Below are 144,179 nucleotides of genomic sequence, written 5' to 3'. Positions count from 1 at the left end.
ATCCCTGGAATGCCTTTCTTATGCTCAAGGCATGGCATTGCCCTTCTGACACATTTGCCCACATTTTTATAAAGGGAAGAGGGGAAAATCTCATGCTATTGACATTACACTGTTAAAAGGTCTTTCCCAGGCCAAGCAATCTGTTGGCAGTCCCATAGCCAATGTTATTATAAATGTCTAAAGAAAGATAAGCTCTCCCAGATACGACATTTAGATAAAGTGACAAGTAATTATACGCATACACGAAAGAAGGAGCTCTCACCCCACGTTCCTCCAGGTGAGAACTATTTATTGAATGTATTCTCCTGCTAGAGAAAACTTTCCAACAGTTTTATCCTGGGGGGCCTTTGTCTCTTTAATAATGATTTAAGCCAGACAGTAACATCCCAACTCTCAAAAACCCAGGCATATTTTCTCCCTGGCCATGTGACCGTGAAGAATAATTTTAGAAAATTCTGAAATGATCTCATCAATGGGGATGTGATATTCAGTATTCATCTGAAATCCTCTACCCATCTGTTTTCTTCTAGAGCAACATGGGAGAAAAAACAAGGAAACCAATAAAGTTGTTATAGATGAACATGGGAAAGAAAAGAAAGGCATAGAAAGGAAAAGAGAAAGTCAAAAGGAGACAGATGGTAATCAAGCTGGTGGCAAATTCTGCCTGGACAAGGCAGGGGGATAGACCAGTCTTCCTTGGAAAACCACAAGGCTTACTCATTTGTCCCCAAGGATTTACTGGGCACTTTCTCTGTGGCAGGCCAGTTTCAGATGCTGGAAAGGCATCAGTGAACCCTGACTGGGATGTACAGCCTGGCCAGAGAAGCCAATTAAGCACACAAATAAATGCGCATTTACAGACAGTGGTGGGAACTGAAAAGGAAACAGCCACAAAATGTCATGAGCGTATACAACTGGTACATCTCATTTACATGACCAAGTCATGGAAGGCCTCCCTATGGAGGTAACATTTGCTCTTGAGAAACACTAGGAACCCATGGAAGGTGGTTGGAAAAGTGACCAGCACAGCAAAGGCTGGTGGCCATGTGCAGCATTAGGGCATAGCCACAAAAGCAACTGGAAGAGAAAGTGCGACTCGTCCACTGCCACCATTTCACTTACAATGAAAAGTCTGAAATGAACTGTAACCTGTGGAGCTCTCTCTATCCCTCCTCCCCTTTCCCAGGACCCCTAGAGAAAACAATTGTTCTGTTTACAGGAAGGTTGGTTCACACTCCATCTTTCTTAGGTAGGAATGAAGTCAAAGAAAATTATCTGTTTGGTTTTATAATTTGGCAAATGAACCTCTTTCAATCCTTATTGCTTTTCATAGGATCTTCGTCACTTTTTTACCCACATAAACCCTCACTTCATCCCTTGGCATATAATTAAATGCTTTCCTGGAATCTGACTGTAAATGAGGCTTCACAGTAAGCTATCTTTCACAATAAAATGGGAAAAGATCTCAATGTATACAGAGTGAATTTATGTTATACCATCTTTTTAAAAAAAAATTAAAGGTTTCTGGGGCTGGAAGAAAACCAAAAATTTCTTTTGATTTTGAAAGAGTTCCTCAAGGGGGCTCATCTCACAGAAACCTCCAGCATTGTTACATCAATTTGCCACAACTTAAATTAAAATTATATAAATTTTGTGAGGAAGGCCTAATGCTGTTTCTCAATCGTTTGAATCATTTTCTTTTTTTTTTTTTTTTTTTTTTTTTTTTTTTTTTTTTTCTGAGATGGAGTCTTGCTCTGTCGCCCAGGCTGGAGTGCAGTGGCTGGATCTCAGCTCACTGCAAGCTCGGCCTCCCGGGTTTATGCCATTCTCCTGCCTCAGCCTCCCGTGTAGCTGGGACTACAGGCGCCCGCCACCTCGCCCGGCTAGTTTTTTGTATTTTTTAGTAGAGACGGGGTTTCACCGTGTCAGCCAGGATGGTTTCGATCTCCTGAACTCGTGATCCGCCCGTCTCGGCCTCCCAAAGTGCTGGGATTACAGGCTTGAGCCACCGCGCCCGGCCTGAATCATTTTTCTTAATGCAGCATGGCCACATCCTCCAGACGCCGGTAGCCTGGACAGAGATGGGAGGCAAAATTCAGAACTGGTTATACTTATTCAAAGTCACATCTGCCATCCTGCAATAAACATTCTATATGCAAATTGCCTCAAGAGACTCCAGAAATTGACTAGTTTCTTATGCCGTATCTTAACACCAAAAGAAATTGAAAACATTTTTTATGGCTTACGTCCATAATACATTCCATCAGTGTGTCCTGTGTTTCTATCTGCCAATATATTAAACCCTTCTTTGAGTATTTGCTTATGCATCACCAGTTCATTTTTTATAAGAGAAAAAAAGAGCTTCCAAAAATATTTATCCAAATGAGAGCTATTAATGGCCACAACCAAGATGAGTTCAAGCCTTCATTGTTCCTGAAATTAAGTTGTTTCAAAAAAGCAGTAGGAAACGTTTTGCAGATTAAAACCATTTACGATGTAGAAATTAAATCCCATTTTTCCAGGAATGAAAAGTCCTGGTTGGACCTGAAGCTCTGCTTTGAGTTATTCTGTCCTGGCCATAACGTTTGGGCCACTTCATTGCAAAAGAATTTCCATCTCAGCTTTATAATCCAATTAAAGAGATCAAGCAAAGCCACTGTGCTTCATGTTTTCTTTTTTAACCATGAGATGAAGATGATAATATTTTTGTTTTGTAGGCTCCAAGGGGGAGTATTAAATTCTTGGTTATGCTCTTAGAAGCTACATTTTCCTCCTAATTCTATTGCTCTTAAGAAGAGTTTGGCAGAGACCTTCAAAGCCATTGTGTTTCTTTTATTTTGCTTCCCTGGAGCTTTACAAAATGGTGACAGCTCACGCCTCCTACATGAGGCCCACCTCCTCCCATTGAGAGCTCACATCTCACCCAAGGTTTGGAACTGCAACAATGGCATTGTGGGGTAGTTTTAAATTTGTTTTTATTACTGCACTGAAAGCTGAATATACGAAATGCAATTATTTCCATCGTATATACAGTTCTGTTTCTTGGTGAATTTCATCTAAGGAGTAAATACGTCCAATCAAGTTTCTGCGGATGCCTGTGACGTTGGTGCAGTGAACTATGGTAACATTACTCCTCCTCTGGGGGACACATGCTATACAAATTTTGCATCATGATTCATAGAATCACAGACTGTTGTTGCTGGAAGAAATCTTAAGAGAACTTAATCAAGCCTTCCTCATATTACAGGCGAAAACACAAAGGCCCAACGATACTTCCTGTCCAAGTTCACACAGCCAGTTGGTGGTAAAGCTGGGGCAAAAATTCAGGTTTTCTGATTTCTAGTCCAGGACTGCTTGGGCCAAACCACATTGCTGCATTATTCTATGGGTTTATTTAATATATTCTATTGCAGATATTTTACTAATTATATAAAAACAAGTTAACTATCTGAATAAATGAACAGATAGACCATTTTGGACAGAGAAGACTGAGCACTAAAAACATGTTACTTTTCTTTAAATTAATTTACAGGCTTAATTTAGTAGATTCCACAGATTAGGGACAGGGAAGAGTACAGTTAAATTATTCTGAAGTTTATGTAGAAGAATAAGCAGTCACTAATTGCTTTCAAATTTTTTGAAAAGGTAAGTCTACCACATATAAGAATAAATTATAAAAATACAGTATAAATTAATAAATTTTTATAAATAAATTATAAAAATACATTAATTAGAGTATAGTACTGCTTCAGGAAGAAGCAGGTGGATAGGTTAGAAAATATTGATATCACTGAAGCAGATCTTAATGCTCAGTTATATTTCAAAAATAATATTTCAATTTGGTGGGCAAATAAAATATAATTCAGTGGATGATGTTGGTACAACTGGCCATTTGTTTTTTTTTTAGACTTTTATTTTTTTTTATTATTATTATACTTCATGTTCTAGGGTACATGTGCACAACGTGCAGGTTTGTTACATATGTATACATGTGCCATATTGGTGTGCTGCACCCATTAATTCATCATTTACATTAGGTATATCTCCTAATGCTATCCCTCCCCCCTCCCCTGACCCTACAGCAGGCCCCAGTGTGTGATGTTCCCCTTCCTGTGTCCAAGTGTTCTTATTGTTCAATTCCCACCTATGAGTGAGAACATGTGGTGTTTGGTTTTCTGTTCTTGCAATAGTTTGCTGAGAATGATGGTTTCCAGCTGCATCCATGTCCCTACAAAGGACACGAACTCATCCTTTATTATGGCTGCATAGTATTCCATGGTGTATATGTATGTGCCACATTTTCTTAATCCAGTCTGTCATTGATGGACATTTGGGTTGGTTCCAAGTCTTTGCTATTGTGAATAGTCCCGCAATAAACATACGTGTGCATGTGTCTTTATAGCAGCATGATTTATAATCCTTTGGGCATATACCCAGTAATGAGATGGCTGGGTCAAATGGTATCTCTAGTTCTAGATCCTTGAGGAATCGCCACACTGTCTTCCACAACGGTTGAACTAGTTTACAACCCCACCAACAGTGTAAAAGTGTTCCTATTTCTCCACATCCTCTCCAGCACCTGTACAACTGGCCATTTGTTAAAATAATAAAGTTAAATCTCTGTGCCACACTTGCACAAAGGTAAATTACAGATGTTTTAAAGATTTAACTGTCAAAAATGCCAAAGCAAATAAATCCATAATACAAAGTATTCAGGCAAAAAAAAAATGTTAAGCTGATCAATTTTCTAAAATTCTAAGCAAAATCATAGACTTAAAAATTGTTTATACTTATTAATACATGTATATCTATAGCTATTTGTATGTATAAAACAGAAGTCGATATTATTCATCTATAAAAGCCTTACAAATAAATTAGTAAAGGAGAAGAATGCTGACAGAAAAATGGGCAAAAGATCCGAACAGGGAAAAATCACAAAAGAAGAAATGCAAATGAAATAGATAGATGTTTAATCTCACTAAGAATAAAAAAAATGCATGGGGAAAACATTGAAAAATATTTCCTCCTACCATGCTAATGGAAAATCTTTTTTCCCAGCCCTTTTCTTTTAAGATAATAAAGTTTAGATGCTAGTTCAGGCAAAGGGGATTCTTACACACTAACAGAAAGGGTATCCAGTGATATACTCTCAACAGATGGGCAATTTGCCATTATGTATCAAAAGCTCCAAAATGTATTTAAACACTTTAGCCTATATCTGCCATTTTAAGAATTAATCCAATGAACTAATAAAGATACCAAAAATGCTTTATGAGTAGAAATTCCTCATAGTATTATTCATAATAGAAAAACTTCAGGAATATTTCAAACATCAAAAGGAGAGAACAGTTAAATAAACTATAAATAGCCATGTGAAAAATATCATGTAACCATAAAGGATCATGTTTTTGAAGAATATTTAAAGACATGAGCTATAAATTTTTTAGTCAAATAAAAACTATATATTGTATGCTACCCAATTCTTCTCAAAAAATCAGAAAGACATGCACTGAAATATTAACCTTTTTCTGACTGGAGAAATATTGAATGACAGTTAATATTTTAGCTCTTCTGAATTTTTTAAATTTTCACAATAAACTAATATTTACAGGAGAAAAATATGTTATTGTAAAATAAACACAGAATACCAAGTTAGAAAGATGCCAGAACTGGTCCAAGTATAGCATGCCCAGCCCCTTCTCTAGTCAATATAGATATAAACAATTGTTCTATGCTGTGAGTCCTGGAGGTCCACTGGACTGTTAATGGTTATGGCTGGGGAATAAGTCTGTGAGATACTCAGCAGCTAGAGGAGATAGTCATGTTGCTGTTGTTCGCGGGAGAAAATAAAATAAAATTTATCACCATTAAAAACCCTCTAGGGCAGGGCTGTCCAATCTTTTGGCTTCCCTAGGCCACACTGTAAGAAGAACAATTGTCTGGGGCCACACATAAATACAGTAACACTAATTATGGCTGATGAGCTAAAAAAAAATTGCAAAAAAAATCTCATAATGTTTTTAAAAAGTTAATAAATTTGTGATGGGCTGCATTCAAAGCCCCCAGGGGCCGCAGGTTGGACAAACCTTCTCTAGGGTATTTAATGTATACAATCTTTACAATCGGCCTCATTAACCCATGGGAGAACTATCATCTGTAAGACAGACTCCCCTTCACATCTTCTCCTCAAGCCACATGTTGACTTTCCATGATGTCTTTCCCTAAACTCTTCCCATGATACTCACTTTATTCTGATTTCACTTAGAGAAAATGTGAAACTGGCCCCCAAATACATATAGCCCAGAGACTTTAATGAAATCATATAAGCCAAAAGTAGATGTGACTCTATTAGGGAATAAGCTAATGGTGCATAGAAAACTGAATCTCAGAATGCAAAGAAAATAAGGCTCAAGCAGAAGTTGGAACCATTTTTCCTGGAGGACATACAGAGAATCTGCAAGCTCAGAGTAAAAGGTTCAGGGAGCAAAAATGTATCTGGGGGCCGTAATCAGAGTGATTAAAGAGCAGAATACAAAACAGCCAAACCAGAGCTCCTACATCTCTCACTTCCACGTTTATTAGTGAACACGTCAGCCACGTGATTGGCCTCCACATAAAGCCAATGCTCTGTCCTATAAAGATGTTGAATATTTCCCTTGTGTCTTAGTCTGTCTGTGCTGCTATAAAAACTGGGTAATTTATAAATTGAGACTCAGACTGAGGAATTTATAAAGAACAGATGCATTTCTCCGAGCTCTGGAGGTTGGGAAGTCCAAGAGCAAAGAGGCAGGTTTGATATTTACTGAGGATCCTGTCTCTGTTTCCAAAATGGTGCCTTGAATGCTGTGGTCTCCAGAGGGGAGGAATGCTGTGTCCTCACATGGCAGAAGGCAGAAGGGCAGAAAGGAACAAACTCCCTCCATCAAGCCCTCTTATAAAGGCACCAACTCCCCTTCACCAGAGGGGAGCCCTCATGGCCTAATCACCTCTTAAAGGCCACAACACCTTGATACTGTTGCATTGAGGATTAAATTTCAGCATGAATTTTGGAGAGGGCAAAAATACTGAAACCATAGCGCCTTGAGAACACTGACTTTTTCACATAAGTGGTGGTTCTACATAATAACATCCACCCTATTTTGGCATTTTTTAAGCAAGGAAGTATGGTAAGATTTGCTGTGGAAATGGATCAACTCAGCTACAGAAGAAAACTTTAAAACTGCCTTAGTGGTCCATATTAATCAATCTAATCCTTTTATTACAAATAGGAACAAGCCGCCGAGCTTAACAAACGTTTAAGGGAAATCAACAGCTTGTAAGTGAATCCGTAAGGCAAAAAGAATGACTGATTACCAAGGATGCATGTATAGACTGAAAAGAGACTACAGCCATCAAAACAGAACCAAACACTTCAACACAGGACAGAGAACAAATACAATGTTTTGCAAATTAAAAAATAACTGTCAAAATAAAAACCATGGGTACAAAAATATAGTTAGATACAATGAATAAGATCTAGTATTTGATAGCACAACAGGGTGACTACAGTCAAAAATAATTTATTATACATTTTAAAATAACTAAGAATATAATTGGATTGTTGTAACACAAAGGAGAGATAAATTCTTGACATGATACATACCCCATTTACCCTGATGTGATTATTACACATTGTATGTCTATATCAAAGTATCTCATGTACCCCATCAATATATCACCTATGTGCCCACAAACATATATAAATATTTCACCATAAACATATCACTCATGTACCCACAAAAATTAAAAATAAAAAATCTATATAAGAGCTAGAAGACAAAGTCAAAGAAAGATTACCAATTATAAAAATAAAGAAAAAAAAACAGGAAGAAATTTTTTTAAAGGAAGAGAAAAACGTAAATGATATGATAGATTGTATAAGGCCATTATTGCATTGCTATAAAGAAATACCTGAGACCACGTAATTTATAAAGAAAACAGATTTAATTGGCTCACACATCTGCAGGCTGTAACGAATGGTGCCTGCCTTTGCTGGGCTTCTAGGGAAGCCTCAGGAGCTTTTACTCATGGCTGAAGGCAAAGTGGGAGCAGGCGTGTCACATGGTGAAAGCAGGAACAAGAGAAAGTGAGAGAGGTGCCACATACTTTAAACAACAAGATCTTGTGAGAACTCACTCACTACTGGGACGACAGCATCTAGCCATGAGGAATCCACCCCCATGACCCAAACGCCTCCCATCAGGCCCACCTCCAACATTGGGGAATTACAACTCAACATGAGATTTGGGTGGGGACAAATATCCAAACTGTATCATAGCTCTAACTTCAATCCAGGAATTCTAAAACCAACCCAACAGGAGTTCCAAAAGATGAGGAAAAAAAGGAGTTGGAAGAAAGGAAATAATCAAAACACCCATAGGAAAAAAAAAAACAAAAACTCCTAGAGCAGTAGCAAGCCCATCTTGGATGCTGCAATTACTGAACACAAAGGCCTACACCTAAATATATTCTCATGAGATTTTGAAACATCAAGGATAAACAGAAGTAGTAAAATTTCCAGAGGGGCATATATATATATATGCCTCATATATATATATATGCACTCAATAAATATTTATGGAGTACCTACTAGGTGCCCAGCCTTGTCGAGGCTCTGGGAATTAACAAGATACATATCTCTTTTGCATATAGATGTGTATGTGTGTGTATTAAAATATGTGTGTGTGTGTGTATGCAAAAGAACTGGCATCAGACTTTTCATCGATCATACTGGATGTTAGAAGATGAAGCAATGCTGGTTGAGTTCTGACAGAAGTTCATTTTCAACCTGAATTCTATAGCTAGCCATACTATCTATCAGGTGTGAGGACAATAGAATGACTTTTCAAACATGCAAGCACTTGGAAATTTTACTTCCCAGTTACCTTTTCTGAAAAACTTATTTGTCATTTGATGTCAATTAAAAGTTAAATAAAATGGAAGAAAGAGAAAGACATGGACGCAACCAGAAGTGTAATAAAATAAAATCTCACAATGACAGCCATGCATCAGTATCAAAACTGGAAGTACAAATTTAAACAGGAAGTCAGAAGCCTCCCTTAAAAAGGTCTTCAATAATAGTATACTTGCTATACTATTATTGAAGTAATAATAGTATATTTACTTCAATAATAGTATAACTAAGAAGCTTGATAAGCTTACTAATCAAGTAAAGATATCCCAGTGTGGTGAAAATCTCAGGCTCCAGAATCATACTGCCTAACTCAAATCACAAACTACATATGTGACCTTAGGCAATTACTTAAATTTTCTGTGGCTCAGTTTCCTTATTTGAAAAATGTGTATAAAATAATTTATACTTTGGGGCCAGGTGCAGTGGCTCACACGTGCAATCCCAGTACTTCAGGAGGCCAAGGCAGGCAGATGACCTGAGGCCAGGAGTTCAAGACCAGCCTGGCCAACATGGTAAAACCCCATCTCTACTAAAAATACAAAAAAAAAAAAAAAAAGTAGCCAGGCATGGTGGTGCATGCCTGTAGAACCAGGTACTTGGGAGGCTGAGGCAGGAGAATTGCTTGAACCCAGGAGGTTGCAATGAGCCAAGATCGTGCCACTCCATTCTAGCCTGGTCAACAAAGCGAGACTTTGCCTCAAAAACAATAATAATAATTTATACTTCATAAGGTCATTGTGGCTATTAAATGAAATAATGCATGTAAAATATTTAGTGTCTGGTTCTCAGTAACTTCTCTATAAATGTTGGTTTTTATTATTGTATTTTTTGTATCAACAAGAAAAGAGAGACAATTCAAGATTTTGAAAAACAAAACAAAGCTGTCAAGAAATGTCGTTATGTCAAGTCAAAGCAAATTAAAATGCAGTATGATTTTGAGCAAATGAAGAAGAAATATGAAGCTGAAAATAGAAAATCCATTTGACCTTGAAGATTGAAGTTTTTGCCTTTGAGTGCCATGGGTTTGGTGATTTAGGATTATTTTTCCTTCTCTACAAGTCTAATCAAACTACTTGGTTCTCCACTGAATAATATTTACATAATCATAATTTCCAATTGCTATTTAATGGCATTCAATTTTAAGAAACTAACCTATCGTCAAAGCACAGAAGACTTAATTATAGTTACAGATTGGAATATAAATGTAATAAACCTTGATCATGTAAAAGTAATGATCAAAGCTGAGGGGGAGGGGTCAGAGAAGAGTAGAAGGAAGTGTAGGAGGCATATATGTTCTCTTCTTACATAATAGGTATCCAAGAAATAGTGGTTTAAGCATGCTGTTTATGATTATAAAGTAACCCAAAGAAGACGTTTTAAACAATAACATACAGTTTTTAATGTCAGGAGAAGAGAGGGGTAACGTAAAGTGCTAAATTCTGTAACTTCTAAAGCCAACTTAGTTCTAGCGAGTAGGACCTGGTAAAGGAGGTCCTGAAAGTAGACAAAAGTATAACTTTACTTTTTATTTTATGCCTTGATTCTATTTGAGATTTTTCTCATGCTCTTGAATTGAAATTTATAGTATTCAAAAAATCAAAAGGCATTGGTTCAGTCACTCAGTAAATATTTATGGAGTACCTACTATGTGCCCAGCCTTGTTGGGGTTCTGAGAATTAACAAAATTCAGTCCTTAGTTTCAAAAAGGTAACATTCTGGTCAGTGAGACTAACAGTAAACATGGAAACAATTTGATGAATGTATTTGTCTATTTTCAAGCTGCTGATAAAGCCACCCAAGACTGGGTAATTTATAAAGAAAAAGAGGTTTAATAGACTCACAGTTCCACGTGGCTGGGGAGGCCTCACAATCAAGGCAGAAGGTGAAAGGCACGTCTTACATGGTGGCAGGCAAAGAGAGAACTGAGTGCCAAGCGAAAGGGGTTCCCCTTATAAAACCATCAGATCTTGCGAGACTTATTCACTACCATGAGAACAGTAAGGGGGAAACCAACCCCATGATTCAGTTATCTCCCACCAGGTCCCTCCCACAACATGTGGCAATTATAGAAGCTACAATTCAAGATGAGATTTGGGTGGGGACACAGCCAAACTATATCATTGAGTAAACTAATTTCGGATAGTAATTGTTATGAAGAATACTGGGTAATGTTATAAAGAGTGTCTACAAAAGGGGGCATGTGGAATTCAGTTTATCCAGGGTGACCAAAAGAGGACTCTGGGATGAGGTGACATTTGAACAGAGATGTGAATGAAGAGAAAGTAGCCACTCAAAACTTTGCAAAAGTGTCACATTCAAAGTCCTGAGACCAGAAGGAACTTGGAGTATTTACACTCCAACTGGCTCAAAAGAAAGCCGGTTGGCTGAAATGGAGTGGGTAAGGGGGAGGCAATAGTGGAATCCAGAAAGTTTGGCAGGAAGTCAGATGTTATTGGTTCTTTAAAACCATGATTAATAATTTTATTTTGTTCAATTGCAATGCAAAATCATTAAAGGGTTTTAAGTAAGAGAGTACTATGATGTGATATTCACTTCAGTAAGTTGACTCTCACTTTAATAAGTTTGTCATTTGAATCAGGCAGTCTTATGCCACATGCTATGATTTTAACCACTTCCTAATGTCTTTCCCAATTAGTAACAGAGTAAGTTGTAACCAGTGAAAGTGAAGGTAACGTGGACAGCCAGGTATTGTGGTGGTTTGGACTAGGGCAATAGCAGCGGAGATGGAAAAACAGTCAAATTTAGAATACATTTGGAGGTAGAAGAAAATGACTTGAGAATGGATTGATGCAGAGTATTGAGAACAACAAGGAATCAACTGTGGCTGCTAGATTTTTGAGAGATACTACATGAATGGTGGGGCCTTCTGCTCAAGCAAAAAGGTGAGAGGCAGCAATTAGGGTATAAATAGGAGCTAAAACCCATTGTTCTGTTTTAGCCATGTTGAATTTAAAATGCCTGTTAGACATTCAAAAGGAGACATGAAATAAGCAGCAGAATATGCAAGTCTGGGATTCAGGAGAAAAGCTCTAACTAGAGATATAATTTAGGAGTCATCAGAGGAAGGATTTCATTTAAGGCCATGGGATTAGATGTGATCACCAAGATGAGAGTGCACCAACAAGAAGACATGCCCAGAGAGAAACCAGGGAGACTCCAACATTCAGAGACCCAGAAGAGGACGGGAAATCAACAAAGACTCTGATGAAGTGACTGATGAGGTAGGAAGTCAACCAGGCGAGTTGGTGTGCCACTGAAAACAAGAGAACATGCTTCAGGAAGGTCAGTTTTGTTGGATACTGCTGAAAGGTCAAGTAACATGAACACACAGGGCTGACCATAGGCTTCAGTAAGATAAAAGCAGTTTCCACAGTGTGGGGACAGAAGCTCAATTGGAAAGCGTTGCAAAGGGAACAGGAGGTGAGGAATTAGAATCAGGAAGTATAGATAATTATTTGGAGAAGTTGTATGAAGAGAAGCAGAGAAGTGTCTTGGTAGCTGAGTGGCGACATGGGGTCAAAGAGGGGTTTTATTTTGACTCATTTGTTTCATTTAAGGTGATGATATTAAGCCTGTGTGTATGCCAATGAGAATGATTCATTACGTAGAGACAAACTGATGATATTGGAGAGAAGAAAGATATTTGTAGAAATTAAATTTTTGGTCAGATGAGAAAAGACGGAGGATACCATGTTTAAGTGGGAGGGTTTGCCTTGGATGGTATCAGAAATTATTTTTCCACTTCATTCAGCAGAACAGAAGGCAAAGTTTGCAAATGCAGTCACGTAAATTGATGGATATAATGGTACAAAAGTGAGGTACTTCTAATCTGATTGTATCTATTTCTCTATAAATAGTGAGACAAAGTTAACCCCAGTGTAGGCTTAACTAGAGGAGTTAGTTACCTAGTTAACTACTGTAGGCTAGAGGAGTGGAGTGCTATTCGGGATTTAAGGAGGGAGACAAGATGTAAAATGGAAAGTGAACATCCAGGAAACCAATAAGATTGTCTAGCAGTCTTCAGAGACTATTTGGTAATAATGTAAAAGTCAGAATACTTAGGGAAATTGTGTGATTTTTCTCCGGAAACATTCAACTTCTCAATTGCAGGCATGGAGACTATTGATAGTTGGGATTGACCAGGTCAGGAATATTGCCACATAAGTAGGAAAGAGGAGAGGATAAGGGAGATATAGTGCTTGCAAGGAGAAATCATAGTGCTGTGTCACTATTAAATTATGTTTCCAAAGATGGCTGCACAACAATCCTCATCATTCCACATGCTCTTTTGCAGTACAGTCTTTGGGTGGAGTATATTTCATCTCTTTTCAGACCTGGGCTCAACATGTATCCTGTTTTGACAAATAGAATGCAGCAGAAGTGATGCTGGGTAACTTCTGGAGAAAGACCTTAAGCAATCTGCAGCTTCTACCTTGATAATTAGAACACTCACTCTTGAGGTCCAGGTGCCATGTGAAGAAGCCCAGGCTAGGCACTTGGAGGCAGCCCTGTAGGAAGACAGCGACAGAGAGAGACATATCCCAGCCATCACCACCAAGGTTCCAGACAAGTAAGTGAAACCATCTTGGATGCTTCAACTTCAATCACCATCTGACTACAACCTCATAAAACACCACAGCTGATGCCATGTAGAGAAAAAAGAACCATCCAGCCAAGCCTTGCTCAAATTTCTGACCCATAGAGTTGTGAGCAAATAAAATCATTGTTGTTGGGAATCACCCTCAGGGTGATTTGCTACATAGTAATATATAACTGGATCAGGAAATACTCCCGCCGCTCGGATGCCATCACCCACTAAAAGGGAATGAAGAGTTCCAGGGCTGTTGATAAAAGTGAAATAGTGGCAGTGTCAACGGCATTGTTGGATTTGAGATTTTCAATAAGGCCAGGGAATTTCTGAAGTGGGAGGACTACAACTGAAGAGTTGTAAAGACAGGAGGTGACACCAAAGAGAGAAAACATGAAATTGGTATTTTGAGATGGTGCTGTTGTAACTGATGACAAGATCATGGGTATGACCACAGGGTTGGGTGGCTGTAATAGGGCAGAGAAACCAGGAGGTCACGGGACAGAGAGGCCAGGGTGTCAACCGCACAGATGTTAATGTTGCCAGGAACACCAACAAGGAAGCAGCTTAATATAGTGTTTCAGTATACATGCCATGGGGTCAGACTGTTTCCAACCCTGATCCTGTCACTAACTGTGTATGCAGTTAGGCAAATTATCCCCCTACACCTCAGTTTACACATCTATAAAATGAGGATGATAGCAACTATCTCATGGCATTGCAGGAATTAAATAAAATAATGCTTTCAGAGTGCTTAGAAGAGTTCCAGGAGAAGAGAAAGCACTTGGCTAATGCCAACTCTCATTATCATTGGCAGTAGAGATAAAGGCAGCAAGCAAGTGCCAGAGGCACCAAGGACTAAGGTCAGTGAATGACAGCCAGGTGGGGTAGCAGGTGGTAACATCTGATGATGTGCTTCAAAGGGGCTGAGGTCTTTGAAGTTGAAAGTAAGAGAAATGATTAATTAGAAGCAGCAAAGGACAGTAAGGAAGAGGCTTACCCTTTTTCCAGGCTTTAAGGTCCATGAGGTATAAAATCAAAGGTGTCTACCTGAAAGGATTGCAGGGAGGCAGTGTCCTTGGGGAGAGCAAAGTTGCAGTTGGAGTGAGAAGGTAAAGGGGACATTCAGAGAAAGAGATGAGATTTTGCATCTGCTGGTGACAGACCATGAGCTCCTAAGAACATAGTGGAGGGGTTTGGACAGATGAAAAGGAATGGAAGAAGGTCAGACTTTAGGATGTGCAGAGCAGTGTGAGGATAAGGGAACATGCAGTGTTGGGTTATCTAATGGGGATTAAGGATTAAAGCAAAAATCTTAATGACCCACATGGGGTTGGTCTAGAAAGTCTCCCAAGGGGAAATGTGGGAGGACCTGGGACGAGCTGTGTCCATTCTTGTGATGAAACATGGTATGTGGGTAGGGAGGATGGGCAGGAGCGACTTCAGGGCTATTCTGCTGGACAATTCACTTCCCTAGGTAAGCTTTAAAAGGTATCTGGGAGGTGGTGTTGGTAAAGGGGTATTTTTCCTATCTATCTCTAGCTGTAAAGGTGAAGAATTAGAGCATTCATCAGTGATCCATTTATGGAAGCCCAAAGGGTGAGTATTCTCTTCCAGGGACAAAGAAGCTGGGTCACCTGGCCCTGAGCAATTAAAGGGTACCAAGTGTCGACATCTTCCATAGTAAGAAAAAGGACTATTACTAGCCTTTACATTGCTTTAATACAAATCAAGAAAAGACACTTATTTCTGGCTGATGCAGTCTCCCAGGTACATGGCTTGACCAGCACACAGTGTTTTATAGGAATAAAAAGGCTTTACTTCCTCTTAGTACACATAGCCCATACCAAGGATACCATAGCTGGCTACAGGTTCAACCAGGTGCCCATATCCCATGGGTGGGCCTGACTAACTGCTGGGCTTTTGTTTGGCTGAACATATATGCAAGACTAGGCCAATGTAGAATTACTCAGGATAACAGAGGAAGGCTGAAAACACTGTCCTCATGTCCTCCATCTCCTCACTCAGATTTCTTCCGAATAAATCTGGTACAAGACCTTTTAATTTTTTCCTTTGGGCACCCACCCTCCTACACTCTCATTCTTATAAACTAACTCCAAGAATGAGGACCTACCTGGAAAATTGCAGCCCCACATCTTCTTGGCCAGAGTGATTGAGTCAGCAATGGGTACATGAACCAAGCCATGTCAGAGAGAGGAGCTCAGGGTATCTTGCTGGAGACTCATTGGGAAAAGGTTTCTTTCTTAAGAGGTGGTTATATGAATGGATGTAAGGCTGGTACTGCTAGGTCCATCTTCATCATCGTATAGAGAGAATCTGCCTGAAAATGCAGACAACTTAGAAGAAAGCAGAGTCAACAAATGAAGAGAGACAGTGTCTGGATGAGATATATATTTTTTTGAGGGGGTGGTGGTTCTCTCACTCTGTCACCCAGGCCGGAGTGCAGTGGCACAACCACAGCTCACTGCAGCCTCCACCTCCCAGGCTCAAGCAGTCCTCCCACCTCAGCCTCCTGAGTAGCTGGGACTACAGGCATATATCCCCATTCTCAGCTAATTTTTTTAAATTTTTTGGTAGAGATGGGTCTCACTATGTTGCTCAGGCTTGTCTCAAACCCTTGGGCTCAAGCAATCCTCCCACCTTGGCCTCCCAAAGTGCTGGGATTACAGACATGAGCCAGTGTGCCTGGCCCAGATGGTATGATTTATCCTGTCCAGGTCACCCACATATGACAGTCTAGTCTCACCATGGAGTAAGGCAGGAGCCCACTGATCCAGCTTGCGTTCCTAGGGCAAAGCACAAACTCTGGCTCCTAGTTCATCTCCTCCATTTGCAGGAATGAAAAGGAAGTCGACAGCTTCATATCTCCCCAGCTTCACTAACAGGAAACAAGTAGGGGCCCCAGAGCTCTGAGTATTCCAGGAAAGATCCCACACACCTTTCCATCTCCTACCACCCCCAACACTGTCAGTCTTAACATCTTTAGCTGCCTTAGAGGCCTTCTGGATTAATCCCTCACACCTCTCATCCCTGTCTGTATCCATAAGACACATGACTCCAGGTCACTCCTTACATCCCAGCTCTCTTTTCAGGCATCCCCTAGTCTGATTCTCTCTCCCACACCTCCCCAACTCCTGGAACTCTCCCACTGTGTCCTCTGTGACTCACTGCACATTAACGAAGTTCTGAATCTCAATGTCTTTTCTGAGCCTTCCTGTCATCTCCCTACTCCAACCAGAACTGGCTGTCTTCTGAGGACACATTTTCCCTTCCAGCCCTCACAACTGATGGCTTTTTTCTCTCATAATTTTCATATCATGGGGCCTGGGGGTTGCTCTCCATTGCTATCTCCCTTCTTCCTAAAAACCCCCAGCTTTGAATGGCATGCCATCAGCTATACCAACCACTACTTCTCCTGGTAGTGGCTAGAGAAAAACACACAACCGTGCCATAGGTCTCACTTTAAAGTCAAGACCATTTTGTACAGGCTTTGATGCCATGCCATCCCTGCTGCTTTTCCAGAGGCTACTCACTCTCCCACTCTCCTGTGTTTCTCCCCTCTTTTTTCTCTCCCAACATCCAGCACCTCCTCCCCATCCTCCTTCTCTGTTGATGACCTGGCTTACAATTTCCTTGAGGAAGTAGAATCATTCACAGAATTTCCACATGCCCATAACTCCCAATCAATACCCACACCAAACCCATATTTTCTGCCTTCCTTCTGCTGCAGTGGATGAGCCATCCAGATTTCCAAGACCAGCTTCTCCTCAGGGACACACTATTATCTCCTCCTTTCCTGCCTACTCAAGCATATTTATCCAACACTTACCCCATATTTTCTGCATTGAGTGTATTTACTGGTTGTTGAATGAATAAATCCCATGGTCAGTTCCCAGTCCTCACCTAACTGGACCTATTAACAACATTAAACACAGAAGATCCCACCCTCCTCTTCAATACACCTTTGCTCTTGGTTGCCAGGACACTACCCTTCCTTGGTTCTTCTCCCCCGGCTGCTCTCCTCTGTCTCGTGTGTTCATGTCCATCTCATGTCCCTAGCTTGGAGCTCTCATGTTGGACTTCTTCTCTTCTCTATTTCTAATCACTCCCTTGTGATCTCATCTGGCTCATGGATTAAAATACATTGCAGATCTTGAATTTGTTATCTCCAGCTCAGACCTCTTCCCTGAACTTCAGACTCATACATACACCTGCCTACTCAGTCTTGCCACTTGGGTGTCTAGCAGGCATTTCCAACTTAATTTGTCCAACCGAACTCCTTATCTGCCATTCCCAGGTTCTCTCCACCAAAACCTGTTCCTCTACAGTCTTTCTTACCTCACTCAATATCTGACAGTGGCATCCTCCAGTTTCCCAGGCCAAACACCTTGGCATCATTCTCAACTCCTCTCCTTTCCCATTCCTCAGCAAATCCTGTAGCCTCTGCCTTCGTACACTTCTCGTCACATTGAGTGCCACCACCCTGGTCTCACCCACCACCGTCTCTTGCTTGGACTGTTACAATAGCTTCATAGTATGTCTTTTAGCTCCTGCCCTGCATCCTAACCATCTATACTCAATACATCCGCTTTTTACAGTGTAAGGTAAATCAACACCAGGCCTCTGCTAGAACTTTCCAGAGGTTTCAATATCACTCAGAGTAAGTCCCAAAGTCCTCACAATACCCTATAAGTCCTTGCATGAGTTGGTCACCTATCTCCTCATCTCCTATCCCTTTTCTTTCATCCTCTCTGCTCCATTTACACTCATCGCCTGATGTCCCTAGCCATGACAAGAACCCTCCTACCACAGGGTTCTGGTACCTACAGTTTCCTTATCTCTGGAATATGTACACAGCTTCCTATGCACTCCCTTTATCTCTATACTTAAATATCACCTGTTAGAGAGGATTTCCCTTGCCTGTTCCACATAAAATAGAAGTGTCATCCACACAGATGCTTTCTACCTTCTCACCTTGCTTTATTTTTCTCTATTACACTTCCCATCGCCTGATACACTGCACTCCTTTTTTTGAGGGCTTGTTTTCTGCTCTATCCCCAGCGTCTGGAACTATATCTAGAACATAAGTATTTGTTGAATAATGAATAAATTTTAATGCTCATTCCATCATGTTGGTCTTCATTCATTCAGACTGCTATAACACAATGCCTTATGCTGGGTATTTATTTCCCGCAGTTCCAGAAACCAAAAGTCCAAGATCAAGGCCCAGTAGATCTGGTATCTGGTGAGGGCCCTCTTCCCTGTTTGAAGATGGCCATCTTCTTTTTGTGCCTTCAGATGGTGGAGAACAGGGAGAGAGCAAGCAAGCTCTACATCTCTTCTTGTGAAGGCACCAATCCCATTCACCAAGGCTCTGCCTTCATGACCTACTCATCTCCCAAAGGCTCTACCTCCTAATATCATCACATTGGGGGTACACAAAGATTCAATCCATAGCAGTGGTCTGTGTGTATTACCTTATACATGGAACCTGAACTCTCTAAAGTGACATTTCTTCACTGATAAAATGGTGACATTAAAAAAAAAAGTCTCATTCTGTTGTTGCTAAATTAAGTGACATGATATGTGTGAACTACTTCCATTGTGCCAGAACATGACAGGAGCTAAATAAACAGTTGTTGTTGTTGTTGTTGTTAATTGATGTTAATGATAGCAATTGTAGCAAACTGTGGTCAGGAATTCAGTTTTAAAGTACCCACAGAACTCTCCTGATCCCTTTCTAGAACCTTCAGGGACAAAACACAACCCCAATACAAGCAGCATACCTCAGGCAGTCTTGCCCCGTCCCAGCAGACCCTCAGCCACACCTCCCTCAGTCTACCCACCCACAGGACTTGGGCTCTGCTGACACGCCAGAGCCCTTTGTATAAGAACACTTTTTCTCAGGGAGAAAATAGCTCACCCGTGTGACACCAATTCCATCTTCCAGGACACCAAGGTAGTATTCTGTGCAATGAAAGTAATTTACTAAATGGTCCTCTGGTGCCGTGGAAGAGTGAATTCATTTTGCACAGGTCACAAGTTTACTTCCAGAGAGCAATTTCCTCCCCACCAGAGCAGGCCAAGTCTAATGGAAAAATTGAAGCACAGTACTGAGGGTCCATGCAACAGTGGTTTCTGTTAGACCTGGGTCTCGGGAGCCCAGCTGAGGGAGAGAGAAACATGAGCAATAACTGGCTGTGAGAAGCCAAAGTTGTTCTCTCTTGTTGCTCTTGGGACTGTTAGCTTGTCCACCAGGAACCAAAAGACTGGAAGTGAAGTGGGGGGAGGGCCATCTTGGAAGGTGTGGGAAGAGAGAACAGAGCCAGAGTCCCAATACCAGAGCCAGAACCAGTTGTCCAGAAATACAATCAACCAAACCTGACTGGTACTGAGAGAGAGGGAGTGGCATGATGGGGAAGAAGAAAAGCAATGTGCTTAACCATATTCATAGAATGTGGTTGGGAACCCCAGCCCAGATATAGATAAATCAGCACATGGAGTTATAACGATGACTACAAACCCTTCAATAAATAATAAACTCCCACATCAACCTTGAACTCTTCTCTCTCTCTTCTCCCGTCTGTCTGTCCCTCTCTCTCTGTCTCTATCTCTCTTTCATTCTGTCTCTCCCTCTCTGTCTCTTTCTCTCTCTCTCCCTTTCTCTGTTTCTCTCTCTCTCTCTTTCTCTCCCTCCCTCACTCCTTCCCTCACATATTTCTGTGTTTTTGAAAGATCTCCTTTTCACGTATGTGTGTGCACCCCATGGCTGCTCTTCTCAGATAAGTAACAGCATTTCTTACCAGATCTGGATTTAGAATCTGCCCTTTTTGAGCATTCAGAAATCACTCTAAAATGTCAAACAAAGCAGGGCTATATGAGGAGACATCCGCAGCACACACCGTGAGGGCAAGTAAGGCTCAACACTGTATTTCTAAACTCACTTTGCAAGTTCCCTAAGATCAAAAGGAAAACCGACAAGGCAACAGAATTCAATGGTGTGAAATATGCATTGAGTAGATTACGGTAAAGCTTAAAAGGTGAATTTAGACACCATAGACAGAAAATGACAGTCTATAGCCTTGTTTGCCTTGTTAGTTCTTTTTCTTTTTTTTCTTTTTTTTTTTCCCCCCAGCACTTTCCACTTGCCTTCTAGAAATCTCAGAGCCTATGATTTCACTTTAAGTAACCAGGTCAAAATTATACAACGCTAGTCTACAGGATGTTAACAAGTGCTTTGTGAAAAATAATTATTTGGAATTATTTTTAGAGTTTATCAACTTATAGGTTGAAAAAAAGCTAAACGTGCACCTTCACTTAAGTACTTTTCTGTACTTTTTTTTTTTTTTTTTTTTTGAAACAAGATCTTACTCTGTCACCTAGGCTGGAGTGCAGTGGTACAATCCAGTGATCATGGCTCACTGAAGCCTTGGGCTCCCCAGGCTCAAGTGATCCTCCCATCTCAGTCTTCTGAGTAACTAAGACTACAAGCACACACCAGCAGGCCTGGTTAGTGTGTGTGTGTGTTGTGTGTGTTTTGCAGAGACGAGGTTTCGCCATGTTGCCTAGACTGGTCTGGAACTCCTGGGCTCAAGCAATCCTCCCACCTCAACTTCCCAAAGTGCTAAGATTGCAGGTGTTAGCCACTGCACCTAGCCTTGGGGCTTTAAATATGTGTGTTATGACTCTCAAATATATGGATATAGCATGTGATATTCTCCAAAATTATTTGATGATGGAAACCTTTTTTTAGAGGGAACATCCTGCAGGGCCAGTTTTTCAGGGAACATATTTTGAGAAAGGCTAGATTAGATCTTTCCCTTTTATTGACCCAAAGAAAGAGTAATAGATTCTCTTATGATGCTATCCACAATATTGAACAATATTTTTAAGTTGAAAACTTGTATCTTGGGCGCTTTTGAAAATGTTAGTTGGAGAACTAAAAAGAAAACCACATGATTATCTCAATAGATGCAGAAACGGCCTTTGATAAAATTCAACATCCCTTCATACTAAAAATTCTCAATAAACTAGATATTAAAGGAACATACCTCAAAATAATAAGAACTATATGACAAACCTACAGCCAATATCATACTGAATGGGCAAAAGCATTCCCCTTGTAAACCAGCACAAGACAAGGATGCCCTCCCTCACCACTCCTATTCAGTATAGTATTGGAAGTTCTGGCCAGGGCAATCAAGCAAGAGAAAGAAATAAAGTGTATTCAAATAGCAAACGAGGAAGTCAAATTATCTTTCTTTGCAGATGACATGATCCTATATCTAGAAAATCCCATCATCTCAGCCCAAAAGTTTCTTAAGCTGATAAGTAACTTCAGCAACGTCTCAGGATATAAAATCAATGTGCAAACATTGCTGGCATTTTACACCAACAACAGGCAAACACAGAGCCAAATCATGAATAAACTCACATTCACAATTGCTACAAAAACAATAAAATACCTAGGAATACAGCTAACAAGGGAAGTTAAGGACCTCTTTAAGGAGAATTACAAACCACTGCTCAAAGAAATCAGAGCACACAGATGGAGAAACATTCCATGCTCATGTATAAGTAGAATCAATATGTGAAAATGGCCATACTGCCCAAAGTAATTTACAGATTCAGTGCTATTCCCATTTAACTACCATTGACATTCTTCACGGAATTAGAAAAATAGTATTTCCAAATTCACATGGAATCAAAAAAGAGCCCAAATAGTCAAGACAATCCTAAGCAAAAAGAAGAAACCTGGAGGCATCATGCTACCTGACTTCAAACTACACTACAAGGCTACAATAACAAGAACAGCATGATACTGGTACAAGAACAGACCAATGGAACAGAATAGAGAATTCAGAAATAAGACTGCACACCTACAACCATCTGATCTTCTACAAACTTGACAAAAACAAGCAATGAGGAAAGACTCCCTATTTAAGAAATGGTGCTCAGAGTGTTGGCTAGCCATATGCAGAAAATTGAAACTGGACTACTTCCTTACACCATATATAAAAAATAACTCAAGATGGATTAAAGACTTAAATGTAAAACTCAAAACCATAAAAACTCTAGAAGAAAATCTAGGTAATACCATTCAGGACATAGAGAGGGGCAAAGATTTCATGACAAATGCAATGCCAAAAGCAGTTGCAACCAAAGCAAAAATTGACAAATGGGATCTAATTTAAAAAAAGAGCTTCTGCACAGCAAAAGAAACTATTGTCGGAGTGAATAGGCAACATACAGAATGAGAGAAATTTTTGCAATATATCCATCTGACAAAGGTCTAATATTCAGAGTCCACATGGAACTTAAATATATTTACAAGAAACAAACAACCCCATTAAAAAATGGCAAAAGACATGAACGGACACTTCTCAAAAGAAGACATACATGTAGCCAACGAACATGAAAAAAAGCTCAGCATCATTGATCATTAGAGAAATACAAATCAAAACTACAATGAGATACCATCTCACACCAGTCAGAATGACTATTACTAAAAAGTCAAAAAAACAACAGATGCTGGTGAGGTTGCAGAGAAAAAGGAGTGTTTTCACCCTGTTGGTAGAAATGTAAATTAGTTCCACCACTGTGGAAGACAATGTGGCAATTCCTCAAAGACCTAGAGGCAGAAATACCATTTGATCCAGCAATCCCATTACTGGGTATATACCCAAAGGAACATAAATCATTCTTTTATAAAGATATGTGCATGTGTATGTTCATTGCAGCACTATTCACAGTAGCAAAGACATGGACTCAACCTAAATGCCCATCAATGATAGACTGGATAAAGAAAATGTGGTACATATACACCATGGAATACTATGCAGCCACAAAAAAGAATGAGATCATGTCCTTTGCAAGGACATGGATGGAGTTGGAGGCCATTATCCTTAGCAAACTAACACAGGAACAGAAAGCCAAACCAAACACTGCATGTTCTCACTTATAAGTGGGAGCAGAATGATGAGAACACATGGACACATGGGGAGGGGAACAACACACACTGGGGCCTGTCAGGGGAGGGGGTGGTGGAGAAAGAGCATCAGGAAGAATAGCTAATGGATGCTGGGCTTAATACCTAGGTGATGGGATGATCTGTGCAGTAAACCAACATGGCACTCATTTACCCGTGTAACAAACTGTACATCCTACACATGTACCCCTGAGTTTAAAATAAAAGTTGAAGGCGTAAACCTGGGAGGCGGAGCTTGCAGTGAGCTGAGATCCGGCCACTGCACTCCAGCCTGGGCGACAGAGCGAGACTCCGTCTCAAAAAAATAAATAAATAAATAAAAGTTGAAGAAGAAAAAAGAAAATATTGGTTGGAACATTTATACACATTTCTATTCATAATATGCAAATCTGGACCCTACAGCAGCGAGATTATGATAAATTCAAGTCTCCATTGAATGCTAGGCGTAGTGGTTTAGCCCACAGACTCTGGAGCCAGACTTCCTGGATTTGAATCCTGACTTCCTCGCTTGTCAACTGTATGGCTTTGTGCTGGTTATTTCACCTCCCTGTGCCACAGCTCTCAGCTTTCCATGCGTATAATGACAATAATAACATTAGTATCTGCTTCACATTGTTTCTGTGAGACTTAATAAGTTAAAAATGTATAAAGTTCTTAAAATGGTAAATACTAACGAGGGTTTTAAGAAGAATAATATGCCACATAATAAGTCATTTCAAGTTTTCAGTAATAAAATAGTGCTTATATCCTTTGAACCACAGATTTATCCTGTTGCCTTTCCCCATCTAAGAACTGTCCTATTTTCCATGTGAAAAAGAAACAGTGGAAATTTAGAGAGTAACAAAAAAAAACATTCAGTGGCGAGTTATACAATATTCAAATGTAGAAATGAGAGATTGTTCAGTCTGGAATATTTTAGGGGAAAATATTAGATAGGAACTAAATATAACTTAGCCTAATCGCACATGGTCTCCAGGCCTGGGGACACAATGACATTTTGTGTAGGTGGGTATGCAGACAAGTATGTATGAGTACTTTTGCATATCCTGGGCAATAAAATTTCAAGATTTTGCTATTTTAAGTTGCTGAATTGAAAAAATAGCTATTTCTGGGTCATATACCATATTTGCATGGATATCATGAACCCTTTGTTAGCAGACAGATTTTCAGTATATGGTAGATTTAAAGGACTCTTTTTGGGTATCAGTGAATTTACACTGAGGATTTCATGTTCCGCTGCAGGCACCTTCTTCTCTGACTTCTCTCTGACTTAAAGCTTTGTCCCCAGTCTCTCTCTGGGTCTGTCTCTTCCTCCTACTAGCACAAATGCCAGACTCTGCCTTAAAACTTTCCTTCAAAACTCCATATATTCTCATGTCCTCATAGTCTCCCAAGCTACTTGCAGGTTTCCTCAAAAAAAATCTCTGTCCTGAAAGACATAATGAATGACTGAAAACCCTTCAGACCCCCTATTCTCGATATAGGAAAGGCACCTTATATCATGTAAGTCCTAGTAAGGCTGAAGCTACAAAGGAAGCCTATAAACTTTCCAAATTCATTCTCGCTTGTCATCTCAAAAATGCACCTGCGAGTGTGGTTGGTTTGCGCCTCTCCCCAGGCCCATTCTTGCCCCTCTCTGTGCAGCCTTGGAGACTGCCTCCACTGGACCACATCAACCTGGCTCCACCGCCAGCTGGCTCTTGGTTGGGTTTTGGCCAAGGAAGACCCCTCAAGGTGAGGCAGGAGGAAAGAGAAAAGAAGATGTTGCCTTCCTGCTCGCACCCTGCCCTGTACCATGTTTTCTGGTAGCAACTACATCCCTCCCTGACTTCAGCTCCCACCAGACTGGAGTAAAGCACTTTGCAATGTTCTGGGTGGTAATGACTCCCACTGTTGCTAGTCTCTGGGTGCCTCAGCAACCCTGCTTGTTCTCTCAACCCTGTCTACACCCCTTAAGGAGCCTTTTCTTTGCAGTTTCTTGAACTATGTGAATTGGATTGGTTCTTGCTAAGACCTTAACTGATAACAGAGCTCTGATAAAAATACAACAATTTTATGTAAATCCTAATTATTCTCATTTTTAAACCAAAATAGGATATTTGCATATACATGTATAGTCTCAGAGGTTAAAAAAAAGAAGCTTATGTTAAAAATTTTAATTTAGAATCCCACAAATTTAATCCACTTTAGCATACTCCCTGGTCCCTCACCTTTGTTCCTCTCTCTGCCTGGAAATTCCCTAGATCTCCTCATGACTGACTTTTTCTTTTCATTCAGACCTCAACTTAATGGCTACCCATTTAGAGAAGGCTTTAAGTAGCCACCCACCTCCTCCCTCAGCATTTGAATTTAATCCTGTACACAACACCTTTTACTATTTGATATTCTTGCTATTTGTTTGTTTGTGTGCCCTGTCCCATGCTGAGACATGCGCCCTATGACAGCTGAGACTGTCTATCTTCTTCACTGCTCTGTCGTCAGCACTTGGCAACATAGTAAGGGCTCAAAACCCATGTTGAATGAATTAATGAATGAGTTGGCATTTTACAAGAGATAAATGAAATAAATTTACTGTCCTTGCTCTCACGGAACTCACAAATGAAAGAAAGAAACACACCTGGAAATTTATAGTAGAAGAAAGTATCACAATAGAAGAACACACAGACTCCCACATCTAGCCGTGGCAAACTACTTTATGGCAGTGCAACCATCCCAGTGAACAAACCACAAAGGTGTGATAAAATGGAAAACAAACAAACAAAAACAACCTGTTTTGAAGACGTTGGAAACTCAAGGAAGCCAGGATTTTCAGGGCCAGGAGTCCAGAGTAAAGAGAAACTCACTGAGGTGAGCCCAACTCACCACTTTTCTCCTCAGAGCATTTTCTGATTCATATGCAGCTTGTGTGGAAGGACTGAGAAGCCAAGCAGAAAGCAGCTGCTAAGAAGCAAAAAAAAAAAAAAAACAGCAGAATGGAACTTTCATCATTCATCACCTAACAGTCCAGGGCCAGCAAGACAATCAGGACTTAAAGGGTCAAGATCCAGGAGAGAAAGGAAGCAGAAAGAAATGAGCCCAACCATGTGGGCAAACATTTTTCCCCTTGAGGTATTTGCTGATTCATAAGAAGCACCTATAGAGAGGCATATAGTGGCTTCTGAGACTATAAGAAACTGGGCAGGACTATCAACAGTGTTACAGCGCTGGAATATTTTTTAAATTTTCCCTGGAAGAAGAAACTACCATTCATAATCTCTGCTATTTTTATACACCTTTGGTGTTCAATAAAATATTAACAAACATATCAAGAGACACGACCAAGAAATTTTTTTTAAGATTATAGAAATAGACTCTCTAGAAATCCAAGGAGTTACATAAATACCTTAAAATGCCTGTGATTGATAAGTTGATAAAAATAGATAAGATTGAAAAAAAAAGTCACCAGAAAATTAGAATCTACAAAAAAGAAAACAAATGAAAAATCTAAACTGATATTATAAAGTAAGAACTCAATAAACAGATTTAACAGAAGATTAGACACAACTGGAAAAGGGACTAGCAATTTGGAAGATAAAACAATGGAAATTATTCAGAATAAGCACAGAGAAAAAGGATAGAAAAAAATATAGAAGACCTATGGGACCTAAAAATTTAACATATATGGAATTAGAATCCCAAAAGGGGAGGGAAAGAAAGGAGGCAAAGCAATATGTGGTAATGACCAAGAATTTTTCAAAATTGACAAACAAACATCAAGCCACAGATTCAAGAAGCCCTTCAGCAAGGACTTCATGTCTAAAACACCAAAAGCAGTGGCAACAAAAGCCAAAATTGACAAATGGGATCTAATTAAACTAAAGAGCTTCTGCATAGCAAAAGAAACTACCATCAGAGTGAACAGGCAACCTACAGAATGGGAGAACATTTTTGCAATCTACTCATCTATCCAGAACCTACAAAGAACTCAAACAAATTTACAAGAAAAAAACAACCCCATCAAAAAGTAGGCAAAGGGGCCGGGCGCGGTGGCTCAAGCCTGTAATCCCAGCACTTTGGGAGGCCGAGGCGGGTGGATCACGAGGTCAGGAGATCGAGACCATCCTGGCTAACATGATGAAACCCCGTCTCTACTAAAAATACAAAAAACTAGCCGGGCGTGGTGGCGGGCGCCTGTAGTCCCAGCTACTCGGAGGCTGAGGCGGGAGAATGGCGTGAACCCGGCAGGTGGAGCTTGCAGTGAGCCGATATCGAGCCACTGCACTCCAGCCTGGGCGACAGAGCGAGACTCCGTCTCAAAAAAAAAAAAAAAATAGTAGGCAAAGGATGTGAACAGACACTTCTCAAAAGAAGATATTTATGCAGCCAACAGACACACGAAAAAATGCTTAGCATCACTGGCCATCAGAGAAATGCAAATCAAAACCACAATGAGATACCATCTCACACCAGTTAGAATGGCAATCATTAAAAAGTCAGGAAACGACAGGTGCTGGAGAGGATGTGGAGAAATAGGAACACTTTTACACTGTTGGTGGGACTGTAAACTAGTTCAACCATTGTGGAAGACAGTGTGGCAATTCCTCAAGGATCTAGAATTAGAAATACTATTTTACCCAGCAATCCCATTACTGGGTATATACCCAAAGGATTATAAATCAGGCTGCTATAAAGACACATGCACACGTATGTTTATTGCAGCACTGTTCACAATAGCAAAGACTTGGAACCAACCCAAATGTCCATCAGTGACAGACTGGATTAAGAAAATGTGGCACATATACACCATGGAATACTACGCAGTCACAAAAAAGGATGAGTTCGTGTCCTTTGTAGGGACATGGATGCAGCTGGAAACCATCATTCTCAGCAAACTATCACAAGAACAGAAAACCAAACACCACATGTTCTCACTCACAGGTGGGAATTGAACAATGAGATCACCTGGACACAGGGAGGGGAACATCACACACCGGGGCCTGTTGTGGGGTGGGCGGGGGAGGGAGGGATAGCATTAGGAGACATACCTAATGTAAATGACGAGTTAATGTGTGCAGCACACCAACGTGGCACATGTATTCACATGTAACAAACCTGCACGTTGTGCACATGTACCCTAGAAAATAAAGTATAATTTTAAAAAAAGAAATAAAATAAAACGTGTATGCCAAAAAAAAAAAAAAAGAAGCCCTTAAATCCCCATGAAGATAAACAGAAAGAAAAACATGCCAACACATATCATGGAAATCTGCTGGAAACCAAATACAAAGAGAAAAAAACTTGAAGATAAATACAAAATAATTTTTGCTTCAGATAATTGGATAAAGATTGACAAAGAAAGCAACAATTAATTTATTCAACAAGAATTCATTGGGCACTTAATACATATCTATCACTAACTTGAGTCTTTAAAGAAACAAAGATATAAATTGCATTATCTCTGTTGTCTAGCAGTTCAAGTTTCATATGTAAGAGAGACAGAAACGTAAACAAATTCTGCATAAAGCCTGCCAAAAGGGATTTTTTTTTTTTAACTGCAAAGGAAGAATGACGCTTGGAGCAGGCAGGTGTGAGGGGGCACAGAGAAGCTGCAGAATATTTGCATGTTTTCTTGCTAAAGTTTCTAGGCATGAAACAACCCAAGCAATGGCACAAAGGAATGAAATTGGACATCTCCTCGAGCAATCGTGAGTTGTCTTTTGGGGTTCAATGTGGGGAGATGACAGGGAGTTGCCGAAAATGAGGCTGAAGAGTAAGGTTGAAAACAGATTCGGTAGGCAGTTGGGACTCACCACGAGTTTCTTCAGGAGGAAAGGGACATCACCAAGTCATTCTTTACGAAGAGCACTCTGGGGCAACTTCAAGGGTACTCTTGAGAGGAAATCGATAGCAGCCCATGAGACCAACTAGACAGCTCCTTGTCATGGTCCAGGCAAGCAAGAGAGAGTGCGGCCCGAACTAGGGCAACAGAAATAGAAGTGAATACATAAGAGGGTATTCTCTAGACATTTCAAAGCCAGAATCAACAGGACTTAGCAGCCATTGCTTGTAGGAGACAGAAAAATAAGTCCAAGTTGACTTGGGTGTGTGGAGGATGTCACAACAGTGTTAACACAAGGATAATATCATGAGGCTTGTTGAGTTAGAAATATCAATAGAATATTTCTGAAATGTCCATCAGGGAGCTGATGGTTTAGAGCTCAGATGCAAAATCAGGAGGTGACACCAAGCTGTGAGGGCAAAGAAGAGAAAGAGGCAGTCTGTGGCCTGGCAGAGCAAGAAGTGAATAAAGACCAGTGACCCTGAAGTTAACACATCTCAGGAAACACAGATTATCCCAACAACATAATCTTGGGTTACTCATTCTGAGACTGGTGAAAATATTTTAATTAAAAAAAAAAAATCATTAGGGTACGCATTACACAGGAAAACTGTTTAAGAAACAGATCTATTACCCTTTGTATTTTATGTTTTCCCGAAGCCTTTTGCTAAGCTTCATCCCAATTTTTTCTGCTTATACAGCAGAAACACTAATGATATGAGCTGTAGTTAAAAAGCACTTTCCAAGTCTGCTAGTTGAAAACTTCAGTATGAATCATGTCAGAGGCATGGGGGAGGTGGTTAAAGGCTATGTCTCTGCTGTGTTTTTAAAATAATGCACATCAAATAAAGAAGAAACACCACTTTAAACTGAGATTAAATTTCCATTACACTAACCAATTACTTTGATTTAGATATATATATACACATATACCTACACTGTCTGTATGTGCCAAGTGGGGAAATTTTTTCTCTGTTATCACTCAATTCCTCTCATTTCACTTATGATCTATGGATAAGAATGTAACTTTGTCAGGATTAGGAGTATTTTGGCAGCCCCACATGACTGCAGAATACTAAAGTTCAGGTCAAGAATAACAGACTTCCTTCTGCTGCAGAAATTTTCTCACAGAGTTACACCGGATGCAAATTGAACTTTTGTGTTTCTTAACTACTTGTGGTTTATTTCTTTAAAAGTCAGTTGATCTTGCTTCAAGTCCCTGAGGCCACTAGAGAGAGGCAGCCTTTTTTAAGATTTGCGCATTTGATCTTCGAAGATGACTCCCCAGATTCCTTTCCTATACCCCTAAAGACCAGCACCCAATAATATCTACTGTATAGCGGGCCTAATTAGAGAGTAAAACAATTAACAGTTACTGAGTTCCTCCTCTGTGTTCAGCACTGCTTCACATAACAAGAAGCAAAGAAGCCGTGCAAGAGATTTAAGTAAATGGAAGACAGAAGTTATATTTTTAAAGAAACTAACCAAAAATAGCAAGGCACTATCATCGAGGGCTAAACTGAGCAGCATCCAGTATTAAATTCTGTAGGATCTTCTACAAAGGAGAGATTTGAGTGGACTGTGTGAATCTGGAAGGCTCTGTGGAGAAGGGAGAATTTTACCCTGGAAACACTAGTGTGTCTCTTTTACCCCTTTGCTCTGGGTGTGGCATTTATGTTACATTTTGCCACCCAGCCAAGGAAGAATGTTATACCACACACCTGGTATTAGACACAGTTGAATCCTTTGAAAATTCAAGCCTTCTTCATCATACTTTGTAGTAAGAGGTCAAAGCTACAGTTTCTCTCACTGGCAAGCCCTCATCTGTGCTGCCTGTTCCAATATTACACACACACACACACACACACACACACACACACACACACACACACAGCTGCCTGAATATGTATAGAGGTAAAGCAGGGAGAAGGATTCTCCTTCCCCAAAGTCTGTAGCCTTATGTGAAGGGGAATGGTGCAGCTGATTCCAGGCCAATCTCAGGCCAAATGGCGGCATCATGGAAGCCGGTCTGCAGAGCCCCTAGTTCCTCACCTCTGCCAACAGCCTCCTTTCATCCTCATTTACCTCCCTCTGGAATGTTTTCTCTGTAAGTTCAGATGTCATGGGTTGTCACTCACCAAATGTTTATTAAGCACCTACAAAGCATAAAGTACTCTGCATGGAGTAGAATGTGTGAAACCAACGAACAAGTGAAGGAACTGCCAAGAAGTATACAATCTATAGGGGGAGCCGACTGAAAATTCTGAGGCTGGCGGTATGCTAGATTTGTACACAGACAAAGCTACAGGATGGTGTAAAGCTTAAACCTACAGGCGTCGGAATTTTTTTTAAAGCCTTGTGGTTTGTGAAGGTCTGAAGGGCAGGAAGAAGGAGGCAAGCGTTCATCAGCCAGTTCCTGAACACACGAGGCTTGTTGAGGGAGGACCTCGCGGGTCAGCAGCAGGGGCACCCTCACAACACTCAGGGAAGATCTCATGAGACTCAATATGAGAGGGAAAGGCGAACGTTAGACCTAAAAATAAAAAATAGGGGAAGGAGTTGTTGATAATATATATTTGAAAGATGTCCCAGAGTTTGTCCAGTAAAACCTTCCTGAGCTGTCATTTTGCTAAATTCCGCCTCTCTTTTTCCTACTCCTGATATGTAATGTCATCTTATCAAGACAGGGGCTGGTTTCTGCATTAAGGATATTAAGGGAGAAAAAAAAATCAGTTGGGAGGCTCAAGGAATATGGCCTCAGAAGATGGTAGGAGATGGCCTCAGAACCCAGCCCAGAGTAGACTCTTCTAATGTGGCACTGGGGAGAAGGGCATGATGGCAATAGATGGGGGGAGTGAGCTGCATGCTCCAGAGAGCACACGGACTCCAGAAGAGCTGGATACATTGATGTCTGGGGCAGGGTGGAGAAATTAGGAGGAGACCAGTGAGAAGACAGTGGGGCCAATTCCCAGAGGGCCCTGCATGCCAGGCTAGCTGGTGCGGAGTGAATTACGCAGGCACCGGGGAGCCAGCAATGTTTCTGAGCAGGGGTAGAGACTAGATTCCCATCAAGCAACCCCACAAAGTCACTGACTGATACAGCCTCAGCGACTATTTCCATATAAATGTAAATATTTATATTTCAAATGAAAACTTCCTAAAAGCAAAGCATCTCTGTTAATTCAGTGAGAGAAGTGTTAAATGAGAGAATAAGGGACATTTCTAGGACAGGGGCTTCCATACACTCCTCAGACCACTCCTTGAACACCAAGATGGCATTTCTTGAGGCTTACTGAGGGCACGTGAAGAAGGTGTAGCCCAAAGGTTCTCAGTACATTTTCCCCTAAGACACCCAGCACAGATGAGGGGCCCTGACAGGATGTACTCCATGGTACACCCAGGATCATGAGAACAACCAGCTTATCAGACGGCCTGAATCAATCAGGGTTCATTATTTTCTCCCAGCCACTGCCTTCAGACCTGCCCTATCAGATTTCCCTTCTCTGCCCCTGGACCACAACTTCACAAATCCCAAAACATTCCAGTCACTGTCAGTTCAACAAACAAGCTTCATTCTGGTCATCAAGACTCACTCTCAGGCCCGTTCCAGTCTCAATCAAAATATCCATCCCATGGGATTCAATGCTCAGCCTCCTCACCCTCAACACCCAACCTATCCCACCCAGTCTTGCCCTGACCCGCATGGACATAAAGAGTGGTCTGCACTTCCACTGCCCCTTTACAGCATCTCCACCTTCAGCCATCACTCCTCCAGGTTGGAGCAGGGAAAAGGATGATGGTGCAAAGTGGGCACAAAAGCTTCCTGACTGGTGCTCTTATGACCCAGTTTGGTGGCCTCGGGAAGCTCCCACCCTAGGCTGAGGAGGAAGAACCAAAGCCTTCTCCCCCAGAGTGTATGATTCATTTCCTTGATAACACCCCTTGAATCTTTATCTTCTCTGTGCACAGGTTGGAGATATTTGTTAAGCTAAAGATCACAGGGCTGGTTTGGTCACCTCTTAGATGTTACAGGGACCTATCAAGCAGCAATTCCCTGGGAGCTTCTTATCCAATCCTTATTGGCTTTGGGGCTTTAACTGAATATTTCAAGATAGCAAAAGTGTCATTCAGCATCTGTTGTATACACAGATTACCACCCACTACTTATAATAAACCCTTTCTCTCCCTTTCATTCATAAAATCATGTCAAATGCAAGTCAAAGAGAATGAAATTATACAGAAATCTGAATCTGCTCTAATTTATGTTTTAAAATATATTATTCACAAACTTGGATGCTTGAAGCATGACTAATAACAAGTTTCTTTTGACACACCTCACAAGTGATGCTTTGCTACATATGTGGAGCCCTTCCTTTGCTCAAGCAATTATAATCATATGCCAGTGTGACTAACTGGAATAATGGAAGAGAGGTCCATTTACAGGGATATATAAGTTCTAGGATGCCAGTGTTAAGCAATACTGTGTATTACTAAATCTCATATCAATGTGGGCAGGGAAGAAATCTGGCTCATTGCACCTGGCATCCCTGATTCACTTCTCTGACTGAGGCAGGAAGGAAAACGATGGCGAACAAGAGAGTGGGAAAAGGCAACAGCAAAGAGCATGTGGCATGGGGGTGGTACCAGTGGCTTCACACGTGCAACCCCACAGCATACATTCTAGCACTTTCCAGCCATAGTCCTTGTGTTGTGAATACCTTTGGTCTCCATTGCCCCATGTGTGGTGACCAGCATTATGGGCATTGTCTGAAAGTTGGCCTCAAATTCACTAGTGCTTGAACACAAATACCCATCTTCACCTCTTGGTCTCTTGAAGATTAGGGTCTTAATCTTCACAGTAAATTATTAGAAGATTGGGGCAGCTGCAGTATACATTAACCTGTGCTTCTGCAAGCCAGGGAGGTTGATGGAGGGTCACCAATTTTTGTCAATTTCCTGGACTCCTCTCAATTACAGTTATGCGTTGCTTAATGATGGGGATATATCCTGAGAAATGCAGCATTAAGCTATTTCGTCGCTGGGCAAACATCATAGAGTGTACTTACACAAGCCTAGATGGTAGAGCCTACTGCACACGTAGGCTATACGATATAGCCTATTGCTCCTGAGCTACAAATCTGCACAGCATGTTACTGTGCCAAATACTGTAGGCAACTGTAACACAATGGTATTTGTGTATCTAACCACATCTAAACATGGAAAAGACACAGTAAAAATACAGTGTAAAAGATTAAAAATGGCGCACACCTGTGTAGGGCAGCTTGGAGCTTGCAGGACTGAAAGTTGCTCTGAGTGGATCCGTGAAGGAGTGGGGAGTGAATGTGAAGACCTAGGACATGGCTGTACACTACTGTAGATTTTAGAAACACTGTAAACTTCAGCTACATGAAATTAATAAAAAATATTTTTCGTTCTCCAATAACAAGTTAACCTTCGCTTACTGTAAATTTTTTGTTTTACACACTTTTCCATTTTTTCAACTTTTTTACTCTTTTGTAATAACACTTAGCTGAAAACACAAACACATTGTACAGCTGTACAAAGATGTTTTCTTTCTTTATATCCTGATTGTACAGGTTTTTTCTTCTTTTTTTTTTTTTTTTTTTTTGAGACGGAGTCTCGCTCTGTCGCCCAGGCTGGAGTGCAGTGGCCGGATCTCAGCTCACTGCAAGCTCCGCCTCCTGGGTTTACGCCATTCTCCTGCCTCAGCCTCCCGAGTAGCTGGGACTACAGGCGCCCGCCACCACGCCCGGCTAGTTTTCTGTATTTTTTAGTAGAGACGGGGTTTCACCGTGTTAGCCAGGATGGTCTCGATCTTCTGACCTCGTGATCCGCCCGTCTCGGCCTCCCAAAGTGCTGGGATTACAGGCTTGAGCCACCGCGCCCGGACAACCTTGAACTATACAGGTTTTTTTCTACTTCAAATTTGTTTTGTTTTGGTTTTTTTACTTTTTAAAAAAAGTAAAAACTAAGACAAACAAACACATGATCCTAGGCCTACAGAGGGTCAGGATCTTCCATATCACTGCCTTCCACCTCCACATCTTGTCCCACGGGAAGGTCTTCACGGGCAATAGCACGCATAGAGCCGTCATCTCCTGTGATAGCAACGCCTCCTGGAATTCCTCATGAAGGACTGGCCTGAGGCTGTTTTACAGTTACCCTTTCTTTTATAAGTAAAAGTACACTCTAAAACAATGATTACAAGTACAGCATAGTAAATACAGAAACCAGTAACATAGTTGTTGATTTTCATTGTCAGGCATTATGTACTGCACATAACTGTATAGGCTATACTTTTATAGGACTGGTAGTGCAGTAGGTTTGTTTACACCAGCATCACTGCAAACATGTGAGTCATGCATTGCGCTGTGGCCCTAGGATGGCCACAACATCACTAGGCAATATAATTTTTCAGTTCCATTACAATCTTATGAGAACACCGTTACATATATGGTCCATCGTTGACTGAAATATCGTTTTGCAGTACATGACTGTATTGAAAACATTTAGAACCACAGGTCTATCAATCAGTCAATAAACATCTAAGAAGAACCCAATAGGTGCAAGGCCTTGTGAGATCCCTCAGGTCTATGATAAAGTACAAGCCAGTCGACCTCTAAGACTAGGGAGATTAGACTCCTATCTAATGACACTACAGCTCACAGCATATCCTCTTTGGGAATGGACTTCAGAATATGGTGTGGGTCTAGAGAAAAAGAAAGAAAGGAGGAAGATCATTGCAAGGTAGAAGAGATAATAAATTTTTAGCAGAAAATTCTTGGAAGATAGTTAGAAATCAGGAACTCTGAAGAATTAAGATTTTTACGGGAAGGCAGATGCACTGATATGACCACTTCTGAAACTGGGAAGTATGACTCATGAACAAGTCAGATTCTTCCATTCAACAGATTGAGCTGAGTGATTTCTAGGTCCTTGCCAGTCAAAGCATGGGCCACAGACCAGCAGCATCAGCATTACCTGGGAACTTGTTAGAAATGCAGATTCTCAGGCCCCACTCCAGAAATAAGAATCAGAATCTGCATTTTAGCAAGATCCCCAGGTGATTTACATGCATTTTGAAGTTTTAGTACTTGTCTCAGTGCCAAGCATTTACTATACACATGTTTACAAAAGGAGACAGGGAAATCTGCCTGAGGAGACTATTCCAAGCTGCTGGTAAGGAACTGGCCCAAATTTGTCCTTCTCTACCAATCTAGAGAATTTTCAAGTGCCTGTTACCTCCCACCTGGCACCCATTCCTTCAGTGGGAGCCATTGATTGCTACAGCTGCCTTAGAATTCAAGAGAGCTCTTTTCTCAGCCACTGAGACAAGAAGAGCGATGTTGAATTAGAACTCATTTTGCCCACAGGACAGGGTTTGTAATGTGCTGTTATCTGTTGACATTATTTACACTTCCAAGTTAATTTATATAAAGTACTTGTATTTCCAAAAAAGATCTGGAACAACTTATAACAAGAGATATATTCAATAAGGCCATTCAAATGCAAAACCAACAACGAAAAAATCAGAAGGACAAGAAAAAGAAGATGCAAAAAGGAAATGCTTCAAGCATCTTGGGTATCATGGTTATTTAGAAAAAGCAATATAGCTCTGAGGTTGCTGGTAGCCAACGCAAAGAGGAAAACAGGAGGAGTTATGAAACTCTCATTATGTCAAACATATTACTCAAGGGAGGTAAGAAAAGAGACATTTTCGAAATGCCCTGATATCAGTGTCAACAGGAAGAAGTTCAGTATTTAGAGGAAGAAAGATTGAAGAAACAATTCTGGCCCCAAAAATCTTAACACACACACACACACACACACACACACACACACACACACACACACACTTACTTCACATAGGTCTCGAGTAAATGTTTTGCATTTTTACTATAAATTCAATGCCGGTGCTCAAATTTAGAAAATATTTCTCTCTTGTCTTCTCCCTTACACACTTACAATTTAAAACCCTGGGATTTTCAAAACACCGTCAAGTGTTACATCTTGTTTGGCCTTCATATCAATCTTCTGAAATTACTTCCTCCATTGCACTGTAAGGAAAGCAGGCCCAGACGGGTTCTCTTACTGCCTAACATCCAGAAGTTAGTCTGGAATCCATTTCCCCCAAAACCCAGGCTTGATCCTCAATGTACTTAATACTACAAGTTGCCCCTTCTTTGAAGTCAAGTTTTAATTCCGTTGAACTCTCTCTGAAAATCTCATTTCCAGCTACCACATGGCAGACTCTTAAGGGAAGGGACTCTTTAAGGCACGCCGAAGATGGATCTATAATACATTGCAAGACCAGCAACCGCCTACACTTCGGTAGCTCACTTTTAGAAGGGTCACTAGGAAAGGGCTCTCTATCTAAAATGTGTCTCCATCTATGTGCTTGATAGCTCCAGTTAAAACCCTAAGATGAGTTTTCAAAGTCTAAAATAACTCTGAGAAGGAGAAGGGAATAAGTATGTCTACCATATTCAAAGAAAAACAGCCAAGAAGAATGAAAAAGACCTCTGCTGGGATCGGCCATTCAGTGACAAGCTTGTCTGGCCAGAATATAACTCAAGAAAAGGTGTCAGCATCAAAACTGAGATCTCAGAAAAACAGCATGAGGATGAACTGTGCAGTGAGGTAGCTAATCCACACAGCGGATGACAGCAGAGGCTCAGAATACAAATAATGCTGTCTCTGCTGGAGGGAGAACCCCAGCGCCATTCACTTCCAGAAGGAAACTCTCAGTGTGTCCCTGCCAGGAAAACTGAGCCAAGCACAAAAAAAAACCCAGTTTCTTCTCTCCTTACACTAATCCACCACTCAGGCAAACAAATTGGAAACCTGGAGCTCTGAATAACAGATACCAGCTCAAGATGCTGCTTTGGGATAAAGCGAATCTGCTCTGTGATCTGTTTAGCAACTAATCGTACTTCCCTTTTTTGTTGCTGTGGCTAGGAAGCTCAGAGCCAAATCTGTTGCCTGACTATAGCAAGGGTTCAGGACCAACTGGTGCCTTTCTTTGTGGTTTTGGTTTTACATTTGTTTCCTATACTAATTTGTCTAAAGGCTGGCATATTTTTATAAGCCACATTAAACTGGCTTTGGAATGAGATAGGATAAAGATGGTAGATAAACAGGAAGATGGGAGGGAGGGAGGGAGGGAGGGAAGGAGGAAGGACGGAAGGAAGGAAGGAAGGAAGGAAGGAAGGAAGGAAGGAAGGAAGGAAGGAAGGGAGGGAGGGAGGGAGGGAGGGAGGGAGGGAGGGAGGGAGAGAGGGAGGGAGGGAGGGAGGGAAGAACGAAGGAAGGAAGGAAGGAAGGAAGGAAGGAAGGAAGGAAGGAAGGAAGGAAGGAAGGAAGGAAGGAAGGAAGGGACCATCCATGATTATGTGCATATATATCTATATGAGAGAGAGATTTGATTCCTGAACAATTATCCAGAAAGACTGTCTGGGCAAAGTGCATCATTGGGGGTAAGAGAATGAGAACATCACAGCATCTGGCAAGGGTCCTGTGTGAGTCCCCTAGGATCCTGACAGGCAAGAGAGATGGCTGACGGAGCCACTGGCTTCATGGGGTAGGAGGTCAAAACTAAAATGCCTAGTGTTGTTGTTCACACCTGTATTACCCACAGCCACCATTAATGAGGAGGTACCATGTACTATGTACTTTCCCATGCTGTCTTTTTTTATTTAGGAATAATTTACACACAGTAAAATGCACAGCACCGATTGTTGAAAACACCGTATTTTCTCCCATTGAACTAACCTGGCACCTCCATCAATCCATGCTTTCCTACTTAATCTTTACAGCAAGCCTATAGTGTCTTCTCCCTGTTTTAGATACTGAGAAACTGAAGCTCAGAAAGATGAAGTGACTCACAAATGTCACACAGCTTCTAAAATGAGGCTGTGATTCATACTCAAGTCTTACTGTATATCAAGGCCATCCTTTTAGACATCATACTATATAGCCTTCAGCCTTCAAAGACCCAGGAGGACTTCCCTAACATATCTCATCTTCCTCTACCTCATTTTTCTAAATTCCACTTGCACTCAGACTTTGCATTTAGCTACAATGATGGTGGTCATTACAGCGACTTACATCATTTTCTAATTGATTCCTATGTCAACTCCCAAAACATGTTCTCCCCTTTTCAACAATTCTTTTTTGAAGTTAGCAGAGCCAGGTTTTAAATTTATGTCTTCCATATCACCAAGCACAGTGCTGGGTACACAGTAGGTGCTCAATAAATTCTTTTTCTGACTGGGAAAGTGAGTGTTCATTTGAACAGTGAGTTTTGTGCCCCTCCTACCTTGTTCAAGGTACTCTAACTTTTAGGTTAAGTCTCACCAGATCCAGACTCAGTTCACCCAGAAATGAACACAGTTGCTGCTCTCTGAGGCGGAGATGCAGAAAAGGATTTCCAAAGACAAGAGCACAGTCCCCTCATTGCCCCAGTCCCCAGGTGTTCAGGTGGGTTTGTGTCCCCAGCTGTTTGGGTAGCCAGGTGATACTACAGATTAGCAGAAGAATGGTGGATTTTTGAAATCCAAGGGAATGAATTTCAAGAAGCTTTCAAACTGCCAAATAGCTCATAAGCAAAACTAAAGTTAGTTATATTTTGACAAATACAATGACTTTTCCCCTACAACACATTTCCTTTTCTTTTTTTTCTTTTCTATTTTTTGTTGTTGTTGTTGTTTTGTTTTTTGTTTGTTTGTTTTTTTGAGATGGAGTCTCGCTCTGTTGCCCAGGCTGGAGTGCAGTGGCGCGGTCTCTGCTCACTGCAACCTCCGCCTTCCAGGTTCAAGCGATTCTCCAGCTTCAGCCGCCCGAGAAGCTGGGACTACAGGCATGTGCCACCATACTCAGCTAATATTTTGTATTTTTACTAGAGATGGGGTTTCACCAACACAACATTTCCTGAAGTCCATAGACAGTTTCCTAGTTAGAGGCATTCAGGACAGAAGTCTAACACTGGACTTATTTTGAAAAATTGGCAACAAATGTGGGAGAATTTTCCTATGTAAACCTTGGAAAGTAAGGAAATGGACAACAAATGGTTAAGGAAAAGGAATGTTTGAAAATAATAGTTAAATCCCCTTCAGCCACAGTGAGGCAGCAAGAGAAGAAAAAAAGAACACTAGGATCAGAGTCAGAAGGCATGAGCTCAAGGCCCCACTCCACATTGCAGAGCTGTGCCCTGGTCCCTTAACCCATCCATGCTCCAGGTTTCTCCTTCATAAAGGAGCTGTTACCTAGGAGAGGCACATCATGCCCTTCTTAGACAATTCCAACTACATAGCTTAAGCAATAATAATAATACTTTTTAAAAATTAAAGTGCTATAAATTTATATTCTACATATGTACTTTGATTCTCTTCTATATTTAACAATATATGGCCGGGCACAGTGGCTCATGCCTGTAATCCCAACACTTTGGGAGACCAAGGCAGATGGACCACTAAAGGTCAGGAGTTCAACATCAGCCTGACCAATATGGTGAAACCCCATCTCTACTAAAAACACAAAAATTAGCCAGGGGTGGTGGCAGACACCTGTAATCCCAGTTACTTGGGAGGCTGAGGCAGGAGAATCATTTGAATCCAGGAGGCAGAGGTTTCAGTGAGCCAATATCATGCCATTGCACTCCAGCCTGGGCGACAAGAGCTAAACTCTGTCTAAAAAAAAAAAAAAATTATATATATATATATATACACACACACACACACACACACACACAATTATATATACATATGACCACACAGAGTTGTATACCCTAACCAAGGATGCTACGTTTTACAGATGATTTCAGTATTTTCCAAGGCAATTCTGGACATGTGCCACTTTCACCTTATGTACTATATTTAGAATCTGAACCCTCACCTAAGACACAGCTCTGCTCAGCCTGCTTCACACCTGTCTTATGAGGGTCAGTGGAGACAGTGTGTGCGAGCCACTTTGTAAACTAAATTTGCCAGAAAACCATAGCTTTGTCATAAATATGAAATGTGTATGAGCTACTGGACACACAGGAATTACAAAAGAGACTGAGGAGTGAATCTTGAAGCACTGTCAGACAAGGCAGCTTCTAAGGAGTCCTGAAGATGTCGTTCTGAATAATTAAAAAGCAAATCTCCCCAGAAGATGTAAGTTTATAGAGCTGAGCTGTGGGTGGGGAGGTCCACACTGGAAGCTCAAAGGACCCCAGGAAATGCAGCTGAGAAGCAGTGCCCTTGGAGGACGGGAATGTCTGGGAGCCCAGAAAGACACAGGCGTGGGGCCCACCAAGGGGGTAACACAGTGACTGAGAGGTTAAAGTAATTCTGCAAAACAGCTTGTCCCTTAGAGCAGTTTCCATCCCAAGGACACCATCAGCAGGAAACCATGCGGCGGTTGTGAGAGACCGAAGTCCCCCAGGGAGAGGTTAGGTATCCTATAGAGAAACACGGGGGAGTGAGGACGGACAGCAGCATCCGGCAACTCAGAAGGAATTAAAAAGCCGAATGGCAGAGCGTGTGATGTAGATATGAAATCCAGGTCACCTGAAGAGAAACCCTCCTGATTCCACAGCCAATGAGAAGGTGAGCTTCCAAATCTTGTTCGTGGGATCTGTGGGTGACCCCTAGTATCGGGACACAGGCAAGAATTTCTGTTTCCACAAGCAAAGTTAAGTGGAGAATTCAGCAAATCTGTTGGAAAACCAGGGACAAAGAACTTGGACTTTTTCAAAAAGGGCTATCTGTTGTCTCCTTCATCTAAATTACGAGACTACATTCTCAGCTCTACCTTGGAAAAACAAAAAGAGCCTTGCAGGGAAGAACGAGTCTCACCATTTCAGAAATTCAAGAAGCAGTTTGATTGTCAAATCAAATCAGTCTATAAACCTTTTTCTAAGTCTCCTCAGGTCTTTGCAATCTTTTAGAATTATCTGAAGAAAACAACAGCAATGGGGAATCTCCTGCCAGATATGAAGCAATTTGCTTAAAATACAAGCAACTCAGTTACCCAGACCAATGTGATTTTGTTTTTCCTTACCAGTGTAAGGAAAAACAGGAAATTCACAAACAGCCACGAAGCCACACAGTATCAGTGACCACCATTTACTAAGGTCTTGCCCTAGCAAGGAAGGACTACGACAAGCACCTCACATACAGAAGCTCATGTAATCCTCCAGAAAACTCAGTGTTAATAACACCACTGGAAACTTATGTACATTATTTCATTTAGTTCTCAGATCAAATCTTGGATGAAGGCACTACTATTATCCCATTTTACCGATAAGGAAAAGATGAAAAGATACTAAGTAACTTGCCCACAATCATATAACTAATGAGTGTGCACCAGAGAATCAACCCAAGCATCCAAACCCATTGCTCCTGCCTCTGACTCTGCTAGACCCTCTCCATATTTTACAGATGAGGCAACTAAGCCCTAAAGAAGTTAAATAACATCAAAGAACATACAGCTGGCGTGGGGCCACATCAGGATTTGAACTCCAGTCACTCTACTTGCAAAGCTCACACTCTTAAGCTTGGTATTGGATTAAATTGACTCTCATACCCAACCTAATTTCTAGTTGGATGTTATTTGAGGTTTTCATAAAATGTGAAATTGGGGAAATCCTAGTGCTTCAAACCAACACCCAAGCCCTATGGCAAAGGGCTGGCTGAAAAGAGGTGGGATAGATGTCTGGGGGACCTGTCCTGACCATAGGTTTTGTACTGCCCTGAAGGATGGCCCGGAGCAGCACTCAGACAACAGCAAAGCCAACCCCACCTGCTCATAACAGCCCTGGCAGTGAGGATTGGAATTTAATACTTGTAGGAAACAAGGAAAAGGAGTCTATTGTTTTGTTGTTTTATTGATAAATTAACTTATTTCTCACATTAAATGGGAGGAAGACGAGTACCTCATAAAATGTAGTGAACATCTGCTGTTTGGGGTTTACCAACTGCTCCCACTGGCGGCTCTCTATTCAAGGTGTTCTGCCTTCCCACCAAAGATAAGCATGTGTCCCAGGCTATGGCCAAGGGACACTCTGAAGAATTGAACCTTGAGGGAAGAGACACATAAAGAAGTTTCTGGACTTGACTCATCCTGGCAGCCATGCCCTGGACACAGTGATAGCTGGTTCCTGCTACTGTGCTTCCTGGGGTTTCCCCAGTCACTGTTTTTCTAAAACAAAATCCAACAGCTGCTCCTTCAATTCTGTGAGCTGCCTCATTGCCTCCAGCACATTCCTTTTCCCCTTAGGTTAGCTAGGATTGGTTCCTGTTGCCTGCAACCAAAAAAATCCTAACTGAATCTCAAGTGACCAGAGAGATGCATCATTTGGCACTGGTGAATTGCATCAGAATCCACTACAGAAATCAAGGGTTGACTATAATGTGTAAGAGCTAATGTGAGGAGAACTGCGGGCTATTTCAGGAGACAAGGACATGAGGGAATCACCTCTGATTGCATTGGGTTTCTGCACAGTTTTACACCCCTGAAGTCTTCTGTCCCTTGCATGATTCACATCTTTCACTGTTATTCACCATTTAAACCCCCAGATTTGTTGTCCTATGATAAATGACTCAGCTGTCTAGAACATGATGCTAATGAGGGCAGCACTTCTGACTTGACCCTTGTGGGCCAGTTACCTTAGTTCTGAGTCACAGACACTTGAAACCTGGTTAAAGCTCTTTTGACATTTCATGGAGCCAAAGTAATGAGGCTGATGGACAGCACTAATCAGTGCCACAAATTCAGGTTCAGCTCATATTTCTTAAGGACCTGCTCCATGCCAGGTAGTGCATTAGGCACTCCAAATGCATGATCTCATTGGCTGTCGAGTAGGCACTGTGACAAATGAACTTAACTGAATTACAAATGAATGACATAACTACATTGAAGAAGGTGAGGAAGAAAGGATCTGAGCTAAGTCACTTTGGAAAACAGTAACTTGACTGGACACTATAAGGCTAAAGACAAAAAGAATGTACATAAATACTGCACTCAAGTTGGTAAATTTGTTTCTCACAGGGGTGCCAGGTTAGCAATTCTGAAACTACTTTGTATGTGTGCTAGTGCTGAACATTATAAGTAAATATATTCTAGATAGTGAGAACCAAGTTTCTTTCTGTTAGAGGAAGAAATTATCAACAAAGAAAGGAAGATGGCTAGAATCAACCTTGTGGAGTTGGATTGGAGCCAGAGGTAGCAGTGTGAAATTATGGTTATTTTATTTTTTTCTGGTAAAATATACATAACATAAAACTTACCATCTTAATCCTTTTTAGGTGCACAATTCAGTGATATTAAGTACATTCACATTGTTATGCAACTGTCACCATCTACCTCCAGAATTTTTCTATCCTTCCGAACTGAAATGCTCATGCCCTTTGAACAATAACTCCCCATTGTCCCCTCCATCCAGCTCCTACTAACCACCAGTCTACTTTCTTTCTCTATGAACTTGACTATTCTAGATACTTCATATAAGTGGGATCACATAACATTTGTCCTTTTGTGTCTGGCTTATTTCACTTTGCATGTTTTCAAGGTTCATGCATGTTGCAGCATGCATAAAAACTTCATTCCTTAAGGTTGTATAATATTCCATTGTATGCATATGCCACATTTGTTTATCCATTCATCCATTAATAGGCATTTGAGCTTCTTCCACCACCTTTTGGCTATTGTGAATAATGTTACTATGGACTTTACAGTACAAATGTCTGGCCAAGTCTCTGCTTTTGATTCTTTGGGGTATATACATAAAAGTGGAATTGCTGGGTCATATGGTAGTTTTACATTTCACTTTTTTTAGGGACTGCCATATTGTCTTCCACAGTGACTGCACCATTTTACATTCCCTAGGGCAATACACAAGGGTTCTAATTTCCCCATATCCTCACCAACACTTGTTTTCTGTTTTGAGGATAATAGCCATCCTAAGAGGTGTGATGTGGTACCTCATTGGGGTTTCAATTTGCATTTCCCTAATGATTTCTGATGTTGAGTATTTTTTCATGTGCTTCTTGGCCATTTGTACATCTCCCTTGAAGAAATATCAATACCAAGCCATTTGCTCATGTTTAATTGAATTGCTTTGTTGTGGTGGTTTTTACTAAGTTTTTGGAGTTCTTTAAACATCCTGGATATTAATCTCTTACCAGTATATGATTTGCAAAAGTTTTCTCCCATTTTGTGGGTTGCCTTTACCTTCTCAATATTATCTTTTGATGCACAAAAAATTAATTTTGATGAAGTCTAATTTATCTATTTTTGGCATAATATCCAAGAAATCATTGCTAAATCCAGACACTAAGCTTTTCTCCTGTATTTTCTTTTAAGAGTTTTATAGTTTTAGCTCATATGTTTAAGTCTTCGATCCATTCTGAGTTAATTTTTGTGCAGGGTGTAAGAATTATTTCATGATTTCAAAATTTTGTGCGAGGCATAAGGAGTATTTCCTGATTTTAAAATATCAGGAAATATTTCAGAGCGGATACCTCCAGCTTTATTGTTCTTTCTCAAGATTGACTTGGCTACTCATAGTCTTTTGTGGTTCTATATAAATTTTGGAATTGTTCTATTTCTGTGAAGAAAGTGCCATTGGGATTTTGATAGGGATTGTTTTGAATCCATAGATCACTTTGGGTAGTATGGGCATCTTAACAATATTAAGTCTTCCAATTCATTAACATGGGATATCTTTCCATTTATTTACATCTTCTTTGATTTCTTTCAGCAATGTATTGTAGTTTTTAATGTTCAAATCTTTTACCTTCTTGGTTAAGTGTATTCCTACTATTTTATTCTCCGTGATGCTAATGTAAATGGCCCTTTCAGATCATTCATTGCTAGTTTGTAAAAATGCAGCTGTTTTCTTGGTGTGGTTATTTTGTAACCTGCAAGTTTGCAGAATTCATTTATGACTTAACAGTTTATTTGTACAATCTTTAGAATTTTCTACCTGTAAGTTTATGTCGTCTGTGAACAGAGATAATTTTACTTCTTCCTTTCCAATTTGAATGCCTTTCATTTCTTTTTCTTACCTAGTTGTTCTAGCTTGCCTAATTGCTCTAGGACTTCCAGTACTGTGTTAAATAGAAGTAGTGAGAGTGATTGAGTATGATGCATTGGATGTTGAAATAGAAATAGACAGTTAAAAAAAAACTCAGAAAATTCTAATATAGCCTATAGTTTAGTTAATAGTATTATACCAGTGTTCATTTCTTAGTTTTCATAATTATACTGTAGTTATATAAGATTTTAATGCTAGAGGAAGCTTGGTAAGGAGTATATGGGAACTCCACACTATTTTCATAACTCCTCTGTAAATCAAAAATGATCTTAAAAGTTTTTTTTTTAATATCTGAAGGAAAATAAAAGCATATAGAGTAAATATATTAGGAGTCCTGAAATATCTTTCTAGGCAAATAAGGCATACTTTCACTTTTCATTAGTTAATTACCCATAGTAAGTGTCCACCACTTCTGCCACTCTGGTATATAAAGGCCTGGAGGGTAATTGGCCAGGCATCACATTTAAGAAGCACTATGGCACTGGACTGAATCAATTCTGAACAGTTTTGGGGATTTCTCAGGGGAAAGTTGTTTAACATCTCTGAAATATGAAAATATCTTTCCAGGATTGTTGTGAATATTAAATAAGGTCATGGTTAAAAAAGCACTTAATCCATGGCAGGTATTCAATAAATATCCTTTCCTTTCTCTTGTTTTAAACATTTAACACTACAAAGGGAAAACAAGATATGGTACCTTTCACATAAGGGCCTTACAATCTAAATTGGGACAAAACGTACACATATGTTAAATAATTATCAAATAATAGCTTTACAAGCAAGTGCTAAGATCCAGTAGCGAGTGGGACAGTGTGCAGCAGAGCACAGCACACACAAAAGTAGAGAAATGTGAGCTGGCATCCCCGGGGCGGCCTTCAAAGGAGTGGGACTGTACTGAGCTTGGTGTGCACAGATAAGAAAACGCTGGGGGGTGGCCAGTGCGGTGGCTCACACCTGTAATCCCAACACTTTGGGAGGCCAAGGTGGTTGGATCACCTGAGGTCAGGCATTGGAGACCAGCCTGACCAACATGGCGAAGCCCCATCTCTACTAAAAAATACACAAAATTAGCCAGGCCTGGTGGTAGACACCTGTAATCCCAGCTACTTGGGAGGCTGAGGCAGGAGAATCACTTGAACCCAGGAGGCAGAGGCTAGAGTGAGCCGAGATCACGCCACTGTACTCCAGCCTGGGCAACAGAGCAAGACTCCATCTCAAAAAAAAAAAAAAAAAGGAAAAAAGAAAAAAAAGGAAAAGGTTGGGGCTGAGAGCGGCACTTGAGCCTAGGACAGGAAGAGGCAGAGACCTGAAGATACACGTATATCTGGGTGGGTACCAGATAGTTCCACATTGCAGATACAGCAGACCAGTGGGAGACACATTCATTTGGAGCATGGAATAGATGTGAGGAACCAGGGGAACCATACTGACTAACAGGGAATGGAGCCAAATTCTGGAAAACCTGAAAGACAGGCTGAGGGATTCTTTTTTCTTTTAAACCGGGTCTCGCTCCATCACCCAGGCTGGAGTGCAGCAGCACCATCACAGCTCACCGCAACCTCGACCTCCCAGGCTCGAGCAATCCTCCTACCCCGGCCTCCTAACAAGCTAGGATTATAGGCGTGTGCCACCATACCCGGCTAATTTTTGTATTTTTGTAGAGACAGGGTTTCGCCATGTTGCCCAGGCTGCTCTTGAACTCCTGGGCTCAAGTGATCCACCTGCCTCAACCTCCCATAGTGCTGGGATTACAGGCGTGAGCCCCATACGCAGCAGGCAGGCTGAGTCATTCTTGATGGCAGAGGCAAGAGCAGCTGTAGTGGATCCTTAAGTAAAGATGGAGCTCAAGGTAAGCATATAATGCTTTAGTTTGATCTGTGTGTGGTAGTCACAGAAGTGTTGTTAAGCAAAGGAATCATAAGATCATAGCACAGTATCTTGGGCAGAGTTCTGCTGCAGGAAATCAAAAACACTTTGCCAATTTTAAGCGGAAATGTTAGATGCCCATAAAGTCATGGAAAGGGCTGCAGGACTGAGCTCTAGGCCATTCTGTTAGAGGGATTGTAAATTGGTGAAGACTTTTTGGAAAGCTGTTGGATGACATCTATCAAAACTGTAAACATGTATTATATTTGATTCAGTAATTGCATTCTAGAAAAAACTAAATTTTTAGAAAAATGTATTCCAGAAAAAAAATTGACATATGAACATAAATATTCAAGGTGTTCATGAGAATATTTTTTCTACTAATGAAAAATTAGGAACTCCCAAATGGAAGAGATTAAGTAAAATTTAGTATAAAAATATTATGCAGTCATTAGAAGAATATATTGAACCTTTATGGAAAGTTATCCCAAATTGTTCATTGAAAAAGCAAGTCACAAAGCAAAATTCATAGAATTCCTATTTATGTGTTTTAAACATATATGGACTAAACAAATGCAAAACAGTGTTCATAGTGCTTGCCCCTTGGAGTAAAGCAAGAGTGATGGGGGCCTGCAGTGGAGGACTCTATCATGTTTTCCCCTGAATATTCCTGCCTTGTTGGAATCTTCCATGAGAAGAATGCGTTCATGTATTACTTGTGTGGTAAAAACATCAGTAACTGGTCACCTCCTTCAAACTCCTCCCTCAAATGCATTAAAGAAAACAAACCTGCATTTAATTCAGATCATGATGGGGCTGGAGGATTAGTGACATTCCTATCACATGAGAAATGAAACGGTGTCCATCTCAGGTAAGATGATGACTGAAATGGAACAGCAGGCCAGTTTCTCATGATTTTGCTCTAGAGGACTGGGGCGGGAGGGAGGAGGGAATTTAATTTTTCTTTGGTGTGTCAGATAAGGTTGTAGGCTGTACCAAAGGGGGCATATTGAAATGATGTGCACACTTTTTGAATTGTTTGCAAGACTGAAGATTTAGGCTTTGAAAACAGGCAGAGAATGGGAGGCTGGGCAGCCATGAGCACAGCCAAGTTCCCACGCAGGGTGTTATGAGGTCATCTCCAGCACGGCCAATGCCACACGGTTCTGCCTGCTGCAACTAACCTCCAGCGGACCCTGCATCCTTGCATGACTCTGAAAATTCCAAATCTTAAAACAAACATCTTATTTTCCAAGCAAATAAAGAGTAAAGAATAAGATGTATCTGCCCCTTTTTTTGGTTTTATCAAGGGTCTCTGGGACCTGCCTCTCTCTAATACCCCCCAACAATGTAACATTTCCATCAAATAAGAAGAGTGCTCAGTGACAAACGGCAACCACACTTGGATGGTTCAGCTCCATATTTTGCCTGATTCGTAAACAAGAGCCCCAACCTGCCTGTCCATTTGCCTGGGTCTAGCAAATGGATTTGCTCCTGATTTTTGAGGGCTTCGAGTCAGCTTAGCACTTTGCAAAGTGTGTAAGGGAGGGATGCTCCCCAGAGAAGAGGCCACCTGACTTCTGAAGAGGGAGTGAGCAGTAGAATTCATGAGCTGAGAAGCAGAGGAGACAATAGATGCCCTCTTCCACTCACCTCAGCTGAAGCAGGGTGCCCAATTTCAGGTGCCCCCTCATGTCAGGAAATGAAGTAAATCAATGACTGAGAAGGCTCTAGGCTGGCTGACTGGAGGACTGGGGTTTCATATTCACTGCCTTCAGCAGGCTGATGGGTTCTATTCCAAAAAGGAGTTATTCAGCCTAGCCTGGGGAGACAAAAAAGCAAATTCAATGGAGGTTCATAAAACTTATGAAGCATATGCAGAAAAGTAGCTCAGCAACTCACTCCTGGGCCTTGTCCCATAAATAACACAAGGACAAAGGGGTGAGGAAAATGAAACTGAAGACTAGGGGGGAAAATATTTCTTTTACAACAAGGAGTTTAGACGGTGATCTCTCCTGTAGCAGCCAGTCGTTGCCAGAGTACACAGGACAGCAGCAGGGCTTTGGAGAGGTCCCTTTCATGTTAACGTTTTTACCATTTTTGGTATTTGCAGGTATGCATTACTGGCACTTCTTGATTTAGGATGTAGTTATATGTTTACTGGAAAAGGAAGAACTCAGAGGGAGATGATTTCCCAGGTGCAAGAGCAGTTCGTGACTACCACATTCACTTCTCCATTTCACCCATGCTCTCTCCACAAGACCATCACCACTTTGGGAGAAGAAATGTCCAAGTTTCTTTTCTGTGGGAAATCTCTAACAGATGTGGACACAGCAAAGAGGAGCCTGAAGGCTCCATCATATCTTGGCAGACATAGAGTCCTTGTTTGCTGATGGCTAAAGGATGTGCGTGTGCTGTTTCCATTGTTCTCTCCAAGCTACACTGAGGGATGGGCAGGGGAGCGTCCAACTCCAGGCTGCAACTGCCTAAAACCCTGCCCCTTTTCTTCCTCCAGTAAACTGAGGACTGAAGCCAGGGGAGTTGGGGTGAGAAAAAACAATTACCTCGGGATGCATTGATCAAGAACCTTTTTCTAAAGGGCCAAGAACAAGCAAATAGTACTGCGGATGGTCTCTCTCTGGTCATTTTCACAGCTTTAGGTCTAGTCACTTTTGGCCAAAATGATGGAGCAAGAACTGCTCTGAAATCACAGTGACAGAGAGAGCAGTGTTTGATTTGTATGACAAATACAGCCAGGAAGAACTGGAGGGTGTGACCAAGAAAGAAAAAAAGCCAGGACAAGAAATCAGGCCAAGTAAGAGCAGAACTAAGCCCAGCCAGATCTAGAGACACAAATGGCCCATCTGCTTCTTCACAATAGATTGCTTCAGTTTAAATTTTTAAGAAACAAAAGACATAGGAGACTAGATGCCATAATTTAAGACAAAGCTGTAGCTAGAAAGGCCAATTCTACAGAGAACTAGACAGTATATTGTTTTCATTATCTGCTCACACAACTTCTGTTTTCACATAAAATCTAGTGCCCATTTCAGAAAGGAGAAATTTATATGCATTCACTAGCGCATTGTTATAGAAGCTATTTGTATCAGTTAGAAATGTATTCTTCTACAACTAACAGAAAACCTGACTTCCAGGGCCTTAAACAGATAAGAATGTATATGTATTGGTCTTATGCAAGCAGCAGTCTGGGGTTTGGCAGTCTTAGCAACAGCTCAGAGACTCAACACTGACAGCAGGGCTCCAGCTCTGCTCTTCTTTCTGCCGCACGAGCCTTGTATTTTAGGCCTCCATCCTCGTGCTTATTGCTTCATGTTTCCAAAATAGCTGCTGCACCTTCAGTTATCACATCTACATCCAGGCAAGAAGAAAAGAAAGAAATTGAAAGGCGTAACATTTGTATTCAGAAAACAAATAATTTTCCAAAAATCCCTTAGAAGCATTCTACTTACAATTCGGTGATCAGAATGTTGTCGCATGACTACTCTTAGCTATGAAAGAGTCTGAGAGGTGTACCTTTTTAGCTGGACATACTGCCAACCCTTAACAAAATCAACATTCTATTACTAAAGTGAAAATATATATTGGAGAGACAACTGGCAAGACCACTACAGCAGCTGAGCTGACCATACCACACACAACTATAAGCGGCAGCCAAGACAATGAGCCTGCCATTCAGTACAGGTGTTGTCATCTACAGGACAGCGGTGTGAAGAACACGGGCACTTTATGTTAATGTATTACACAAATGTGTAACACTCATACATTTGTATGTGGGTTAGATTTGTCAGGAGTTCAGTTTTTCAAATCTATAAAATGGATCTAAGCAGAGTTGGAATTATTTGGTACAGAGAACAGGCAAATAACACTCCTTAAAATATGGGATGTGCAGCTAATTTAAGTTTTCTCCTCAGCTACCCACAGCCTACCACTTGTGATTATTTGCTCCCATAATTACCCAATTTCCAGTTCCATTCACAGGAATGATTATGGAACAACATAATAATCCTTGGAGTTCCTGGCCACAGGACTGTGTCACAGGTCTGAAATGCTATTAAAGTTGGTCTTTCTCAACCTCCAACTGTTGATATAGGCTCTAAGATCACCCAGCATTTATCATACATCAAGTTAAATGTCACTTTCTCAGAAGGCCATCCCTGGCCACCTTCCCTAACACATTCAATGCTTCCTTGTCCTTTATTTTCCTTCATGGAGCTGCTATACATGTATTTCTTACGTGTCTAAAAGCTCGATGACAGCAGGTGCTCTGCCAGTACTCTCCTGTGCCCAGAGCAGTGCCTGGCATACAGAAGATGCTAAATGAATGTCAGTTCAATGATTTTTTAAGCAAACATTTGTTGAGTTATTACTAGGCATGATTCAAAATGCTTTGACCATTTTAATTCATTTAAACCTTACAGCAATCATGTAAGTCAAATGCTGTCACCCTGTTTTTCAGATGAAAACATTGAGGCTTAAAGAGGTTAAGATTGCACAGTAAATCACAGAGCTGGGGTTCAAATTCAGACATGGCTCCAGAGCTGTGATGTTAGCCATTATGTTATTCTGCATCCACATTGTGGAAGTTTCGACAACACAATGGGTTGGATTGTAGCAGTCTACTCTTCCTGACACATTAACATAGGAACTTATTATAGTTCTCCAGTTCTGCAGTTACGTTTACCTACTAATTTTTTTCTCCTTTCTCTGACCTCACTTTCCTACCACTTGTCCTGACCACAGATCTCCTTCAATGCTTCATTAACTGGGCACAAAACAGGCACTGATAAAGGTTTATTTTGAAATGCATTAAAGTCCTTAATTTCTTGCAAAAGTTATAGTTGGTTGGAAATAACATACATTTTAAAGCCAACTATGAAAAATGGTTACTTTTTTTGCTCAGGAATTTCAATGACAACAGATGTAATTTTGACAGGTCCCATTAGTTACTGTTTATTGAGTACCTACTTCATGCCAGCAGTGTGCAGAATGCTTTTCATGAATTATTTTTAATCCTTTACCCTGTAAGGATGGAAACATTTTTCCCATTTTTGAAATGAGAAAAAGTATCAAGAATTGCAGTGAACTAAGGTTGTACCACAAGGAGTAAGTGGGAGTCAGTGTTCCCATTCACCAAGTTTCACCATATTGTAGATAAATTAAGTACCTATCCAGTGCTGAGGTCCTCATAAAGAAAAGAAAACTTAAGAGGCAATGAACTCTTAACCATGGTCTTAAAGAAAATAAAGATCCTCAGCCTCCTGAGTAGCTGGGATTACAGGAGCCTGCCACCACACCTGGCTAATTTTTGCATTTTCAGGAGAGACAGGGTTTCACCATGTTGGCCAAGCTGGTCTCGAATTCCTGACCTCGAAGTGATCCACCCACCTCAGCCTCCCAAAGTGCTGGGATTACAGGCATGAGCCACTGTGCCTGGCCTTGTTTGTTTGTTTGTTTAGAGAGAGGGTCCCACTGTGTCACACAGGCTGGAGTGCAGTGGTGCAAACAGGGCTCACTGCAGTCCCAACCTCTCAGGGTCAAACAATCCTCCCATCTCAGCCTCCCAAGTAGCTGGAACTACAGGCACACACCACCATGCCTAGTTAACTTTTTAATTTTTTTGTAGAGATTAGGTCTCACTATGTTGCCCAGGCTGCTCTCAAACTCCTGGCCTCAAGCAATCCTTCCACCTCAGCCTCCCCAAGTACTGGGATTACAGAGTCACTTCGCAAATCTCAAGAGAAAAGGAACATCATGACTCGGTAGTCACATCTTATCAGCCCAACTTCTCGCAGACAGACCTCTCACCTCATTCGACAGCTCTTTTCTGCAAAGGGTTTTTAACTCTCTTCCAAAATATCAAACCCACCCTCAAAGGATTAAGACTGGGCCATCATTGGAGACGATGACAAGAGTATAATTATCTCCAATTTAGAGGAAGTGACGACTCAGAGTTTAAGTAAATTGCCTGAGGTCATTTGTTTAGTCATCTGTGGAGCCCATGTTTGAGCCATCATCTTATGACTGTGCTCTTTCCTCCATTTCTAAGCGAAGCTCCATGGTCCAGCACAGGACATGAAGGAATAAGAGGAAACACGTGGTGGGCATTGGCAGCACCATTGGAATAAGCCCATCAGCTCAGGTGTGACTTTGGGGGATGCCACAGCAACATGTGTTTAAAAAAACAGCTGATTTACTTCACAGTCACAACTCATGAGATTTCATTGGGTGATACCTTGGTGGTTCTTATCCCCAGGGAGAAAACATCAGACTCTTTGTAGAATTTATTTCCCTGGACATAAGAGACTTAGAGATTTCTAGAATTTCTGCTCATTTCCTCAATCAAACAGATGGTGGGATTAAAGGACATTCTGGGTCCCTTAGATGACAGGTTGCCTGTCACAATGGCAGAACCTGCTCTGGGTCAGACAGACCTGGGACCAACTCCCACCTCTGCCACCTACCAGGTGAATACCTTCAGTTCCTCTACCAATAAAATGGGGGTAACTGGTCATGCCTCAGGGGTGGGCATCAGGGCCTGAGGAGCTGATGGAAACAAGGCCTTGAGCACAGTGGTGGCACTGAGCAAGCTCAGCCGTTATTTCTGTCCCTTCCAGCTGGAGAGTCCCAGAGGAGTAACTTCCGCCCAGCTGTGGAGAGTTAACAGGGCAGAGAAGCCAAAAATTGCTCTTTCTTCAAAGGTCAGCAAGACATTGCCTAAAGGGACTCTGACTTCAGACCTAACGAACCACACGGGCTCCCTCAATGAATCATGCAGAGCGCGGGAGCTGGGACGCATCTTTGCGCCCCGCCACAGCAGCCGTGGGCAGTGTTTGCCGAGGAACACCATCACTCACGGAGGAAGGCCAGGCCAAGGAAAACACCCAGAAGCAGCTTGTTTGCAAAGCAGCCATCCAGAATCTAAATACAGTTTTTCAGTGAAAATGCATGAAAATACTGTTTTTCTTTGTGTATGCCATTTCTAGCATCACAACGTTGTCTAAGAGACACATTACCATAACTGCGGTCACCCTCTGTGCACATAACCTGCTTCTTTCACAAAATATAATTATTCCCGCTCTCCATGCTTTTAGTCAAAGATTAACTTGTAGCAATTTAAAAGGTCAAAGCTGAGATCAAACTGTGTGTGTTTTAATCTCCAAAAAATGTAAATTGGACCAAAATTTCAAAAATAACAAGCCTTGTGGGTAGACTCTATGTTCATGAAAAGTTTCCCATGACATATGAACGAGTCTTTGGATAACCAGCCTTGTATCTGGGCAGCAGATGTAACCTCTGATGAGGTACTTGCCATGGTACAGTAAATGCTGATGCTTTATTGAAAAGGAACAAGCAAATAGAATAGAAATATCACAGGCTCCAAAACGCTCCATGGTTGAAATGAAGGTGGTTGAAATCTTCGGCATGGTGGCCACAATGATTTATTCAGCCAAATGTCTAAAATAAATGCCTTGGTATATTTGTATTGATTGTACTTATTTTTGCTGTCAGAAATTGTATCTGCTAACTCCATCTCTGGGTAGGGGGGGTTGAACTGCGGACTATAAATTCTACCGGTAGGTACTGTAAACCGTCCTGAAAAACGAGCCCCACTTGCATGGAAACCAAATGCATTCCTTTCCACATGGTTGTTCTTCAACAAGAAATAATGAAGGAAAACAGTGCTGTGCAATTCTTAATGGCATTTTAATAGTTTAAATTAGGAGCAAAAGGCCTCTCGGCATGTGCTTTTGCATAAACATGGCCCTTTCATGATATTAATTCGGGTGGGAAGAGAGAGATGTCAGATGGCAGGCCTCAGTCCAGCTTGCATGATGAGGCAGCCGAGTAGCACAGACTCCCCTTGTCCCCTCAGAAGCAGCAGCCAGCCCTGGAATTTCATAGTAAGGCAAACCCTATCCGAAATCCTGCATTATGGAATTACTTACAAGAGGCAAATGACTCTTCACTTGCCACCAAAATCCAACTTTTCTAACCTCTAGAGAAGGTGATCATGATAATGAGATTCCAGAAGACAAACAGCTATGGGATTGTGCAGATTTACAATTTGGAGACATGTATGAAACCATTGGCGTGCCAATAAAGAAGCACCTAGGGCTTTTTTGTTTGTTTGTTTTTTGAGACAAGGTCTTGCTGTGTAACCCAGGCTGGAGTGAAGTGGTACTAGCATGGCTCACTGCAGCCTCCACCCGCCGGGCTTCAGCAATCCCCTCACCTCAGCCTCCAGGGTAACTGGGACCACAGGCACACACCTCCAGGCACACGCCACCATGCCTGGCTAATTTTTTGGGGGAGGGGGCAAGGGGGTCTCACTATGTTGCCCAGGTTGGTCTCAAACTCCTGGCCTCAAGCAGTTCTCCCCTTTTGGCCTCCCCAAGTGTTGGGATTATAGGCGTGAGCCACCTCACCCAGCCTAGACTTGTTTCTTCTAGGTGAAGTTGATGTTAATTGGCACAGGCATTGCAGACTTCTTCTAAAACAGATTTGTTGTTCCTATACTGACCCTGGGAATGCTAGTGACCAAAACGGGCAAAGTCCCTGCTCTGAAGGGGCTCCCATTCTAGCCACATGTGTCCAGTAAACAAATGAGCCAAAAAAAATCAGACAATGGTAAGTACAGCGAAGAAAATAAAACTGGGGTTGGAAAAGAGAGTACCCATGTAGTCAGAGAAGGGTCTCAGAGGAGAGGATGTTTAAGTTGAGACATGTGGCAAAACACAAACAGCCATGCAGAGATCTCAGTAAAAAGCATTCTAGGCAGAAGGCACTGCAAGTGCAAAGGCCCTGAGATGAGCCTGTGCCATGTTCCTTTCCTTCACCACGAAAGTAGGTCCATGGCACATCAGATCTTCTCATGGCAGCACTTCTCCAACAGATAGTCTAGTACTTCAGGGCAGAATGTGGGCATGTTTCTCCTACAGAAAATGGCCACCTTACTGAAGAAATGGACGTCCTGCTAGGGGATCATATGGGCACAGAATCCCAAGACAGGAGGAAAATATAAGTGTTGGTTTTCTAGGTGCAAGAACTAATCAAAAACACCCTTTTGAATTCTCCAGGACAATTACAAGCAGCAACCACACATAGAATCAAAGTAGAAGCATACATGGGGAGGAGGGCAGTAAGGAGTTCTGAGAAGGTGTTTGGCAAACATCAGGTTGTTTGTTTTTAAGAAATACTGAGGAATCATACACTCTGTTGCCAAGTAGGCTGATCTGGGTCAGTCACAAGCTTTCCCCTGCCCCATACCTCTTATGCTGGCAACAGTACCTTAATCTACAAAGGGAAATTGGAGCTGAGGACTACCAGTTTGGGCAGCAGGAGCCAATAAGATGAGTCTCCGTGGGATGAGGGAAGTTGACTTCTATATCAGGGGCTTGGGTGAAGACATGATGCTCCCAACTGGCTTCCAAATGATACCATGCTGTGTCTTGAGCGCCTAGAGAGGAAGACTTGAATGAGTCTTATTTTTTTCAATTGTAAGGACAGAACTACATAAGAAGCATGGTTCTGTTGAAAGAGTCATTCAAAATGCACAAGAAGTAATAGAGATATCTGTTTGTCTTTTCCAAGCCTGTTGTAGACGTCCTTCCCTTTGGAAGGACAGTGTCATTGTAAAGTCTGGTATACATCCAATTCAGATGTATCCCTTGAACGGTAACTACTTTTATTATAACAACCCAAGTTTGATCACTTCAGAAACTGCTCACCTTTTGAGGAACTAGCTGGAGGCAACAGCAACGCCAAAGAAAATGCATTGTTATGAAAATATTTAGAATTCCTCCTAACATCTCTCTTGAAATCTTGCATTTTGCCTTCTTTATCATTTGCACCAACTACATTGAACACAATGTAGAAAAGTCTTTGACATTCTAGATAAGAAGAATTAGGTGTTTTGATTTATATGATTACTCTAACTGCATTAGCCCTGGGGAAGTTGTTGACTAAATCAACATGATTGAATCCTGTTCCAAGGGTTTCTCACTGCACTCCTGTTTGATGTATAGGGTGATTTTGATGAGGAATCCATAGAAAATGAAATAGAGACATCCTTCACCAAAATGGAACAGATTAGCTTTTGCACTGGAAGATTTGGCCTTAGAGTTCATAAATTACCTGTTGACTATGCATATAACTCTATGATATCCCTCACAGAAATGGGTGTTCCAGCATATCAGCTCTGCTGAGATTTGATATGATTCAACCATCTTGGTAGATGTATTACCAACTGGGAAATTGAATCTTTAACTAAAGTTGTATGGACACAACAGCACAATGGTTTAAAAAATGAAAAAGTATAATTAAGATCTAACAATGCCAATCAACTAGCCAAGCTGATTTTTGCTCCACTAAACTGACCAGTGGCTTAAGAAAATGGACTAAGATAACCAGTTGATAAGGAACTGAATAGATACATTCACCCCAAAACATACAAGTATATAATCAGAGTTATATTATCCATAATCTGTTCTCTTTTCAGCTGTGGCAGCAATAAATGTTGGTACTCACAAATAAATAGATGAATTGTTAGAACAGTAAATATTCAATAAATGTTTGCTAAAACACAGTAAGTAAAAAAAAAAAATATATATATATATATATACACACACACACACAGAAATTTCTATTAGAATAGTAGTTTATGCCTTGATACTTTACAGGCCATAAAAATAAGTTGATAACAAAGAGATAACAGAAGAAATAATGAAAAATGTAAAAGAATGAAAATGAAAAATGAAAAATGTAAGGCAACACCTTAACAAAACTCTCTTGTATTGAGATAATTGTTCTAGTTGAATGACCAGACACAGCATCCAGATGTTAATTTCTAAATACCATTCTCCAATAAAAAGGAATTTAGCTCCTTGGAATAATGGCTGATTCTAAAACAAAGAAAGGAAAGGAAAAGATAACCTTGGACCATATTATGCTTCTAAAAATAAATGCTTGAAAAAATGATGAGGTATGTCAAAATGCACAGGAACCAACTAGCCAAATCTGGGACTGTTAAAGGGTGGGTCTTTGTTCTCAGAGCTCCCAACATGGGGGCAAGCCATTTGTTCTCTGACCTGGGGTTCTTGGCCTCACAGATTCCAAGGAATGGAATCTTGGGCCATGCGGTGAGTGTTATAGCTCTATTAGAAGCCGTGGGTTACGGAAGAGAACCGTGGAACCCAGCAATTAGTGTTCAGCTCGATTAGAACGAACCCAGGCACTTAGCCACCCAGCAACACTGGCGAGCCTCAACCCAGGCACTTAGCCACGCAGGAACAATGGCGAGCCTCTAGCCCAATCCGGAGAGGCAATGGGCACCTCACTGGATCAGAAGCACAGCGCACACCCTACTGGATCCGGAGGGGTGGAAGTCAGTGGCGGGTCTTCGACAGCTGAGTTCAACAGTGGTGGATGGCGAGCAAAAGCTCAGCTCCAGCCAGAACAAACACAGACCAGAAGAGTGTGCAGTTGCAAGATGTAATAGAGTGGGCCAGGCGCGGTGGCTCACGCCTGTAACCCCAGCACTTTGGGAGACCGAGGTGGGCGGATCACGAGGTCGGGAGATCGAGACCATCCTGGCTAACACAGTGAAACCCCGCCTCTACTAAAAATACAAAAAAAATTAGTGGAGCGCGGTGGTGGGTGCCTGTAGTCCCAGCTACTCGGGAGGCTGAGGCAGGAGAATGGCGTGAACCTGGGAGGCGGAGCTTGCAGTGAGCAGAGATAGCGCCACTGCACTCCAGCCTGGGCCAACCAGCGAGACTCCGTCTCAAAAAAAAAAAAAAAAAAAGATTTAATAGAGTGAAAACAGAGCTGTCGTACAATGGGAGGAGACCCAAAGCGGGTTGCCACTGCCGGCTTGAATGCCTTGGGTTTATATCCCAATCACTGTCCCTCCCCCTGTGCTCTCAGGTGATAGATGATTTGACTGTTTCTTTACCTCCTGTTTTTAGCTTAATTGGTATTTTAGTGAGCCCTCTTTACTACCTGATTGGTCGGCTGTGAGCTGAATTACAAGTCCCATGTTTAAAGGTGGGTGCAGTCACCTTCCCCAGCTAGGCTTAGGAATTCTCAGTCAGCCCAGGAAATCCAGATAGTCCTGTCTCTCAGGACAATTTCAACAATAAAAGAACTAATCATAGCAATTGGTGATTATATTAGATAGGATAGAATAAAATAAAATACATTAATCCATACTTATATAAATAATTGAATAAACAAATGAGAGAGAAAGGAAAACTATTCCTTGCAGTAGAATTTTAATTAATAAGTGTAGAAGGAATGATGGAAATAGAAAATTATCATTTGACAAATATCACAGTAATAATTATTCCAGGCAGGAAGTATCAGTGGATGCTAAAACTAACGGGCACAAGTATGAAAAACAAGATATTTACATGGTCTCAAAGTATCTCCCCATAAAATATCTATTTAATTACAAAGGGGAAAATAGTAACTTTCCAGTGGAGAACCCTGTGAGACACTACCTTAACCAAATTATCAGAGTTCATATTGCCAGTTATAGAATAAATCAGTCTCATGTGCCTCCTCATATGTTGCACAAAGAAGGACACAACATCACTTCTGTGATGTTCTTGTCAAAATGCATAACCGAATTTAATAATTATGAAGCATTAGACAAACCCTAATTAAGGGATATTCCACAAAATAACTGACCAGTACTCCCAAAAGTGTCAAGGTCATGAAAGGCAAAGACTGAGGAGCAGGCTGTCACATATTAAAAGAAACTAAGGAGACATAGCAAATAAATGTGACATGTTATCCTGAATTGAAACCTGAACCAGAAAAAGGATATTAGAGGGACAATTGGAGACATGTGAATAAGATCTCCAGATTATACAATAGTATTACATCAATTTTTTTTTTATAGTTTTACTGTGGTTGTATGAAATGTTAAATTTGGAGGATCTTGGTTGAAAGGTATATGAGAATTCTTTTTACTATCACAACTTTTTGTAAGTCTGAAATTATTTTAAAATCAAGCATTAAAAAATAAAGAAAATGTTTCTAGTGGTTCTGGCTGAGGTTATGCTTGGAGTTGGCAATTAGTGTCAGGGTGTTATTAGAACCAGCTGTGTAGAGATCAGACTGTATGGTCCATCATAGAGCTAAGAAGTCAGCCACAAATAGGGGACAGTGGTGACTTGAGGGTTCAAGGGTTCAGATAAAACCTAGTCCCGGCACTAACCTGACAACTTTACAATATACCTTTGATCACTAGTCAGTTTTCACACAGCTATAAAGACTACCACCTGAGACTGGATAATTGATAAACAAAAGAGGTTTAATTGACTCACAGTTCCGCATGCCTAGGGAGGCCTCGGGAAACTTACAATCACTGCTGAAGGCAAAGGTGAAGCAAGGTATGTCTTCACATGGTGGCAGGGAAGAGAGAGTGAGAGCAGGGAACACTGCCATTTTTAAAGCCATCAGATCTCGTGAGAACAGAGATCTTATCATGAGAACAGCATGGAGGAAACCAACCCCATGATCCTATCACTTCCCTCCAGGCCCCTCCTCCATACCTGGGGATTACAATTGGAGGTGAGCTTTGGGTGGGGATACAGAGCCAAACTATATCACCCACAGATGCTTCAACTCCACCCTACTTGCAACTGCTCTCAAAATAGAGAACAGCCTTGGGGCTTTGGATAAGTTACTTAACTTCTTCGTTCTTCATTTATAAATCAGAGCAAATAATAGCAGTTAAGTCATAAGGCCATTGTGAGGATTACCTGAAATCATGTGTAAAGTTCTTTTCCGGCACAGAGAAAACTCTTGATAAACGCTGGCTACTCTAATCATCATCTTCTTCTTCATCACCATTATTTTTTTGCTTAGAGAGCCTCACCAGAGGCACTCTGTCCAGCGCGGTCACCACTGTACCCCAGCCCCTCACACAATGCCTTCACAGAGTGGGCACTCAACAAGCACACTATTCAAATGGAAGGAAAAAACATCTGGCCCCAGCTGAATTATTTAGGACGGAGATCTAGCTGCTATAACAGAGATCCAAATTACCAGTAACTTAAATAAGGCAGAAGTTTATTTCTCTCTCACAGAACCACATCTGAATATGAGCAGTCCATGACTGTAAGATGCCTTCAGTATCAGGACCCAGCTCCTGTCTTGGGTGGGGCCATTCCCAGAGACTCCTGACCTCATCCACATTCCGGTCAGCAGGAAGCGGAAAAGACAAGGAGGAAGGACACGCCCTTTAAGGACACAGCCCTGAGAATATACACATAACTGCTGTTTTCTTCTCACTAGCCAGAACTTGGACATGGACCACATCCAGTTGCAAGGGAGGCTGGGAAATGTAGTCTTTATTCTGGGCAGTCGCATGCCTCTCTGAAACTTGGTGGTCCTGTGACTATAGATGAAGGGGAGAATGCGATTCAGAAGGCACCAGGAATCCTGCCAATCTCTCCAGCTTGATCACTCACATTCTATATGCCAGTCCTACTTGACTTCTCCCAGGCCTTTGAGCTCGCTGCTCCTTCTGTCTGGTACCCTACCTGGGCCCCAACCCCACCACTTAAGAGAATTCTGGTTTCACCTTCAGGCCCCAGGAGAGATGTTACTTTCTCTGTGAAGCCTCCTTGAGTATCCCTCCCCCACCACCCAGCATGGATTAGCTCCTCCCCCCTCCTTGAACTTGTCTTACAGTGGCATTTGTCACACTGTCTCTGAACTGTTAGTCTGTCTCTCCTACTGCAACATACATCCCAAGAGGGCAGAGACTATGTGTCCCTTGCACATTACAGTTCTTTCAATTTCTGCTGAATTATCAAGTACATACTTTTGAGAATCTGTATTTGAATTTCCAAGCTACTGAAGCTTTGCCCAATGGAAGAATATTCTCAGCATAAACATGGCCACTCTACGTCAGACCCAGGCAGGTAACAGAGAAGGTACCTGTGAAATCAGACCCACTGCTTATGAGAGAAAGGACTTCAGATGTGGTGGACCTGGGATTTTCCTGCTCCTGACTTATGTTTCTGCTTGGCTGAGCTGGAGGACAACAGAGAACCATCACTGACACCTCCCGCAAGGAAATCAGCCAGATCAGGTGCTGTCCCTGGACTCAGGATGGCACCTGTGCACTTCTTGAGCAAGGAGAGTTGGTGTGGCAGCATTAGGACTGTGCCTGTTGAAGTCACAGCACAGATGGCTTATGAACATGAAAAGCCCGTTTAATGTTAAAAGCCTTTGATTTTTTTTTCCAGATTAATTTATCCTTTGGTGCCCCATGAGCCTTAGGCAAAACTGTGTGAGCCAAGGAGAAAGAGCATTTCAACCAAAACACTAATTTTTTTTTTTTTTTTTTTTTTTTTTTTTTTTTTTTTTGCTTAATACCATTTCCTTTAGTTCCAAATCAAAGTCCTAAATTTATGTTTGTGGATTTGAGGTTTGTTTTTGTTTATTTGAGTAAGGAGAGTGAAGGATATGGTTTTTGGTTGTTTTTCTTACCCAAAGTTCCACAAAGGGGCAGAGAAAGAAGAATATCAAGCCCATATGGAAGAATAAAGAGAAGTAATCATGTGCTAAGTTGCCCTGTTAAAGGCAATCTAATCCAAAATCTAATCCTAGTTCTATTACTGGGCTTAGAATTTCTATTTTACCCTCGTTTCTTTGCTTAATGCTATTTTCCTCACTTCCAAAGCAGAATTTTAAACAAAAGTTTGTGGATTAAGGGTTTGCTATTGCTTGCGTGAGGAAGGTAGAGTTCTTTCAATATTAGAACACCAAGCATTCTACGTGTTGGGCAATGTCAGGGGTTTCCTCTCATTTAATTTTCTTGCCAACTACATAAAGGTTACAAAACAGGGTTCAGAGTGACTAGCTGGTACATGACAGTGTCTTCTCATCAGACAGCACCATCTGGAAAAGAGGCCATTAAAAAAGATACAGCCGGGCGCAGTGGCTCACGCCTATAATCCCAACACTTTCGGAGACCGAGGTGGGCGGATCATCTGAGGTAGGGAGTTCAAAACCAGCCTGACCAACATGGAGAAACCCCGTCTCTACTACAAATACAAAATTAGCTGGGCGTGGTGGTGCATGCCTATAATCCCAGCTACTCGGGAGGCTGAGGCAGGAGAATTGCTTGAACCAGGGAGGTAGAGGTTGCAGTGAGCCTAGATTACACCATTGCACTCTAGCCTGGCGACAGAGTCAGACCCTGTCAAGAAAAGAAAAGAAAAAAAAAAAGAAAAAGGAAAAGAAAAAGAAAAAGAAAAATATACAATGTTTTATCTGAGTATTTAGGGAAAGTTAAGGAGCACCCAAGAACTCTTTCATAAGGACATTAAAAAGCTCACAGATCGTTCTTGTTCCTTGGCCCATACTAGACTGCGATGTCATCAGCTGGTAACACTTCTATTCATCAACACCTCCCTCACTTCTTGTCTCTTACTGGCTGTTCAACAGGCCAGTGAGACTCAGTGTACTTTCTGAGAGAGGCATAGCCTCTGTGCTCTGTGGCTATCTCCTTTGACAGTGAGCACAGAATTATCACATGAAATAGTAATAGTTGTCACACAAACACACAAGCAATGTCTTTATTTTTAAGTACATGATACTGTGGAAGATGACAGGTTTGGAGTTTTTTGGGGGGATTTTCCCCAACCTACTCTGAACATCACAAGATGTCTTCATAATGCCTTGAGGACCTGATCTCTAAAAAATGATATCCGTGTTTGACTAAGTTTTAAGTATGCATCTTTATTAACAATGGGGTCACTGAGGTCCCATGGCTGTACTTCTGATTAAGAAAATAAGCACATAGTCTTCCTAATCATTCCATGTCAGCTAATTCTAAATTGCACCAAAATGGAAATAGTTGCTTTCCCCATGCCCCTAGATAGGACATTTCTATTAACATTGCTCACTGGTTTCAGAATATAGATGATACGTGGTAATTATTCAAATAAAAAATTATATCCTAATTGGGTATTTGGGTTAGATAACTTAAAGTATCCTTGAAAAAACTGAAAAAAAGAAAAACAAAGATTCTTTAGTATTATCCACATGTGAGAAATTTTCTGATGTTTTCTTCTTGGCAAATAACCAGACCTATTCTAGGTTTTTAACTTGACAGCAGGCAATGCAGCCATGTCAATCTAAAATAAGAACAACTGTTAACTCTTTTTCTTTTTTCTTTTTAGAGTCAGGGTCTCACTCTGTCACGCAGGCTGGAGTGCAGTAGTGATGTGATCATAGCTCACTGCAGCACCAAACTCCTAGGCTTAAGTGATTCTCCCACCTCAGCCTCCTTTTTTTTTTTTTTTTTTTTTTTTTTGTAGAGATGACGGCTCACTATGTTGGCCAGGCTGGTCTTGAACTCCTGACCTTCAGTGATCCTCCTGCCTTGGCCTCCCAAACTGCTGGGATTACAGGTATAAACCATTGTGCCTGGCCTAACCTCTTTAACGGGGAAATAAAGTTGAATAGTAAGAGCATGTGTTCTGGGATGAAATGGACTGGCTATACCAATTACTAGCTGTGTGACCTTAAGCAGTTTACTCCTCCTCTCTGCATCATCTGTAGACAAGGATATGAGCAGTGGCTATGTTAGAGGGTCACTGTGAGGACTAAATATATGCACAGCACAGTGGCTACAGCAGGGCGCTACATCAAGGTTGCAAACAATCATCCTCTGGATGTCAAAGGAAGGAAAATATTTTCGACTCATTCATTGCCAATATAAAGTTGCTTTTTAAAAGTGAACAAACCACTGGGCGCAGTGGCTCACGCTTGTAATCCCAGCACTTTGGGAGGCCGAGGCAGGCAGATCACTTGAGGTTGGGAGTTCGAGACCAGCCTGGCCAATGTGGTGAAACCCCGTCTCTACTAAAAGTACAAAATTAGCCAGGCCTGGTGGTAGGCACCTGTAATCCCAGCTACTCGGGAGGCTGAAGCAGGAGAATCGCTTGAACCTAGGAGGCAGAGGATGCAGTGAGCAGAGATTGCACCATTGCACTTCAGCGTGGGTGACAGAGTGAGACTCCGTCTGGGAAAAATAAAAGTGAACAAACCATCATCTTAGCTAATCTAAAAGGGCTGGTACTTCTCCCTGAGCAAAACTGCATTCATCTGCACCAGCTGGCCATTAAGTGCACTTGAGCCCTGTTTAGCCTCACCTTGCACAGCTCTGATATGTTAAAATACTATTTGTCTATGAGACAGCCTCCTTACAAATACACACACACATGCATGTTTGTGCACACATGAGTGTGTGTGTGTCTAGAGAACTAGATATAATGGATAGCTAACCATCTATTGCCATGCTCTGTGGACTTTTCCCCACACTCAGTGGTGACAGCTAGGGTGGCCAACTGTAGAGATTACTCTTGCCCAATGCGTGCTCCTCCAGGATACCCCAAGTCTAGTATTTTCCACAATGTGTTCTATTTAGTATGTGGTAGCTCTGTTCTCTGCCATTTACTGGAGTTATAGACCACGTTGGCTGTCAAAAATTATATAAATGAAGGTACTTAACCTGCCACAAAGAAACAAAGAAAGAGTAATATATTGGATATTAAAATGCAAGTTACCACTGGAATACTTTCATCAGAGTGGTGAGGTAACCATCTATAAGCAATTAAGACCTCCTGGAAGTCCTCTGATATTTTGGGGGGAGAAGGGGAATCACAACATTACTGTAACTTAGAGAACTGACCCACAGTCTGCAGAACAGGGACTGGAAGAAGTGAAGACCAGAAGACAGAAGTTATTGAAGATGGTTTGAAAAGCCTGGAAGGGCAACTGTCAATGGCAATGCCGGGACCACATCCCCATAGAGACAATGCTGTTAGTCATTGCTTCCACTTCCAGGAGAGCAAACCACAGCTACAAGGGATATGAATGTGTTCCTCTCCTGCCCCCAGCTTGAAGCTTCCTAACATGCATTTTTAAGCAAATTCTTAAGTTACAGAGAAGAAATGACTCATTCTTTCTGCCTCACATTATTAAAAGTTGTGCAAATCATTTATGTCAATATGCATATGTATGGAAACATGCATATATGTTCCTTAGATGAGACCCTGTTTTTCTAAATTCACTCCAAATTAATGTGTTATAGCTGGGTGTAAAACTCTTAGGGTAGAAATATATTCTTACTAAAGGGGATAAACGGAAATCAGAAAAGAATAGATTTACCTTGTCATTTATAGCTAATGTAATTTGTAGAGGGTCTGACTAACCAAACTTTCTCATCACCCAAAAACAAGCTCAGAAATGGAAATATTAGTCTTTTTATGTGATTTATACAACGCTTGTTTGCCTTCATCCCTCCTAATATTATATGCTCGAAAAGACTCTAAGAATCGAATTCTGGACCCAGCCACATGGGTAAAATGCTGCAGGATGGAAGCCCAGAATTCATTTTAACATGTATTATTCCCTAGACTGTGACAGAATTCAGGTTTCACTTAGCCTTCTCCAGGCTCCCAAAACCAAGAATCTAGTGGGTTGTTAACATATTCATAAGTAAACAAATGCTCAGTCCTTTGGCAAGCTGCCAGAACATGGTGCCAGGAAGGGGTCCAGGCAACCATGGTGAAGCTGTGGGGGTCTTTCACTTCCCTCACTCGGTGGGACTGGACTACTGCAGATGCCACACCTGGCTTTCTGAGCATCTTATCTATACATTTATGGAATCCTGTGGGCAAGATACCTACTGGTAAGAGTCTTGAAATGCAGCCAGAATTACTGAACTGAGGTGGTGCTCTTTATGCCAGCACAACCACTCCAGGCCAGATGTTTGCAAAATGCAATTGACTATAAGTCTGTAGAGCAATCCTTCCCAAAAGCACAGGAATCACCTGAGGATCTTATTAAAATGCAGATGGGAGGATCACTTGAGCCCAAGGGTTGGAGGCTACAGTGAGCTATGTTCATGCCACTGAACTCCAGCCTAGGTGACAGAGTGAGACCCCATCTCTAAAAATAAATAAATAAATAAATGCAGATTACGATCTGGCAGTCTAGAGAGGGGCTGATACTGCTGCTCCAAGGACCCCACTTTGAAGAGCAATGTTGTAAAGCGAGACCATTCCATACACAGTGAAATAAACATGGTTTGGAGGCATCCCGCATGCCAGACACTGTGCCTTCTGCTGGAGGCACACGGATAAGACAAGAGCCCGGCCTTACAGGAGCTTGTCCTATAATAGAAGAAACAGCTTATAATGCACTGGGTAAATTCTGCATTTGTTGAGATTCTTTGCACTGTAAGGAAGAAAACATCCAATCTACAGTGGCTCAAACAAAAAGGAAATGTAACTGGCTCCTCTAATTGCAAACCAAGAGTAAGGCTGACTTCAGATCCACTTTAGCAGGGCTAAAATGACTTCACCAGAACCTAGCTTCCCTTTGTCCACCAGTCTGTGGTTTCTCTCTCCATATTTCTTGGCTCTGCTTCCCGCAATTTGACTCTCTTCTAGAGGCACCATAGATACCAGTCCTTATGTCTTCTCCTTTTTAAATAAGAACGCCTTCCTAACCCCGAAATCTCAGCAAAAATATCAAGATATCTCATTGGCTCTAATTGGGTCATGTGCTCAGTCCTCAGCCGATCATTTTGGTCTTGGGAAAGTCAGAATGGCAAATGCTAGAGTTGTGTGTGCAGTTAGCTCCAACAGAACCACATGCACCGAAGAAGCAGGAGACAGATTTCCAAAAGAAAATCAGGACTTGGATGCTGGGCAGCTAGAGTTCCACAGTCAGCGCTAAGAGGTGTTTTAGAAGCATGAGCAGGGGGCAATGAGGGCATGGAGAAAAACACTGGTACCTGATAAACACTATCAGAGGGAGAGAGAGAGAGAGAGAGAGAGAGTGTGTGTGTGTGTGTGTGTGTGTGTGTGTGTCCACAGATACAGGGCAAAGTGGCAAAGTGCACACAGCGCCAGTCTAGAAAGGACTGCTGATTGGTTTCTTGGGGGCTTTTAAGTCAACTCTCCTCCACCCCTACCTCCACCATGGTGCAAAATCAGTCACTTCAGAAATAGTTCATTCACTACTTCCTGTGCAGGAGATAAGAAGTGAAAAGTGTGGTTTAATTGCTCCCAAGATGATTAAATTGCCATATAGACCAGACTGACACACATCTAGTAATTTGAGGTCAATATAAAAGACTGTGCAGCTGAGTGCTAATTTGTGCTCAGAGAAAGGAGGCATGGTGTGGGCTGGAATAGAAGCTTCCACAGGCATTGAACAAACAGATGCAATAATGAGCTGGTTTATGCACTGGAACAAGAAAAGACCAAACGAGTTGTAGCATACGACAGTGCCATCTTCAAAAACAAGGACAATTGCAAGATTTGAGCACCCAGATCAATGATTTCCTCTCCCCCATGACCCTTTCTACCATTATTCATGATTTCAATATCCATTTTAGGAACCCATTTGACATCCTGGCCTTTCAGCTTCTTATCATCTTCATGCTCTGATTCAACACAGCTACTCTTGTTCTTGATCAGTGACAACCTCACCACCCCCAGAAATGTAGGTTCCAATAATTCTTACCCCACTACATTTCTGCATTCTATCATACCATAACCATACATATATTTCAAATATCTGATCTCATAGAGAGTTCCAGTCCAATATTTCTCCTACTTTTTCCCCATCCATTACCCATCATACAACAATCTTCTCCACACCTGAATAAAAGCAGCAGAAGGTAGCTAGAAAAAAATCATGCAACCTTTAAATTCATTATAGCCACAAATGTCCAAAATAGCAATAATGATTCTGATGACAATCTTGGTGATATCATTTATTAACATTTATTGAGTATCATTATGAGACAGCCTTATTCTCAGTTCTGAGTCTGTGTGTAATTTTCTTTGGCTTAATTTAGCTTGGTATTTCTCAAGGGGACCACTATTAACATTTGGAGCAGGACAATTCTTCATTATGTGGGATTGTCCTGAGCAAGGCAGAACATTCAGCATTATTGCTTCCAGCCTACTAAATGCCAGTCCCATTCCCTAGTCATGGAAAAAAAAATTCCAAAGGCTGTCTCCCAATCTTTCCCCCAACCAGATTGCAAGGACAGTCCTACATCCAGCTGAGAACCACTGGCTGAGTAGAAAAAGCATTAAATTGGGCATCAAATCTGATACATACCATATTTTGTGACCTTGAGCAAGTCACTTAGTTTCTCTGAGTTTCAGCTTCTTCCATAAGAGAAAGATCATAATCCTATTTCTGCCCAGTAATCATAAGTTTCAAATGATCTAATAAAATATTAATGAGAATATTTGCTGTATTCATTAGGACTGTACTTGGCTATGAGTAACAAAGTTGGCAGCAACAGCTTAAACAAGTAGGTGTTTATTGTTCCCACATCACAGGTATTCTGGAGACCAGTGGCCCATGCTGATGAAGTGGCTTCATGATGTCATCAGTATCCCTGGCTCCTCTTTCTGCAAGCAGCCTTTACCCCCTGGCTCCCTCTCAGTCACAAGGTAGAGGCCCCACTTCCGTACTCAATCTGCAGACCAGCCAGAAAAAAAAAAGAAAAAAGAAAAAGGACAAAACAGGCAAGAAAAAGCTCTGTCTATATCAGATACAAAAAACTTACCCAGATATCCCCAGCAGACTTCCATTTACATCTCATTGGCTGTCACATGATCATTCCTACCTACAAGGGAAACTGGGAAATATTTTTAGCTGAGCATATTGCCTCCCTGAACAAAATCAAGGTTCTGTGAATAAGAAAGAAGGGGAGAATGGGCAGTGGGTGGGGAATCAGCAATATCTGCTATACTTCGTAAACTTATGAAGCATTATAAAAGTATAAGGCGGCATGATCATTAAAACCTGAAAGAAGGCATATCACAAAATACAGTATCTGCATGAATTTCACTACATGAATTCCATCTGGTGTCCCATTTATCTGCATTACTTAAGACAAAATAAGTGAATGGTCTTATTTATATCCAACAAGCATGGTGGCCCAATTAACTACTAAGGCACATCTCTACCCACATTTTAACATAGCAATGCAGAGTGAAAAACCTTGTATGTAGTGGACTCTAAATAAAATAACCCCCAATTAGTCAAGGTAGCAGGAGAATAAAGTATATTAATGAATACAGAAGACATTTATTGGTTAAGACCACCCGGCATCCACTTCTCCTACTTTTGATAATTGCAGCCTGATTTTCTTATGGAAAATCACTTGTCCACATTGTGTGCAGATTGGTGGGACTGTTAGTCAAGGTACCTTGCTCAGGTACCAAGGCACAAACACCTGACCCAGCCTCAGCTGATCCAACTCTCTCTTCCAGGACTTTGAGTTCTAAATGTGTGAAGTACAACAAAGAAAGAGAGGGAAGGAGGAAAGAGGAAAGGGAAAGAAACATGGAAGGAAAAGGGAAGGCAGGGATGGAGGGATTGGGGAGGGAGGGAGGAAACCAGAGTATCCCATCTGGTTCTTCAACTGTTCTTCCAATTGTGTGGGCTTTCCCATCTTTTCCAGCTAATTTCCTGATTTTCTCAATCTAGTTGAGTACGGTTTGCACCAAAAAACCTGAACTAACACTCTCAGACCACCCTATTCAGCTGTCTGCTTTAGTTTCAACCTCATCTCCTACTAAAGTTTGACAAGAATCCCAAAGGGCACTTCTTCTCTGATCCCCATTCTGTAAAGACATTGATAAACACTGGAATGACCAAAAGACTGGTAGGAACCAAGGAAATAAAAAGTCTCAGGGTGAGAGCATGTCAGAGAGCTCCCAACTGGGAATCACAGGCTGTAATTTCTAGTTTGTGCTCTTTCTCTAACTAGGAATGGGACACTGAGTACATCATTCAGCCTTTCTACACCTCACTTTCTACACCTACACCACACCACCACACTTGTACATGACTGAGCTGACACTATCACACAGCTTTTATGGCATGCCAACATTTCCTAACTTTGCTACATCTCCACCTGCTTACTGAGTCCTGCCTGTGTAGCCTTGAGAGTTGCAAGCCATATATTAGCCTCCTGGACATCCCCTGCTCCTTAAGCTTTGATGAGGCCACTTTGTCCTGTGAAATTTAAACAAGATTGCCTAGAATCATCATCTCACAGTTGGGAAGAAACTTTTCTCCCTCCCAGACATCTCTTGGGGTAAACCAACACTTCCGTGGACCAAATCTACCTCCAGAGTTCCTTTTGGTGAATTTGCATTCACCTCTCTACCTTTCACCTCCATGTAGGAACTGGCATGTTTTTGCCCCCACGTCATCCCATTTGGCACTACCTTGATCCCTTCAACTTTCAAAGCACCACTCACTCAAGGCTAGGTATGTGGAAACCTTTACTGGAGGTTTGGGGCAACCAAGGTGACTTTATGGCAGCACAGTTGAGCAAACAACTCCACCATGGGCCCTGGCTCTTCCAGTCACTGGCCATTCTCTTTTCTTCTGGGGAGAGCCACTGTGATCTCCCCTCTTGGGTTCCAGTATCCTGTCTTGTTTGTTCCCTGTTATTCCACCCTTTACCTCTCCCCCACTCCTTTCAAGCTTTCTTTCCCACAACCCCCAAATTTCCTGTTTGGGTTCTTTACAGAGCTTGTTTCCACCACTAAAACAGCCTATTACAGTGTTTTGCTAAATAAAAGTCATTCTAAGAGGAATTTTGGCCAAAGGCACTTAAACTAACAATTACTTTTTTTTCTGCTGCACAGAAATGCATCTCTAAAGATACCGGTAACACCTGTTCCCTGGCTGAAGGCATAATGCCATAGGCATTTAGGATAAGTTTCTCAGAAAGCACTGACTGGCACAAAAAGGGTTTGCTATTTTGTTGGTATCCCTTAAATGGAAACAGGGTAGTCTCTGATGTACTAAGCAAAAAGAAATAGATTTTGCCACACACTAGCTGTGTGACCTTAGAAAATTACCCATCTGAACCTTCTACATTCCCTTCTGTAAAATGGGGACCATAATGATACCTATTTCATAGAATTGTGATGAGAATCCAATGGAATCACACTTATAAAATGCTTTGCACATTGACTGGTACATCATCATTCTTGCTATTAGGACATTTGAAAGTGAAATGAAAATGGTGATAGAAAGTTATAAAGAGCACAGCACATGAAGAAGTCACTTGGGAAATGTGTAAATATAAATGAGAAACTATGTGAGGTAAAGATCTAACCTAAATAATGTGAACTCAGAACTCACATCCTTGGGAGAATACTGGTCTCACCAGCAAGTAGGTCTGGTTAAATAACAGGACTAAAAACGATTGATATGAATGTCATTATCTCAGAAAGAAGATGTGTTTTCATTCCTATTTTCCTTTAGAGATGAATAATGTAACACCATCCTTCATGTAAAAATACTGAGCACCAATATAAGAAATGAAAGATTTTAATTCCTCCCAGGAGCTAGTTCATTCATAGAAAGACTGGGAGTTTGCCAGAGCAACTGGGACATCTGAAAATGGAAATGTAATATTTAGACTTCTACATTGTTTCTTAAAATTTTTTCAGTTCCTGAAATGGTTAAAAGATGATCATACTGGCCATGACCTCTACGTGTCAAAAACAAATACAGACTCAGGCAACATGACGGTAATATATTTTCCTACTTGACTCAAAAAATGTGTTGGACTGTGTAATTCAGTTGTTACCTTTCATTTGGGGCCTTCAATTTGTTTGTTTCTCTCTTTCAAACATTAATGTGGAAAAACATTTGAGGCCTTCCATGGGCATTATTTGGTATTCCTTTTTGTCTAGATTAATTTGCCTTGCTTTTTCAGCTTCTGTCTGCCCCATATATATGAAGTCCAAGACATGAGAGGAAATGGGCCTATAAACAAACAATTCCAATCTGTAGCAGCACACACTGACAGATCTATGCAGGAGGTAGTCAGGGGGAATAAGAGGACTGAAAGGCATTTCTGCATTTTGCAGTGGGCTGATGAATAAAAGTTTCAAAAAGATCCAGGGTCTTAATAATGAGATTCACAAAGTGAAGAAGAAATGGGAGGCAGGGGGTACAGTAGAGAGAGTGTAGAGAAGTTATTCAGAGGAAAATGGGACATATCAAGCCTATAATAAAAAAAACTTAGCTGACTATACTTAACATAATAAAGAGGTATATCAGTGTTTAGCACATCTTGTACATTTACTCCTTGAGCTTATTGTGACTTGACCTTTTGCTTTTCCATGCATAGACTTTCTGTCTCTATTATATACTATGCAAATCAAGCGAGAGCCTTACAAAAGTTACAGAAGAAAGGGAACAGCCAGAGGACAAGGACACCATGTTCTTCATCCTTATGCAAGACATCTGACCTGTTCTTGTGAGAGGAATCCCAGGAACAGCAAATGCTCTCTCAGTCTCCAGCCAGATCAGTTCTGAGTGTTCTCAAGCCCAACCAGTGATTGAGGGGGCATTGTCAATCTCTTGCTGCAATCATCAAGGATTATTTGTCATATATGCACTGACCTCTTTGGAATTCCATCATGCAAAGTGAGCTTGTGTTTGCTTTCATTATAGTTACCCATAATAACCCATACCTTTGCACTCATTTTCCAAGAACTTGTAGGACACCATTATTTGCTGTCTCCTATAGCTAGTCATTTCATCCTCTGCATCTGGAGACAGGACCAGCTTCAGGGATATACAACCTGCACAGTTACACAGGGCCCCCCACTCAGAAGGACCCCACACTTGGTTTCATTCTCTGCTGCCATCTTGAAAGGCTTAATAGTTTTTTCAACAAGGGCGTTGCATTTTCATTTTGCACTGAGCCCTGCAAATTATGTAGTTGATCCTGTCTAGAAGACTAACTGCTTCAAGGTGAATTTCTCTCAAGCCCTGTCTTTACACCTGGGATGGGAGCCATTACAGACTAGTTCTGAGTATAGCTTTTAGCCCCAGTGATCATTTTTATTGCCATTCACTTGGTAGGGTGACTATTACCAACCTAAAAGTTCAAGCAGCCCAAAAATACTTTTGACATTTGATTACAGATAAAACTAGTTTGACCAAAAGTTAAGGTTTATCCATGGCCATCCTTTATCATCCTGTTACCATGTGTACAGACAGGCTCCTGCTCCTTCAAAGCTCCTTCATTTAGAAACAATACCAGCACCCCCTACCCCAAACACTGGTTCATACAGTTTCCAATTCTATAAACTTAATGTGTTATGCAAAGTTTAACATTTTCTTAGCATAATTTGATTAAGGATGTGCAGAATTGCATCAGATCTAATAAAAGTCAAGCCCTATAATTTCAATTAAATACTTGTACCAAAGCCTGTTCCTGAGCAGCTCAGTGGCTCATACTTGAACTGCAAAAGTAGCAACTGAATGTCCCGAAAGCGGGGAAAGTATTTGAATGAACTGTTTTCTTAGCTGTGACAGATTTGAAAAGGGTCTCCTCAAGGTGAAGGACAAAAGGGATCTATAAACTATGCATTTACCTCAGGACATCCCATCACACACCTCAAGTCATTCCTCAAATTGTGATTGTCATTTTCTACCTATCCCCGTTGGATCCTGACACAGAACTGTCATGCTTTCTAATGTGACAACTGGCCGACCACTCACTCTCCAGAAGCCTGAGATCAAAAGTGTGCCTCATCACATATCTGTTAGCTGGAATTAGAACATTCTCTCATCCATATCTCTTCAAGACAATGCATACATTCAATTGTATGTGTGTGTGCATGTGTGTTGTGTGTAGGGAAGAGAGAAAGTTGGGGGAGGATGGTAAGCGACACCTTGTCCTTATTTACCATGCCTACATGATGAGACATGCCTTTTCATTTCCCTCTTGCTCTTCCTAGAGTCATCTCTAGAGTCTGGATTTCAAGACCCAGGGAATATTAATTTAATAACCTCCTCCAAATTCACATTAATTTCAAACCAGTCACATAATCCAGCTGCAACTGTACTGTGTGCAACAGAAATCCTGGACAGAACTGGCTGTGTCCAAGCAGGGAATGTACGGAAACAGGCAGCCATTGTCTCATTCAGCATCCACAATAGGACAAACTTCCTGAAAGTAACCATCCCTATACCTGCAGAAAATCTATTAGGTGGGTGCAAATGTAATTGCAGTTTTTGCCATTACTTTCAATGACAAAAACCACAATCACGCTTGCACCAACCTAATACATCACAATCCATCAAACTACACATTCACAGCACTCAAAACAATAAGTGCCACATGACTTCTGCAAAAATAAACAGCTTTTTAGCCCTCCCTTACACACCCAGACAACATGTGCTCTGCAGGTTTATTCTGATCCCCACCCTTATGGTGTTCATGCAACTGGGAAAACAGTAACAATCAAATTCCTTACTTCAAACATTTACCTCTCCACACTTAGAAATTCTGCGTTTTGTCTCTAATTCATCGGTGGGAAACAGTCTATAAACAGTTGCCCTGGAAATCCTTAAGATATTCCTATTGCTCACTCCCCACATCTAATTAGAGCCTATGGCTTATTTCCTTCAGCAAACTTTACTGAACAGGCTGGCATTTTCTCCACACAGATAATACATTCTTCCACTCTCTCCCTTCCAAGTATTTTCAAAATTTAGTAGTTGCATATTTCATTCACTTATTTAATAAATATTTATCATGCACTATGTGGTGGACACTGAAGGGTATAGATTTGCTCTGGCCCCTGCCTGCAAGGTATCTCTGCCAGTCTGAATGAGGTCTTTGAGTGGCTCTGAGCTCCTTGAAATTTAAGCTCTCAGCCTGTGCCTCTGCCTTGTTCCAAACTCAAATTTGTTGACCAAATGCACCGGGTAAACTTTGTTTTATAAATACAGCTTCCTCATTAACAAAGGCATTCCAAAGTCAAGGGGTAAGTCAGGAGTGCTATCAGTTGAGCAGAATTTGAAAATGAAAATCACTCTGACAACCTGCTCTAAAGATATTTTCTCTTGCTGACGGACATATTGCCAGCTTGGGAAATGTGAAAGCATCTCTTTCATATTTGCTGCCTCAAAAATGGTCACAGACTCTGTTGCAATTTGTCATAGCACAGGTCTGCTTGTACTAGGGGTTGACAGAAGCTTGTTAACGCCAAAAATGCTACTCTCTCCTTCTCAAACCTTCGGAAGCTGAATGTCACTGATATGACTATAGCAGCCCTTAGTGGGAACAACACCTGTCTCACTTTCCTAGAAGGCAGCTAGGTACAAATCTCCAGGAGCAACAATTCACCTTTTCAAATTACAGAGCACAGGAGTGGCAGAGTGGAGAGAATGCAGCTGCTACAAAACAAGGAGATTACGAACAGAAACCCTGTTCAAACAGAGCAAGCTGAGGATCTGTTGGTGTTTAGCTTAAAATTTCATCTGAGAAGAGGCCACAAATGCTCTGCCAGCTGCAAAGGCTCTATCTAGCATCTAATATTGTTTTAAATACAAGATCCAAACCATCGTAATTCTACTTTAACACAGTCCAAGTCCTTAGATAGGCTGAAAGAAGAATGAATTCAACTGCTTGAAAATCCTTCACTCAACAATTAGGCATGAATTTCACTGTGATTGATAAGAGCTGATTCTAATGCCACACAAAATTTGTTTATAAATGGTTATTTTATTCAGAGTGGTTGCTTTTTAATGCTGCTATCTTAATTTCCTGTTAAATCTGTTTCATCTAGTCATTCGACATTAATTATTTTGTTCATTTAATTTTAAAGTATTCTTAAATTAAATCTATTACAAATATTCTACTGCTGGTGAAGCTAATTCAGCATAGGCACTACCACAAAAATATGGAAAACATGATCAATGTATTAGAGCTGTAATCTGGCTTCGGAAACACAATACTAAAAACTATTTCAGTAAATTAAGAAATAACCATTCTAGATTGTGTTATAAAATTCATTTCTAAATACACCCCTTTTTAAACCTTTATGCTTCTTTATCTTGGAATTCTTACCAGTGTAGCTAGATTTCGCATTGCAATGGTAATTATACTTAAGAATCATCATGTGTTAAAGTATTCCCCCACGTACATATTATTTTTATCATCTTTTCCCTAAAATAAAATTCTCAGCATTTAACCTATACATGCTGGCTTTCAGAGATCTCATAAAAAATCATAGTAAAATAAAACCATGATGCTAATGAACTTGTACTGTATTTACTGTAATATACAACTACACTGTCTCTTGTTCCCATTTGGGCTTCATAATTTTTTCCCATACTATGACATTCTGCAGAATGTTTCAGTACCAAATGGGTTCAGAACACAACATCATAACCACTACAGGAAAATTTAATGGTTTTCTCCTTGGAAAATACCAAATTTCAAAATCCTACACACTAGTTCATTTTCATTTCCTCTTTACCACAATTCATTATCGTATCTAAAAGCAGCTCTTGGCTGAAGCCTTATACTGTCTGCAGCATGTTACTTTCTTTGCAAATTCACTTTTAGGAAACATGATAAAGAAAAGCAACATACTCCACAGGCATCCCAAGTAAAACATCATAAATTCATATTCCCTCCTGCACTAATTTAAATGGGAAGCAAGAAAGAAAAGGAAAAGCCCTTACGGTTCTCAGATGAAACTTCACTGCTTTCATCCACCTCCACATACCGTGTCATAGTCAGAAAAACACTCCAAACAGATACTTCTGTCACTTTGCTAAACCAAAGAAGCTGCTACCATTGCCAGCAATATGGTCACACTACTTTCTGAGGTCTGTGTTCTAATAATCAGACTTTTAAAAATTACATACTTTTTTAAAAAATCCTTTTTCTGAACCAACCTCAGCACCAAAACATTGGTCTCTGCTTCAAGGTTCCCCATCTTAACTGAAGAGGAATGAAAAACCAAATGCTTTCAAGTCCTGAAGGAGTTGCTTCTTGTTGTGTTCAAAGTTGAAGAAAAGAGTGTGCTTTTTCTTCCACTGCCCTGTTTGGTTTCTGCCTTTAGAATTCAAAGATGTGTTTCATTCCTGGGCACCTAACAGGCTGAGATTTACATGTGAGAAAACATCCCCCAGGTTATTACCAAGGAGACAAAAATTGCTCCCACCCAGTTTAGCTGCCTTTCAGGAAAGAGACTGGAAAAATGGAAACAAGGGAGGGGAGGAAGATTCTATCTGAAGCTGAGGACAAGTAACACAGGTGAATCCAAAGTAATGGAGGCAAATATAAAAAAGAATATTATTTATTATTTTCTTTATTAATACTCACATGTAACCTTTGCTTTTTACACAAAAGTCGACTTTAGAAGAATGCCTCCTCGGCTTATCATGCCCAATGGGGCTTTTTCTTTCTGGACCACTTCCCCTTTCTCCACCCCCACCCCCACATCCAAATTACTCTTACATGTTCACAGATACCACGAAAATTTTGTAAACAAGATTTGGGTTACTGGAACTTGATTTCATGAACATCCCACTTCAAAATGGAAGGCAGGTGGAGGGCAGGGTAAGAAATAGGAGAAGGACGACAAGAGAAAGCAAAGGAGAGGAGAAGAGGGGCACCTGGACAGAACGTTCAAGTCTTGCCTTTTCTGAGGGGTGTATGTGTGTATTTCGTGGCTGTTCCTTGAAATGCACTGACTCAAAACACTGACAGCAAGTGTCTGTGTGATTATTTATATATCTATAATAGAGTATGTGGGCTTCCTCTGTTTGAGTCTGGACTGTGTTTGTTTAAACACACTACAATCCTCTTTATAGGTATCATCACAGGGCATCAGGTCTCCCCGCTTTCAGAGACGGGGCTTCCGAAGCAGGGTCTTGCTGAGGTCTTTGACCTCTTCAGGACTGTTGACCCGCTCATAGCCCAGGACGGCCATGGGCTGGTAGCAAAACTCCTCCACCTGTTTTATCTGCTGGAAGGTGAGGGCGGTCCGCCAGGCATTGGCGGCCTGCGTGGCATTGCGTGCAGATACCACGAAAGGTTTGGAGGAGGAGCCCGAGCCACTGGTCATGTTCAGGGCAAACTGCTCCATTTCGGGGCTCACCAACAGTCCCACAAAATCGTACACTCTCCGTAGTGTCTTGACGGGGTCTCCCACCAGGTCCTCGTACCGCACCACCAGGTAGTGGCCCTGCAGCCAGTCAGGGGGCTGGAGGGCTGTCTGCAGCGTCTTAGCCATACTATTGCAGATGACCTCCATAGCGCCCAGAGCGTGGTAGTCCGCGGGGCCGCCCACGCCCTCCTTCTTGGCGCCAAGTTTGTGGCCCGCTGCCTCCAGGAAGGGCATGCGGTGAGCTCGCGGGTCTCGGCTGCGCACCACCTGTAGGCTCTCACGGATGAGGCCGTGGCGCGAGCGGATCCGTGAGCTCGCCACTGCGCGGGGATCACGCACCAGGTGGATGACCTTGAGGTCCAGGGCCGGGTCTCGCAGCAGTGGCGCCAACACCGCCACGTCGAAGACGCGCACACCCTTTATGACTAGCGTGCGGTACTTGCGGCATTCCTCCTCGAAACGCGCCAGGCGCTGCGGCGGGCACTTCTTGCACACGCGGTCGTCCACCAACCCCACAACCTCCTTGCGGTAGGCGGGGCAGAGTGGTGACGAGCACACTACCTTGTTGGTGGCTGCGCCGAAGATGCCCAGCGTGGTGAGGTTGCGCCCCCCGCTGCCCGCGGGGCTATACAGTTGGAAGACAGAGAGGTCGCAGCGGTACAGAGCGCTCAGCATGTCCCGCGCTGCCCCCTGCAGGGAAACCGCGTCCCCCGGATACAGTTTTTGCCATACATGCCACACTGGCTCGTAGAGAAAGAACACCTCGGGATTCTGATTGAATAGCTCGCCGAAGAACGACGAGCCAGAGCGCCACGTGGTGAACACGTACACCAGCTGCCGCTTGTCCCCGACGCTCCCGGTGCCCCGAGTGCCATTGCCTGCAGGGGCCGCAAACCCCGCCATCCCTGCCGCGGCTGCAGGAGCCGCCCCGACGGCGGCAGCGGGAGGTCGGTACGGAGTGCGGAGGTCCAAACGGGCATGAGCACGGGGCGGCGCGGCCGGAGGAGGCCCCGGGCGCCCCCAGCTGCCTCCAGCTGCCCCTGCTGCGGCACCCAGCGGCCCGTCGGGGTTGCACTGCTGCAGCGGCTCCTTGTGCCACTTGTAGTCCAGGAGGTTGAGCATGGTGAGCACCAGCAGCAGTGCATAGCCCGCGCACAACACCAGCGCCTTCCTACGGAACACCTTCATTCCGAGAGGGGACGCAGGCCAGCGGCGTCCTGGGCGCCGGGGCCACTGCGGGAGCAGGGCACGCGGCGCGGCTGCAGGCGCAGCGTGGAGCAGCCGAGGGAGCGCGCCCGGGGGCAGAGCTCGCGGTGGGCTGCGGCTCATCACAGGCACAATCCGGGCCGGCGGCGCGGCGGAGGCAGCCCTGCAGCCCGGGAAGGGTGCAACGCAGCGGGCTGGCTGCTGGCGCCGGGACTCGGGCCGCGACTCCGAGGTGGGCGCGGCGGCTGGTCCCCAGCGCCCAAGGCTGGCTCTCCCATGGCAGCGGCTCCGGGAAGGACCTGCGAGGGGAAGCGGAGTGAGCGGATGCGCCCCAATCTCCCTCCCAGCCTTCTCCTCCTAAGTAACGCCCACCCTCGGTTCTGCCCGGTTCCTCCGCTCACCTGGAGCCGAGGGCGCGTCCGGGAGCGGCCCCGGATCACCGCCCGGCGGACTGTCCGGCTGTCACTCGTTCCTCGATTTCGCTCCCTCTCGCTTCCGCTGTGGGTCCCCGCACCTTCGAGGGGACGGAGGAGTCGGCCGACTTATCCCTGCGCAGAGTTTCCGGGCAGCGGGCGCCCTGCGGCTCGGGAAGAAAAACTTTCACCCGGCCCGGAGCCCCGCTCAGCGCTCCACCGAACCCGGAGCGTCCCGGCTCCAGCGACGTCTCCTTCGCTCTCTCGGGACCGCAGCTTCCTGCCTCGCTCAGGGGAATGAAGCCGGCTGGGGGCGATGGCTGGGGGCTGCTTATATGGGACTCAGCTCCCGGCATAGCGGCGCAGCCCCTCTCGCTTTCGGCCTCCGTGCGGCGAATTTTCCCACCTCTCTGGCAGCGGTGGATGGGGCACAGCGCGACCCCACAGCGGCGGCGGCGGCTGCTTCCATCACCAGGAGGATGCCCGGGCGGGCAGCGCAGGCAACCCCCGCCGCTCCGCAGCCTCCGACTGGCCCAAAGGACCCTGAACACACAGCGCTAGGCAAGAAAACCCAGGTGGGCAGTACTGCCCGACCCGCCCCGCCCCCAGTACCAGCCGCTTCTAGCCAACGAGATGTCTAAGCAAAGAAAGACCCCGCCGCAGCCGCAGCCGCCGCCGCCGCGCGAAAGCGGCGCCCGGGAGGATGCTGCTACCCGACTCCCCCTACGCCGGGCGACCGCAACGCGCTCGGGCCAGCCTCTGCGCGGCTCCTGCCAGCCGGCGCCCGGTTGGTGCGCGCCGCCGTCTGTCGCCGCGGCTCCTCCCCTCCGCCGCGCGGCCCACCCCCGTCGCCGGCCCCGCCCCCGCCCCCAACGCCGCGCCGGCTCCCACAGCCACCGCCTCGGGGGTGAAAATGTGACCCGCTTTACCGCGATGCGCTGGGGCTGCAGTCCACCGGTCCGAAGGCGTAGCTCTCTGCGCGCAAAGCGCCGGGATGCGAATGCGGGATTCGGAGCGCGTCGGTGCCGAGAGCTGCCAGAGGCTTGAATTCTGCGTGCAGCTGCCGGACTCGGCCTCATGTTTTTGCTCTCAGAAAGAGTTGGTGATAAAGTTTGGGCAGAAATCCCGTCGGCCGTCCGCTCCTTGCTTCCCTCAGGGCCGACACTGCCAGCCTCTCCGGGCACTGAGGACACCCCCGCGCCCTGGAGCAGTGAGAGGACGCGGAGCGCCGTTCTCTGGCTTCCGACACCCTGCCAGCCCTCTCTAGCGGGTCTGTGGCTGCTCCTTCTCGAAGGAAGTAATAAATCTTTCTGACCTTGGGGGTCAGAGGAGACGCTTCAGTTTTCCGGAGGGGTATGCGGGCGGGGCCGTCTTTCCGCTTTACTGGACCTCTGGCCGGGGCTGCTCTTGTTTCATTGTGCCCCACGCTGATGCTCTCCGCATTTCCGCTCGCGGTGCTGCGTCCACTGTGATTGACGTCCTCTGGAATTGGGGTGATGGGGGAGGGGAACGCCCCATTCCAATTTGCAGTAAAATACTTGTCCCGCTTCTTGGTTTTGTAGATGAGATAAAAGAACTTGACCCCAAAAGAAACACCGTTGTTGAAAGAAAATCATTTTTCAGTTGCTTTGGGTTTAAGTACTTTTGTTTAAGGTTATGAGGAAAAGCTTCTCTCTCTCCCCGCAACTCCCTCCCTCCCCAAGAACACTAAGCCGTAGCCTCAACTTCATCTGTAGAATGGGGACAGTTGTAACAGCCTCTGGAGATTGAACGGTGGCTGAGTATCAGAACGCGCACACGGAAGATTAGACCTGAGTTCAGGCCTCCAAGGGCCGAAAAAGGGAATCGCTGCGGGGGCCTCAGGCTCAGCACCCTCGGATAAACAGAACGCTCGCTGATCTGGAGGAGTTTTGTTGCCTCCTGTCCCAACAGAGTTTTTAGAAGTTTATCAAAGTTACTGCACAATTATCTTTGTAGCATTTTGGGCAGACTTTTCAGAGGACCGTTCCAACATTAAAATATTGCTGTTTGCGCCATTATTCTTCTGTGGGTCTTACAGAATTCCCTGAGTACAAAGACGAAAAGTCACTTAACTCGCTTTCCATGGGTTTTTAACGCTCTTTTTATGGATTTAGTTTCAGGGGAGAAAAATGTTCAAAGAACTTGATTTATCCTTGTTTTCCAGAAAAACCCGTAATGCCATGAGTACAGTTCAGCTAATTTTTTCTCCTGGGGAGGGGGGTTGGGACAGGGACAGTAGAGCTCAAATTTTATATCCAGCTTTCTCAGATAATGTAACATTGCCTCTGGGAGTGGGTCGAGACAGGCAAGAATCCCTGTTAACAGATGAAAGTGGCAGAATTCAATTGAACGACTCCCCATCTTTTCCTTTTCTGGATCCCCCAGCCTCCTCTTCGCCTGCTCTCTCAAATGCCCATGCCCCTTATTCACTCACCACTTTTCCCACGAAAACTAAAGTTACGTTGGTGCATGAAAAGACTGATGGGAGAGAGAGGGATTTGGGGAGGAAAGTAATTCTCAATTTTAATATTCAACATGCTTCCAAGAAAAATAATTTCTAATATTTTTCATTTAGTTTCTGGCTTTGTACTTACCCAGAAAAAAACTGAATTGCATTAGTCGATGTAGGGACCCTTTTAAAAAACAATTGTTTGCATAGAAATTCTGTTGCAATTTTGTAACACTTTACTGGTGTTGGCAAAATAGTAAATCCATTTGCCAAGTGCCCCCACAGTGAGTGCTCAGCTGGCGTAAATTTACAGGTTCTGGCATCTCCACCCTCTCCTTGCTTGCAAATATTTTCCCATTTTGCATGGTGTCATGATTCATTCTGAACTTTGTTATAGCTAATGATATCTGAAAACTTCATAATGCTTTCCCTCCCACATTTGTTTGGAAAATCCTTTCATTTTAATCTACTTATTTTAGCATAGTAATGATCCAGACATATAATACGTCACATAATAATGTCACTTGCTCAAGAGCCAGTCATGCCACAGGGCTAGCCTTGATTTCGGCTCACTGGTTTCGTTTGTCACAATTCCATCTCCCCCAGGAGCTCCTTCAGTCTCTGTCTTCTCTGCTGCCTGTTATGTTCTATTGGAAACTTGGTGTGGCTTTTTCTTAATTCTGGACAAATAGGGGGCCTAACATTCTGGGGTACTGTAGGCCCAGTACCCCAGAAAATTACAGAGTTCTTCAAGGATCTTCTTCCAAATGTTTGCCCCTGGGCACCAAGATAGATTCACTCCCTCATAGTTTGAACAAATATGCATTTTCAATAGAACTTGAGATTATAGATTCAGGTTACTTATAATCCTTGATTTAAGATATGCTGCCATCGTTAGTCCAAGAGTGGCCCTTTTAAATGTCCTATGTTTTAATATAATGAATATGCATGAACCCATTACACAGCCCAAAAACCTCCAAGAGTAACTTAGTTTGGAAACTTAGATGAAATGATAAAGTTCTAAGAGGAAGAAAAAAAAACTTCCTTTAATAATCTCAAAAAGAAAGAAGACTACTTATGGCCAGGCACGGTGGCTCACGGCTGTAATCCCAGCACTTTTGGGAGGCAGAGGTGGGCAGATCACCTGAGGTCAGGAGTTTGAGACCAGCCTGAAACCCCGTCTCTGCTAAAAATACAAAAATTAGCCTGGCATGGTGGTACCCACCTGTAGTCCCAACCACTCAGGAGGCTGAGGCAGGAGAATCGCTTGAACCCAGGAGGCAGAGGTTGCAGTGAGCCATGATCATGCCACCGCACTCCAGCCTGGGCAACAGAATGAGGCTCCGTCTCAAAAAAAAAAAAAAAAAAAAAAAAAAAAAAAAAAAAAAAAAAAAAAAAAGAAGGAAAAGAAAGAAAAAGAAGAAAAACAGTACTTATAATTATAACCACACTATTACCAGAGGGATTTAAAGGAGGGTTCCACCAAACTTTCAAGAACTAAATTGTTTCTGTCTCATCTCCATCAGAAAAGAGAACAAGAGGGCATATTTCCCCCAACTCATTCAAAGGGGATAATAACTACAGAGGGATTTCAGAGAAGAAATTTGGTCCTGTTCTGATTAATATATACATAAAACTCTTTTTTTTATTATTATTATTATACTTTAAGTTCTAGGGTACATGTGCATAACGTGCAGGTTTGTTACATATGTATACATGTGCCAGGTTGGTGTGCTGCACCCATCAACTCGTCATTTACATCAGGTATAACTCCCAATGCAATCCCTCCCCCCTCCCCCCTCCCCATGATAGGCCCCAGTGTGTGATGTTCCCCTTCCTGAGTCCAAGTGATCTCATTGTTCAGTTCCCACCTATGAGTGAGAACATGCGGTGTTTGGTTTTCTGTTCTTGTGATAGTTTGCTAAGAATGATGGTTTCCAGCTGCATCCATGTCCCTACAAAGGACACAAACTCATCCTTTTTTATGGCTGCATAGTATTCCATGGTGTATATGTGCCACATTTTCTTAATCCAGTCTGTCACTGATGGACATTTGGGTTGATTCCAAGTCTTTGCTATTGTGAATAGTGCCGCAATAAACATACGTGTGCATGTGTCTTTATAGCAGCATGATTTATAATCCTTTGGGTATATACCCAGTAATGGGATGGCTGGGTCATATGGTACATCTAGTTCTAGATCTTTGAAGAATCGCCATACTGTTTTCCATAATGGTTGAACTAGTTTACAGTCCCACCAACAGTGTAAAAGTGTTCCTATTTCTCCACATCCTCTCCAGCACCTGTTGTTTCCTGACTTTTTAATGATCGCCATTCTAACTGGTGTGAGATGGTATCTCATTGTGGTTTTGATTTGCATTTCTCTGATGGCCAGTGATGATGAGCATTTTTTCATGTGTCTGTTGGCTGTATGAATGTCTTCTTTTGAGAAATGTCTGTTCATATCCTTTGCCCACTTTTTGATGGGGTTGTTTTTTTCTTGTAAATTTATATACATAAAACTCTTAAATAAAATATCAGCAAAACAAATCCAGTCAAGTGGGGAAGAAAGGACAATAAACTAGAACAAATTTGGGTTTATCCCAGGAATATATGGTAAGTACTACAGAGGAAATGAAATATTAATGTGATTGAGAGTGACTGGAAGCAGCTATTTTTAAATTGGGAAAGTGAGGTTTGCAAAGAGGGGGGTGACCCTTGCAAAGAATGAGGACACATCCAGATGAAAACTGAGGGATGAGAATTGCATGCAGACAATACTGCAAGTGCAGAAGCCCTGAGTAGGGATGAGGTCTAGCCCAATGAATGCAATTATGCTGTCTACCTGATTGGGGTATACCTGGTTTACAAAACCTGAAGGGGTTTCCTTAACATAGACTTTAAAAAGCAGCTTGTTGAGAAACACAGATTGGGCACAGTGGCCCACTCCTGTAATCCCAGCACTTCGGGAGACCAAGGCAGGAGGATCACTTGAGCCCAGGAGTTTGAGACCAGCCTGGGCAACATAGTGAGACCTGCCCCCCAATACCCTCCCACTACCCCTTACCCCCATCTCCACAAAAAATACTAAAAATTAGCTGGGCATAATGGCACAGGCCTGTAGTCCTAGGTACTCTGGAGACTGAGGTGGGAGGCTCACTTCAGCCCATGAGTTCAAGGCTGAAGTGAGCTATGTTGGTGCCAGTGCACTCCAGCCTGAGTGGTAGAGCAAGACTCTGTCTCAAAAAAAAGAGGAGGAGGCAGTGGCAGGGGGCAGGAAGGGGAAAAAGAAAAAGCAGCAGCACAAAAAGGATGTTATGGGAGAAGGGCACACAGGTTTGCTTCTCTAAGAACATATGTAGCTAATTTCTAAATGTGTCGCTCTGGTGTTGTCTCTGAGCACCACTCTGTCCTCCTCAGACTCCACCTGGACTCCTCAGCCTTTCTGCATCTTCACCTTTGAGACCTAGCCCAGCTATCTACTTCCTGGGTCTCACCCCAGCCTGGAAGGTTGGTAACAAAACCTGTGGCTTCTTCTTGCAGTTTTTTCCTTCCAGATATTAGAGGACAGGAGCTAGCTAGCTGGACCAGTTATAGCTGGAGATGCTCCGCCACCCCAGCTAGAACCACTGACTCCTCTAGCCCGCCAGCCATTGTTCTGTTCCCTGTTGTAGGCATCCCATTGGGTTGTTCCTGACCCACATCCATTCTTCTTTTCTGTGGTAACAGTGTCTGAACCAACACACCCCATTGTACGTGGATTTGGTGGGACCTTCAGCCAAATTGCTTCTTCCCTCCTCCCAAGGGGCAGGTACCTGACCCAAGCTCAACCAATTAGATGTTCTCTCCATGAAAGTTGCATTCATTCATTCACTCAGTCACTCATTCAGTCATGCTGTATGTATTGAGCTGCCAACATGTGCCAGGCAATCTGAATCTTTAGCAGAGAGATTCATAAGAAGGAAAATGGTTGCTGCCCTCTCAGGCCAACAGCGGAGCCCTAAAGCAATGGCTCATTATCTCTCACAAGGGACGCTACCCTTTTTAAGACTATTGTTAGTTCTTTCTTTAAAGTCTGTGAGCCACCCCAAATGCTTGACCAAACCCCTTTCTCCTCCTGCTTATGTTACTCACCATCCATTTCTGTTATTTACAATCAAAAATTTCTGGCTGGGTATGGTGGCTCACGCCTGTAATCTCAGCACTTTGGGAGGCCAAGGCGGGTGGATCACTTGAGGTCAGGAGTTCAAGACCAGCCTGGTCAACACGATGAACCCCCCCCTTCTCTGCTAAAAATACAAAAAATTAGCCAGACATGGTGGTGTGTACCTGTAATCCCAGTTACTTGGGAGGCTGAGGCAGGAGAATCGCTTGAACCCTGGAGGCGGAAGTTACAGTGAGCCGAGATTGTGCCACTGTACACCAGCCTGGGTGACAGAGCAAGACTCTGTCTCAAAAAAAAAAAAAAAAAATCTAATTGACAGGCTGGCTCGCTGCCTAATTACAGATCTGGTGTCATTCATGCTTTTGTCACTGAACCTTGTTCTCCATCTGTCCTTACAACAGGGCTTTCTCTTTGAATCCCTGCTTTTAAATTCTGGTTTTTAGAGAGCCAGTCATGCTAAGGAACTCCGTCTCTGCCCCACATCAACATCAGTGGCCTCATCATTCACATCTTTCCTTAGACTTGATTGTCACCATCAACTGGCTGGGCTGCTCCCTTGTGACCCCTGACAGCCGGGATTGCCTTTACAATAACGAGTATACTCTTCTCATTGGATTTACTTCCAAAGCCACATCTCATTATCATTATCATTATCTCCTGATTTCTGTCCCAAGGACTTTCTAGGTTCTTTTACTATTATTTATTTATAGCCCCCTCTATCTTTTTTTTTCAAGATAGTAGGTATGTGAGGTAGTTCACAAAGAAAAAGACAAAAAAAATTGATTAAAGGGAAAATAACATAAATTCAGGGGTATGGTCTGTGTAACAATTCATTCCATAAGGTTTTGCATTTGCTAGAGATGAACAACAACAACAACAACAAAACAGCTTTGAGTTTCCCAGTAATCATAGTAAAAAGTGAAAATTAGCTGGGCATGGTCACTTACACCTGTAATCCCAACATTTTGGGAGGCTAAGGCAAGCAGATCACTTGAGGTCAGGAATTCGAGACCAGCCTGGCCAACATGGTGAAACCCTGTCTCTACCAAAAAATACAAAAGTTAGCCAGGCGTGGTGGTGCATACCTATAACCCCAGCTACTCGGGAGGCTGAAATGGGAGAATCGCTTGAACCACTTGAGGTGGGAGGCAGAGGTTGCAGTGAGCCAAGATCTCACCACTGCACTCCAACCTGGATGACAGAGTGAGACCCTGTCTCAAAAAAAAATAGAAGGAAAATTGGAAAATCGCTTAGATTCACAGCTTTGCCTGACATAGGGACTCAAGAAAAAAATCTTATCTTCCTTCAATAATGTGAGCTTCACTCATGTGATTTCTTTATTCACTGCTTTATTCCCAATAAAGGGAATAGCACAGTGTCTGGTATATAAGTGCTCAATACGTATTTATTGACTGACTTACTCTGGCCCCTTATAAAAGAATTATGTGTTATAGAAAGTAGACTATGTCCTTCAATATATCTCTACAATAAAAACAACTGTAGAGTCAGCTAGGGATGTGCTGATTCTTATAAACAAAATCAATGCAATCAAATGGCATAACATCAATGCTCAGTTCACTAAAGGCAATTTCGTGTGGACTACGTCCACCACTCTGAAGGTCTGGCCTGCTGACTCATCTGAGCATGCTTTGCAAAGCTATTTTCATGCCAAAGTAAGTAGGGATGACTAGCTTCTAGGAAGAGGCTTCTTGGAGAAACTCCTGCAGAGAAGCAAGAGACTTAGTTTCTGTCACCTCTTTCCACAGCTCCCTGCCAAACCTTCCCAACAGCAGAAGAAGCTGCATCTTGTGCTACCCTCAATTAGAAAGTGGTCTTGAAGCATTTTGAAAATTACTTCAATTTTCCCCTGGGCTCTCCCCTCAGTTTCCCATGATTCATGAGTTATGAACCCACCAAATAGGATTGAAGTCGGCTCTGTCCAGTGTGCCTTGCTCTGGCCACTGCCCCTCACCTCTGTCTGGAGCTCCAGCTTCTGGGAATTCTTCCCTGGAACAAGCCTGTTCTCTCCATGGGGGCCTGCCCCTGATGACTGGGTGCTTAGAGGCCAGACCTCCTTGTGCCCACGCACAGAGATGGCCGTCCCATGTACTGTGAACTTTCTGGGCTACTCTCCCACCTGGTCCTAATGGCTCAGGAGAGATGAGCCTCGCCGTATTTTGAAATACAACATTTGAAATCCTGGAGAAGCTTTGACACTGAGGTTTTAGTGGGTGATCACAAATGCTTTAAAAATAAGTAACCAGCCCAGGCTCGGTAGCTCACATCTGTAATCCCAGCACTTTGGGAGGCTGAGGGGGGCAGATCACCTGAGGTCAGGAGTTTGAGACCAGCCTGGCCAACATGGTGAAACCCCGTCTCTACTAAAAATACAAAAATTAGCCAGGTGTGGTGGCAGGTGCCTGTAATTCCCAGTTACTTGGGAGCCTGAGGCAGGAGAATCACTTGAACCCGGGAGGCGGAGGTTGCAGTGAACCGAGATCATGCCACTACACTCCAGCCTGGGTGATAGAGCAAGACTCCATCTCAAAAAAATAAAATAAAATAAAATAAGTAACCAGTCACCAAAATCAACTGTCACGAGGAAGCAGAGAAAATGTCACATTAGTAGAAACTCCAAGAGACATTCATATGGCTCTGCAGTAATAGAATTCGGTTTAAAACAAATAAAGCAATGTCTACTGTAATACCCCCATGCCTTCAATGTCACTTCTACATCAGGTACTACAGAATCTGATTTAAAGGGTTGCCAATTGGAAAATCTCTTTATTGACAGAAAAAATTAAGTTCCTTGAAATTCAGAAACAGTATCGGCTCCCGTACAGAATTTGGAATCAACCCTAGATTTAATTCCCTACAGGTTTACTTTCCAGGTCTACGTTCTTGGAAAAGATATGTAATTTCTTCAGGCCTCAGTTTTCCCCATCTGTAATACAGAGCTAATAGCTGTCTCATAGAATGGCTAGGAAAACCTGGAGAGAGCTCAGAAGTAAAGCATATGTCATGTCACAGCACTGACTAGTTATGAAATAATAATTCCTGCCCCAACTCCCAGGGAAAGCCCAGGGCTAAGAGCCTCTTTTTCCTGGGGAGGAGGTAAAGCTGGTTAAAAGGAGAATTCAGGATCTATAAGAAACAGGATGCTATATCACTTTCTTTACCCCTTTCTTGATAAGGACATTGGGGACTTGGTTTGGTGAAGTCCTTTGGCGGGGCAGGGAGGGTTGAGGTTTGTAAGGGAAGAAAGATGGAGAGGAGATTTCGATGATTAACAGAGAGGAAGGGGCCCTTCGCAGCCAGTTCACCTGTGAGTTTCATTGGTCTTGACATCCACTTGGCCTTGCTATCCAAAGTGTGGTCAGTGGATCAGCTGAATTGGAGTCACCTGACAGCTTGCTAGAGCTGCAGAATCTTAGGGCCTAGACCTCCTGTGTCAGAATCTGCATTTTAACAAGACCTCTGAGTGACTGGTTCACATTCAAGTTTGGGAAGCGTGGTAGCAGCCACTATAATATTTAATGTCGAGTAAACCTCCACAGTGAATAACTCAGTGTTGTCCAGGTGGGTGAACTGAACCCCCTACCTTCCTGTTGCATGAGATTATCAGGTGCATAGTAAAGGCTTCTTCTGGAGCAGCTGCTAGCCCATGCAGTGCACTTGTGAAAATTAGAGAGACAGGTCCAGAATGGCTATTATTACAAAGGCAAAAAAATAACAGATGCTGGTAAGGCTTCAGAGAAAAGGGAATGCTTACTCGTAGTGATGTAGGATTTTTCTTCTCGGTCACTTCGCAAGCCAGGGACTTCTGACCAGCAATACCCCTCCCAGGTCTCACTTGGCCACACTGGCATGCCCCAGCTCACCTGTATTAGAGCTTGTGCCCACGTTGGGCCACTCCTGAGCTCTTGTACTGCACCCTATTTACACCTATCACCTGACAGGATTTGCAGGATAATTGTCCAGAACTAGAAGGCTGATCCAGATTTTTACATTACCCATCCTTTCTGTTTCTTCTGAGCTGTAACCGGAGATCACTGGTTGGTTCACAGGAATAGGCAGAGTTAGTCTAAAATGTAGGCAAAATTTTAACTTATAAGACTAGAATTTAATAACAAGTATATAACTTTTTTAAAAAATAATTTTTCTCTCTCCAGTCATCATTTTAGTTACAAAAAAAAAAAATGACAGGACTGAATTATTTGCAAAATAAGCTTTAGTCTTATACTTGGCCTGATTATTTGCATCAAGTACAATAAGGATAATTATTTTTCACATAGGCTTTTAAAGTTGGCTTTGATGGGGCTGGGCACGGTGGCTCCCACCTGTAATCCCAGCACTTTGGGAGGCCGAGGCGGGTGGATCACCTGAGGTCAGGAGTTCAAGACCAGCCTGATCAACATGGTGAAACCCCATCTGTACTAAAAATACAAAAAAATGAGCTAGACGTGGTGATGGGCACCTGTAATCCCAGCTACTTGGGAGGCTGAGGCAGGAGAATCACTTGAACCCGGGAGGCGGAGGTTGCAGTGAGCCAAGATCACACCACTGCACTCCAGCCTGGGCAACAGAGTAAGACTCTGTCTCAAAAAAAAAAAAAAAAAAAATGGCTTTGATGGAACTCTGTTCAGGAATCTCAGATAAGACCTTTTAAAGCTGAGCCCAGCCATGGGTATGTACCCTCAAATACCTATGAGTTGGGTAAATTCCTCTCTTTTGTTGCTTTTGTTTTTGTTTTGTTTTGTTTTGTTTTTGAGATGGAGTCTCACTCTGTTGCCCAGGCTAGAGTGTAGTGGTACAATCTTGGCTCACTGCCCTCTCCGCCTCCCAAGTTCAAGCGATTCTTCTGCCTCAGTCTCCCGAGTAGCTGGGACTACAGGCACTTGCTGCCATGCCCAGCTAATTTTTTTGTATTTTTAGTAGAGACAGGATTTCACCATTTGGGCCAGCCTGGTCTAAAACTCCTGGCCTCAAGTGATCCACCCACCTCAGCCTCCCAAAGTGCTGGGATTACAGGCATGAGCCACTGTACCCAGCCTAAATTTCTCTCTTCTTGAGGTCCCAAGATAACATGGGGCTCCCAGGCCTGTTAGAAAGTGACATTCTTTACTCACCACAAGTTAGGAATCCTGTATAGGGACTAGGTAGACAAGGTATGAGGCCGGTTTTCCCAAGGGGCTTTTATTGGCTCTGCAAGTCAAGCTTGATTTTTTTAAGGGAAGCATGCCCTTTCCAGTCCAAGCCGTGGTAAAACAACCAGTTTCTCCAATTGTATCCTGCTGCAAAACAAAATGGATTCTTATTGATTGCACTGATGCAAATAGCTATGTTGCCGTAAGTTAAGAATACTCACAGTTTCCAAATTCTAGAGAAACCAGGCAGAGAGAAACAAATATGCCTCAAATTTTGTTCACAGGAGTATATCTTACTCAATTGTTAAAAGCTGTAGATAGCTCAAAAGAAAAGTTTCCTTGGCTCTGAAAAACAAAACAAAGATCAGCAATGTTTTAAGCAAAAAAGTTTAAAAAGATTACTTCAGTTTTTATGTTAGTTCAGTCCATTCAGTTAACTCTTGTTGGCTTGATATTCATGAACATTTCAGCTCTTCATGAGTCCTGTATGTTTTCCTCTATTCCAATGTTACAATATCCAAAGCTATCAGAAACCTGCATTTGAGATCACCTATCAAAGTCCTATAGCTGATTATAAACCATAGTTTGAAGAGAATCAAAACAAGGCAACAATTGTCTGTGAATGACAAAACGTCTTTGGGTAGTCACATTCAAAAATATGATTGACAAAGGAATTTGCTTATTTCTATGGTTTACAATAATATAACCTTAATCATGATTGATAACATATACTCAGATATTAGAATTTTAGAAATCCCATACAATTTTGGAACATATATTAATATTATTCACTGAAATATAACCTGAAGGTTAAACCTTATTTTTATTTTGGCAATCCCAAATAAATAAACATGTCAAATAATCCTGTTTACCTCTCTTTTGGATGCTCCAGGGGCCCTCTGTAGCATCCAAAAGTTAGGGATTAGAAAAGACAATTTTGAAGCTGATTTTGGGAAGCCTATCAAACATGCTAAATGTCCAAAACACTTGATAGTATGAAATAAAATTCCAGGTTACCACAAGTCATTTATTTAGCCAAAATGATGACTCAAGAATTTTTTAAAAGGCAAAAACCTTTCATTATCCTTTACTATTACATGAAAATCTTGTTCAAAAGAGAGGAAATCTGATTTCACCCTTGTGTTAGTCTGCTATTAACGTCAACCACAATTTTTTAATGAAACGTTATAAATAATTCTATCCAATCTTAACTAGTTTGGCCATGAGGTGAGATTGTTATAGACTTTTTATAACCCTTTATAAATTTTTGTTAAAGAGCAGATTAATGCCTTAAGAAAATCTTGTTGTGCTTTTATTTCAGTGCTCAATTTATGGAAAAACCATATATTATCCTTTTGAATTTAGTCAATATGTTCACAGAGTTTCTCTTACAAGATTAATTTTTACAAACTTTCCACAACTTGGTTAAGCCTTTAGCTTTATCTTATTTAATTTAAAACAATCTTGTAACCCTCTAAACTATGCAAAAATTTACATTTTCATGCCTTCTTATAATTTTTACTAAAAACATGTTTTACTTTTCTTACACACCTTGCATGTAAATCTATTTTCAGTAGTCTCAATTACATGTTATAATGGTAACCCTTGTCAATTTTTAATTTTAATATAAAACCTGGTAAGTTATTTTAATTATGTGCTACGTGTAGCTAAAGTCTGACACTTCCCAACATAGTTGGGGGCGTAGTTAACTCCACATGTCCCCAGGCCTTACCAAACTGTAAAGCAGGCAAGTTGAACAAATTTTCAAAAGCCAGAGAAACAGTTTATAACCTTAAAACATTTAGCAAACCTAGTGTCTGATCTGCATAATCTCACCATATATTTACATTTTGAAGACATTTGTTTTTTACCAATTATCTTTAAAGCTGTTTTTATTTCTCAAATATGAAAGTCACATGGACTAAAAGGCATTACAGCTTTTATTTTGTTTCTTCAAAAAAATTGATCTAAGTGCTTATTTTTCTTTAGGCCAATGAATTAGAGCTTTTTTTTTAATAAACATCACACATGCAACACATATATAATTACACAGGCAGACAGAAGAAGATCCAGTAGTTGTAGGATTTTTCATTTGCCCCAATCTCCTAATTGGATTACTGGCTTCATGGTGGAGCCCTTAAAGAAACAGGGCTAGGAAAACATGCAGTTTCTAGGGCCTAATAAACAGGTATAGCTAGATGACAAAAACAGATTTTGAGAGGGATATATCTGCTTTTAATTCCTGGGGTTTCATGAGGAAAACAGAGGTCTTTTTTCCTAAACAGAGTCTGTGGTGCCTTCTCTGTTTTTCCCAAGGAGTCCCATGCTCTCAGAAGTTACCTTAGGGCCTCTTACGTGTGCATTGAGTGGCAAGACAAAATGGAGAAAAAAAATTCAGTCAACTGAGGAGAAAAAAACGTTTTCCAGCAACACAAGATCCAATAAGAGGAAAAAAAAAACATGAAGATCTTTTAAATATACCTATAGCTTGCATATCTACTTTTAGTTAAGCTGGCTTTTAACTATAACATTCTTTAAGAAAATACTTTTAAATCCCTTTTTACCCAACTTTAGCCAATGGCCAATATTTCTGGCTTTTGAACTTTACCAAAAGTAACCTCACAGGTAAAACCAACAAGCCTCAACTAAGGTTATGACTTAACTGCGAGCATACAAGGTATTTTCAAATAGGTGGTAAGCAGTTTTCACAAAATCTGAAATCTTTAAAGGTAGCTCAGAGAAAGGAAGATTTAAGAAAGGAAGTTAGAAGTTGTTCATGGAGGGGAGATATTAACCAGAAAGTACTCATTCCCTTTGTAAAATGGTAGAGACCAAAAGAAAGTACTGCCACATGGTTACAAGGTCAAGCGCCCAAGGATGTAAAACAAGATGGAGACCTCATCTAGTTTTTTTCACAACTTTACAGTGATCTTTACCATTCCTTTACCAGTTTGCACAGGGAGAGAAAGGTCAGAAGTCCGACTTGTTAAAAAACCCTTTACCCTTTGCCGGCATGTCAGGCTTCTGGGTTCCCTTCCCTCAAGCTCAATTTTTAAGCCAAGCAGTTTAAGATTTGGGGAAATTAGATTTTCCCTGTTTGGGGAATGCGTCTGAGGGGAGTGTACTCTGGTACAGGGACACAATTACTTATCCACAAAGAGAAGACAGAGGAAGAAAAGGAAAAAAATAAAAGTTCTTTTTTGCAAAGGAGTCCCAGTGATTCAGGGGGCATTTGAGAGAAATACAGACTGAAGATGACTGCTTACCCATTTGAAAAGGAAGGGGAAACTGTCCCTTAGTTCCTTTCTCTTCCCAGCAAATATCCAGGGTATGTGAGGGAGAGAAAGAAAAGGCATCCCCCTTCTTTCTTCCATCCTTATATCCCGAGTCCTGGCGACCTCACCAGGGTGCCACCCATGGGTGCCAATGCAGCTTTCACCCATCTTAACAGGAGGCCCAGGTGGTGGGAATTATCTGCACTCACCCACGCACTACCTGTACCCCATGCTGTCGGTAACCTTTGAGTTCCCCAGACCTCATTTATGCCATGGATACTAGCATGACCTCTATCCATGAAATGGAGGGGGGTGCCTAATCAGCAGGAATTAGTCATACTCATCTGCACTGTTCCCCTTTGCTTCCGTTGTTGTCTGCCTCTGGATCCCTCAGATCCAGCTTCTCTTTCGAGGGCTTCAACCTGAATCTTGGAATTGAGTTTGGGACAAAAAGCTGTCTCAGGAGGGTACATAGACTCATTAAGTTAGGGAATCCCATGAATTGGGTCCTGGCCTAGTAAGACACCTTTCAAAAGGTAAAAACCTCTCACATAAAAAAACCCCCTGTATTTACAGGGCTATGTGAAGTCCTGACATGGTGGAGAAAAGAAAAAAAAAAAAAAACTTAAGTGCAGCAGGGAAGATGCCTGGGGAAAAAAGCCTCTTGATCTATGAAAATGGGTTCCTTCAGCAGGGGAAAACTCTTAATCACTGTACCCTCCTTGCCAGGCAGAAACCACATTGTTCTGAATTGCATACCTGATGGCTGGGCCAAATGCTCATTCTACCTAGTAATATCTCTGCAATATGCAACACCCTTAACATTATAAAAGAAGAAATAGATACTGTGACAGCCCCCAGAAAAGAAGAAAAATACCATAGAAAAGACTGCTGGATTGGAACAAAGCCAACATTCCCAAACCCTGAGAGCAATGGGGTGGGGGGTTGGGGTCCTCTCCAGCACCCTGTCCTCTGTAGCTATGCCATTCATTCTTAATGGGCTCACCAGAGGTTCAGTGCTTCATCTGCCTTCAGAAAAAATGTCTGAGGACAAGAAGCCTCAGAAAAAAGTGAAGAGTCTAGGTTCACATTTACTCGCTCTTCAGGTATCCCAGACAAGCCCCCAAAATAATGTAGGATTTTTCTTCTTGGTCACTTTGCAAGCCAGGGACCTCCCACCTGGGCCCTATTTGGCCACTCTGGCATGCCCCAGCTCACCTGTGTTATAGCTTGTACCCATGTTCAATGATTCCCAAGCTTTTGCACCACACCCAAGAAGAATGAGAATATGCTTGACATTGAAGGGTGAGGAGGGCAGAGAACTTTATTTTAGTTTTATTTTTATTTATTTATTTTTTTTTTTGAGATGGAGTCTCACACTGTTGCCCAGGCAGGAGTGCAGTGGCACAATCTCAGTTCACTGCAACCCCTGCCTCCCAGGTTCAAGCGATTCTCCTGCCTCAGCCTCCCAAGTAGCTGGGATTACAAGCACCTGCCATGATGCCCAGCTAATTTTTTTGTATTTTTTTTTTTTTTAGTAGAGAGGGTGTTTCACCATGTTGGCCAGGCTGGTCTTGAACTCCCGACCTCATGGTCTGCCCACCTCGGACTCCCAAAATGCTGGGATTACAGGCATGAGTCACCATGCCCAGCCCCCAGAGAATTTTATTAAGTGATGAAACAGCTTTCAGCAAAGAGGGGATGCGGGGGTGGGCCCCCTACACAAAGGTAGGAAAGTCCCCTGTGTGGCTGGGTCTGGGGACTTTTATGGACTCAGAATGGGAAGTATGTGTTGATTGATTTGTGAGTATGCGAAAAGAATGGTTAAAGTGAAGACACCACTCAAAGGTGGGCATGATTGTGTAGAACAGCAATGAGGAAAGGGTAGGTATATGTAAAATAGGTGAAGGGTGAAGATCAACTAGAAGAAAGCACACCAAATAAGGAGACAGTTCTCAATCTGGTCCAAGGATTTAACTTGTAGCTTGGCTTTCAGGCTTTAAAATGCCTTTGGCTTGGAGGCAGCGTTTCACTGGAGACCCAACCCTCTCTGCCTAGGCATTTGACTGCCTCCTGCCACTCTCAGTGGGAGTGTATAAATTAGCTCAGCCACTCTGGAAAGCAGCTTGGAGCTTTCTCGAGTAACTTGAAACAGAACTAACATTTGACCCAGCAATCCTATTACTTGGTATATATCCTAAGGAAAATAAACCATTCTACCAAAAAGACACACGCACTCATGTTTCATCAAAGCAGTAAGCAAAGACAAGGAACCAACCTAGGAACCTATCAACAGTGGATTGGTTAAAGAAAATGTGGTACATGTACACCATGGAACACTTCACAGCCATAAAAATAACACAATCATGTCTTTTTCAGTAATATGGAGGCAGCTGGAAGCCATTATCTTAAGTGAATTAATATAAGAACAGAAAACCAAATACTGCATGCTCTCACAAGTGAAAGCTAAATACTGGGCACACATGGACATAAAGATGGCAACAGTAGGTCCTAGGGACTACTATGGGGGGAGAGAAAGAGGGAGACAAGAGTTGAAAAACTACCTATTGGTTACTATGCTTACTACCTGGGTGATGGGATCATTCATACCCCAAAGCTCAGCATCACACAGTGTACCCATGTAACAAACCTAAATGTACCCCCTGCATCTAAAATAAAGCTTGAAATTAAAAAGGAATGGACTGGGCACGGTGGCTCACACCTGTAATCTCAACACTTTGGGAGGCCAAGTCAGGTGGATCACTTGAGGTCAAGAGTTTGAGACCAGCTTGGCCAACATGGTGAAACCCTGTCTCTACCAAAAATACAAAAAATTAGCCTGGTGTGGTGGCAGGCGCCTATAGTCCCAGCTACTCAGGGGGCTGAGGTGGAAGAATCACTTGGACCTGGGAGGCGGAGGTTGCAGTGAGCTGAGATCACACCACTGCACTCCACCCTGGGCAACAGAGTGAAATTCAATCTAAAAAATAATAATAATAACGACATTATAATAATATAAAATAATAAATTACTTCATAATACTTCGAGAGAGAGAGACGTGTCTCCCTCCTCTCTCTTATGCAGCCCCTCACCAGGGTACACAGCCAGAGGGCAGATGCAGGATGGATTTCAGTGGCACTCACTGCACCACTGGATATTTGGTGCCAGATATAACCTGTACAACTGTATGAGGCCTGTAAAAATAAGTAAAATAATGCTTTAAAATTCCCGAAAATTAGCCCATCACCTTAAACCTCCACATGTACCAAAAGCAACAGAAATAGCTGCTTTGCTTGCATTAACCAGAAAGAAAAAGAAATTATAGCCACAATTCATTACAGTAGCAACACATTGTGACACTGGTTCTCTATGAAGACAGACAAGCACTCTGGGCACGTTGTGAGTCTCACAGTGCACATTGCCACACACAGAAGCAAATTCTATTCTAGGCAATGTTATCTCTTATCCTTGTAACTTATAAACTCTTATGCAGAGACATGGAATTTTCCACAGGTGATCTCTATGCTTGTGTGTGTAATTCCTATGGTGTATTGGTGAGTGAAGTGGATGTACAATTTCATACAGATATCATTTGGCATCACAGGATAAACACTGAATAAAGAAAGTAGCTTTCCACAGGGGAAAACACTGAATAAAGAAAGTAGCTTTCAATCTAGTTGGTTTCATTCCGCATCTTCTCAGTTCTATTATTAGTCTCTTTTCCCCTTTCATCTTCTATCACAGTTGCTGACTTCTGAATTCCCAAAGTTTTTTGTTTTTTGTTTGTTTTGGAGACAGAGTCTTGTGCTGTCACCCAGGCTGGACTGCAGTGGCATGATCCCGGCTCACTGCAACCTCCACCTCTCGGGTTCAAGTGATTCTCCTGCCTCAGCCTCCCAAGTACCTGGGACTAGAAGTATGTGCCACCACACCCAGCTCATTTTTGTATTTTTAGCAGAAATGGGGTTTCACCATATTGGCCAGGCTGGTCTCGAACTCCTGACCTCAGGTGATCCGCCTGTCTCGGCCTCCCAAAGTGCTGGGATTACAGGCGTGAGCCACCACACCCAGCCGTATTCCCGAAGTTTTATGTCAACTCTTTATACTTTGGCTCAGACCTTGCCTAGTTACATGCTGAAAGTTAGATGCAATTTTGGTTCAAAATGTAACATCTCATTAGTTTTCAGATGATATATCTTCATCCTTCTATAGGTTTCTCTTTTCTCAGTCACAACATTACATGTAGTTCTACTTACTTCAAAGGAACAACCTTTCGGCTCAAGTACAGTTTCTGCCACATCCATTTTTAGAACACAAAATGTTTTGTTGATTTTGTGCACTGTTTCTTTGCTTTGCCTTGTTAGCTGTCAATTTTTATGCATTGATTTTATTGTTAGGACACAACTTATTATACAGAAAAGTCTCTTCTGCAAATCCATGCCCCACTTACAGTTTTTGGAGACAATCTGCATTGTAATGCCACAGGTCAAATTCCAATTAAACAAATAACCTAAACGCCTAGACTTTCTATGAAAATATGTTGTTTTCTTAATCTCCAGCCAATGTCTCATTTGTCATTTATTTCAGGATCCAATTGGCTCGATGAAATTTTTTGCAGCATATATTAGGAATTTATTGTAGTGAGATACTTTTTTGATTTTTATGACAAGCATCTGGGTTCATCTAGATTTATTTTCCCATCATTATTTTAATGCTGGATATTTTGTTTCTTTTTTCCCCAGTATCTCATCTGCCTAGAACCAGGAGACTGGTGTGCTTTTGACCTGTCATTGTAGTTAATCATTGTATACTCATTATAGTGAGCCATGCAAATGTACAGCCATTGCCACTGCCTGGACTCTGTGCCCAAAGAATGCAGATTTGATGTACGACATCACGACACGTGGTGTTGTGCTTGGCAGAACGGCAGCACCAAAGAAGCAGGAATAGTAGTCACTGATGACAGAAGGAAACGCTATCCTGCTGGTGAAAATTAATTCTTCTCAGTTAATATGCATGGCACTGCTCTGGAAGCTTTTGGATCTCTGGCTTGTTTAGCTCTGTCCACAGTAATGTAGAAGCCACAACATCTTTACATATTTGGAGCATTTTTGCTGGTGTCACCAGATCATGGCTCTTGGGTATCCATTTCTCAAATGTGGCCCTTCTGCATAGAGTGCTGTGTTGGAGAGGAACCTAAGAGAGACAGTGGCAGTTGGTATGTTTTGGCTGAATGGCATTGTTTCTTAAACAGCTGGATTTGGCCAGCCATCATGGCCATCAGCTTGGTGTTTATGGCCCTTATGAAGCTCCCATTTCACTCAGGCAGGCAATCCGTTACTTATGTTCTGCTGGAAACCCTTAGAAATACGTGCTCAATAGTTGCAGATATGCCCACAGCTTTCCCATGGTCCCAGCCTGGGTCAGCAATCTTTTACATCCTTTTAAATAACCCACAGTGTAATCCCCCAATAGAATATTATCCATCTGGTTATTTATGGCAAAGTGCTGAATATGCACTGTGTTTATTTGGGCTCACATTTAGTCTAATCCCATGGTTCCTCCTGATTCAAAGTCTTGATTTACCTACAAGACCTCCCACATCACTGATTCTTGCTGTCAAAGGAAGGCAGATAATGTCATCAGCTTGCATGGTTTACTTTCAAAGCAACTTGCAGATACTAGTCCTTATATCTCCCATGAGAGAAGGATGGAAATTTTAAGAAGACTGAACACGTGGTACTAATTTTGCCCACAAATAACTAGGTCCAGCAGAATTTTAGCATCTTTATTTCAGTGTCTCCCAAGGACTACTTAATGCCTAAACACTGCTCATACAGGGAACCTGAACAGAGAACGAAGAAAAGAAGATCTCCTGTCTATCCTCCCACATCCAATCATTCTCCTCCCCATTTCTCCCACAGAAATGCCACCTCGTTGGTAGCAAATAAGCAGGTAAGTCTCATGGGCAACATTAGAGATACATAAACATGGCAAATAAGATACATAAACAACTGAGATACATAAACTGACCTAGCCCAGTGGTACTGCAAGCCAATGACGGCAAAAGGAACGCTGAGTCCACTCAGGAGCTTCTTTCTGCCCTCGAGTTCTATGTTTATTCTCCAGAGTCACACTCTCTTTCAAGTGGTCCAAAGACCTTCTTAAAGTGAAATTTGAACACTCCGCGTCCTCCCATAAATCATCATGTCCAAGGCTGGGTACTGGGAGCCTGTTGGAGACACCCTCCAGCTGATTCTGGTACACACTTAAGTTGAGGAACCATCGTCCATGGCAGCAGCACACACCTTGACTCAGCTTTTCATGGTCTTTTCCCCATTTGGAAAGTCCCTTGGTCCCATGCCAATCTCCACCCAAAGAAAGCCTCCTCCAGGGAAACTTACAGAATTACTACAGGAAAAAGCAGCAGCTAATGCCTAGAGCTCCTTCCAGAGCTCATGTTTGAACCACTGAGTTAGCTGATATTATAGAGATGCATGTGCTTGTCTTATTTCCTTTTATATGGGTTCCTAAACCTCATTCATTCCTCTACCACTTTTATTCTCTTTCACCATAAGCCGACTCCACTTGTCCTATTGTTTAGTATTTTCTTTCATCTGACTCACTGTTCAAGACTTAATTTATGTTTATTTTAAATAAAAATCATATACCACCACAGTAAATTGAAACCATTTCGTGTTCCAGAAATGAAAAGTAACCAAAAAAGTTATAAAATTCTAGTTTGATTATGGCCTATAAAAGGCTTAGACATTGTTCCTTGTGTTATTTTTTTAAAGGAGGGGGAGATTAGCTTTTAGAAAGCATTAAAGACAGAATACCCCAAACTAAAATTGAAAATCATTTCTCATTCTCCCAAAAATTACCTCATGAGTAAGTAGTAGGGTTCCTAGTCTTTAAGAAACCCTGCCCCAGATATTTAAAGTTTCTCAAAGACAAGGGTATTGCATTACAGGAGCTATTCTGATTCAAAGGTAGACATACTGCTGCATAACAAATTAATGTGAACATTTTCTAGTACTGTCATGTACATCTTTAAAACCACTTCAGGACTTCGCATGAGTGCTTTGCATATGGAGTGCACTGAACAAATATTTGTTGAGGGAATGAAGGAAGGAATGTACAAACATCCTGGCTGTAAAATTGATTTTGTACCTTTTCTCAGTGTAACTGCTCCATTAACCTCTAGCGGTTCAGTCCAGTGTCTCCCTAGCACAACACAAATTCTGCCCTATGATTTCCTTCTCCCATGTGCTGCATTCCAATTACACAATGCAAGTAGACAGCACCTGATTTGTATGTAATTTGATTGCAGTCAGTTTGGTCATTTATGGAGGCTGAAGTGGATTTTTTGTTTGTTTATTACACTTCCCATCTTGCATGCCAAATCATCCTTTCGGTTTACACTAGGTCATGAACCACACTGTTTATTGGGGCCACTGGTTGGCTTTTAAGTTTGGGTTTTGGTTTAGGGTTGTATGTCTAATATTAATCCTGCAGTCACTAGCTTCTCTGTACTTGAAGGTTTGTGTTTACAGCTATGAAACCTAAAGCAGTTTCACTCAACCTGGAGCTCTGACTCCAGCTCACTAAACAACTTTTTCATGTTATTTTCTTATTAACTTAATGTTAAATATTTCCATTCCTGGCTCATGAGCATTGCAAAATATGATAGCAATCTCTGTGCACCCAAAACTAGAGAATTCTTTTGAAATGTTTACATAAACTACATATGTATACAGTTTGCTTTTATTAAGACTTTTAAAAACTCTTACTTTGCTTTGCTTTTAAGTATATCTAGGCCTTCTTTTCAGAATAACTTATAATCAATTATTTTCTAAATTCAGAGTCACATGGGTACTATATTAGTCTGCCTGAGCTTCTCTAACAAAATACTGTAAGCTAGGTGGCTTCAACAACAGGCACTTATTTCTCACAGTTCTGAAGGCTGTGAAGTCCAAGATCAAGCTGCTCATTGATTCAGTTCCTGGAAAGAGTCCTTTTCGTGGCTTGCAGGCAGCCACCTTCTCTGTCCTCAGGTGGTAAAAAGATCTCTCTTGATCAATCAATCGATCGATCTCTATCAATCGATTGATCTATCTCTCTCTCTCCCTCCCTCCTTATAAAGCCATTAATTCCATCATGGGGGCCCACCCTCATGATCTTAGCTAACCCTAATTACCTCCCAGAGACCCTATCTCCAAATACTACCACATTGGAGGTTAGCACTTCAACACATGAATTTGGAGGGGACACAATTCAGTCCATAGCAGGTTTTTTTTTTTTAAGATAACAAGACTTGGTATAAAGCTCTCATAATTAAGACAATATGACATTAGTGTAGAAACAAAAAAATTGACCATGGACTAGAATAGACCAGGCAGCTCTATCACAGACTTATGTATATGTCTCAGGATCCTTGGGGTGTCACTTTGCCAGCAGGAAACCTCTGTGGCCAGTGGCGCCTTTGTCTGAGTTTTCCTTGGGCCCACTGGGCTCATTCCACCCACTTAGCCTGGTGGGCTGTGCTCAGCTTGCACTACCAGCCCAGAGCCCACACCTGCCAAGGGCAAGCCAGGCACAGGGCAGTAATGGGTATATGAGTGAGCAAATATGCAGTCTGGCTACTGCACATAGCCAGGCATGCCAGCTGTGGCAGGGTGGGCAGCTCCAGGCACTGGCATGGGTACTGGCTCCCTGCAGGGCTACAGCTGGACCAGGCATACTGCAAGCAGCTTCCACTGTGGGCACTGGGTAATATGGTGATGCCCAGAAGCTTGGAGACACCAGGAACCACAGAGCCCCAAAGAGGGTGTCACACCCCTAGCTTGGGGAGTTCCTAGGTCTGGCTTCCCAAAGGGCCGCAGCACTTCTCTCCTTCTATCTTCTCTTCTTCCCATTGCCTGCAATATGGCAAGCAGGGGAGTGTGTTTCATCCCTGTTTGTGTTATAGCTCTTTCAGGCCTGCCATTTGGAGGGTCCCAAGCTCTTGTCCCATGTCCAGGAAGAATGAGATATACAGAAAACTGGAGGGTGAGCAAGGCAAAGAGGTGCTTTATTGAGCAACAGTACAGGTCTCAAGAGACTCAAAGTGGGTAGCTCCTATCTGCAGGCAGGACATCTCAATAGCTCTGTAGCCCTCAGAAGAGGGGGGACCCAGAGTAGGTAGCTCCTATCCGCAGACAGGTCATCCTGTTGTCTGCAGCCCTCAGTGGAGAGGCGACACACAGTGGGTAGCTCTTCTCTACAGGCAGGTTGTCCTGTCGTCTGCTTGAGCCTGGCTAAGTCCAGGGTTGTTATGGGCTTCAGAGGGGAGGAAGTACATGCTGATTGGTCCATGGGTGGCCATGGGCAGGCCCAGAAAAAGCACTATACGTTCTCACACCAGTCCATGGAACTGGCAGTCTGGCCCCCAAACTTCAGGCCATCCCTGGCTTGAAGGTGGGGTTTCACTGGGGACCTGCCCCTTTCCACCCAGGAGCCTGTCTACTCCCTGCCACCATTCAGAGCACCCAGGCCGTTCATGCTGAGGGGCACCTGCAGGTCCATGCCAGGCTGCCCTCAGCTCCATCTCAGCCTCCCTTCCATGCTTGTCAGCACCCAAAATCCAAAAGGGGCCAAGGTAGCAGGAGGCTGCCATGTCAGTGCCACCCCGAGCACCTGCACACCCAGTTGGGTCATGACAGCACCCAGGCTCGGCCACAACTTTGCTTCAAAACTGGAGCAGGTGCCAGGAGCAGGGAGAGGCCAGGCAGTGGGAGCAGGCACTTCCAAGCCTGCAATAGCACCAGGGGTCTTCCCAGGCCCCCGAGAGCACAGGGATGCTTGAGTCTGCAGCCACGGCTGGATGGCTGCAGTTGCACCCAGGAATGCAGGGCTCCTGCCCCAGCAACTTGAAAGGGGGCAGGGTTCCCGTTGGCTCTGCTAAGCACGCAGCCCTGTCTATGCCTCCACTGCTGCAGCCAGCATCTTTGCAGCAGCTGCCTCCAAATGGGCCACTGCTGCCATCATATATATGGACCCTAAGTTGTGTCAGAGTGAGCACTGCAAAAGGGTAGAACAGAGACAGCCTGAGTAGGACAGAGTTCAAGACCAGCCTGGCCAATATAGTGAGACTCCATCTCTTAAAAAAAAAAAAAAAAAAAAAAAAACTAATGGAAGGATAAACCATGAAATGAGAGAAGATACTGGAATACATGTAAGTAACAATGGACTTCTATCCACATTACACAAAGAATTCCACAGATCAATAAGAAAATGGCAGGTAACCTAAAAGGAAAATATGTAAAAGATTTGAATAAGCTCTTCACAAAGGAAGAAGATGAAATTGCCAATAGACATGAAAAGTTTCTCCATCGTATCATCCATCATAATCAGGGAGGTACAATCAAAAACAACAAAGAGGGCCAGATGTGATGGCTCATGCCTGTAATCACAGCACTTTGGGAGGCCAAGGTGGGCAGATCACCTGAGTTCAGGAGTTCGAGACCAGCCTGGCCAACATGGTGAAACCCCACCTCTACTAAAACTACAAAAAGTAGCTGGGTGTGGTGGCGGATGCCTGTAATCCCAGCTACTCGGGAAGCTGAGGCAGGAGAATTTCTTGAACCCAGGAGGCAGAGCTTGCAGTGAGCAGAGATCACACCATTGCACTCCAGCCTGAGCGATAAGAGCGAAACTTCATCCCCCAAAAAGTAAAAATAAAAACAAAAACCACAAAGAGCTACCACACACCACTGCCAAAAATGTAAAAAATCTGGCAGTGCCAACTGTTAGTGAGAATAAGAACTCTTACACACTGCTGGTGAAAATCATAAATTATTGCTACTTTGGAAAAAATGGTTTTGGCATTTCCTAGCAAACTTGAGAATTTTGATACCCTAAAACTCAGCAATTCTGGGTCATTCACTATTCCTTATTCACTGGGCATATTCATTAGATAATCTGTGGACATGTGCACCAGAAGACTCAGGCCACAACCTTCAAAACTACATTGTTTATAAAACCCAAAGAGCAAAAATAAATACATTGTGTAGTCAAATGATGGAATATAAAATGGAAAAGAATAAACCAGAGCAGCAGTCCCCAACCTTTTTGGCACCAGGGACTGGTTTCATGGAAGACAATTTTTCCACAGATGAGGACAAAGTTGGTTTCAAGATGAAACTGTTCCGTCTCAGATCATCAGGCATTAGATTCTCATAAGGAGTGCGCAACCTAGATCCCTCGAATGCACAGCTCACAATAGGGTTGGCGCTCCTATGAGAATCTAATGCTGCTGCTGACCTGACAGGAGGCAGAGCTCAGGCAGTACCGCTCTCTTGCCCACTGCTCACCTCCTGCTGTACAGCCCAGTTCCTAACAGGCCTCAAACCAGTACCAGTCTGCAGCTCAGAGATTGGGAACCCCTGAACTAGAGTATAAACAAATACATGAATAAATTTTGCCATTACAGTGTTGAGTAAAAGGAGCAAAACATAGAGTATTATCTCATTCATATAAAGTTCAAAAACAGGTAATAGTAAACTATATTCTTTGGGGACACATACACAGATGACAATATTGTATTTTTTAAAAAGCAAGGAAACACTTTTCACAAAAATCAGATAGTGGTTTCCTCTGACATGGAGGAGAAAAACCTGTATGATGGAGAAAGTCATATGGGGGTGCTTTGGGGAAACTCACCATATTATATTTGTTGACTTAGATGATGGTACATGATTATTTACTTTATCAGTATTAATTACAATGTACATTTTATGTACTTTTCTTATGTGTATTTTATTAGACAAAAGGAAATAAAAGGAGAAGGAAGGAAGATAAGACAAGGAAAGAACAAAGGAAGGGGAAGAGGGAGTGATAAGGAAGAAGGGAAAGAGAAAGGAAGAAAGGAAAGAAGGAAAGAGTGAGGGAGGTATAGGGAGGGGAAAAAAGAAATTGGAGGCAGAAAGACTGAAACTCTGCCCAACATTCTACTTCAGAAATATGTATAATAGGCCAGGCGCAGTGGCTCATGCCTGTAATGCCAGCACTTTAGGAGGCCGAGGTGGGCAGATCACCTGAGGTCAGGAGTTGGAGACCAGCCTGGCCAACATGGTGAAACCCTGTCTCTACTAAAAACACAAAAATTAGCCAGGCGTGGTGGCAGGTGCCAGTAGTCCCAGCTACTCAGGAGGCTGAGGCATGAGAATAGCTTGAAACTGGGAGGTGGAAGTTGCAATGATCTGAGATTGCACCACTGCACTCCAGCCTGGGCAAAAGAGCCAGACTCCATCTCCAAAAAAAAAAAAAGAGACAGAGAGAAATATGTGCAACAAAAATGATAGGGATGTGTCTGAAGTTTTAGTCAGGACTGTTCATAACAATGTTGTTTAAATAAGGGGAACGATCTATAAGTTCAAAAACAAGGCGGCAGATGATTATATACAGATGACCAAAGTCTATGTAACTATTCTAAATGATAGTATAGAAATAGAGTTGTTGAAATCATGGATCATTTAGTACAGTAGACACAGAAGTGTGCTGCCTAGATACCCCTTCAAGGAAGGCCATGCTACCCAGCCTCAAAGTGTGGTTGGCAGGCCTCCTTTAGCTGTCAGCTCCTTCAGGGTTGGCCTCAGCTCAAGAGAGCCATGGGAACACAGACAGGCCTGTGACCCAGATTTGATCATGTAGATGAGGACAATGCCCTATGACAGAGCAATAAATGGAGGAGCCATGGTCCCTGAATGACCATGTGAAGCACAGCTACCCTGCCAATCTGGGATACTGCTTTTATCTTCTTACAGCCTCTGTGTTTTGAGGTATATTTGTTATAGCAGCTTTGTCTTAACTAATACAGTTGTCTACATTGCAAATCAGGGGATTTGATGTAAAAATTCAGATTTCTGGCTTATGTTAAAAAATCTGCATAGGATATATATATATGATAATCTTCCAGAGCTGAGTAGTGGCTGTCCCCACAGAGGGGCCATGTGATGTATAACTCACCATAGCCCCTACCAGGCCCACTTCACCCTTTCATGGTACCTGCCTGGCCTCTGAGGCATTGCAAGTCCCAAATTAAATGCACTTTTATCAATCCATTCTCTTGATCTAAAAAATTTCATTTTTTCTTCACTGCCAGCAATATTTTGCTCAAACTCCTTTGCCCAGCATGGGAAGCACTAAGCATTCTTACCCCACCTGTGAGTTACCTTTCCACTCCTGAGCAGTTGGAGTCCCCTCTCCAGCCTTTTGCTCACCAGCCTTTGCTGGTGCTGGTCCCTCTGCCCAGAGAAACCAGCCTCCTCCTCTCCGCTCAGGGGAAAGCAACCTGCAAAGTTTCCCAGTGCCCAGTGACTGATTAATTAATTACCTGTGCTTCTCAAAGGGTCATAGAATTTCAGAACAAGAAGGAACCATAAGGAAAAGAGACTGAGAGATGTAAAGAGGGTATTTGAAATGACAAAACTACAAAACTAAAAAAAAAGAAATTTACAAAAAGGTCAATTTCTGCAGGGGAAATACCCAAACACCCCACACCTTGCCATTTTCATTCCATCTCATTTATTAACTTCTCCAGACTGGAGTGTTGCAGACTCTATTATAAACGAAAATGTTTATGACCACCCATAGTAAGAAGCTGATTTCATGTCACAACCCTGTACACACACACACACAAAATTTCACAAAACAGTATTTACATATTACATAAGATGCACTCTGATATTTTCCATTCTACCTTTTTTTTTTTTTTTTTTTTTTTTTTTTTTTTTTTTGGAGATAGAGTCTCTGTCTCCCAGGCTGGAGTGCAGTGGCACGATCTCGGCTCACTGCAAGCTCCGCTTCCCAGGTTCATGCCATTCTCCTGCCTCAGCCTCCTGAGTAGCTGGGACTACAGGTGGCCTCCATCCATTCTACTCTATTTTTAATGCTATTCTTAAGTCCTGAATTATTTTCATGGTGTATTAATGGATTATAACCCACATTTTGAAAAACAGTCTGCTCCACAATGCCTCTTTGGCCAGCTGCCTTCAATCCTGGCTCAGCCACTAGGAGCTCTGAGGCCTTGGGAAAATTCCTTGGCCTGTCCGAGTCTGTATTCTCATCTATAATATGGCGTCATTATGTTTACTAGGTTATGATAGGGTTTAAGAAATGTATATGTAAGGAATTAGCACAGCGCCTGACACATAACGAGGGGTCAATAACCAGTTTATCTATTTGTGAACTATATTCTTCAACTGCATGACTTCTCTAGAATGCTATGGCTCACAGAAAGCTGCTGAGAGGGATAGATTGCTATGGCTCACAGAAAGCTGCTGATAGATTCCAGTGGGGATCAGGGGATGAGGAAGTATGGGGAGAAGGGAGGAAGAGAGGCAGTTTTCTGTCTTCCAAAGCCTGTGAGCACAGACCATTTCATCCTCCTAAGCACAGATTCAGAGGCTGCCAGAGCTACGAAGAGTCTTGAAGGTAATCAAAACAAAATTCTTAATGTGGGATCTGAAGGGAACATTTACCAGCTTGCATCAGGAAGAATGGTTTAGAACAGTGGTACTCAATTTGAGGAGGGGCAATTTGGTGTGGAGGGAAGCTTTTAAAAATCACAAACATACACACGCTCACACAGGCATGACCATGTGCACACACACACACACGAACACACACTGAGTTGGCTAAGAGTAATCATATAGTACAACAGGCCCATTTTACAGATGAGGATCCTAAAGTCCACAGAACGACTAGCTGAAGGTCACAAGATCCGGGCCAGGAACCGTTCTCTTCTTAGCCAATGCCTTTCTCCCTCTGCAGCCGCCAGCTGCATATTTCCAAAGCATGCCCTAGACATGCACTGTGCCTCATGCCCCTGCATACAGTGGGGTTACATATTGGTTTTGGAAAACTATGGACAGTTAACCTTCTCTTCCTCTTTTTTTTTTTTTTTTTTACAAGAACCAAAATTGTTCTGTTCATTTGTTTGTTTTTTGTTTTTTAGTATTTTTGGTGGGGATAGGGTCTCACTCTGTCACCCAGGCTGCGGTGTGGTGGTGCAATCATGCTTCACTGTAGCCTCAAATTCCTGGGCTCAAGCGAATCCCACCTTAGAATAGCTGGGACCACAGCTGTGCACCACCAAACCCGAGTAATCTTTTAAATTTTTTGTAGAAATGAGGTCTCACTCTGTTGCCCACACTGGTCTTGAACTCCTGGTCTCAAGCGAGCCTCCTGCCTCAGTCTCCCAAAGTGCTTGGACTACAGGTGTGAACCACTACACAAGTTTTTTGTTTTTTAAATCTGTGCAGATAATAACTTTGATTCCATGTGATGCTAGAAGTATAACCGCTCTATCGGCCTGTTTATCGGTAGCCCCAAACCATCAATTTCTCCTTTTGTGATCTTTTCTGAAGAAGTTACAGTGACTGTGTAAAACCTGTCTATCTTCCCATCTTTTCATTCACCTCATTTGATTCTGAAAATCAGAGAATAATCACTGAACCATTAAAACATAGCTGAATCACTGCTTGATGAGAAACCAAGTCATTTCATTGGCAGCTGGCACTGCTAGCTCCCATTTAAGCTGAGGGAAACAGAACATTTAGGCCATAGAGTCTGGGCTGGCCTGATCCACTCAGTCTGCAAAAGGCAGGAATTTCCCATATCCAGGAGGCCAAACAACAACTCAGGCTCAATGTTTCTAAGCTTTTGTCAGTTTACGTTAGTGCTTTAATGCAATTTTAATAGGTAGTGATTTTATTTTGTATCTAATGAAACCAGCGGAGCCTGAAAACAGACATCAGACTTTGGAAGATAATGAGTCTGTTAGCTCTGGTGCCAACGTAGCTGAGCAAGGTACAGTACTTAAGGTACAAAGAATAGATGGCTTCAGAAGAGGCTTTTATTAGATTCATTAGGATGGTCATCAAATGAATGATTTCATAGCAGATCTAATTAACCAAAGAATGTGCAGGAGTTGCATCTTCTTCCCGCTAATTGGGCATCTAGACACCGAGGCGTATTCGCTACCTTAGAGATACAGCACGCAGATAAACTTGATAGGCTCTTTGTGGGAAAGTGTTTCATGAGGGGGGATTTTATAGCAGAATTTTGAACAACACAAGATAAAAACTTTCCAGCTCTCTGGCTCCTGATGGAGGACCAAGGATGCCTGTGAACTTATCCCCTTTCCCAGCCATGAGGAGACGCGACAGCAACAGCAGACATGAAACTTTGAGGACTCCCTAAAAAGTGGTGATACCCAGGATAAAGGAAAGGAGAAAAAGTCAGTGCCAGACAGCAGAGCGAAGCGTAGGGTGGAGATTTGCTCTGCCAGGTACGCAGGGCTGCTCTGGAGCAAATCATTGGAATGCAGAGAAGACGTTTGGGACAAGCAGAGGGCAGCTGGCAACACTGGAGCTCTCCACAGTGGAGTGAGGCCTGTTGCTGGCAAGGGGGACTCCTGGCCACCTGCCTGACTTTTCTTGTCAATACACCAGAAGGCTGGCCTTCCACATGCCCCATCCACTCACACAAAAGCACGAGCCTCCAATCTCAGGAAAACTCAGACCTCCACATCTGAAAGCCAAACTCATGTCAGCTACTGGGTGTGTGGAAAATGATCAATCAGAAAAAATAAAAGATAGCATAGCAATTTGAAAATATGACCACAAAAGTAATTTTTTTTTAAAAGGGAATAATGGAAAAGACTGAAGACCCAGTTGTTGATTTTAAAGCCAGAGTTAAAGTCTCCCAAATATAGAGAAGGAAGGAAAGGGAAGGGACTGGGACGGGAGGGGAGAGGAGGGGAGGGGAGGGGAGGGGAGGGGAGGGGAGGGGAGGGGAGGGGGAGAAAGAGGAAAGAGGAAGGGAGAAAGAGAGAAAGAAAAAATATGTGGAACATGGTGGTATGTATCTATTGTCCCAGCTACTCCAGAAGCTGAGGTAGGAAAATTGCTCGAGCCCAGGAGTTTGAGTACAGCCTGGGCAACATAGCAAGACCCCAGTCTCTAAGAAAAATAAAGAAAAAATATGGCAGAAAATTGGAGTCATGGAAAATATATTCAGAAAGTTTTACACCTATCTAATAGTAATTCTAGTAAAAGTGTACAATTATACCTGAAGAGAAGAAATAATCAAAATGATAATAAAAGAAGTTGCGGCCGGGCGCAGTGGTTCACACCTGTAATCCCAGCACTTTGGGAGGCCGAGGCGGGCGGATCACTTGAGGTTGGGAGGTCGAGACCAGCCTAACCAATGTGGAGAAACACCATCTGTACTAAAAATACAAAATTAGCTGGGCCTGGTGGCACATGCCTGTAATCCCAGCTACTCCAGAGGCTGAAGCAGGAGAATCGCTTCAACCTGGGAGGCAGAGGTTGTGGTGAGCTGAGATCATGCCACTGCACTCCAGCCTGGGAAACAAGAGGGAAACTCCGTCTCAAAAAAATAAATAAATAAAAGAAGTTGCCACTGAACTTTCATCTGAAGAAAGATGAGAATTTTCAGATTGAAAGGGTTCATCAAGTTCCAAACAAGATTAAAAAAAAAAAAAAAAAACCCTCATCTAGACACATCCTGCTAACATTTCCTGACTCCAAGGATAAAAAGAAAATCTTAAAAGCTTCCAGAGGAAAAAAAAAAAAAAAATCAGATTATCAAAATGGAACAAAAATCCAGCTTTTTTAAAGCAGCACTGGGCTCTGGAAGACAATCATGCGATGTATTTAATCGTCCAATGAAAAATCATTTTCTTTTTTTTTTTTTGAGACGGAGTCTCGCGCTGTCACCCAGGCTGGAGTGCAGTGGCCGGATCTCAGCTCACTGCAAGCTCCGCCTCCCGGGTTCACGCCATTCTCCTGCCTCCGCCTCCCGAGTAGCTGGGACTACAGGCGTCCGCCACCTCGGCCGGCTAGTTTTTTGTATTTTTTAGTAGAGACGGGGTTTCACCGTGTTAACCAGGATGGTCTCGATCTCCTGACCTCGTGATCCGCCCGTCTCGGCCTCCCAAAGTGCTGGGATTACAGGCTTGAGCCACCGCACCCGGCCGAAAAATCATTTTCTACCTAACATTTTATGCCCTGGCAAATATTAGAGTAAAATTGAGACATTTCCAGGCAAATGAGTACCAAAGGATTTATCACCTACATCCTCCATATGAAAGAACTAAGCAAGCAAAATTAAGTGAAATAAAATATATATTATGTAAATCAAAGAGTGGCCATTGAATATGATCTCATAGAAGTGGAGGAAACTGGGAGAATTAAGGGAAAATGCATTAGGTTGTCATGCTTGAAAAATTTCTCTTTAACAAGCAAAAACATTTTTTAAAAAAGGGATTACATCTCTATTACGAGGCTCAAATCATAGTTGGCTCCACGGTGGCCAATACCTACATAATGGCATCATTGCAAATATTGTTAACAGGTTTTCAGCTTTTAGAATTAATCTAAAGACAAGATGACTGCCTTGGTTATAATTACATAAATGGAATGCAGTTGTGGTAAACCATGGCATTGTAAATATACCAACCATAAACTGAGGGGTGGAGAAGAGGTCAAAAAGAGAGAGAGAAGAGATGAAAGGAAGAGTGGGTTGGTAAGCTACAGGAATTCCCCCAGCTGACAGTCCCTAAAAGAATTAGTCAAAATAACAGGCAACAGAGCAGTAGTATGCAGGGAGCTAACATCTTTCTTGATTGAGAAAAGTAAAAGGGTTCTACTTAAAGTTGATAAATCACGAAGTAGAGGTACAAGCATGTTACATCAATTTAGGACAGCAAGCACCAGAAAAATTCAGGACAAAATCTACAATCAGTGGCTGCCTCTGGGGGCCCTGCTATAAAAGTTGAGAGCACAGATTTTTAATTTCCATTTTTCATGTTTTTATACGTTTGAAACTTATCTTACCGTAAGTACATATTTCTTATGGAACTTTTTTAAAATTAAAAAAATGAATTTTTAGTATTGTAGTCTTTACCAATTCTTTTCAGATGCAGTTGATAGGAACTCACTGAGCCGAATAGCTTCATGGCTTTCACCAGATTGCAAAACCCACTTATCTTTAAAGAACCTTCTTTAGCTGGATGTGAAAGATCAAAATAAAGTCTCAGATATTTCTTTTTTTTTTTTTCTTAAGAGAAAAAAAATGAGAAGCTATGTGAGAACTCTAAAATATATACACAATTAGCACAGGTGGACTACAAGCATAAGCCTCCAAAACAATGACTGTTGCCCCCAATAGTTCATGCCACTGCTAAGGAAAAACATGTGCAGTGCTTTATCCTCGTTCTCTTTTCTGAGCGCTAAGCTCTTCAGGTGCTCAGTGATGATAATACTGATTATCATTAATGATGATGATGATTGGGATTGAATGAGACTCTGGAGAGCACAGAGAAGTCCTAAGGAAATTCTAAACCCCTGTGGCTTCTAGGATCTTAACAACACTAAATGTCCCCAAAGCCCTTTCCATGTTTCTTTTGATAAAATCATTGGAAACTGTGTCTCTCCTGGGAGCTCCACTATAACCCTGGCATCTTCATAGAGCAGGAAAAAAAAAAAATGAGTTATCTTGGCCAGGTGCAGTGGCTCACACCTGTAATCCCAATACTTTGGGAGGCTGAGGCAGGAGGATTGCTTGAGGCCAGGAATTTGAGACCAGCCTGGGCAACACAGAGAGACTCTGTCTCTACAAAAAGCTTTTTAAAAATTATCCAGGAGTGGTGGTGCATGCCTGTGGTCCTAGCTACTCATGAGGCAGAGGTGGGAGGATTGCTTGAGCCCAGGAGATTAAGGCTGCAGTGAACCGTGATTAGGTCACTGCACTCCAGCCTGGGCAACAGAACAAGACCCTGTTTCAAAAAAAGAAATGAGTTGTCTTGCTATTTGTAGCGAGTTTCTATAATTTTGTGTTGCTTCAGCGTCCATTTTGAATACAGCTTTAAGCAGTTTCCCATACCAGAAGCAGGGCTTAGTCACTGTCCCAGTTCTCTGTCTCCTCCCATTTCCTCAATGTGGTCAGTTCAGATATCTGGCTCATACAAACCCCTCCTGGTGACCGCCTCCCCGTGGGACAGCTAAATACAACCTACTTGACTGGCTCTACTAACCAGACACAATACATGCACTGCGGAGATACGCCCCAGTGGCCACCTCTCAGTCTCAGCAGGACTCCAGGGAACTCACGCCTGCCTGCTCTGAACCCACCAATTGGAACTCCCACCTAGGTAATGCCCTGGACCCCCAAAAAAGACACAGGCCCGCAGGTCACCCGCACTCTTTCGCTCCCCGCCCGCCGGTGGGCTTCCCATGTCCCAGATGGCTCCCCACTTCCTATCGGTCCTGAGAGGTGCGCCGCCCTCTTCTCTGGGCTGTGGAATGCTCTGCTTCTATTAACTCACGTGTCTTGTTGAGAGGCCTCCTCTGTGTCTCCCCTGTCGGATGTACCTGAACCTAACTTCTTTCCTCGTCAGGGCTCTCCTAGAGAGTGGCTGTCTTGGTAGGAATGAACTGAACACAGACGGGACAAGAGCAATGAAGGGGTCTGCCAGGATAAACCTGTGTGTGGGACGCCTGGGGCACGGTCAGACACTTAAGCATTAGGCAGTCAGCCGGGATAAAAAAAGATTCCACGGGCCGGGCTCGGTGGCTCACGCCTGTAATCCCAGCACTTTGGGAGGCCGAGGCGGGTGGATCACCAGGTCAGGAGATCCAGACCATCCTGGCTAACACGGTGAAACCCCGTCTCTACTAAAAATAGAAAAAAAAATTAGCTGGGCGTGGTGGCGGGCGCTTGTAGTCCCAGCTACTCGGGAGGCTGGGGCAGGAGAATGGCGTGAACCCGGGAAGCGGAGCTTGCAGCGAGCCGAGATCGCGCCACCGCACTCCAGCTTGGGCGACAGAGCGACAGGACAAAACTCCGTCTGAAACAAAACAAAACAAAACAAAATATTGCATACAAGACACCCCGTCAACACCCACGGGAGCCCCATGGGGCAGGGCAAGGGTTTACAGCCACTCAGATGGCTATCAAAGGGTGTAGCTCACCTCTCCACTCTGTGTCCAGGCCGGCCTTGTCTGCTGCTTTGACCAAGAGAATGCAGTGGAAGTGAAGTTGTGCAGCCTCAGAGCCTACACCTTCAAGGGCCTTGCAGTGTCCAACCTCATCCCCTCGGAACACCTGTGGCCACCATGGGAGGAAGAAGCCCAGGATGAAAGACCATGGGGAGGGAGAGAGTCCCAGGTGTCCCAGATGAGCCCACCCCTGGCTGACCCACCTGTCGAGGTCACACAGGCAAGACCCGCTAACAACAACCCAGTCAACCCGTGGGATTGTGAAATCATAAACCAGTGTTGCTTTAAGCCACTAAGGTGTGGGGTGGTTTGTTTAGCAGCCATAAATAAGTGACACAGAGCTCGGATAACACAGCCGACTAATTGTATAGCTGAGGAACTAGAGGTAAAGTGATTTATTAGGTCCTTAAAGGCAGAATTAAGATAGAGCTCCACGGGCCAGGAGCAGTGGCTCAGGCTTGTAATCTCAACACTTTGGGCGGCTGAGGTGGGCAGATCACCTGAGGTCAGGAGTTCGAGACCAGCCTGGCCAATATGGTAAAACTCCATCTCTACTACAGATATAAAAAATTAACCGGGCATGGTGTTGGATGCCTGTAGTCCCAACTACTCGGGAGGCTGAGGCAGGAGAATCACTTGAACCTGGGAGGCAGAGGTTGCAGTGAGCCAAGATCATGCCACTGCACTCCAGCCTGGGCGACAGAGCAAGACCCCCTCTCAAAAAAAAAAAAAAAAAAAAAAAGATAAAGCCCCACAATAAAACCAGTGGCTTCTTTAGCACGAACATTGTTCTGGGGTCTTGATATAGACAGAACAATGTATGTGCAAAGAAGCCACTGGGTATTGTGGGGTTTACATCCACTGTGCCCTGGCAGGATGGGCAGCTGGCTTAGGGAGCAGAGCCAAGTAGGTGGGGGAGAATGGGGAGAGTTCTAGCTTGAAGCCACAGGGTCAGACCCTCCCCATTCCCTGACTTGGCAAAGTACCAAGGAGACCTCCAGGTTGGTGTGTGGTGGGAGGTGGTGAGGGGTGACAGGGAAAGAGCCTGTTTAAACATGCTGGGGGCTCCTCCACCTTGTCTGTGGCCTGAGCTTAGAGGTTGACAAATGGAAGAAACATCAGAGAGAAGCCTGAGGGCTCCCTCCTGATGGCCTGAGCTTCAGATGAGAGGCTGCAGAATTGGGGTGATTCTCCACAGTCATCCCCTTGTTGAGGGCAGGGTGGCCTCCAAAGCCTCACACCTACCATAACCACCATGCTGGGCCGCTCAGCCAGCAAAGCCAGACAGGCCTGAGGTGGGGGAAGTGGGGTGGTTAGAGGACACTCAATGATAACAGAAGGAAATGGGGAAGGAAGAAGGGAAAAGGGAGAAAGAAAAGAAACCCAGGGAGGGCTCCTGAAGCACCCCTCCTCCCTGGTTGATCTGCTTTATGCCCGCCAGCCAAGGAGGAGGAGGATGAAGGGTCATCTGCAGGGCTCAAAGCTTCCATCCCTTTCTCTCCAGTCCATGCCTGGTCCCTCTTTCTGGGCCATGGCAGGAGGCTCCCCCTCAGCTCTGACCACCCCAACCACTCATCTCTCACCGTGTCCCACGATGGTAGAGGGAGCTCCTCAACACTCAGATCTAGCGCTCCCTCTCTTACAAAAATGTGACCTCCTCATGGCCTCTGCAAGCTATTAGAACAGCACATTTGAGATTGCTTCTCCCCCATAGCCAGGGACACCTGTACTATCGCGTAGTGTTTTTCTTTTAAATGACTCACTTTTTGACTTAAATAAATGTATTGAAGTCATTCTAAGCAATAATACCCATGACATTGTGGGTTTGATGTGCTGTTTATAGTTTTTCGGAATGTGCATTAAAATAATTACATAACTGAAAAATGTAAATGTTCCTTGTGTGCCACCTAAAACCATCCCACTGACTGTATTTCACTCTGAAACCGTATTGAAAGCACACCAGTCAGAATACTTGGGTTGCAAGAAACAGGAACTGAGTCTCTGATTATCGTAAGTAAAGAAAGATATTATCGGAGGCTGAGGGTGGCAGGGGGAAGCTGGTAGTCTCACAGGAGAGGGAAGAAGGCAGAAAGTCCAAGCTCACAAAGGACAGGGCCAGTAGGTCTGCCCAGGGGTCGAGGGGCCTCAGAGACTGGACTCCAGCCCACGAGGTGCAGGAACTGGAGGAATGACAGCCGGGCATTTTCTGTCTCTACATCACTCTACGATTTAAATTCCAGTGAGGGAATTCGCATCAGCCTGCTTGGATCCCGTGCCCACCCCTTGGGTGCGATTATGGAATGGTTACTGCACCATCAAAAAACTGCTGTTACCGTGAGAGGACTCTTGTTTCCTCTTTACTGAAAACGGGCTCTGTAACAACATTCACGGGTAGAACAGTTCACAACTTCACATGTAAGGTGGACATAATTTTGTGTCTTGGGCAGATTTGGTTTTTTTCGGGGGATTTTTAATGTTCATTTATTTCATGTTGGAACTTTATAGAAGGAAGGGTGAGCAATAGAGGAAATTAATAGCATTATAATTGTCTAGCTTTTAAAAGCAAATTCAATTTAAATACATGAGAAATGCTGTCATCATCACAATCTACTGATTACCTGAACCCCAAAAATATTCCTTCTGGCTCACATTCTAAAACCAGTTGGACTCCTCCTGGTTTGACTCAAAAGCTCAGAGCCAAATTTTGGCCCACTGATGGTAAGTGTGTGGATTTTTAGCCTTATTCCAATTTTATATATCCATACTTGTTTTTTATTTTTTGCATCACTACTTCCGAAACTCTACCCACTTTCTCTTATGCAATGTTTTTTGCTTTTGGAATTTTAATTAAATACGATGCAAAAAGTTGGGCAATGTAGTGATTATGATGATGGTGGTGAAGATGATAATTTGCCTGCACAGACCCAACAGGATGAAATGGGTCAGTTTTGGTCAAAGCTCCATTGGAGTCAATAGGTGTCAAGTACTCCCACATTTCACAGGTTGGTATGGACCCCTCACACAGGACTTGCAAAAGAAGAGATCAGGAATTTCAATCAGCCCAATACCACCTTAAGGGTATTAAAGTGGTGAGGTTGAGGAATGCTAGTGTTGACATGTGAATGTTTTCCTCTCCTTCCTTCTATGGGGAGAAGAGAGCACTTGTAGGGTGTTGAGGGGCAAGAGAAGAAAATACGTGGGGTTTTTTGTTTTTGAGACAGAGTCTTACTCTGTTACCCAGGTTGGAGTGCAGTAGCACGATCTTGGCTCACTGCAGTCTCGACCTCCTGGGCTCAAGTGATCCTTCTTCCTCAGCCTCCCAAGTCGCTGGAACTAGAGGCACATACCACCATGCCCGGCTAATTTTTTTAAATTTTTTGTAGACAAGGGGTCACACTAGGTTGCCCAGGCTGGTCTCAAACTCCTAAGCTCAAGTGATCCTCCAGCCTCAGCCTCCCAAAGTGAAAATATGTGGAGTTTTTTGTTTGTTTGTTTGTTTTTATGACTCCTCAGGATTCCTACTCTTTCAATACAACAGTTCCACAAACTCACATCCTAACAAACAGATCTTAATGATCACAGAAACCAATTCTTCACACAACACCGGTCACTGGGTTCACAGATGCAAGTCTACATGATTTCCACAAGAAAGCCTATCACTGAACTAACGGAAGCATTTACTTGAGAATGGACCGTAGAATTGTTCTAACTTCAGCAAATTCCACTCCAGCCAGAAGCCTGGACTCCCCCTAGGCGTCTTTGGATTTTGTTGTCTTGTTCTGCAAGCTTTCCAAGTTTTCCCTTGTTTCGCATTTGGCTAACCCTGGTCTTTTGAGGCGCTAAGGACTGGAGAGCTGCTTCCCCTTTCTCATAAAATGTGCTGACAGAGGCCATGGCCCAGTGGCTGTCAGGTAGGTGTGGAGTTTGAATACAGAATGGATAAGGAAGAAAATAGAATATAGAATGGTCGTGGGCCCAGGCAGCAGGGAAATCCAACATGTGAACATTAGGAAAGTGTGAAATACCTTGACTAGATTATCAAGCCAGAAATCAAGGGGTGAGGTCCTTGCCTGACTTCTTTATAGGCAGGGAGGTTAAAAGCCCTGCTGCTCCGTGAAATGTGGTAGCTAAATGCAGCGCTCTCATGGGGAACCAACCCACTTTACCTAATTGCTAAACACTTCAAGATTGGGTCTTTATACATCTCCTTAATGATAGGTTGTAATGAATGTTCAATACATTTTAACTGATGTGGTAGGAAGAACGGGATTGTGCAATTTAAAGCAAGTGGTACGAAATTCTACCAGATCAATGCACTCTCAGTTAAATGTTTTTATTATAATTACAGAAAAACTAACAGATTAAAATAATTGGTTCAAAATAAGAAACTGTTTCTCAGTTTCCTGAGGTTATGGCTTTTAGAACATTTTCTTTTCTGAAAATCAAAACACAGCAAATGAGACTTTTTTTCTTCCATTGTTTAATTATTTTTCCTTCACCTCTGGGATTGTGCCTGACAACTAGAAAATGAGAGATCAAGGCATCCTATGGCTCCTTAATTCTACACACCAAAATTTTCCAAATAACCCTGTGTAATATACAGCTGACCATAAATATTTTAGTCTGAGAAATGTATATAATGTTAAATTTATGACTTGGGGATAAGCTGACTCTTCACTCCTTCCTTATGCTTTTGTTTCCCAGAAATTCCTAAAGATAGATGTTGCAGAAGGATTTTTTAGAAAGAAATTTTTGTTAATAAGTTATCAACCCAAGAAATAAATGGGCAAAAGATTTGAGCATATATCAGTAACCAAATCAGTTTCCCATATTTGGAAATTTCCCCAATAGGAGAGCAGAGTCCACATCCCACTGGAGATGCCAAAGAGGAGCCAACACTGCATTCCTGGACCCCTCTGTGCCCTGACCCAGCTTGTGCCCTCCGTCTGGCTAGTCAGCCATTCAGGGACAGGGGCAGATGAGAATCTGGTCTGAGAGTGGCAGCAGTGGCAGCGGAGCGTCCGTGCTGCAGTGCCTCTGCTTCCGCCATTCTCCAAGCCTGGCTCGCCTGCCCTCCTAACAATTCCCAGAGCTGCCGGGCAATTATCCTTCTCTCAGTCAGCATGAGACAGTTTCTGTTGCATGCAACGAAGAACCCTGATTCGAACAGCACTAAACTGTGATTCATACAGTGGAAAGAGACTGTGCTTAGATAAGATGCCAGGCCTTGAATATGCCTCATTTTCCCAATTAAAATATGGAGCTGCTAACACTAGCTCTATTTCACTGAATTCTTGAAAAAATAATAATAATAATAACCTGTACAAATGCAAAATCCTTTGGAATTGTTAAGTGACATAGACAAAACAAAGATGTGTACATGTTTTTGAAACAGTTTATTTTACTAAAAGAAATGCAAATTTCAAAGCCAGAGAAGAAAAACAACAACAAAAAAAGATTTCATGCAGAAATGCTGTTCCATGTCCATGTTCCAGTTTCTCCATGCAGTAGGTGGGAATCCAGCCTACACAACAGCCTGCTTGAATTTCTCTGCTCCTGGGAGCCACCTGGGAGCAGAAAAGAGTTTATTCACAAACCCAACAATGCCATCTAAAGTTTTGAAAAGCATTCCACTTAGCCATAATTTCACCTGTGTGTCACAACTTCGGTGAGCTTCCCTGCCCTGTACTGAAGCCACTGAGATAAATACAGGACCCTGGTCTCAAGAATTCATCCGTGCAAGTTGTTTTCTTCTCACCACCTGCAACCTTCAATCGCAGCATCTGAGGTAGAGGTGAGGGACATGGTGATCATGTCACAAAGAATGATCTCAGAAGGAGGAAAAGCAGCAGACCCAAGGAAACCCAACATCCGAGGCCCGTTCTTGAAAGAAAAGGTCACTTAAAGAGGGAAAATTTTAAAAAGAAATAAGTGCAGTGTATCTGGAGAATATTCCTTTATTATGACTCTCATTTTAAGGCTGGGCAACATACTGATACTCTATTTCTACAAAAAACAAAACAAAACAAAACACAACTTTTCCAATTAGCCAGGCATGGTGGCACACACCTGCAGTCCCAGTTACTTGGGAGGCTGAGGAGGGAGATCGCTTGAGCCCAGGAGGACAAAACTGCAGTGAGCCATGATTGCACCATTGTACTCCAGCCTGGGTGATAGACTGAGACTCTGTCTTAAAAAAAAAAAAAAAAAACAAAAAAAAAACTTTCTTTTGAATCTTACAACGTTGGGAAGATGCCCACAAACTTTAGAGAATATCACATACTTTCATTTGCAAATCTATCCAACAGTATCGTGTCCCCTTTCACTGCAAATGTGTTGGAGAAGATGAACAGGAGATTGCCAATGGGCTGACACCAAGGAGAAGGAAAAGAGCCCCCAGGGGCTCTGGGGCATTTGACCCAACAAGCTGCTCTGACCAGTTAATGTTTTCCTGCTGGTGTTAATGACTTGGAAAGTCCATTCTATCCATGCAGCCTTTTCATCAGTTACGATACCCTGAATTCATCTTCTGTTCACACCTGCAGCTTAGAGAAAATTCTGTGAATCAGTCTGTCACGCACCGGCCTGCACATATTTCCAACAGGCACAGGTGTGGCTGCAGCCAGCCAGTCTACAGCAAACCCAGAGATTCCTCTTAGGGGAAAGTGCTACTGAGAGAATATCAAAATCTGGGCACATGTAAGGGAGACCTGCAGACCTCTGTCTCCATGAACCAGGCACCTCTTACGGGGAACAGAGAGCAGGGAAAGGAAGACCGTTCTCCAGCCTACAGGCTGAGTTTGTCCATCCTCCCACACACCTGGAGGGAGCGCCCTGGTTCAGACGAACTCAGGAAGTGCTTGTAGAATTCCAAGGAAAGAAGATAGGCAGTGAGGAGGGTCCAGCTCTGACCTCTCCCCGCAGCACAGAAGTGTCCAGTCAGAAATGGCTCCCCTTCAGGACTGTCAGGGGCCTGTGGTGCCCCGGCTCCCAGGGTAGGGAAGTTGGGCACCCCAGGTTTGCCCTCAGCCTGCCATGCCCTTCACCCAGGGCACAGTGAAAGGCCTCCACTCAACCAGAGATGGGCACTTCCTTTGCACAGTTTCTAAATGTGTGCGGCTGGGTGCAGTGGCTCACACCTGTAATCCCAGCACTTTGGGAGACTGAGGTGGGTGGTGAGGAGTTTGAGACTAGCCTGGCCAACATGGCAAAACCCCGCCTCTACTAAAAATACAAAAAAAAAAAAAAAAAAAGAATAGCCAGGCATGGTGGCGTGCACCTGTAGTCCAACCTATTTGGGAGGCTGAGGCACAAGAATCACTTGAACCCAGGTGACAGAGGCTGCAGTGAGCCGAGATTGTGCCACTGCACACCAGCCTGGGTGACAGAGCGAGACTCCATCTCAATTAAAAAATAAAAATAAAAAATAAACAAAAATAAATAAATAAATGTGTGCAACCCCCTGAGCTTCAGCCACTGCAAGTTCAAATGGCATCTGCTCTGCCTAGCTAGTGGGGAAGTGGAGGGGGATGCTGCAGATCTCGGCTCACCCCCCACACCCAGTGTGGCTCTGTAATTTCTATTCTATACGGTGCATTCATAACTCATTCTACTGGGCCAAAGCACGAAGAACTAACTCTTCAGAGAGTTTCTACAATTTGCGTTAGCATTTTTCAAAATTATTCCTAGACGAGACACAACTTTATTACCATCTCTAGCTGCCCTTTAGAATTCTAATATTCTCATATTCTGTGCATCCCATGAGGCCCCTTTCCTGACAAAGATATTTACCTTAGATGTGTGTAACTTCCAGGAGTCTAAAATATGATCATAAAGCTATTAGCTAACACAGTGGCTTTTAGCTTCTTGAAAGCAGAATTCACATCATTAATGTCTTTTAGAATATTCATCTTTGCACGGCTTTTCTTTATCTCCCTATGTGGGGAGAACTTATAGACTATATTATGTATCCACCAGGGTACCCACAGAAATGAGGCCTAAGTGACATTTTATTAGCCCCGTAGATTACATTCATGATGGAGGGGGAGAAAGAGCAAGTTAACATTCTCAGGAGGCTCGTAATGGTCCAAAGCTTTTCCTTCAGACGCCTTGGCCTGGGCAAGAGAAAAGTCAGGCTCCTTAGTGTCTTCTCGTAGGGCTCACTTCTGCCTTGAGAGGCCAGAAGACTGTTGCTCTTCTAGAAACCAACCCTGAGAGGTCCCTCTTGGATTCAGGGTTGGTCTAGACAGTGGCTCTGAAGCTTGAGTGCCTGTCGGAATCATCCAGAGGGCTTGCCTGTTGAAACACAGATTGCTGGGCCCTGCCAGAATTTCTGGTTCTGTAGGTCTGTGGGCCTGAGAATCTGCATTTCTAACCAGTTTCTGGGGATGCTGATGCCACTGGTTTGGGGACCACACTCTAGAACCATTGGGGCACTGTTTCAGGACACTCTAAGGTGGCCAATATACAAAGGTTCCTACTGGCCCCCCAGTCCAGCTGCTCACTGGGTCTATGGCCCTCAGACCCCAGCTGGGTGCACTGAGCACCCCCTCCTTAGGAGCCCAACTTTCCCAAGACTTCAAGCCAACTGTGGTCCATGTGGCTTCTCCCTCACCACAAGGACAAGAACTCATTGGCCCCACCCCGGTTTTCCTCCTGCGGAGATCGGCGATGTAATTTGTGAGACCCAGTGTAACATGAAAACATGGGGCCTCTCTTTGTAACAGTAAGAATTTCAATACAGTGACAGTGGAGCATTAGATCAAGCATGGCCCTTCTCCCGAGGGCCTGGCCCCTGGGCCCCTGCAATTCAGAGCAGTGAGTTCTGATTCTTTCTGGGCCCCAGCCTCCCATCTCCCTCAAGTTTTCAAACAAGAATCCATCCTCCCTCTGCTCCAAGCCCTTCCTTGACTCTACAACTTCTGCCCCTCAAGAAAGGGGCATTGGTATGATAGTTTAGGAGGAAATGTTAAATAGCTGTTAAAATTGTAAAATGTTCCTACTCTTTTATGCAGCAATTTCACTCCAAGAGATTTATTCTTCCGTGGATAGAGTCCCCAAGGTGCTCTCCCAGTGCTCAAAGCCTATTCACTGTTATGGTGCTTGTAATAAGAAAAAATAAAAATAACAACAGCTTAAATGTCTCTCAATAGTAATTAAAGAATGAGGCAGATTTATAGGTAATGATCAGGAAGTATAGCCAAGATCTCATAAGTATTAAAGGCAAGTTGAAAACGTTGAGGCGGGTGGGCATGTGTGTACATGAATAGAAAAAAAATTCAGGAAACCTGAACGAAAAATGGTTAGCCATCGCCACTGGGAATTTTCACTTTACAGTTTATGCACTCTACATTTTAAACATTCTTATTACCTCATATTATTTCTGAGTATGTGTAGAATTGAAAAATACTTCAGACCTTAACCAAAGCTGTTTTCCTCCAGAAACATCGACCACCAGTGAGGGCTGCCCCAAACCCCTGCCCTGTTCCTCCAGTCCTACCCCTCTTACACCATCATGGTCTCATTCCTGCCATTTTCCACCCCCACTGCCGCAGAGCCTCTCGGGTACCTGATCTAAGACTGACTGCAGGTGAATTTGTTGCATCTAAAATACGTTGTTCTCCCCAGAAATCGGCTCCTATGAAAACCTAATTTAAAAATAGAAAAGAGGAGAAACATTTATGAAATTTCTTTTAGATCTATTGCCTTATTAATTTTTTCACTCTGAGGTAGCAGATGTATTCTTACTTTCACATTTGGACTTTGGATATGGACTGGGATGCCCACCCGACACCTCAAAGGCAAAGGGTTCCAAGGGAGACTCCAAGCCTAATCTTTATCTTGACTGAACAGCAGCTTAACACAGAGGCTGATTCTCCACTGAACGAGGCCCAGTGTCTGTGTTCCTCAGTGGTATTTTTAAATTCTACACATACTTAATAAGAGATAATAAGAATGTTAAAAATTTAGAGTGTATAAACCGTAAAGTGAAAATTTCCGGTTGTGAATGACCAGTCTTCTGCTTGGTCATCCAGGGCCCCAGACACCCCCTTTTTTTTTTTTTTTTTTTTTTTTTTGGCTCTGCTTCCCCTCTGGGTCCTCAGCACAGAGAAAAGGAAAGACAAGGGAGATCTTGTGGGCCAGGCCTGAAAAAGAGGTCCTTATTCCTCTGGCCAGACTGGTAACAGTGGTGTAATAGACAAAATAAGGGCTCTCAAAAATGTCCATGTCCTCATCCCCGTGTGAACCTGTGAGCATGTTGCCTTAAGTACCAAAGAGACTTTGCAGGAGTGATTAAGGTCAGAGTCTTTGTCAGGCCTCTGAGCCCAAGCTAAGCCATCATACCCCCAGTGAACTGCAGGTATACATCCAGATGGCCTGAAGCAAGTGAAGAATCACAAAAGAAGTGAAAATGGCCGGTTCCTGCCTTAACTGATGACATTCCACCATAGTGATTTGTTTCTGCCCCATCTTAACTGAGCGATTAACCTTGTGAAATTCCTTCTCCTGGCTCAGAAGCTCCCCCACTGAGCACCTTGTGAACCCCACCCCTGCCCGCAAGAGAACAACCCCCTTTGACTGTAATTTTCCACTACCCACCCAAATCCTGTAAAAGGGCCCCACTCCTATCTCCCTTCGCTGACTCTTTTCGGACTCAGCCTGCCTGTACCCAGGTGATTAAAAAGCTTTATTGCTCACACAAAGCTTGTTTAGTGGTCTCTTCACACAAACGCGCATGACACTCTCAATATGAGATGATCCTGGGTTATACAGGTGGCCAGAGGGCCAAAACAAAACAAAAACAAGGAAACATGAAGATAGAAACAGGTTGGAGTTGTTCCGGGGTGGGGGCCCCCAGTTGGCCAGCGGCTTCCAAGATGGTGGCAAGCCTCCTGTTCTCTGACCTGGGGTTCTTGGCCTTATGGATTCCAAGGAATGGAATCTTGGGCCATGTGGTGAGTGTTATAGCTCTATTAGGAGCCGTGGGTGACGGAAGAGAACCATGGAACCCAGTGACTAGTGTTCAGCTCGATTAGGACGAACCCAGGCACTTAGCCCTGCAGGAACAATGGCGAGCCTTTAGCCCGAATGGGGAGCGGCAATGGGCGCCTCCATGGATCAGGAGCACAGTGGACACCCTGCCATAGAGGGATGGGAGTCAGCCGCGGGTCTGCGATGGCGGCACAACGGTGGTGGACGTGGGGCAAAAGCTCAGCTGGAGCGGTAACAAACACGGACCAGAAGAGTGCAGCTGGAAGATTAGTGTAATAGAGTGAAAACAGACCTCCCATACAAAGGGGGGGGACCCAAATGGGGTTGCCTTTACCGGTTGGAATGCCTGGGTTTCTATCCTGATCCTTGTCCCTCCCGCTGTCCTCTCAGGCAACAGATGATTGGCTATTTCTTTACCTCCTGTTTTTGCCTAATTAGCATTTTAGTGAGCTCTCTGATTGGTCAGGTGTAAGCTAAGTTGCAAGCCCCCTGTTTAAGGGTGGATGTGGTCACCTTCCCAGCTAGGCTTAGGGATTCTTAGTCGGCCTAGGAAATCCAGCTAGTCCTGTCTCTTAGAGTGACTGTCCTTCAAAGCAGAAGAAGGAGCTACACTCCAGGCAATGCAAATGGCCTCTTGAAGGTGGAAATGGCAAAGAAAAGGATTCTCTCCTGAAGCCCCCGTGAGAAAGCAGCTCTGCCAGCACTTTCAGACTTCAGACCTCCAGAACTGTAAGAAAACAAATGTATGTTCTTTCAAGTCACTAAGTTTGTGGTTGTTACAGCAGTCATAGGACAAGTGGTCCAGCCACGTGCCAAGGAGGAAAAGGCAACAGAATTTGGTAACCAACAGCAGCCTTTTCCTCCATGGGTGACTCCACCCCATTCTTTCTGCTGCAGCCAGTTCTGTCACTTTCATCCTGGGATATTACTACCATATTACTACCTACGGCCTTTTATCTGGCCTGGCTTTGGCGCCCTCACACTCGTTTCACCTCACGCCAACCTCTTCCCCATTCTACACCAGCGTAGTTCTCCTAATTTATCTGCCAGACCACATCACTCCTTTGCTTTAAAGTTCCTGTGGCTCTTACAGAAGAAAGTCCAACATTCTTAGCTCGGCATTCCATGTCCTCTGTAATGTGGCTCCTGTCTGCCTTTCCTCAAGCATCATCTCTCCTGTGAGGGTGAAATGCTAGGGTGATAAGCGGAGTAGATGCCAGCAGATGGGTTCAAGGGGACCTGGGTGGGTGCTAGCAGTCCCAGGACTTCTCTCTCCCCTTCCTCCCACTCAGCTTCACCTCAGGCACCACCTCCTATCAAGAGAGAGAAAGCCAGGCAAAGGCTTCCAGATGTGAGAAAGGATTTGAGAAAAGTTGCCTCATATACCAATAAATACAATCCAAAGGAGCTTGCTCAAAGTCTAGATCATTAAAAGTACCAGCTCAAACAAATTGTTATTGATTCCAGTGGTTACCAAATTCCTTAGCATGCCAGGCTGGACAGTCATCATCCCCAGCAAGGTGCATTTGTTGATGTTCTTGGTGTGAAAACGAATCCACAGTACTCCCCAGTGGGGAAATGGCTGGGATGTCCCAGAGAGAGACTAAGGAACTTTCAGATTCCAAGGCCCTGCTCGTAGCTGATGAGTTGATGAGCACTGATGAGCATAACAAAGACACGGGCTCAGGGAAAACTGCAGGGGAGGCAGAGTCCTGTCCGCTGTCACGCCCACCAGCCTTTCTCAGCCCGGCACTTCCTCCTCCAGTCCTAATACTCCCCAGGTATTGCCCCAGACTTTGAGCTGTGACTTGTACTCTGTGACCTCTCCTTTCCTAAGCCCTGTTCTTTCTAATTGACAAAGGACTGCAAGTCAGTTAATCATGTAATATTAGACTTACAGAATCTTACAGTACATGTTTTAAGTAATTTTTGGAAAAATTGTGGTAAAGGACAGAGTGTAGGGAGTAATAATCTGTAAAGTCTACTAACCTACTACTATCATTTTGATATATTCCATCTTAAACTTTATTCGTATGCATATTTTAACATATCACAAATACAATTTTGCAACCGGCTACATAGTCCTCCCAGGCATCATTTAATGACCTCATAATATTCCTTGCAGTAAATTCTTAGCAATCTTACAAACTGCTCCCCATTTTTGGATGTTAGAGCTATGTCTAATGTTTACAATTTGCAAATAAGCTCTGATGCATGCCTCTTTTTCTGTATCTTAAAAATTGTTTTCTGCCAGGTGCGGTGGCTCACGCCTATAATCCTAGCACTTTGGGAGGCTGAGGCGGGAGGATTGCTTGAGCCCAGTAGTTCAAGACCAGCCTGGGCAACATAAGCAGACCCTGTCTCTACAAACAAACAAACAAACAAAACAAATACAAAAATTAGCAGGGTGTGGTGGTACACGCCTTGTAGTCCCAGCTACTCAGGATGCTGAGGTGGGAGAATCATCCCAGTCAGGGGAGGTCGAGGCTGCAGTGAGCCGTGTGTGCCACTGCACTCCAGCCTGGGCAAGAGTGTGAGACCCTGTCTCAAAAAAAAAAAAAAAAAAAAAGTCCTTAGACCAGATTTCTAAAAGTAGAATTTCTGGGTCAAAGTGTATGAAAATATTTAAAGCATATTACATTTGGTCAAATTGCATTTAAAACATTGTACCAATTTAAAGCGCAATGCACAAAAGAATGTCACTGAAGTATTTTTTTATTTCATATTAGTGTTTAACAATCATTTCAAATATGTTTGCTACTTTAATTAACAAGAGGAAAAAACAAAACAGTGTTTTGGAGTTGGAAGAACCTCAGATGCCTAGCAGTTGCCAAACGTGGCTGCACATCAGAGTTACCTGAAGAGTCTTTTAATCTGAGTTTCCGAAAGCTCCTTGGAGAAATGGTTGTTTTAGGTGTGGAGTAAAAAATGTACAAGATGAGCCTGGAGAATTTGTCATTTCAGAAAACAAGCTATGAAAGAGTAATGTCATGTGTCAAAGGGACTTCAGGAGCCAACCTGAAGAGGCTCTCATTGGCCAAAGAGGGGAATTCTAAGGATAAAAATCGTGATGGATTGCCGGGCACGGTGGCTCACACCTATGTAATCCCAGTACTTTGGGAGGCCAAGGCGGGCGGATCACCTGAGGTTGTGAGTTCAAGACTAGCCTGACTGACACGGAGAAACCCTGTCTCTACTAAAAATACAAAATAAGTAGGGCATGATGGCGCATGCCTGTAATTCCAGCTATTCGAGAGGCTGAGGCAGCAGAATCGCTTGAACCCAGGAGGCGGAGTTTGCAGTGAGCCAAGATTGCACCATTGCCCTCCAGTCTGGGCAACAAAAGTGAAACTCTGTCTCAAAAAAAAAAAAAAAAAAAAAGAATTGTGATGGATTAAAGCACATCAAATACATTAAAATCCATGAGGTTATAATAATACTAAACATAATAATAAAACTTTAGTGGTCACTTTAGAGAACGGTAATAATATCCCAGCATGAAAGTGATGTTGAAAACTGGAAAATAAAGGAAAAAAGCATTGAGGCTGCCTTTCTTATATGAACTGTACTGTGGAGTAAGTCAATAGTAGGTGAGGAAGTTTCTCTGTATTATCTCAAGTAATAAGTGAAAAAGAAATGATAAATTTAGGAATCACCAGTTGTGACCCTAATGAATTGGCGAACTCAGGCAATGAAGATCCATGGCTGCAAATGTCACAAAGAGACACGAGCAGACATTATGTGGCCCTGAAAGTGCGCATCATCTATAAAGTAGACGTGACAAAATTTTTGAAGTAAATCTGATCAAACCTCTAGATTAAATTACTGATCTACAGAAAATAAACTTGGGGAGCAGGGTGGTGGGTGTGGTGTTCAGCAAAAATCCAGACCGTGGGAAAGTCTCATGGACAAACCACTGAGTCTCGTAACAAGTTTAAAGGGCAAAAATGAAACTGAGGAACATCAGTAGGTTAAAAGTCACTTAAGAGATATATTAACCAATCATAATGCATGAACTTCATTTGAAAGACATCAAGCAAACTGGAAAAAAAAAAAAACTTGTAAAACAGTTGTGGATTTCAGAACACTGATAGGATTTTTGATGATATTAAGTAGCCACTGTTAATTTTTTTTCTGGTGTCTAATGGTACTTTTAAAGTCCATGTCTTGTACAGAAACATACAAAAATATGTACAATTAAAATTATGTATGGAATTTTAGCCCAAATTAGAGTGGCTGTGAATGTCATGTTATACCAGTCTTTCTACTTTTGTATATGTTTGAATTTTCCATAATTAAAAGACACTATACATACATCAGGTCCTAGGCCCCACCCCAGACCGGCTGAACCAGAATCTCAGAGGTAGGGACTGAGTTCTGAGAGCATCCCATAAGATTCTGATGTAGCTGGTCAGTGGACTGGTGTCTGGGAAACAGTGATTTGACTCAAGGAAACTGAGGTACAAGGGCAATAAATTGCCCAAGCTCAGTCAGTTCATGCAAGAAGCCAAGTTGCCTGACTCTGATCCAGGGTTGTTCTCGAGATAATAGGCTGCCCTTTGAATGCAAATGCATTAGCTTCTGAATGTATTCCTGTTAGGTAACATGATGCTTTGACCCAGTTTAAATGCATGTGTCCAGAAAATGCCCTGGAAGTTGTCTAGGATCTTTCATCACCCTTGAAATCATAGTCACATGGGGCTGCCTGATCCATGAAGACCTCATTGTCTACTACAGAAAGGGAGGGAGCCCTTTAGCTGCACCTGCACATGGGAACTCAAAAGTAAAACTTCCAAACGAGGTAATACATAAAGGTCACAAACCTTCCCCAGTTGTCCTCCAAAATTCAGAGTCCAGATATCACACCAGAAGGTAATAGGAACATTCAGAAAGGAGGATGAAGATACAGAGACTTTTGCTAAGAACAGGACATGAGAATGTCAGAGGTGAGGTGTAACCTTTGAGTCTGGGCTTCTCGTGGTAACTGGCATGACCTGGGATGAAGGACTGGGTTCATTCTTGGTCAAATGTAGGAAAATGACATAGGAGAGGTTCTGAGAAGCTGAGGAGGGAAAGGAGAGGAGGGAGGGCTAGGTGTCGTGGTTTTCTCATGATCAGTTTTTAATTAGTGAAGGTCTCTCTTCTTGACCTTTGGTGACGGAAGTAGAGGCTCAAGGGAGGTTCACTCCTAATCTGACCCTTGTTGGGAAAGGGGCACACCCACACCAAAAGCCCTGGCTCCTCCTTGGCCCAGAAGGTGGGAGGTGTCTCATCACCCATGAGGATGGGGGTGGGAAGCTTAGGAGAGGTATGATTCACAAGATAAGATTTAGAGGACAAGAACATTAAGGTCCAGTTTCGGATTAACTTCCAGTGCAGGAGGATCCCACAGCATTCCAGCTCAAGAGTCATAGGGGAGAAGAAGCTTCCCCTTGACCATATCATATAACAGCAAACAAACCCTAACCTGGTAAAAGTACACATAAAAACTGAAAACAGATGAAGATACCCAAAGACTTACATTTAAGTTTATATTATACAATTTCTCTTTTCTAAAAATAGCATAGAGACTTATTTAAAAAAAAAAAAAAACTCAGTTACAATAGCTTCATACTGGGAGTCTTTGGCCTTCTATCTTGGTTGTCAAAAGGAATCTATGATCTAGGGACAAGGCTGCCACACAGTATGGCATATGCAGGTGGAATTGCTTTAGACCTACCAATTTCTTCAGATGACTAGACCAGTTACTTCAGTCATCTTTATAGCTTGCCAAAATTTGCCTGTTTTATAGATCCCAGGAACCTTCCCAGCTGGGAGTAAGTAATTGCATCCAATTTGAATTACTTTTTAAAATGACATGTCACAAATTCCCAGTGCTGGCAAAGGTGCAGCAAAGCACCCATTCCTCAACATCAGAGGAAGTCAAAAATGGTGCGTTTTTGGAAGGCAAGTTGGCAACATGCATCACATGAGCTTTGAAATGTTTATATTCTTTGACCCAACAATTCCAATAATTTTTAAATGAATGAAAACAAAAATGTTATGCATAATGATGTTCATCACGGCATTCCTTAGAAAAGAAAAAAATGGAAACAACCCAGTTTCTTTTTTTTTTTTTTTTTTTTGAGACGGAGTCTCGCTCTGTCACCCAGGCTGGAGTGCAGTGGCCGGATCTCAGCTCACTGCAAGCTCCGCCTCCCGGGTTCACGCCATTCTCCTGCCTCAGCCTCCCGAGTAGCTGGGACTACAGGCGCCTGCCACCTCGCCCGGCTAAGTTTTTGTATTTTTAGTAGAGACGGGGTTTCACTGTGTTACCCAGGATGGTCTCGATCTCCTGACCTCGTGATCCGCCCGTCTCGGCCTCCCAAAGTGCTGGGATTACAGGCTTGAGCCACCGCGCCCGGCCTAACAACCCAGTTTCTAATAACAGGGTCTTGGCAAAGTAACCTGCAGTAAATGATCATTTGTAGTCATTAAAGTTACATTTTCTAAAAATTTATAACATGAAAGGCTAGGTCCATCAAGTGCCCCCTTCCTAGAACTGGAACCTCCAGATGGACAGAGAGGCTGAAGGCTGAAGCCTGGCCAGACTGCCCCCATCTGTGTTTCTAGCTTCCTTGTCCTGCCACTGTCTCCTGTCCTGCTGATTCCTACATCTGGCTTTCCAGATGCACTGTCAATTCTCTGAGCCTCCATAGGCTTCCAACGAATCCTTTTTTCTTGATTTAGCTACAGATGGTCTCTGTTGTTTGTACCCAAAGACCCTGACACACCTAGCCAACCCATTAATTACATCATCAGACTGAAAAACAAAGTTGCCCAATCCCAGTTCTAAAGTGTTTTCGAAAGTGTTTGTGGAACCTTAGACCTCTGAGATCAGTTACGTTTGGAAAATACGTAATGTCTCCTGCCTGGGGATACACAGTACATACTCAAGGTTCTGAGAAGTACTGCTATAAAGAAGCCTATTTAGTCCAGGATTTCCCAACTTAGTTTATCACACAACTCCCTTTTCCAAGTAACATCTATTAACACTCCACAGTGCAGTAGGTAGTTGTGCCAGTGACTACAGAAGCATTAAAGACTGCTTCTGCAGTCTACACAATTTATAATTTCCTCCTATACCAGCCTAAGAACAACAGGAGTGCTACGTCCTGATCATCCACTGGTTTGATTTCTGTATAACAGCACTCAAGTGAAGTTAATCTTAGGGTGAATACAACCTCTGTTGCAGGGAAAGGAATCACAAGATCCAAGGAAATGAGGAGTTAAATTATTAGAGAGCTGCTATGTGCTTGGGACATGTTAGATACTGTATTTATATAATCCCATGTAATCTTCACAGTCAAGAATCTCCTAACTTGTTTCCCTGTTTCTCTTGTCCTTCTCCCATTCTGTCTCTATACAGCAGCTGACGTGTCTTTTGAAATTACATCAGGTCACTCACTCCCTTGCTTAAAACTGTCAAGCCCTACCTAACCTCATCTCATATCAAACCGTCCTTTCCTCACTGCACTTGAACTCCATTGACTACTTTCCATTTCTCAGCACGCCAACATGGTCTCCCTCTAAATGTGCTTACTTCCAGCACCTTCGGCCTGGAACACTTGGTGCCCTATGTTCACACAGCCAGCTCTACCTTCTTACTCAACCTCACCACCAGTGTTTCTCCTTGACCATCCTAAGAAAGGTACCCCTCCTTCACCTTCTATCCTACCACCCTGTTGTTTTTCAGTACATTTTACCATCTGAAATTATCTTGTTCAAATTTTCGTCTGGTTCCTCCCATTTGTATGTAAGTCACAAGACAGTAAGGACTTTGTCTGTTCTATTCATCACTATATATTTCCCCAGTGCCTGGTGCATAGTAGATGCTCAACTTGTTGAAGAATCCTGTAAAGTAGATGGCACACTCATGCTGCAAATGAGGGAACGGGCTCAAAAGACCTTGGTTAAACATCTTGACTGAGACCACACAGCTGGGAAGTGATTGCCTTGCAATGGTTGAAGGCTGAAGGGAGTCTTTGGGTCTCTGGAGTCCAGGGATTTTATTCTATTGTTGGGCAAGTCCCGCTGGGCCACGCAACACAAAAAGCCAGGTTTTCAAGGAGGCACTCTGGTTCTGTGAACCTTGTCTTTTCAAGCCCTGTATGAGCTCATCTAGATTCATTAAAGATGATCAAGGTCCAAAATTATCTACAGAAATCACATTCCACAAAAATATCTGAAGAACTCAAAGATCCTGAGGTTTGGCAACTAGATTTATTTACATATAAGATTATGAAAGTAATTATATCTAATACTTCATCTCTTTGCCCCAGTCTTTCTTTTTCTGGTGGGCAGTGTTTCAGTCAAACGTAAGAATCTGCACAAATTTAACAGACAGAAATACCATCTTACTCAAGACCAGGCAGCTGATCACGTTCACCTTGTCTCCAACACTCTGCAAGGAAAAAACTAAAGGTTGCAGAGAAAGTGGGGAGAATAAATGCATTGCAAGGCAATCAGAAGAGGCAAGTAGGGCACAGCAAGTCCTCTTATTTTCTTCAGAAGTTTATTACATCCTCCTCTGTTTTCATCCAAAGGGTCTGTTTCACCAGAGGCAAACCATCTTCCATACAGTCATAAGCTTTGCAAGACCCTCAAGGGTCCTTAGATGCTCAGTAGGTGCTATGCAAGGACACCTGACAAAGGGTCCAAGTGTGGAATAAAGAAGGGTAGGTATGAGTACACTTGGACACTAAAATAGCTTGAAGGCTTTTTCCCTATAATCTAAGTTATATACGGACATACGAGATACAAAGCTACGAAGTGGTGATCTGTGTAGCTAATATTTTGAATTTCACTATGGCACTTGAAGAGAGTCATTCACTGGGAGGACAATATCAGTATATACACTGATTATTAGTCATGAAGATAAACTATTCTAGAAATACACTAAACTGATCTAGACAGTTGAGTTCTGCAACTTATAAATGGCATGACAGGCTCTGAAATACACAGTGGACAGTAATTCTTTATCTTAACACCAAACTGTTCTCTCATTCTTCATAAATTAGTAGTCATGGTTTTATTATATAATATAGACAAAATAAATAATATACTTATTACAAAATACATGCAAATAAAGAATATTCTGACTTTTTACAAGTTCCATGTCATGTCAGTCATGAGAACAAACAAGTACAAAGATCATTCCCTGCTTAAAGACTTTCTCTAACATAGCTGCTATTTAAGTCAAATTACACATGCTTTCAGGGCAATCAATTCAGAATTAAAACAGTATTTTTAGATGTAAATGTCTCTGTAGAAATACTTGATATTTTTGCTTTGTGGAACTTACACATATATAGTATTTGGCACAGAATTAGACATGCTGCATATTTTTCTGGGGAGAACACATTCTTAAAATAAGATAGGATGTATCCAAAGTTGAGGAAAGCATCCTATGAAATATGTAAGCTATACATAATAGGTAACTTTGAAATTTACAGTTTAAGTTCATGTTAGCCAAAAGTTATTGTGATTAGAAAATATAAAATAGCTACTTAGAATGTTTTTTGGTTTTTGATACCTTTCTACATCCTGTGAGAGAGAGTGCTTACTTTTCTAGAAGTGAAGGATATGACAGATCCTTTATTAAAATGTTAGCACAGCCAAAAGCCATCTGAAAAGCATTTTCCTAAATGTTCTTAATAAACCACTCACATCCAGTAGTTATTGCACAGTGTAATAAAACAAAATATGCTGAAACAAAAATAATTTTACTAGGTAATTTTGCATCTCTCTAAAGAAATACCTAAGGCTGAGCAAATTATAAAGAAAGAGGTTTATTTTGGCTCACGGTTTTGCATGCTGTATGGGAAGCATGGTGCTGGCATCTGCTTCTGGTGAGGGCCTCAAGAAGCTTACAGTCATAGTGGAAGGTAAAGGGAGAACAGGCATACTGTATGGGAAGAGCAGGAACAAGAGGTGGGGGAGGTGCCACACTCCCCCCAGACCTCATGAACTACCACAGCAAGCCAATCATGAGGGATCTGCCTCAATGATCCAAACACCTCCCACCAGGCCCCACCTCCAACACTGGGAATATTACATTTCAACATGAGATTTGGAGGGAATTAACAACCAAACCATATCAATCATCTAATACCACCCTCATGTAGTAAGAATATTTAGTGGCCTAGGTAGCCAAACTATATAGCAAGGCGCTTATTCTTTCCAAAGTCAATGTTTCAGCTATTTGGAGGACAAAATAATATTTCTAATCAAAGTTGTGCTCTTCTAGATTTACGTTTGTGCAGTTGTGAGAACTCCAAAGAACTTCACATGTCCTGAGGACGTTACTACAAAGTGGTTAATTTCTGAATTGAATTTAAACTGTAATTTCCTTTCCAAATTCCATATGGTTTGAACTCTATTCTAAAAGTAATTTTAGGGTACATTTCTTATTCTTGGATAATCTGAAAATACAAACTGTAACTTGCAAATATACAAAAACACAGGAGTTCAACTGTACTCACAATACTAGCCCCCTTCTTAATTCTCTTACAGGATACTGTTTTCTATCCACCCATTTTGTGAAAACTGCACACTGCTGCTCTGTGCTGATAATCTGTAGATTTTTCTTTTACTTTGAACTTGGACAAAGAATCCAGTGCTTCATCATCCTTTATACTATTCTCCAGGCTTTTTCCACATATCCCCTATTTCAGCTGTTTACATTTAGATTTTCCTTTATGGGATTCCTCCTTCCAGGAACTTTGGTTAGGGGAATTCACAGTAATAAATGACAACTAATAAAAAGTATATTTTAAAATCTATGTAATAGTTTTTCTCATAGGAGATCAAGAATTAAATGCCATCTAAAACACTGGGAAAGCAGATTATGAAGTGGTACTCCATATGCAATAAATATGCCAACATATCACTAACTTTATTTATAAAATCTGTTAACTGAATACAAATCAAGTACAAGGAAATCTTTTTTTGTTTTTTTGAGACGGAGTCTTGCTCTGTCGCCCAGGCTGGAGTGCAGTGGCCGGATCTCAGCTCACTGCAAGCTCTGCCTCCCGGGTTTACACCACTCTCCTGCCTCAGCCTCCCGAGTAGCTGGGACTACAGGCACCCGCCACCTCGCCCCACTTGTTTTTTGTATTTTTTAGTAGAGACGGGGTTTCACCGTGTTAGCCAGGATGGTCTCGATCTCCTGACCTCGTGATCTGCCTGTCTTGGCCTCCCAAAGTGCTGGGATTACAGGCTTGAGCCACTGCGCCCGGCCAAGGAAATCTTTTAAAGGTATCAGTGCTATGGAATTATAGTGTTATTCTTTATCTTGTTTTAGTTATAAGATGTTCCCACCATTAGTTTTCAGGAATAATGAATATTTATTTAAGCGCCACTGTATGACAACCCTGTGCCAGTGATGTACATGTGATTTCATCCTTTCAATAACCATTCAAGGTTAATATCCCCTCTTTCCAGGTGATAAAAGGGAATGGCTGATATACAAATTCAAATATGACTCCACAGCCCAGGCCTTTCCTCTTCCTTCCCCACTGTGCCATGCCACATCTCGTTTGAAAATCAAAAAGTAAGTTATTTATTCTAAAACAGTTCGACACACTGTTTCCTAAGGATGGGAGAAAATAACTTGAAAAAAACCGAAAACGCTATTTTTCCTTTCTCTGTGAAAAAAATGAATAATCTAATCAGCGAGTTTACCACATGTCAAAATTTTAAGTTTTCTTTTCGTCATGCAATATATAAAACTAAAAAAGCATTCAAGTATGGTCATTAATAGTATTAATCCACTAAAATTTCACAATCAGTTTGTTTCAAGTGTATTTTGTACCCCATTATATGAAGTGTTATCAAAGTACATCATATGTAACCATTAAAGAGAACAGAGAGCATAAAAAGTTGTGAAAATGGTTAAAAAATAAAGAAAGTGGAGTAGTTGGCATATACACTTGGTATTACATGTTCTCTTTTGAAGTTTTTGATCAAAAATAGAAAATACTAACGAACCATTTGGGCTAAATCATTTTCAAATTCCATAATATGGAAGCAAAGAAAAAGTGCGCTTTGTAAAGGAAAACAATATACATGCTGTAATATGGATGAACCTCGAGGATATTATGCTAAGTGAAATAAAGCACTCTCAAAAAAAGACAAATACTGTATGATTTCACTTATATGTTGTACCTAGAGTAGTCAAATTCAGAAACAGAAAGTGGAATGATGATACTGAGAGAGAGGGGAGGAAGAGGGAAATGAGTTGTTTAATGGGTACAGAGTTTCAAATTTTGCAAGACAAAAAATGTTTTGGAAATCAGCTGCGTAATCATATGGGTATACCTAACACCATGTTGTTAAGAGGTAAATTTTGTTATGAGCCTCTTCTCACAATTAAAATAACTGTCATTTTTTAAAAGGACCCAATGATTTGTTAATGTGACAGTGACATTGCAGGCATGTTTTAAAAACAAAGTATTTAGAGATACATATAAGTTGTTATCTGCATGTTGATGGTATGTAAGGTTCACTGTACTATTTACTTTTGTAGAATGTTTAAAATTTTCCTCAATGAAATAAACAGAATAAAACAACTTTTAAAAAAGGCAGCAATAAGGAAATGAAATTTCCTAACCAAGAGAACCACTAGCATGAAAATACTTGATTATAGTTTAAACATGCAAAATGTAACATTTTAGCCATAACTGATAAACATGTCACATCACTTATTTCACTTGAGAGAAAGCTGCTGAAAAACTAATTATTAACTGGGCTTGCATCTGAAAAACAATATGGAGAAAATTACATGGACAGTCTAAGTTTGCTATGAAAACAATGTACTTTTATTAATTAAAAGTCAAAAACAACAAAAGGGAAATTTCACAACCTTTGTTTGCAACTATATAATCTTTATGTAGAAAAACTATAAAGTGACAGTCTGATCTGGAAAGCAGCTCAACAATAAACCTAATCCTTACATCAAAAGAAAGTAAATTATAGAATCAGTTCACCTAAAAGAAATTGTCTTGCTGTAGAGTATTTTAGCCCAACTGATTTCAACTATATTATTCTCATTTCTGACAAACTGTCTTTCCTGATATTTCAAATCACCAGAGATGTAACAGACAAGAACCCGTTGAAGTAAAATAATAAAACACAAATACTCCAAGCACAATTACATGTGACATGATGAGTGCATTTAATCTACAATCTACAAAACTATACAAATTACCAATTATACATATAATCCATTTACATTGAAGCTCCATGAGGTGGTACTGAATAAACACTGAGGCATCAAATTTTCAACAATGGAACAAGGCTCACGGAACAGCAGCACATTCCCACCTTTTAGTCTATCATCTCAACACTTCCCCTGGAATTTGCACTTATTTATATATTATCTAAGTCCTACGAAGTTGGTAACAAAAATTTTAAAAGTCAAAAGGATAATGAATTAAACACTCCCTAAGATCTATTCTAAAACATGCGTGTGAAATATGAAGACACCAAGCACTTTGTAAATGTGAGATTTTACAGTCACATGTTCCTTTAAACTTATACTAGTATCCTCACTAGTATCTGCACAATTTTCTGTAATAAAGCTTTTCACTAAAACTTAATAGAAGAGGAAAACAACAAACAAAAAAACCTTATTTTTAAACTGTACAGTCTTAGAAAAGTGGTACTATTTATTTTTAAAACCAACTTTTTCTGCTAAAGAAATCACACTGTGTGGTCATCAGAACAGTTTGTCACTTTGGCAATACAGAGATTTATTTACCCTTATTTTGAATAACAATGATGATGATAAACTATTGTCATGGTCATATTTTTCAGAACTTATGCCACCATGGAGGCAAATGTGTACAGAGTATTTCTAATAAACCTAAATTTAATCACAGTTAAAATTTCTCAAAAGTATTTTCAAGTGCTCAAGAATATTAAAGTTTGGGGGGATATACATAAGTCATAAATAAGCAAGTATTCCCTCCAAGATTCATTAATTGGGATAAAGTCTCAGGGTAAGCCCACAAGAATGGTCTGCAATAAAGAAAAATCAGGTCTGTGTAGAGTAACGTCTGCCACCTTTAGCAGAAAAGCCAAAAATATTCTGAGCCAAATAAAAGCATCTTTTGATTCAGCACTTTTTGTTGTGTTAGTTTTAATTTCTAACTTCTCAACATGTTATAGCTCAGAAATTCCCATATGCTTACTATCTATAACAAGGAACTGCATCGTTAAAGAAAAAATTCAGAGACATGATCATTTTCCATCATAGGTCTGTCTCTCTTTGGTAAGAAACAGACCAACACTTACTTATTTTCTCTCACCTACAGAAGAGAGGGGAGTTAAATGTCATTAACCTAGTAAACAATTCCTGTGTATAAACATTAAGTTGGAGGGTAAAGAGCCTAAATCATGCCCTGTATAAGATCTGTGGAAAACAACTCTAGCATGTAGCTGTGGTAGAGGACAATAGGTGTCCACAGATAGAACATGATCTTTCCTGTAACTGGAAGACCATGCCTATGAACATTCTAGTGAACCTATAGAAATTTTGCTCTGTAACTTGAGTGTCCTTCAGACAAGAAACATGAATAATGTTATTATAAAAATATGGTAGAATATCTTCCCCCTTATAAGTCACCAACTTCTGATCCCATTAAACTTTCATAGAATCCATGGGGGTATTAAGTAGGTTTACTCTAGATATTCTGTCATGAAGTAAAACTGGAAATAACCTATCTAATAATACCACTAAAAATTCAAGAAAAAAAAATCCAATACAATCTAATACGTACATTAACAAATTTCACAGAATATATATTCTATCAGTCCTAAGAAATCCTCACCCACCCAACCAAAAGAAAGTCAGTTTCACCCACTGTAAGATAAACTATGATACTTGTATGTGGATCCAGAAAAAAAGAACTGCTAAACTCCAATGCAGTAGGAAAAATATTACAAATAAGCACCCAAAACTGACCTAAAATTTTCTACTCAATCCTGCAGGATGTCTTTTTTTTAAGAG

General features: G+C 42.4%; 1 protein-coding gene and 2 long non-coding RNA genes across 5 annotated transcripts; 1 reads left to right on the top strand and 2 right to left on the bottom strand.

Moving 5' to 3' along the window:
- Positions 1 to 79,563: 79,563 nt before the first annotated feature.
- Positions 79,564 to 82,775, bottom strand: LOC105470008 (carbohydrate sulfotransferase 2). Its single transcript, XM_011721702.3, has 2 exons — positions 82,000 to 82,775; positions 79,564 to 81,897 (listed from the first exon to the last, which is right to left on the bottom strand). The coding sequence occupies exon 2, from the start codon at positions 81,719 to 81,721 to the stop codon at positions 80,129 to 80,131; it is 1,593 nt and encodes a 530-aa protein (XP_011720004.1). The 5' UTR covers positions 81,722 to 81,897; positions 82,000 to 82,775; the 3' UTR covers positions 79,564 to 80,128.
- An 8,498-nt stretch (positions 82,776 to 91,273) lies between these two features.
- Positions 91,274 to 118,244, bottom strand: LOC139361889 (uncharacterized). The gene is made up of 5 exons (XR_011619773.1): positions 118,109 to 118,244; positions 117,463 to 117,984; positions 116,043 to 116,144; positions 93,775 to 94,137; positions 91,274 to 92,729 (listed from the first exon to the last, which is right to left on the bottom strand). It is a non-coding gene; the product is annotated as an uncharacterized lncRNA (long non-coding RNA).
- LOC105470007 (uncharacterized) lies at positions 116,887 to 123,124 on the top strand. Of its 3 annotated transcripts, XR_011619772.1 has the most exons (4): positions 116,887 to 117,288; positions 118,128 to 118,520; positions 120,376 to 122,046; positions 122,987 to 123,107. It is a non-coding gene; the product is annotated as an uncharacterized lncRNA (long non-coding RNA). The 3 variants fall into 3 exon arrangements; XR_980192.2 differs by lacking the exon at positions 120,376 to 122,046 and having other exon boundaries at positions 122,987 to 123,124; XR_011619771.1 differs by having other exon boundaries at positions 118,128 to 122,046.
- Positions 123,125 to 144,179: the final 21,055 nt, after the last annotated feature.

This window comes from Macaca nemestrina, chromosome 2, assembly GCF_043159975.1.
Source record: "Macaca nemestrina isolate mMacNem1 chromosome 2, mMacNem.hap1, whole genome shotgun sequence".
NCBI classification, from domain to species: Eukaryota; Metazoa; Chordata; class Mammalia; order Primates; family Cercopithecidae; genus Macaca; species Macaca nemestrina.
The sequence above is the reverse complement of the archived record's forward strand: the minus strand, read 5'-3'. Positions and strand labels throughout refer to the sequence as shown.

Coding starts and splice junctions, on each gene's coding strand:
- LOC105470008 (XM_011721702.3), bottom strand. CDS start 81,721: ATGAGCCGCAGCCCACCGCGAGCTCTGCCCCCGGGCGCGCTCCCTCGG.